Genomic DNA, 137,841 nt, shown 5'->3' on the forward strand with positions numbered 1-137,841 from the left:
CCACTTCCTTGAGAATCTGGTACCACATCAACCAAGTCCAAAGCTCCCTGGCTTAGCTTCTGACTCCTCCCCCCTTCTCAGCCCTGGGTGTTGTGGGACCTGCCTGAGGATGGGGTGGGAATGATCAGCTGGAATCCAAGTCTTTCAGGGCTGGCCACCCACATCACTGTGTTACAACCGCTCTCCGTGGGCTGGGTGCTTATTCCTGCCCACGTAAGGCCCCCTCTCTCAGCTACTCCTTCACCCCATGGTGCCCTTCACATATGAGGCCTTCTTCCTCCTCTATAAATCATTTAAGGCCCAAATTCCCACCTCCTCTTGAAGATGTCCCAGACAAAAGTACAGTTTGTCAGGGCCGGCCCCCTGGCGTAGTGGTTGAGTTCAGCACACTCTGCTTTGGTGGCCCAGGGTTCACGGTTTCAGATCACGGGCATGGACCTACACCACTCGTCAGCCATGCCGTGGCAGCGACCCACATACAAAATGGAGGAAGACTGGCACTGATGTTAGCTCAGGGCTAACCTTCCTCAAGCAAAAAGAGTAGGAAGAGTGGCAACAGGTGTTAGCTCAGGGCAACTCTTCTTCAGCAAAAAAAAAAAAAAAAAAAAAAAAGTACAATTTGTTGTAAGGGACACAGTTGGCTACCGGTTTTAGACTGTTCTTACTGGACTACTGGGCTCAGAGGGGCCACCGTGGTCCAGAAACTTGTGCAAAGCTTTGCAGATTCAGAAACTCGGTTGAATGAGCCCACCCAATTATTGGGAATCTGGGAAGAAGGAGGAGAACAGAAAGATATAGAAAGAAGAGAAGGTGATGAGTACGTATGTATTTGATTTCCAATCTGAGTTTACTTAAAAAAGGCAACAGCGGTGAGGGGACCCTAGACAGCCAGCCATCAGCAAGTGTGTACTTGTACTGAGCAGCTATTCTGTGCTGATCTCTTTGCTAAGCGCTGTGGAAGATCCAGCTCTTGAGAGCTTAGATTCTAGTTGAGGAAGCAAGAACAACCTACATGAACTGACAACAAACCACACAAATCAGTACCCAATGACAGCAAGGGTTAATCTTGTAGTGCAGATGATCAGGCCTATAATTTAAAGGTGAAGAGGTTCACTGAGAGCAGAGTCATCACGGAAACTGTTGGAGGAGGTGAGACTTCATCTGGGCCCTGAAGGGTGACGGGAGTGTGGAAGGGGCTGGGAGATGGTAGGCGGATGGGAAGTGGAAGGAAGGAAAAGTTGGCAGGCTCATGAGTCTATGGACAGACCAACCCATTCAGAATGGGGTTTTGTGGTTAGGAGTAGTAGAAATGAAGAGTAGGGAAATGGAGCGAGCCAGATGGTGCAGACACTTGAAAATCTGGCCAAGTAGCTCATTCATTTGTTTGTGATTTCATGAATCTGTCCTTCCTTCCTTCCTTTCTTCCTCCCTCCCTCCCTTCCTTCCTTCCTTCTTTCCTTCCTTCTATTCATCCATCCAACAAATACCCTCCGAATGCCTGGTACATACAACACAGTGCTAGGGCCCGTATAGGAAACAAGGAAGCGTGAGGATCGTGACATTATCCTTAAGAACCTCATGATTTAATGAGAGAGTAAAGACCCTCATATGAAAATATCATGGATGCTTTAACTGGGGGTGGGGGCCATTGGCTCAGCTGTGCAGAGTGCTACCCAGGACAGCAGACACAGTGAGGGCCACCACCACAAGGGGTGATCAGAGAGCTGGTGTTTGAGCTGCGTCTTGAAAAGAAGGCTAGTCTGAAAGGTGATAAAGAAGGGCAGGTGTTCCAGGAATATGATTGACGAGCATGGGAATGGGGAATCAAGCATTCTGCTCAGGGAACAGCAAGTGGTCTGTGTTGGCCACAGGGCGTTGATGTACAGGGGCACTGAGAGAGAGTAGGATGGAAATGGAGAAACCCCAGAACGTGAGAACCAGAAAGGACCTCTGAACCTTCCACCTCTACCGCTCCCTGTTGCCTGGAACACTGTAAGAGCCTCCTGGCTGGCCTCCCTCACCCAGACTGGGAAGCTCTCTTCTTTTTTGAATTGAGAAACACACAGGTATTAGTCAGAGTAGGCTAACCGCTATAACAAACAATCCCCAAATATCAGTCACTTAACATTAGAATCCGATGTGGTCGGCAGAGAGCCTCTGCTCCACACAGTCATCCAGCGACCCAGGCTCCTTCCATCTTGTGACACCACCATCTTCAACCACAAGCACTAAAAGTCAGACAGCATGGAGAAGGCACACCTACATTCCATGGGCAAGAACTAGTCATGCGACCCTACCTGGATGCCAGGGGACTGAGATGTGGTTTAATTGTGTGCCTAGGAAGAGGAAATGGGTTTGATGAGAATCTAGCCAGTCTCTACTATAACCTGTTTCTCCATAACCCTCATGTCAAATTGATATCTGGCTTAAGGAGGGAGAAGCAGAGACATAAAGAACAAGTCAGGGGTGGGAGGGGATGGGAGGGGCCTGGCAGTGCCAGAGCTGTGAGTTCTGATCCAGATCCTTCCCGTAGCCACATCCCCATACAATAAGTGTGCCCAGAGTGTGGGTCGATTTGCTTAGCATCTTCCCTGCCTCAGTTTCCTCATCTGTCCCACAGAAACTCTAACTTGGTCCTCAAGACAGGTGATATGGAAGAGCAACCTGCTCCTGACCTCCCCACCAGTGGCAGGGGGTCAAGGGCAGCCTGGGAGACAGTCACCGAGCCCCACCTCTGTCCCCTGGTGTCCCCTGTGTGATTGAAGAGGAAGCTAAAGAGCAGAATGTTATTACGGCTTTTTTATAATGCAATGTCGTCAGGAAGCCCTGGGCCTCCGGGCAGCACCCTGGCAGCGCCATCACTCTTCCCAGCTGCGCGGAGCCTTTCAGACCACGCCGGAAAGGGCACGGAGCAGTCTAATAAAACAAATGGCAAGGCAAGACCACTCAGCAGCAGCTCTTCAAAATGATCTAAACTTCTGACTTTTGATTTAAATCTGCATCCTCTTTCGCGAAAAACATAAAACAGAAGATGAGGGAAAGAACTAAAACGAAGGCGTGGGAGCCAAGAATTAGACGGGAGGGAGGGAGGACAGAACGCAGCTCTGAGACAATACCAAGTTGAGCGCCAGCCAGGCAGGCTGACTTGCAGCCAGGTTGGGTGCTTTTCATTCTGCATTGTTCCCAACTTCCCCCTTCTGTGACTAAGCGGCCCTTAAATGGGACAGAAAGCGTGAGAGCTAACCCAAGAGCAAAATCCAGAAATCTACCTGCCCCTGATTTGCCCTTCACCCTTCTCCCTCAGCCCCCTAAAGATGGGTGTCTTATAGAGGCAGGGGTGGGTGTGGGGACAGGTGGGTGAGGAGACCTGGGTTTATATTCTAATGTCGTCTGGTCTCTTCAGATTCACTGAGTGAGAGATTACTGTGCACCAGGCCCTGCTGTCAAATAGTGACAGCGCTTTAAGGCAAAAGGGGACACAAGTGATGGGGCGGTGGCCCGGGGTGGGGAAGGCCTCTCTAAGGTGACATCAACCAGAGAGCAGAGTGAAGGGAGGCCTGCGTTCTTGAAAAAAAGCTCACCTCCAGAATAAGGCAGCAATCTACTGCCAGCGTGACCCCTCTGCTACCTTTCCACAGGGGCATTAAATGACTAACTGCTCTCATGCAAGTCCAGACCCACTTTTTATGGTAACATATCTGGGTATTGCAGCCAATCATTTCCTCCAGTTGAATAAATTAAAAGAAGAAAAATGAGGCAATCGTGCTCCACAATACAGCTAAGTATTTAATTCCTTTTTAATGTTTACATTATTAACACCAGCATTACAAAATGATATTTTTACTTTCAAGCAATTTAAATGTGCAATTCGGTGTCTCAATTACTGGGATCACTATAATTTGAAAAACTGAAGCAGCACTCCCTCCTTCTTCTCTCCTCCCCATGAAGGTGCCTGTTTCTATAAAGAGCAACCAGGGCTCCATCAAGCCCCAATACCCATTGCAAGTGGCTTAGGAGGTGCGGCCCTGGCAGGCGGGTTCAATGAGCCAGGGGAGGCTGCATTCAGTGTGGAATGAGTGACAGCCAGCAGGTGGGTGTTAAAATGGTCAACTCCCTGAGGGGCTGGCACCACAGAGCCACATTCCAGGCAGTGTCTATTAATGTGCCCAGAATGACACTGGGTGACTGACATGCCAGTGAGCCCAGACACTGGCTCCAGCCACCCACAGGCATGGGGGAGGGGGCAGGTAAAATAAGGCCAGAGAGGACCCGAGAGGCCCTCGGGAAACTATAACGCACACAGAAACACAGCATGCACGCAGTTCACAGCGACAACGCGGCAAGGAGGCCTGAAGAGGCATCCTGATGGAATGGGTGAGAGCACGGGGTTCAAGTCCTGGCTCCGCCACTTACTAGCTGGAGACCTCGGCAAAAGTCCTTATCCTCTCTGTGCCTCGGTTTCCACCTCTGGAAAATGGGGATAACAGGGGTACTGGTTTATCTCTGAGAGCTCCTGTGAGGACTAAATGAGTCAATCTGTGTAAGGCATTTAGAACAGTGCCTGGCACAGAGCAAATACTCAGTAAGTGCTAATTATCACTATAATTCCCATTTTAAGAAGAACTGAACCTCAGAGCAATTAAATAACCCACCCAAGGCTGGCTGCTCCGAAGGTCTTTGCCGCCCCTCTCCTGGAAGCCTATCTTGCCCCTTAGGTGACTTAGATCTCTCCCAAACCCAAGCCCCTCCAGACCAACCCAGACCCCACTGCTGCCCCAATCACTATGGACCCAGCACCCCAACTTGATCTCTCTGACATCATCACAACTGAAATCATCTTGTTCATTTATTAAGTGACTTAGTACACATAAAGCACTATTATTGCTGATCTACGTTTGCTCAGTTGTTGTCTGCCTCTCCCACTTAAATGTAAAACCCCTGGGATCAGGCCCTTACCTGTCTTGTCCACGCGTGGAAGGAGCTCAGGGCTGGCTTCATGGGTGTGTGACCCGTGCAGTCACACAGGGCCTTGCCCTCCGAAGGGCCCCACACTCGGTTTAATGCTCTGCTGTTACGGTCTCGAAATTCTTAATAATTTTTTAACAAGGAGCTTCACATTTTCATTTTGCACTGGGCCTCCACAAATTATATTGATAGTCTTAGATGAATAGATGAATGAATGAATGAATGAATGGGCAAGCCCACAATCCAACCCAGGCCTGTCAGACTCCAAAGCCTCACTGCTAAGCCACATGCCAAATAAGCCTTCAGTGGGGGGAAGAGAGGTGGGGAGGGCAGCCCGAACTTGGGACAACCACAGCATGACCCAGAAGAAGACGCTGTGCTGGGGAAAGGAGAGCTTTAGAAGGAGGCGCTGGCTTGGGTTTCCCCTGGCGTCCAGCTGTTCTCAACATCTCATTGCACTAGTGTCTCAAATGGCATGACACCCATTCACTGCCCCCTAATGTTACTCTTCCTCTTGCTGAAGACAGAGGGACCTCAGGCCCTGCTTCCCAGGACAGCTGTCACCAGCCAGGTGCTCTTCAAAGCCACAGCTTGTGGTGGGGCCTCAGGCAGAACGACAAGTTCTGGGTACCTCGGGGTACCCAGCACAGCCCTAGGTGCCTGGAGCTTGACAGTAAATAGATACAATCCTTGCCCTTTGGGCCTCAGGGAAGCCATCAAACCTTTGTAGCTATAAACGCAGCTGACAGTGAAAACGGAGCAAGGAGGTATTGCTGGGCTGGGAACAGGGCACAGGTGCCCTTGAGTGCCTCATTTTCCTCCCTCCCTGAGCTCTCCTACCTCAGGTGGGCACCCCCTCACCTCACATACCTCAAGCAGGCATCCCAAACCCTGGGTCCCCAGAAGTTCTCATTCAATAGGACTTCACTCTTAGACTTGAGAACAATTCAAAGCTGTTCTCTGTTAAAACTACCCAGCGATCTTTCCTCAGATTAAACTCCTCCCACTTCCTCTCTCCCATTCCTGCCCCAGGCCTGGCTCTTGCCCCTCAGTGTCCCTCCATTCCTCCATTCAGATAAGTGATCCAAATCCTAACCACCCTTCAAGGCCCAGCCCAAATGCCATGGCCTTCAGAAGCCATCCCGGATCTTTCTCTCCCTACTCTCTGAACAGCTAGAAGTAAGACTCCTTTCCCCAAACTCCCTAGCATCTCTAACACTTCAACTGAAGCCCTTGTCACTTTCACTCTGTGTTTTGGTTGTGTGTTCACTCCCCTACTGAAGACAGGAGTCTCCTGGACTCATCTTTACAAAGCAGGCGGGGCGTGAAGGAAGAGGTTTCGGGGAGGCCAAGCGTTGTATGCATGGGATGCCTGGCTAAACGCAGGACAGTGAGGAAGCAGAGAGGGGCTGAGGCTTTCTTAAGGAAAATCTGGAAGGTTGGGCGTATCTTTTGAAAAGAAAAGTCAGGACATTCCACAAGAGGATGCAGCTGGAGATATATAAGAGATGGCTTAGTAAAACAAAAAAGTTTTTTCAGGCTGAATCAAGTTTTTCCCAGCTGTCGTTGCTCAAGCTAGGAAATCCGTGCCTTGGGGAAAAGCGCCTGGCTTGGGAGGGGGCGCTCAAAAGGGATACTAACAGAGCCTGGGGAGAGCGACTATACCTGAGGAGCACTAAAGCAGTAATTGTGGCAGAGTACCAAGTGGTACAGACAGGTACACGGGCTGTGAGCGGAGAGAAGGGTGGGAGGTGCGAACCACGTGCGCGCTACACGATCTTCATCGAATAATAACCTGTATTTATATGCAAATGTGTTCGTTTATGCAAATTAGCAGTGGTCTCGGAGGAGGGTTTTTCAGTCTAGAGCTTGTGCAGTCATTGAAAAGGAGACGCAAAGCCGTCCCAGGGGTCCCCACGTCTGACTCGCCCCTGGGAGCTGGGCCGGTTCCAGAAAGACGGAGACTGAGCCAGCTCGGCTCGCAGAAACAGGCGAACAGCGCCCCCACCCGGAGAGCAGCGGGGCGCCCGCGCTGTCGCGCATGCTCACTCCTCCTTGCCGCCCCTCCTCGGGAACTCCGCGAACCTCAGTGCGCAAGCGCCATCTGTCCGCGCAGACTCCTCCCTCAGGGGCGGGGAAAAGCGGGGCCCAAAATGGCGGCCAGTCGCTACCGGCGTTTCCTTAAGCTCTGTGAGGAATGGCCAGTGGACGAGACCAAACGGGGCCGGGACTTGGGCGCTTACCTGCGGCAGCGGGTAGCACAGGCCTTTCGGGAGGGAGAGAACACCCAGGTGACCGCACTGTGGGGTCCGCCTGCGGCGGGAAGGCGGCTGGGCGAGGGGAGGAAAGGACGAGGCAGGGGCGGGGCCCACGGGCGGGCAGGCCCGCGCATGCGCGCGCCTCCCTCCTGGCCGCACGTGCGCACGGGCCCCCTTACCCCCCCCCGTGCAACTACCAAGAGTGACGACCCTGATGTCTACTTAGTGCCCTCAGCTGGCTGCACCTGGGAATTACCGGAGAAGCTTTGTAAAAATCGAGATGCCTGGGACCCTTCAGCCTTATTGAGTCAATCTCTGGGGGTGGCGTCTTGGCCTCAGTGTTTTCTTAAAGCTCTCCAGGTGATTCAGGGTGCTGCCGGGTTGGAGGCGCACAGCACCAGGTGTAGGGGTGACAGTCGCAGGCTTATTCCCCTGACACGGTGCCATTACCTCGCAGTGCTGTGCACTGACCAAGCTGATCCCAAAGGACCTCTGTGGGGCCCCGCTAAGCCCTTCTGTGCTTCCGGAGCCCGTGTACGCCGGTGCAGCAGGTTTGGGTTCTCCACGTCCGCCCCTGTGTGTGAGTAGGAGACCTGCATTCTCGCTTGCCTCCAGGTTGGTGCTGCAGCAGCCCTGGGATTCCTGCATTCATGTTGTACCTATTTATTGACCATCCACCACAGACCAGGACCTGCGCTAGGTGCTGGGGAGACAGCGTGGAATTAGACAGATGAGGTCCTGCCCACAGGAAGTTTGAGTTTACATTCTAGTTCAGGACATGGTAAGCAAGTAGACACGCATAAGACAGTTCAAATAAGGACCATGATGGTTATAAAACAGAGTAGCATAACAAAAGGGTAATGCTAGTTATGATAGTCAGATAAGGCCTTACTGAGGAGTAACATAGATGAGACCTAAGGGAAGAAGATGAGCCAACAATGTATACTTGGTTGGAAGGGCATTCCAGGCGGTGCAAAGGTCCTGAGGCAGAACACAGATTGGTATGTTAGAGATCAGAAAGGAAGCCAGAGTGACTGGAGGGCAGTGAGTGAGATTGAGTTTGCCAAGAGCTGAGGTCAAGGGAGGCCAGGAGCCAGGCACAGTAGGGCCTTAGAGGCTCTGGTTAGGAGTTGGATTTTAGCATAAGGCCAGGGAGAAGCCGTTAGGGAGGTTTAGTCAGGCGACTGATGTGACTCCACTTACTTTTTTTAAAAGATCACTCCAGTTGTATATGGTGAAGGGGTTATGGGGGCAAGAACAGAAACAAGAAGGCTGGAGAAAAGGCTACTCTGGTAGCCCAGGGAAGACAGGGTGGTGGCTTGGATGATGGTGGCAGCCCAGGAGATGGAAGTGGCTGGATTTGGGTTGCAGTGTGAAGGTTGTGTCAACAGGACTTGCTGATATGTTGATGTGGAGTAAAGGGAAAGAGAGGAACCAAGGACACACCTAGATTTTTCTGGCCTGAGCAACTGGGTGGAAGATGGTGTCATTTACTGAGATGGGAAAGACTAAAAGAGGAACAGGTGGGCTGTGGGAAGAACATCTTGAGTTTGGTATTAGACACGTTAAACTTGAGATGCCAGGTAGACTGACTTCCAAGTGGAAATGTCAAGGAGGCAGTGGGATATTTGCCTGGGGCTCAGGCAAGAGGTCAGAGATATGAAATGAGATACATGCACACACAGCCTGAAGAAATGACTTGCAAAACTGGGCCATGACCTGTCAAAGCAGGAACATGTTTTCTTGCAACTGAGCCCAACACAGAACCAAGCCAGCCCACCTACTGGAGCAAGAACATGCCCAGTGTTATCACTGTAACTGGATCGCTGATTGGATGGTGGGCATGGATGGAGTGTGTGGCCCAGGGCTTCTGTGGGGAGGCTGGGGGGTTGCACTACACTGGGAGCCCTCACACCTTTCACAGTGGTCTTCACTGACCCAAAGCATAAGGATCTTTTTTTTTTTTAAAGATTTTATTTATTTATTTTTTTCCCCCCCAAAGCCCCAGTAGATAGTTTTATGTCATAGCTGCACATCTTCTAGTTGCTGTATGTGGGATTCGGCCTCAGCATGGCCGGAGGAGCGGTGCCTCGGTGCACGCCCGGGATCCGAACCCGGGCCCCCAGCAGCAGAGCGCACGCACTTAACCGCTAAGCCACGGAGCCGGCCCCAAAGCATAAGGATCTTGAAGGCAAGAATCAAAACTAGTCCCAACTCTGCAAACCCGATAGACTTTCTAGGGCTCTGCTCCCTACGTATCTGAGTTTGAGCTTCCTGAGAATAGGGATGGTGCCGTTATCTTTCTCTCCCCCAGTGTCTAGTATAGCTCTTGGCACATAAAAGACAGTAAATGTCTGAATGAATAGATAAATGATTGCTTATGGCTCATGAGACAGAAATCATTTGAATATAGTTGCAGATGCAGCAGAACTAGATGGAGAGAAGTAGTGAAGAGTGAGAGAGAGTATTTCTGTGCCCTAAGTTTGAGAGCTTACTGTGGGGGAACTGCAGGAACTACACAAGAGGGATGTTTCCTGGTCCTGCCCACCAGGGAGCTTATAGTCGGGCAGACGCATGACTTCCTCTAACGAAATTCAGGGGGTGAAACCAGCCAGCAGAGAGGCCGACAGAGGCTAGACCGTTAGGGAGGTGAGAGTGTGACACTCCTTACTTCACTGTTAGTATAAGAGGAGCCAAAAAAGGCAGGAGAGCTTTCTCTTTGGGAGCTGTCATCCTTTGTCATCACCTAGGGAGATAACTCTGATCAGTCGGAGGCCCACACAGATTTGAGTCATGGCTGCAGATGCAAGTCATGGCTGGGTTGATGGTTGCGGAGGAGCTGATGGATGCGGCCCTGGTGGAGAGAAGCAGTGCATCATGATGGCAGCGGGCACATTACTCAGGACCACTGTCGGGCTCCCTCATCCCGATGACACCTAAGAACGCGCCTGGGCTTAGTAAATCTTTGTGATCATTTTGTAGGGGAGCAGCCCCTTGCTGGAATGGAGAACGACACTGTGAGTCACTCCCCCTGACACCCCCGGATCATTTAGAAAAACCTTCGGAAAGAAAGGGAGTTCTGATAGACTCTTCATGGAGCTGGCAGCCGGCGGGATTCGACCCGGTTGGCTGACTGGGGTGGACGCCCCCTTGGTTATGCCAGTTGCCAGACAGACAGGCCTGGAGCGGGAGGCGGCTCTGCTCCGCAGCCTCTTTCTTCCTGTTGAGGAGACAGGTGGGCCGTCCTCCTCTCGGCCTCTGGGCTTCCTGCATCTTAACAATAACTGAACACACGCAGGACACTCTTCTGCATGCGTGATCTCATTTAATTTAATATTAGTGCAGCAGAGTGAGGTAGCCATGACTATGGCCATTTTACAGATGAAGAAACAAGGTCAGAAAAATACAACAACTTACGCGGGGTCCCTGGGAGTTAAGTGACAAGACAAGTGAGAAACAGACCCAGCTCTCCCGGCCCTGATCCGGCGTTGCCTCCCTGGTGCCTGATCTTTCTCAGCTGCTGCTCCTTCCGAGTTGTTTCTTCATGTTAGAAAGGCCTCTTGTTCCGTGAACAAGCCACTCCCTTCCCCTCATTCCCCGCTCAAACCTTTTTGGACCATGGACAGTTTGGATAAACAATTAAACAGCTTCCTGTGTTTACCCACCTGCTTCTCTGCCCCAGCCACTACCTCCCCAGTGCGGGCGGAAAGAAAGATGGGCCTCGGGTGGGACACCAGCGCAGAAAAGCCCGATTCATGAGAAAGCGAATTAATCATTCAGACTCGAAACCAGAGTAGAAAACCACTGCCTCCATTTGTTCCACCTCTAATTGCCCTTTGGGGAGGCTCTCCGTCCACCCGAAACCCACCGAGAGGGAGCGATGGTAGAAAGCAGGAACACACTTAACACCTCTTACACCCTCTATCCTGGTGTGTAATTTTTTAAAGTTAATGCTTGTGGATTTTGCCCCTTTGAATACAGCTTCCTGAAGAGAACACGTGTTCCCTGCAGCCCGAGAGCTTAATAAAAGAATCACGACATGGGGGAAGATGCAGAACAACTGTAATTGTTGACTTAAGTTCAGGGAAAGGAGCAGAGCCTTCTAACAAGCTCAATTAGGTGCACAGGCAGCTCCCTGAAAGACCCCTGACTGCACCCCAGCACCCACTTATCTAGCAAGTGGCACAGCTTTGAGGAACAGTCTGGAAATGCTGCCACCCAGGAAGGGCTCACCCCCCAGGGAGTTCTTGTAATTGTATTATATCCAGGTTTAAATAACACTGGCCCTGTTTGAAAGAAGTTGAACTTTGTCTGAGGTTTGCAGTAATGTAAATGGTATTTCCCACTCCTCAGAGGAGAATTCACAGGTTTTATATGATGCTGTTTTCTCAGCCGTTGGTCGAGGCCCGGTCTTTGGCATTCCTTAGGGTGGCAGGGAGCTGGCTGCCCTCTGGCTGGGCTATGCTGGCTACAGTGACGCCGTCTCAACACTGCCTACCCCCACTAGTGGGCCCCCTGAAGTCTAGTTTTTGAGGAAGGCCTCAGAACAGAGTATGCACTTTTAGTTGTAATATTGAACCCACTGCTGAACAGATGTGAGGAGAATCCTCTGAGAGGGAATGCAGACATTTCCATCTCTTCTCTGCTGGTTCTGGATGGAGCTGGTGAGTTAAGGCGGTGTTTAGACCAGGGGATGGTGGTTGTCTGTGCATGTGTGAAGATGTGGGTGCTCCTCCTAGAGGGGTAAATGGTCAACCACTGTCACTGGGTCTGCACTTCACTCAGAGATCCTTGAGTCTGCCTATTGCCTCCTGGACAAGTGGCAGGCAGTTTTGTGAGGCCTCTACTGTCCTCTGTTCCTTGGTCCCAGCTTGTGTTTCGTCTCTCTTCTTGCCTGGCCTCAGCGTGAGTGTCTTCTCATTGTCTCCCAAATTGGCCATAAGTGGTTCTAAACGTGTGAGAACCTAGTGCACTGCGGACACCCCCTCCCCTCCTGCCCCCCAAATACACGGAGCTTGCTAAGAATTTGGTGGTGTTCCAGGCCCTTGAAGCACTCCTTGGCTCAGCTTAAGCCTCTGCCTGCCTGAAACATCCTTGTCCCCCTGCCTTCTCATGCCTGCTCCTCTCAGGCACTCCTCTCATCCCCGTCCACCTAGGCCCAAGTCTGGCTCAGAAGTCTGCACTCCTCAGAGTGAGGGCCTCTGGCTCCCCCTCACTCTGTGAACTGTCACTGCAATGAGGCTTGACCCTCCCTGCCACCCCTGCCCTGTTCACGGGCCTGGTGACCAGCCCCCGCCTCTGGTCTCCTGTAACTCTGGCCCTGAGTTACACGCTGCCCCGGGCCATGTGTGATTTTTAGTGCGTGCATATCTTGTCTCCTCAGCTTGATTGACAGCTTCTCCAGGTTCTGGGCGGCGTCTCCTTTATGTCCCTCCACAGTCCCCTGGCAGAGCACTCTCCATAGTAGGTGCTCAAGAAATAGATGTTCAATTGAATTGAAGGGAATAGGCTCCCATTACAGAATGAACTCATTCCAGAAGTTCATTACCAAGTCATGAAAACCTTTTTTCATAGATCCTCCTGGACCGAATCCAGCTCTACCTTAATTAGCAAAGCAATTTGCGACACCCTTTCCCAAAAGTGCTTATGCGTCCGTTTGTGTGACTAGAATAGGGGCCGCTGTACCAATTGCTGTCACCACCCAAAATTCAATTTTGAAAATCGAAATCAGTGCCTGCAGCAGTGATGTAGATTTGTATGTATAAAAGTTTAATATAGTAAAGAGAAATTTACTGACAACTGAGAAGGGGAAGTGCAAAAGGAGCCAAAATAGAGCCATAAAGGACACTTTGTCAGCTGGACATCTATTTTATTCACATTTGGGGAGCAGAGCTGAATTTTTCATAATGTCCCACTGCTACCTTTTTCAAACCCAGTGCCGCTGTTAGTCCCAAAATGTCCGTAATCTCGTTAGGTGTGAATGCAAAATCAGGTAATTTAAAGCTTGTGTGTAAGAATATTTCTAAAAGGGTATAGTACATTTCATCAGGAAAACTGTATATTTCAAAACTTAGGAATGTTTGTGCTGGAGTCTGAATAAAGTGTAGCATGCAGGTGTGTGGTGCGGCTTCTGGAATTAGACAAGTATTTCTATTGATGTTCTTTTAAGTAGTAAGCGAGACTATTTTTTAACTGCTGAGCTAGGGTTGGGTGTGACTAGAAACCCAGGATTGGCCATGGCTCCATATCTTTAGGCCGTAATAACTTGGCTAGAACCTGGCATACTTCAGACTCCCACCTCCTCCACATACAGACACCTGACCTCAAATGGGAAGTTGGGTGACAAGTTCATCTTTAGGTGATTGGTTAAATAACCAGGTGCTTGGTTCCTTCTCAGAGTATTAATTGAGCCCCAGGCATTATGTAGCATTTCTGGGAGACTATCTCTTTAATAGTGAAGGGATTTTAAGAGGTTAGGGAGCCCAGAGAGCCACTGTGTTTTTCCGCACTCAGACCCTCTGCTGTTTGCTCTCACAGGAGCAACGCTCTGCAGAGGTGGCCCCCACCTCCCTCTGTGCGCCTCCTGTCTGCCCTGTCAGAGATGGGAGAAGATGGAAGGAAGAGGACCCCCTGCTCACCCCCTTGAGGGTATAGTAGGACGTGGCTGAGTGGCCCCCTGCCGAATTCTCGCCACTAGAGAAGTTGAAGGAGAAACAGGAGGGGCTTCCGTCAGCAAGATTTCTGAGGGCGAGGATCTGGTCGGAAGGCGGGTTTGGTCAGGAAGCGGTGTCTGGGAGTGACGGCAGCCGTGGGAGCCCAGGAGAGAGGCGCTGGGAGGAAGGCAGTCTCTCTCCTAGGAGCTTGGGTGGGAAGGTGGTTGGATGCTGATAGGATGGGGAGATCCGGATGAGCGGCCATTAGGGAAAGAACGGGTGCAGCAGACTCTCTTGGCAGAGACCAAGCGTCGGTGTCTGAGCCCCACCGAGCGCCCCCGTGGAGTGCTCAGTGAGCACTGAGAGCCATCGGGGTCAGGTCAGAGTGAAGCCCTGGCGATTTCCCATCCTTGCATCACTTCCCTCTCTGGCTGCACCGATCCTGATAATGTCCTACCTGCATTCCCTGGGCAGCCACTTAAGCTGGTGCTGTACCTGGAGAGCCCCCTCTTCTGGTAACTCCCGCTCCTCCTCCGCCCTTACCCTCCGGCAGGCATTCCCTGGCTCCCTTGGCAGCGTCAGGGGCCCTCCCCGTGCCCCCAGCACCCTTCATTCCACCGTCACCAGGATTGTCCTGAGCTGTCCTCTGTCCCCTTGTAGTTGTGAGGGAGAGGCCTGTGTTTACTACTAGTAATTGTAACAAAAACTCATCACTCACATTCCGCAGTGTTCCAGGCCCCGAGTTCAGAGCAGTCTAGGCATTACCTCGTTTATCCCCACACCACCCTCAGAAATAGGGCCTATTATTATCTTTTCTTTTAAAAGAGAGGTTAAGTTGGCCAGTACGCTTCAAAAACGTCAATGCTTGAAAGACAAAGAAAGGCCAAGGAGCTGTCCCAGCTAAAAGAAGATAGATACATGACTGATAAATGCAGTAGGTGATCCTAGGCCAAAAGGATTTTTTTTCTGTAAAGATTATTACTGAGACAATTGACAGAATTGGACTGTGGCCGATGGACTAGATGAAAGTATTGGATCAGGATAAAGTGTCCTGAAGTGATCCCTGAATTGTGGTTATATAAGAGAATGTCCTTGTTCTTAGGAAATACATACTGAAATAGGGAGTGAAGAGGTCTGTGCTCCAACTTGCTTTCAGCCGGATCAGGAGAAAAAGACATAGAGATAGAGAATGACCAGGCAAATGTGGCAAATTTTTTAAAAGTGTTGGGGGAGATTGAGTGATTTGCCCAGCATCCCTAGCTGAGAAGTGACGGTCAAGACTGGAGCCCGGGCAGTTGGACTCCACCGTCCTCACGGCCGCGGAGACGGTACATGGGCCGAGCACGCTGTAGGCTCTCGGTGCCAGTCTTCTAAATTTACGAGTGAGCGCACCTGCACAGGTATGAAGAGAGCAAGGAAAAGGCGAAATGCACAATTGTTTGATAATCTACATAATATTCTTGAGAACTTGGCGCTGGTGTCATTCTTTTTCCCTGTGTCTTGTAGCTTCTGCTCTTCTGTCTTCTGTGTTAGCTCTTGGTTGTACAGCCCTGCTGAAGACATCATGCTCAAAATGCCTTCCTCCCAAGAGCGTGCTGCAGAATTCTGTTCCAGGACTTTCCCTGGAAACGCTGCCCAGCAGGGAGTCAGAACTCAGTCACCAGCCTCATGGTTTTCCCCCGGGTGTTTCTTTCCAGCCCCTAGCCCCAATCCACTCGGATAATGCCTTTGATTATTATTCAGCAGACACCGACGCCCTCCTAGCCCATTGTCCTTTCTCCTCTGATATGGCTGTCTGGGCATTCTCAGGACGAGTGGCTCCAGCCCGGTCCCGGCGATGGATCAAGTAGAACGAAATGACGGCATCGTCTTTTTTCTTTGCTGTAAAGTGGGGACCTCGTTTGACACGCACATGGAGGCAGAAGCGGAGCTGCCTTATTAAAGCGCTTAACTACTGATTTATTTATGCTCTGCCTTTTTTGAGAAAGGATTTAAGTTGGAAAAAAATCCTTCATTTGAATTCTGGGAAGAAACATAAAAGAGAAAGTTTTGTTCTGGGGAGCTTTCAGGATTCTTGGCAGAATAATGTAAGAAACTATAGATAAATTCTAGGAAAGGAAAACTGAAAAGAGCTGTGAGAGAAATACCTCTCGTGGTCGTCCGCGTGTTGCCGGCTTCCCTGGAACTCCTGGCAGGGGCACCGCTGTCTCGAGCACCCCAGGTATTTTTTTATTTTCCCCTTTCTCTTCGCAAGGCCGCAGTGTTGGGGACCTAGTCCTTTCCAGCAGGCCCTAACTGGACTCTCCTTCCTGGTTCTCCTCAGTTCACCTGTCTCAGCCTAAAATACTGCTTTCTTCAGGTTTCCTTGTAAAATTTCAACAGCTCCCCACCTTAGCATAGATGAAAGCTCAGGTGATTTTCCACCTTTCATAAAAGAATCTTTATTTAACACATTTCATATTGAAGGTTAAACTCAAAAAGCTCTTTCTTTTCCTCTGGCCAGGCTCTTTTACCTGCATATTCAGGCCCTCAGCCAGACGGGCTGGTTGGAAGCGCAGATAGCCTTCCTCCCTCCTCTGCCTTGCCCACGACATCCCCTCCACCAGGAAGGCCCTCTCCTTTCTCCCTTCTGCTCCCAACTCCTGCGCGTCCTTCAGAGCCCAGCCTAGTCTCGTTTCTGCCATACACTGACCACTTGAGCCCATGGGGACTCCCCTCTCTGGCTTCTTGTAGCCCACACTGCCCGCCGCGCTCCCTTTCTGAGGTGTGCCCTGCCAGTGTTATATTTTTATTGTGGTGGTTCACGAGGCACAGATTCTCAACAAATATTTGTTTGCCGGTCACTTGAGGAGGTTTTTCTGCAGGCTGGGGAGTTGACGAGCTGGAGCCGTCACTCCACAAAGGTGGTTTCTGATGGCGGGAGCTGCAGGCCAAGTTTGCTTCCCATGGAGGGAGCAGCAGTGCTGGGCTACGGGCCGCTCCTGTGAAGGCCTCTTTCAGTGGGGTCCTCCCTCAGGTACAGACAAGGGTGGTGGCAGGGCTGGCGTCATCACTCCCTCGGGACTCTCTGTTTTCCAGATTGTGGAGCCTGAGGCCTGTGATCAGATGTACGAGAGTTTAGCACGACTCCATTCCAACTATTACAAACACAAGGTGAGTGGGCCACAGTCTCTACTTCCCCAGCTCTCTGCCTGCAGATGACCAATGAGAACGAGTGAAAATCTGATTATACAATGTTTTGTAAAGAATTGCAGTTTGGCAACTATGACATACAACTATCTACTGGGGCTTTGGGGAAACCAAAAAAAAAAAAACAGGAGGATTGGCAATAGATGTTAGCTCAGAGCCAGTCTTCCTCAGCAAAAGAGGAGGATTAGCATAGATGTTAGCTCAGAGCTGATCTTTCTCCCAAAAAATAAATAAATCAAACTATAGGGGAAAAAAAAAAGAATTGCAGTTTTGCTACTTTCAAATGCAAGCAGTAATTTCAGCCAAGCCAACAAAGGTGCCTGGTAGAGGCTTTGAGGTCACCTAAATAAAACCTATTTATAATTTTGAATAAAAGTCATGTATTTTATATGCCAGTACTTGCTTCTGGGTGTATCTGACAACTGCCGGATCTTATCCACGTTTTCCCGGCCACTCTGATGGAACTGGTACTTCCCCACATTCTGGTGATAAAAATGAGGTGAGAAAGTCCCCTCAGACAGAGCTGGGCTTTTCCTTGGCCCTGACATGATTCCCGTCAAATTCCATTTAGCATGGCTTTTCCCAGGCTTGGAAAATGTGTTCAGTAACTCCACAGATATACGTGGCCAAATGCCTCACTTACACGGAAGGGGATTTCTTCAACACCCTTGAAACTCAGAGTGTGGTCTGTGAGCAGCAGCATGGGCATCCCTGGGGGCTGGTTAGAAATGCAGGATCGTGGGCCCCACCCAGCCCTCCTGAATCATAGCCTGCATTTTCCAAGAGGATTCATGTGCACATTCAACTTGGAGCTGCCTGCTCTCGGTGATACCAGTTCTTGTGAGGCCGAGTCTTTGACCTCCAGGTGGCGCTGCTCTCTTCCTTGCCAGGCCTGTGGCCTCTGGCCACCCACTGCCCAGTGCAGGCCCGTGAACTGTGGTTAGAGAGCGAGGCTTCTCTCCAGGATCGTCAGGTCTCAGGTTGTGCTGCAGAACTAATCTCTCCCTTCCCTTCTGTCTTCCTCTCTGCCCCGGGTGCCAGTACCCTCGCCCCAGAGACACGAGCTTCAGTGGCCTGTCCGTGGAAGAGTACAAGCTGATCCTGTCCACAGGTATTGAAAGCACAGTTGCCCTGCCTGGCTGGTTTGCAAATGATTCTTTGAGTTTGAGCGGCCAAGGGGACTTGTCGACTAAGACAGCTTTGCTTGATGGAAAGTCTTGTGGAATAGCCCAGAGGAAATTCTGAAGCTACAAGGCTCATGCTTTTTGGCCAAAGACTATGGAGAAGGTCAAAGGCATTATTTAAAAAAAGAAAATCCATCTTTAGAGCTTTTCATTTCAAGGCTGGGCAGCAGGCAACCAAGGGAATACGTGTTTGCCAAATGGAAGTAGTTGAAATCAGGATGGAAGGAAAATAATTTTATTTTATGGTCCTAAGGGGGCTTTATAAACGAGGGTTTTAATTAAAACAAAAAGCCATTCTGTAAACGTGTATCGGGATATCCGCCTAAGAGTTATCCGACCCAGGGGATGTGGCCGATGGTTAGATATGGGCTTAACTAGGTAGGTTGGAGCCATTGGTAGACTCCGATTAACCAGGAAGGAAATACGCTGCCTAGCTCACCCCCTCCCTACTTCCCCATCTCCATTGTCACTGCAGGGGGAACCCAGGTTGAAGTAGGCAAGTTCTGGAAAATTGCTATTTTTATGGCCAAGGATACTGTATATAAAAATAGGCTAACCTTTTCTGGGAGGGCATCGCCCTGAAACATTCGCCTTCTGGTGCTCTAGAAATTTCTCTTTCCTATTCCTCTGAGCCTTCAGGACCTAAGTGTTGGGGATTTGGCCTTCCAGAAAACTCTCACCTGAGCAGATTAAAACCTGGTAGCATCACCTGCTATTGTGTGTCGACTTTGATCCTATTTTTATTACAGAACTCTCTGGAAAACTGGGGTAAAGATATTTTGGCCAGGCAGGATCACTTTACTGGCAATTTTTAAAAGAATATATATTAAAAGAATATTAAAATAATATATATTAAAAGAATATATATAAATTTATTCCCATGTCCCTGGGCCTATGTAATTACCAGCATTAAAACAGTGTCATCGTGAGGGCCCTGGAGAGTTTGAGCAAAGTTTGAACTTAAAATTAGAATGAAAATAAGTTCCAGAGGCCCAGCCTCTGCCCTCTTTGTCAAGCCTCTGTGGGGTTGGGGTTGGGGTTGGGGGTTGGAGAACAGGCCACAGCGAAGGAGGGGCGATGTAAGACTCCCCGCCACTGGCCTGTGCAACGGCTCGTTCTGGCTGAGAGCTCAGCTCCAGGAAACTTGCTGATAATTTGTTTTCATAGCAAGCCTCATGTTTTTGTTGCAACTGTGTGGAATAAGCTTACTGAATGTTTCCTCTGACGGGGCAAGAAAACACCTCGCAGTGTTCGTAGTGAGAGGACTTGAGGGCCTGGTGAGTCTGGAATGTGGCTGCGGTCTGGGCCCCGAGTGTGTCCACCCTGGGCTTGGGGTCATGGGAGAGTCTAAAGGGAGGCCTCATGGCTTGTAAGTGGACAGGGATCCCTCAGCGTCCCATTTTGTGCCCCACAAGAAAACCTGGACTTCTGGAAAAGTCCCAGGTGGGATGCTGGGCTTGTGGTTGAGGTACAGTACGTGTCCTAATTTAGGCAAGAGCCCACTGACAGTATTAATAAATAACGTAAGCAACCTTTTTGTTCAGAAAAGCTATTCTTTTTCTCCAGAAGTTTTGTTAACAGATGAAAATCCAGGCTATGAAATTGAAACAGTATTATGTGAAAATCTAAATTCAAAATACAAGTAAAATGGGGGCCGGCTCCGTGGTGTAGCGGTTAAGTGCGCACACTCCGCTGCTGGCGGCCTGGGTTCGGATCCCGGGCACGCACCGACGCACTGCTTGTCAGGCCATGTTGTGGCGGCATCCCATATAAAGTGGAGGAAGATGGGCACGGATGTTAGCCCAGGGCCAGTCTTCCTCAGCAAAAAGAGGAGGATTGGCATGGATGTTAGCTCAGGGCTGATCTTCCTCACAAAAAAAAGAAAAAAAAATACAAGTAAAATTAGGTATCATAGAACTTGAGCCCTAGAGAGACTGTAGACCAGTGGTTCTCTACTGGGGGTGATTTTGCCCCCCATGGGACATGTGCACTGTCTGGAGACATTTTTAGTTGTCAGAGCTAGAGGCCGGGGTGGTACTGCTGGCATCTAGGGTGTAGAGGCTGAACATCCTATATGCACAGGTCAGCCCCACAACAAAGAATTATCTGGCTCAAGAGGTCGGTAATGCCAAGTCTGAGAAACCCTGCTTTGGTTCCTGTGTGTGTGTGTGTGTGTGTGTGTGTGTGTGTGTGTGTGAGTGAGACCTCCATTAGTTCCTCTAATTCCCACAACTTGCGAGGCAGGCATTTTTATCTCCACTTTACAGATGACGAACCTGAGGCCCAGAGGGTAAAGCAATTTGCCTGAGGGGACCCAATGGGGAAATGATGGGCAGGGATTTAGACCTAGGTCCCCCTCCCTTCCTGGTGCCTGCTCAACTCCACAGCAAGTTACTTAACCTCCCTCTGCCTCGGTTTCCACATCTGAGAAATGGAGATAGTAAGGTCTGTGCGGCGCAGGCCAAGTTCTGAGAGAAAGCATCTGGGCCTGTGGGTTGTGTGGCTGACACTGCAGTGCCATTTCTTTGTCCGCTCAGGTGCAGCAGGGCAGCGAAGGCCATGCTTAGATGCTGAATGACGCTCCGACGTGAGCAGAGGCCCCCATAAGGGTGCAGCGTGCTTAGCACAGTCCTGGTCGACCAGTGCTCAGTCCACGCAGGCAGTTATTTTTCTAGGACCCTATCGGACTTGCTTATCAGAAGTTGGGTCTACACTTCCCCTTTTCAGGAACACACTGAAAAGCGAAGCAAGCTTGCATGGCGAAAGCCCTGTGGGGCCAATCTATGTAATCAAATTTTAGATCAATCTCTCTCTTTTTTTTTGTGTTTCCCTTTTGCAGACACCCTGGAAGATTTTAAAGACATGAATAAAGGCATGTGGAAGAAACTGCAGGAGAAGTTTGCCCCCGGGAGTCCAGAGGAGAAGCAGAAGACCTGGGCTCATTCCTTATCGCGCCCGCGTACCTAAGTGCGGAGTCTTGCACGTTGCCATCATAAATAAAACCGCCCTGATTTCCCCTGTCCTCAGTTTGGGAATCTCGTCTAGCCTTCACAGAAAGGAAGCCCTTGTTGCTCTCAAGAAAGCTAGAGCCTGAGCGGGGATGCCGTTGGAGCATCCGCCCTGCCCACCGGCCTGGGTAGGGAAGTCTCCCAGGGAGAGGAAGCACGGGTCTCGTCTGGGCCTGAGAAGGGAAGGTGACGGGGCCTCTGGGCAAGGTGCTTCCTGCGCAGCCACGGGAGCCCCACCTTGCCAACAGGGGTCTGGCTGGCTCCTGGCAAGATTCTCAGGCTCCCTTTTGTTGTAGGAGCTCCTGGGAGATAGCCAAAAATAGCAGTAAATACCACAGAAGGCGCCCTATTGCAAGCAGAAAGCAGCAGGAGGTGGTATGGCAGATGAGAAAAGCCTGCTTGGCACTCATTCCTACTGACTCACAAGGCTGGAGCTCGGTCCTCTGCCCATGACCTTGGAGAAAACCTGTGTTCCAAGTTGGCTTAAGGGACAGAGTGGAGCCACAGGCAGGCCTTGGCCAGGCAGGGCATCGGGCTGTGGCTGGCTTCAGCACTATGGGCCCATTCTGTGGGAGGCCACAGGCCAGAGGCCCCTTGGCCGGGGACACACACAGGGTCACCTTATTACTCCAGGGAACTTAGCTCTTACTAGTAGACCTTAGATGCCCTACCTGAGCTTTCTTCTGTCAAGAATAGAGCTGAGAAGGGGCGGGGCAGGGCAGGGGCCAACAGCACCCCTCCCTGGGAAGAAGTAGAAGTGGGTCCTTAACCTCGTTTGTACCTAGACTCCTCAGGATGTTTTGAAATGCACACAATAAAATACATAGGATTACGATGGAAACCAGTTACACTGAATACAGCTCTGTCCAGGGACCCTTGGTCAGGAATCACTGCCAGACAGGATGTCACTCAGCATCTCCAGAGAGCCCAAGGCCGGGCCAATGTTCTTTCCTCTGCCAGCAAGCCACGTTACCCCCACAGCACCCAGGAGTACAGGAAACAGCGTCCCTTTCTAATGGACTAGGTTTCTATTAATTTATTTAAGGCAGTTAACATATTAGTTCTGAGGCCAAAGGATCTGTAAAACATTACACCAAAAGGAGAAAAAACAGTCAAAAACCAGCCACTCTAACACAGCCCAGCCTTGTCACCTGGACGTGCATCTCCTCCCCAGGAGGCCCAGAAGAGGCAGGTCCTGGGAACAAGGCTCTCCATCCTTGGGTCACCAGTCCAGCTGGGCCATGCCAGAGGGGTGGCCTGGACACGGACAGTGAGGTCTACACACTGTCTACAGCAGATCTGAGCATGGGGGGAGCTATGCGGCCACGGCAGGGCTGAGCATAGCACCCGTGAATAAGTTAAATAACGAAGCCCTCAAATGACTAGCAATTGCATGGCCACACCCCACCCCACCCCCAGGCGGGCAGCAGCCCAAATGTAGTGCTTGAATAAAGAGGTGACCCCACTCCTAATCACCCACAGGGAGAAATACAAAGGAATGTCAGTTACTGCTTTAAGGGACAGAGCAATAGTCCTTTAAGAGAATTTATCTTCCTCTAAGGCATTAAGGTAATAAGCTGAGTCCCATGAGTTTCTGAGTCCTTTTAACGGCTCTAAGCAGGACTGTCAGCCCTCTGGCTTCCCTCCATGCTAGTCAGTGCCTGGGTTGGCTTGGCGGGTGTCTGACACAGTGGGAGCTGGAGGCTGGGGGAGCACCTGGCCCTGAGAGGCTGGAGGGCTGGCTGGGCCACCAGACCCGAGGGAAGGGGCAGTGTTCTCAGTCACAGCTCTCCAGTGACGGGCATCGCCTGTCGGGGCCTTCGATGGCGCTCAGCGGCTCATGCAGTTCTGGACATCCACAAAGCCCAGGCGTTGCCTGCGTTTCCGCTGCTCCGTCATCTAGGACGAGACAGATGCCAGGAGGTCAGGTCAGGCTGCCCAGCACCTTCTCCCCAGGCACTGTGGAGGGGCTGGCGCCCACCCTCCCCACCAACTCAGCGGCCGTTCAGCACTGTTCAGGGTATAGCAAGGATGTCAGCCCCAACCCCCTGTCCTCAATTAGTGTGTCACAAATCCCTGATGTAGTGCAGCTGGAAAATCACTCCACCTCAAAGAGGGGCTGCCTAACCTCGTTTAGCCACTGCCAGATGGAGAGGAGGATGCTCTGGGCAGGAGGGGATGCCTGACCTCCCCCGTCTCCAGTGAACCCCTCCCAGGGACTCCCTAGCAGCCACTAGAGTAAGGGGAGGAGCAAGGGGAGGGGCCCACACCTGCACTAAGGTTCCCTGGGCCATGTCTTTCAGGGGCTCAGGGATCGGGGCTGCCACCCCTAGTCTAGCTTTCCATGGAGGGGAAGGGGGTTGGAACCTGTCTTCCACCCCAGACCCAAGAACAGGGCCAGCAGGAAACGGTGGGGGGCATGAGGCCTCAGCACCCCCCGAAGACGGTCTGAGGCTGTAGCGCGGGACCCCAAGGGTGGGGCCAGGACAGGGCTGGCGTGCACACCTGCTCCTTGAGCTCGTTGAGCTGGGCAGTGAGGTGGGACACCAGCTTCATGGTGGAGTGGAGCTTGTCCTGAAGAATCCGGATCTCGTTCTGCTCCCCCTCCCCCTCGTTGCTCACGAGGGACATGGCCCTCATCCGGGGGAACCAGTCCAGGTTCTTGTTCTGAAAAAGATCGCCAGCAGCGTTAGCAAGCTTGGGCCCGGCCCGGGAAGGCCCCGTTTGGAAAAACAGTCATGTGGGGGGAGCCTCCTGCCACACTCTTGACAGAATCACTCCCCAGGGATGTGTCATGGGAAAATCTGAATGGACCGGGGTCCTCCCTGGCCAGAGTGAGCTGGCCGCGAACCCTCTGTGGGCGTTAAGGCTGCAGCACTGTGACAGGCTGACTTCCGTTAGACGGCCTCACTGGTATCGGCACCATCTGTTTACTCTCATAACACCCTGCAGAGAGGTGGAGGGCAGGCCTCTGCACCCAGACCTTGACTCTCCTTCCTTCCTTCCTTCCTTCCTCTCCGCCCCGACAGGCCCGCCCCATGCCCCACACCCTAGGAAGATGCGAGTCAGACAGATGGCACACTGAGGGAGCGGGAGGATCTGCGGAGGATGGCTGGTGTCTGACGTGTCTGAGAGGCAAAGCCACGTTTTCTGGGACAGAGGAGCGGGAGGGGGCACCAAGAGTTCTCTGGTTCCTTGTCGCAAGCTGTGAATTCTCAGACCAACAGATAAATCTGTACTCGAAGATCAGTTCAAATTACAGACAAAAAACAAACAGAACTCCCTTTTTTTCCCCACTAAATAGCTCTTTCCTTTTAGCCTGCAATTTCTCCGTTGTACAGTAATGTGAAGATACGCTATATTTGATGGAGCTGATGGGCTTCCCTTCCCCAAAATGCTACAAGACTTTTTGTATATTCACTGCCTTCACTCCTCTCGTTACTATAGAAATTGGATAGAATAAATTTGATTCCTCCTAAGTCTGATAGTTTAAAGTTTTTCCAGGCTCCCTCCTGGCCTGGGACCACCCAGACTTCAGGAAGCTGCCCTTCCTCTGGCCAAGCAAGAAAAGGCTCCCTTGGAATGGTCCCCAGAGCAGCAGCCATGGGTAGGGCTGGCCCTGTTCCCACGTCTCTTAAGCATCATGCATCCCCGGGCCCAGGGACACCATGCACGTCCTTTGGGGCTGACGGGTTTGCTATGGGCTTTTTCCTGACAACAGAGCCCGCGCAGAAGCGTGCAGAGTGTGGAGGACCCTCTGCGGCACAGGCCACTGGCAGGGCTCCACCATAGCCGAGGGCTGGCTCCAGCCGCTCCTCCACTTCCCGGCCAGCCTTTCAACAAGCGTCCACCTGGCGCAGGGCGGGCAGACGCGGCCGCTCCTCCCAGGGCCCCACCTTGATCATCTGGGCCACGTAGCTCTCGGGCCCCGTGTAGTCCGTCTTGTTCTTCACACGGACCAGCACGATGAAGTACAGGTAGTTCCACATGTTGTGCTCGAACTTGATGTGCTCCTCGAATGACACCGTCTTATTGTCAAACTTGTCCCTCTCCAGACCTGAGGATGCAGAGAGTGAGGATGAAACCCTCGGCCTCCAAGAGCCACTGCGGGGCCACTCAATGGAGCGGACACCATGGCCTCGAGATGCAGTGGAGGCATCTGTCCTTGGGCTGAAAGTTCTGATGAACGTATGCGACAGCCACTCGGGGCTATTTAGGTCACTTCTACTGAAAGCACCAGCCACTCAGCCATGGAGATGCCACCCTGCCACACTGCAGCCCTCGCAATGGCGACTAAGGGCTCTGGGGGAAAATGCGAGAATTCTGAGAAGCCGGGGCAGCAGGAATAGTGGAGAAGGGATCTGTCCTACAGGTGACACCTGCTCCCTAGCCTGCAGTGGCTGCTGCAAGGACTAGCCCTTCACACCAGGGTTGGGAAAAGCCCTGGACTGAGGCTGGAGGCCTGAGCCACCGACTGGGCTTCAGTTTCCTCATCGGTAAACAAGAGGGTTTAAAGGGATGGGTTCTGAGGCCTCCTCCGCCTCCAGGTTCAGGCAGGGTCCTGTTCTCCAAGTTCTGGGACAAGCAAACAGCCATCAACCAACATGGGGCTGGGTTCCCCGGTGGCCACAGGAACCTGGGAAGGGCCAAACTGAAGCTGCCACTGGCCCAGATGATGTCCCAGTCCACAGGCTGCCCCAGCCCTGCTGCAGCCCCCACAGGGCAGGAACCAGGTCTCACCGCAGATAAAGCACGTGGTCTTCAGAATCTCCTCCTTCTTCTGCTTCTCACTGCGCAGGTCGGCAAAGGTGTCGATGATCACCCCAAAGATGAGGTTCAGCACGATGATGATGACAATGAAGAAGAAGAGGAGGTCATAGACCACGCGGGCTGGGAAGAGAGACTCCTGCAGGGGCGAGACAGGGAGGCTGGGCCCAGGAGTCCAGCAGGCAGGACTCAGGCAGGCAGGGTCAGGACTGTGACAGAGGGAGCCCAGACCCCAGAAGAAGGAAATGAGGGCCTCTGGCGCCCAGGGCCCTGAAGATGGCAGAGTGGACCCAGCCTCTCTTGATGCAGCAAGAATTGCAACCATGAGCTTTGAGTGTGGATTAGCAAAGAGCGGACTCAGAAAGGAGACCAGCCAGGACGAAGCCCTGTAGAAGGAGATTGGCATGGGGAGCTAAGGTCACGGATCTAGGCTTGTGTCTGCCCCTAACTTTTGGCTGGGGAAGAGGCAGCTCTGAACTCCTCTGCCCTGCCCTCAGGACGCTTGGCCTCATACGGTCTAGAAACCCTCTGTCTGGCCAGGGAGGTGGCTTTTCACCCCCATGGGACTAGGGACAGACCACCATTCTGGGAATGCTGGGCGGCCCGAGCCAAATCCTGAGGCCCCCTTATGAAGCCAACTCTGTTTTCCTCCCTGCCCTCCCCTGCCGTGGGCTGGGCTCTGCCGCGTAGATGAGGCTGTATGGCCCTGGGATCCGCCTGCTGTCTGACTCACGCCTTCCCTAGTCAGGGCAAAGCTTGGCTGCCAAGGCCTTTCCTTAGAGCATCTACAGTGAGCGGGTGGGGACGCCTGAGCAGACTGGGGTGAGACAGCTCAGCAACGATGTAACTGCACATCAACTGGGTAGGAAAGCCGGAAAAGGGGGATACAAATGGGTGGGGATTGGAACACTGAAGACTGAGGGAGGCCGGGCTGCTCTGCCTGGCCATGATCTGAGGGCAGGACCCTCAGAGTTGCTGACCCGGCCAGGGCTTGGGCCACACGGATCTGGGAGTGGGGCCGGGGGTGCTCACGTCTTTGGAGGGCTTGCGGAGAATGTCGCCCACGCCACCACCGTTGCGCAGCCCATGATTCATGACAGTGACGATGCACATGAGCAGAGTGTCACAGGCACGCTCCGTGCTGTCCAGCTCCTCATCCTCTGCAAGTGGAGCATCTGCTCACACCCAGGCCAGGCCACCTGCCCCCGCCCTCACCCCACCTGGACTCCCGGGACACAGAGCCCTCACCTTCCAGGACCTCAGGCACCGAGACCCCTGAGACGCAGTCCATCTTGTCCCCGCTGCACGTGCCCACAAATGTGGCAGCTCCAGGTGGCATCCCCAGGGGGCTGGCTGGAGGGACATGGACGAGGTCACCAGGAGTCTAAATGCCTGGCCTTATCATCCCCCTGGCTGTGTCCCCAGCATCACATCCTCCAGAAAGTCTTCCCAGATCCTACCAGCTCCTCACTCTTTCTGGCTACAAATGAAGGGTCCTCATGCCCCTACTCCCACCAGGCTGTGCACTAGGGCAGGGAAGGGGGTCTGCACCCTCAACCCTGGCACACAGGTAGCCCCTGCAAATACTGAGTTTAACACAAATGACAGGGTCTGCAAGCAAGTGGCTCCTCAGGGAGCCGGAGACCCAAGGCTCTCCCACCCGCTCAGTCTGTTCCAGGGAAGAGGGAGGCAGATTGGTGTGAGCTAGACCTCCCCAGAACCCAAGAGAAGAAACTGAGGCAGGGAGCCTGGGATAAGCACTCCCAGGTCCTGGTCCTGACCCCAGCCACGTGCACAGGCCCTCTCACTCCCCACACCCGCCCAGGAGAGGAGCCCCGGACCTCTGGAGTGGTTGCTGGGCAGCCGGTCGACCTCGAGGATGAAGTCATCCTTGAGGAAGAGGAAGCCGACGATGGAGAAGAGGTAGACCAGGATGAGGGCCAGCAGGGCGGTCAGCAGGATGGAGCGGCCGTTGCGAGTCACACTCTTGATGACGTTGAACAGGGTCTCCTCACGGTAGATGAGGTCGAAGAGCTGCAGGGCAGGGCCGGGGCCTTGAGGGCTGAGGACACTGCTGGACCCAAGGGCTGCAGTCCCAGCGGTTTCCCACAGCCTCCTCCAGCAGGGTCTGCTCTTAGGCAGGCGTAACCAGGCTGGTGGGCCTGTCGGGGGGCTTCTTGGAGGAACTGGGGTTCTAAGGCCAAGGAAAGGGAAGCGCCCAGGGGAAGGCGTGAGGGGTCGCATGGGCAGGCGAGCACCACACACTGCGGAGGAGGACGACCAACTCTTACAGTGCACTTGCTGCGCGCCAGGACACTCCCTACGTGACTTTTGTGCATTAGCTCATTTCATCTTCACAGTTATTCTAGAAGCTAGGTGCTATTAACTATCCCCGTTTTAACAGATAGGGAAACTGAGGCACAGGGCAGTTAAGAAACTTGCCCAAAGTTACACAGCTAATAGGGACCACAGTGGGAGGCAAACCCAGATGGTCTGGCTCCAGAGTCCAGGCTTGAACCACCACTGTACAGGGGCGATGGGTCAGACGGGGGCCAGGAGTGGCCGTCAGGGACTTGAAGGCCAGGCTGGGGTCAGGTGGAGGATGACTCTGGAAATCCACTCCTCCCAGCCCAGCAGCAAGAGGACTAGACAGAGAGACTGGTGCTGGAGAATCGCTGGCAACTCGCAGGAAGCCCCGACTGCCCCTGCACCCCTGCCCTGACCCAGCCCCCCAGCGGGCCTCACCAGGATGCTGTAGAAGAGCTCATGCACGAAGAGGCCCAGGACACTAGTCAGGATGTAGCCCACGTGGTAGAGGAACTCCACGTCCATGACCATGGCCTTATAGCCCCGGATGAAGGTGCCACGGTTGCCCACGAAGCTCACCACGAACACAATCTTGTTGGTCAGCTGGGAGCAAGTGCAGGGCACGGGGATGAGTGATCCACTGCCCACCGTGAATCTCCACTCCCTGCCGCCATGCCCACCCGGTTCCCAGCTCTGAGGCCGGGCCTTCAGTGGAGTCTCAGCCTGGCAGACACAGCATTAATGAAAATGCTTCCAGAAACGCATCTGGGCCCCAGGGCCTAGAATAGAGGAGAAGCCCCTGGGGTCCCCCAGCTCCAGGAAGCAAGTGAGATACAGAAAAAGGAGGATGAAGATCAGAGAAGAGCGTCCTTGGCCTTTACAGTGACAGTGACGGGGTGAGTTATGAAAAGGCGCCCCGCCTTGCTCAGGGCACTTTTTCCATCTGTCAGGAAATCGTCAGAACGGACAAATCTTTGATGTCTACAATGTGAGCAGTGCCTCTGGGCGGGGCACAGCAGCCCTGAAGCTGGCACTCCAAAGTGACTCCTGGCTGGCTAGCTGCCTCTGAGTGCCTGCTGTCCCCAGTTGTCCAGGGAGATGGAGGAGGCACAGAGTGCTCCCAACTGTAGGTCTAGAACAAGCTTGGGATCCCACCCCAGGGTCAAGGGGGATGGGGCAGAGCAGTGGCTGCTAGGAGATAGCAGGCCAGCTTCAGGTCCGACTGCGTGATGAGCTTGGGGGTGGTTTGGGGTGGGGTTCCCTCTGGCACTCACGTTGAGAGCACCCAGGATGTTGAGCGTGGGCCCAATGCCCAGGTAATAGATGGAGCGCAGGATGAGCGCCACGATGAGGGGGCGGATGCTGTAGCGCTTGGTGAACAGGGCAGCGACGGAGAAGCAGATGAGGATCCAGAACAGCAGCGAGATGAGTGGGGAGCCCAGCACACCTGAGGCCGGGGAGCAGGGGTGAGTGTGGCTTGTTCAAGCCCACCACAGCCCCAACAGACCCCAAGGAGCCACCTCTTCCTGGAAGCCGTCCCTATTATGTTCCCGGTCACCTGGTTTTTGGGCCTCCAGTCACGCCTGCACCTCTAGGCCTTGGGCAGGACGCCCTACCCAGTTGCTGCACCTTGTCTGGCCTCTGGCTCGCACACACGCGCAGTCTCCAGAGATCAAGGACCCTGTCTGTCCGGACCACACCTGTGTCTCCCCATGATGGGGTGTTCTCCCCACTCTGCATCTGGTTCCTCAGAGCCTGGCTGACCCCAAGGATCTGCCCGAACCTGGGGAGGGGGCATGGTGGGCCCTGAGGCCCCTGCCCGTCAGCCCTGTGTCCTGACCTGTGGACGCGCCCTCCACATAGGGGTAGAAAAAGGCGATGATGATGTTGATGAAAACCGCCAGGTTGAAGGAGATGCTGCCCCACAGGGTCATGCGGCGGGAGAACCAGTAGATCAGTGGCATGCCTGGGGAGCAGGGTGGTGGGACTGGTGTAAGGGGGCCCCTGATCGATACCTCTGCCCCACCGTGTGGGCCCCACACCGCCCGTGCAAGCTCCAGGCCCAGCAGGTGGGGGAGGCAGCAGGGGGCAGCGGGCAACAGCTCCAGGCCCACCCGCCCTCCCGCCCTGCGGTTCTCACTGCGGAGCTTGCGCTGCCACTCCATCTCGTTGTGCAGGAAGGAGGACTGGTCGAAGAAGTCGCTCACTTTGCTGCCCTGCTCGTCCTGCTCGGTGGTGGTGAAGAGCCGGTGCTTGGTCTCCTCCGTCAGGAACTGGCAGATGGCGGGCACCGGGAACACGATCTGCTCCATGCTGCGGTCCTGCCGCACGATCTGGGGGCATACAGGCACCTGGTCACACCTGGGCTGCGGCCACCAAGGGCCCAGCTCCCGGCCCTCGCTCACCGGCCCCTGACCCTCAGGCCCCACCTCGATCTGGGACGTGTGGTTCTCGTAGTAGGCCAAGGGGTCCTCCTCCTCCTCCTGTGCAGGCGCTGAGGACTTGAGCATCTGGGACAGCTGCTTGTTGTTGAGGCTGAGCTGGGGGTGGGAGGGTGCTGAGGTCAGGCCCGCAGCCCCCACCGCTAGGCTTGGCACCTGAGCCCCACCTGCCAGGCCTGCGCCCAGCTCTGAACTACACCCCAGCAAGTGACTCTCCAGCCAGACCAGACCCAGCCCTGCCCAACCAGGACCCAGCCCCAGAGCAGGAGTGGGGAACCTGAAGCAGGAAGCGGGAAGCGGGAGAGCCATGTCAGGTAATCCTGTAGGACAGTCAGCGCCGCCCTCTGCAGTCTGGTCCAGGTGCACCCTAGGTCCTGCTCCAGCCTCCCAGACCCACCCCAGCCTTCCTCCCACTTTTAGGTCCTCGTTCCACCTCGAGACACCGCTACCACTATTCCGGCTCCCATCCCCCCAACCCCCTCCCCCACCCCCAGACCCGAGCCCCGCCAGGCAATTCCAGCCCAGCTCCCGGATCCTAGCTCTTTACTCAGGCCCAGGCCACGCCCTTGGGTCGAAGCTCCGCCCCGAGCTCCTGGCCCCGCCCCTGGCCTTAACCGGGATTCCAACCAGCCCTCAGGCCTCAGCTCTGCCCTCCTCCCCGCCCTCGGGTTATAGACCCGCCCTCAATTCACAGCCTCACCTCCAGATGCTCTCCCATCCATCTCCCGCCCAGCCACGCCCCTAGGTCTAAGCCATGCCCCACCCCCAGCCGGGTCCCCAGGCCCACCATGGAAGAGATGCCCTCGGCCTCCTCCTCTTGGATGCGCCTCACCGGCTTCAGCAGGTGCTGCAGCTGTTTGTTGTGCCTGGAGAGCTGAGCGAGAGGGCAGCAGTCACCGGGGCGCGGTCGCTGGGGGCATGGCCGCGGGGGGCGGGGCCGCGGGGCGGGGCTGGTACCTGCAGCGCCAGAATGTAGATGTTGTGGCCCACCTCGCGTGGGCTCACCTCGGAGTTCTCTCGCTCCTCCTCCTGCAGGTAGGCCTTCTTGATGACGTCCACCTGGCGGGGCAGTGCCTGCTCGAATGCCTCTTCCTGGGATGGAGGGCAGGAATCCCCATGCCCACACACCCCACCCAGTCACCCACCAGCCCAGCCTCACCAGCTCCTGAGGCCGCAGGCTGATGAGGATGCGCTCGGCGTTTTCGCTGTCGTGCCGGCTCTCCATGAGAGCCAGGAGCAGCTTGGAGGCGTTGTCCTGGAGGAGGGGGGGACAGGCCAATCTGAGGGCCCCCACCACATCCCCACAAGCCTCTCCACTGACTACTCCATAACAGCCTCTTCCAGCCCACAAGATGTCCATAGCCTTCCCATTCCCCACCACCCCAGGGCTTGCTGAGAAGCCTCCTGCATATCCAGTCCCCCCAAAGGCCGCCTTCACCTACCCTGCAGCAGCACACTCGACCCCCAGACAGCAGACACGTACACGGGAGGCCCTCGGATAAGCCCAGAACCTGTGTGCTTCTGGAGTGTTTTCTCACACATTCACTCGTGTGTACGTGTAAACATGCACATATTACATGCAACCTGCACACATCACACACTGCTAACATCACACACACCCATATGCACACTCAACACCCATGTCGCAGTGTATGTTCACACGTGCACACCCACGCACGCTCACATGGGCTGCCAGGGCCCCACCTTGAGCTGCAGCACCAGGTCCACCCGGTACTTGCACAAGGGACTGATGTCGTTGAGGATGAGCGCCGTGATGATGTCTATGCCGTTGGACTCGTGCGTCACGATGCAGGTCTGGCAGGAAGCAGTGGGGACGGGGCGCAGGCCCCTCAGAACTGTGGCGGCTCCGGCGGCCTCAGCCTCCCCCTGCCAGCCTGCTCCGGCCACCACAGGCCCCCCTGCCACCTGGGCTGCCACTCTGCCCCGACGCTCACCTGGTTCTCGTGGCAGGGGCCCTGGCAGTACTCGGTGAGGGTCTCCAGGGTCTGGGTGACGAGCCCCACGTTGTCCTCGTTGATGTAAAGCCCCAGCAGCCCCAGGCCACCCGTGGTGCTACCGCACATGACATCCAGGAACTGCAGCGTCTCGCACACCAGGTTGTAGTTGGTCTTGTTGTTCTGACAGCGCAGGAAGTTCTGCAGGGCACAGAAGGGGTGGGCGTGGCACGGCTCTGGTGGGAGGGAGAGGCCTGCCTGGGACCCATCCTGCGTGCTGCAGGGGTGGGGGAGTCACGGCCACAGAGCAGCGGTGTCCGGGCACAGATGACAGGCACAGAGCATGAGCACAGCCAGAGGGCAGGGCCAGGGTCCACGGGCTGGCTGGGCGGCCGGGGAAGGGGCAGGCGTGCGGGAGGCCTCACCTGCAGGTCCCGGTTGTGGTTCTCACACAGCAGCTGCAGAAAGCGCAGGATGGGCTGCATGATGAGCACGGACGTGCCCATCTCGTTGCTCTGCGCACGCTCGCCCACCTCGTGCCCCCGGCGCGGGCTGGGGCCCAGCGAATAGCGGGATGGGGAGCCAGGCATGGAGAAGGAGGCCACACGGCCTGCGGGAGGAGGCCTCCTGAGGCTGGGGCTGCTGGCAGCGGCCAGACCTTCACCCTTACCCTGTGTTCCCACCCTGAGCCCCCCGCCCAGACATCCCCTGTGCCCCAAGCCCTTATCCTGCCCTTCGACCCCCTCATCCTGCACCCTCTGACCCTGCCCAGCACCCGCACCCTGTACCCCCGTGCCCCGTTCCCGCCTCTAACCTTTGGCGGTGGGGTCTGCCGGCTCCCGGTCCTCACGCGGCTGGCTGCCCAGGTCGCTCATGTTGACGGCCACGGTGGACTTGGTCTCCTGCTGGGCCCGCTTCATGCGGTCGTGCAGAACCTTGAAGAAGCGCTCTGACTTCTTGTCGCTCATCATCAGGTTGTAGAAGGATTTCTAGGGTGGATGGTGAGATGGGGGGGCAGGCTCAGCATGGGGCCTGGTGCTAAGCAGCCCTTGGTGAGGCCCCAGAGGGCTTTGTCCTGTGCTGCAGGGACAAGGAAGGGGCAGAGGTGGGCCCCCAGACGTGCCCAAACCAGACTGAGGCTGGGGGAACAGAGACACCCCTGTGCCCTGTGACTAAGACTGGGGGGAGGTGCAGTCAGGACTGTCAGAGGTGGAGGGGACGAGCCTGTAACTGCGGCGCTGGAGGCCTGCATAGCCTCCTGACCACTTCTGCGTCTGCTCTGGGCCCTACGTCTGCTCCCCACACAGCAGCCAGGGCATCCCTCTGAAGTCCAAGTCACGTCCCTCCTCTGCCCCATCTCGCCCAGAGGAAAAGCCAGGCCTCACAGTGCCCACGAGGCCACATGATGGCCTCTCTGACCCCAGGTCCTGCCACTCACCCCCCGTCCACCCCCTCCAGCCACATCAGCCACTTCCCCTTCACGGCCTCTGCGGCAGCCGCCTGCTCTGCCCGGTGCGCCCGCCCCACCTGCCACGTGCTCACTGCTGGGTCTTCATTCAAACGTTCCTCCCAGGGGCCTTCCCTGGTCCTTCCATCTCAGGTAGCCCAGCCCAGCACTCCCAAGCCCCTTGCCTGAATGATCACCATCCAACACGTTCTCCATATTACATGGGGATTACGGTTATTGACTGTTGTCCCCACTGGGATATAAGTACCAGGAGAACATGGATTTTCTCTTTTGTTCACCTCTGAATCCTTTGTGCCTAGAACACTGCCAGGCATGTAGAAGATGCTCAATGCAGACTTACCAAAAGAATGAATGAGTGAATGAATGAATGAATGAACGAATAGGGATAAAGCAATCAGAGAGGGCTTTTTAGAGGAGGTAGGCCTTTCATTGGGCACCAAAGGCTGAGGAGGATGTGGAAGAGGAGGAAGGAGGCCTGAGCAGAGGCCAAGAGGCAAGAATGGTGGACAAAATAGAGGACAGGATGATGGGGAGACAGGCTCAGGCCGGGCTGGAGCAGGGGGTGTGTGTGGACAGAGAAGGGGCCACATGACGCGGGGCAGATACGGGAGGTGAGCCGCCCATGGGTAGCCAGACTCATGCTGACCGCCAGCACCCAGCCCTGCAGCCAGGCACCCGCGGCCTCAGTGACTTGGCACACTGTCCCCCATCCTGAGTAAGAGGGACTACCTGAAGGAGGTGAGCCCCCAGCACCCCCGCCCGCTCCACACCTGGATCTCGGTGTTGCCGCCGTCCAGCAGGCGGATGGCCAGGCCGATGCTCTCCTGGAAAATCTTCTCATTCTTGGTGCTGGTGATGAGGTCACACACCAGCTTGGTGGCCCCCTCCTTGTCCAGCCGGCACTGGGTGGCCGCGATTGCAGACCAATCTTGGTCCAGGCCTGGAGTGGGGGAACGTGCTTGAGGGGGTGCTGGTGGGGCGGGGGAGTGGAAGAGAGGGCCCAGGGCCTGGGTGAACGGGCCACCTGGAGGCATGGCAGGGGGAGGCGGTACTGACTGGTGCCCATGGGGTCCGGAAGGTCCCCCCGCGAGCTGGACTTGCGGTTCTGGAGGTAGTTCTGTAGCAGCATCTTGCGCAGCTGGTTGCCCTGGGGGGAGGGAGCGAGGCGCCACAATGATACTTGTCGCCATTTCACCAGTGGCCCAACAGTCCTGGCCCTGAGCCCCCGGACCTCCCGCCCCGGCCCGCCTGGCGTCCAGCCCTGGGCACTCACCCGGTCCCCGTACTTGGTCTTCTTGAGCAGCATCTGCTGCAGGGTCCGCAGCACCTTGACGCACAGCTTCTCCTCCGACTCCATGAGGTCCTTGGTGTGCTGGATCAGCCTGGCCGGCGGGAGGGAGCACGTGCTCGGGGCGGCCCCCGCTGCCTCCCTCCAGCCATTCCCCGGCCCTGTCCCGGGCAGAAACTCCCCTGCCCTCTGACCCTGTGGGCCATCTAGTCCCCGTCCGACCCCTCCCTGTCTAGGCCGCTGTGCCCCTGCCGCCCCCTGCCCTGGCCCGGCAGCCCACTCACTTGGACAGGAAGCCCCCGCTCTCACAGCGCTGGTAGGCCTCACTGCCCTCCAGGAAGAGCAGCTCGGGCCAGTGCAGGACGTCCACCAGCACGGACAGCTCGGCCTGCACCAGGGGCTTCAGCCGCTCCTCCAGGGCTGTGATGATGTCCTGGGGTGGGCATGCCAGGGTCACCGCCAGGCCAGATGCAGGCCGCCCAGGCCCAAGAGATGACCGGGGGAATGCCTGCCATTCCCCTGACTCCGACACCAAACAGCCCCATGGACTGCCCTGTGCCCTGGACTCACAGAGTCACCCTCAACAAAGCATGGCGTCTGTCTGCTCAGAGCCTCTGGCTGGGAGCCGCGAGCCCTGGCTTTTCCCCCAGCCCCTTCTCTAGCTCTGTGTGACCTCAGGCAAGCCCCTTGCCCTCTCTGGGCCTCTAGAGGCGAACGAGACAGTGGACAGATGCATGTTACATAAATGGGAAGCTGCCGTCAGGAGGGAGGGGTGTCCCGACCCCCTACACGAGCACCAACCCTGGAATGAATCCCCTCAGTCCCCTGCCCAGCGCCTGCCCTGAGCGGCCCCCAAGGAGTGGCCGAGCTGCCCAGCCCCGTCCCGGGGAGTGCGGGCAGCACAGGAAGGCGCGCTCCCTGAGAACACGCCCTTCCACGGCGGCTCCCGTGGCGGGTGCCAGGCAGCCAACCCCACCTGCAGCTTCTCGATGATGTTTTTGTAGTCCCACTGGTTGGCGGTGGGGGTGACGCGGGGGAAGGCCCGTGTGGCCGCCTTGTAGCTGGAAACGTTGCGCTGGGCGGCAGCTGCACAGCTGGCACCACTGCTGAGCAGCGAGCTGATGTGCGCGTCCAGGTCCATGGGCAGCGAGATGGCCCGGCCCTTGGCTGGGGGGAGAGGGCGCGGGGTGATGGGCAGCTGGTGGGGGTCAGGGGGTCAGCCAGCTCAAGGGGCCGGGCTCAGGGCCGCAGCACTGGGGCACAGGGTGACCCAGACCGAGGGTCTGGGGTGCAGGGACCCCCACCCTGGCCCATCCTTGAGGGACTGAGGTGCCTTCTTCCCCCCTCTTGGGTAAAAAGAGGGAGTTTCTGCCTCTGATTCTCCCCTGGCTGCACCCTGACCCCTCCCCTCCTCTCTCCCACCTTGTCTCTCCCCTTCCCAACTCCCTAACAATCGACAGGCCTCCCTCCTGCCTGAGACCATGTGCAAGCACAAGAAACTTGGCTGGAGAATGTCACCAGCATTCTCCTCTGGGGAACTGACTCGGAGGAGCAAACAGCTTCTCCCAATTGCCAAGATGCCAGTCAGACACCAAGAAGGACTTACTGAGAGCCACCTGGGAGTAGATGATGGGTAAGCTTAGGGATAACGTGTGTATTGTGGGAGCAGGCGTCCCCGTGGCGATGTGGGGGGTGGTTGGAGCTAGCCAACCACTCACCCACCTGGCTCACTCACCCACCATGGCGAGGGTCCGGATGCAGGCCTCCACGGAGCCCTTGTGCTGCTGCTGCAGCCAGGGGCACTCGAGCAGCCGCGTGGTGGACTGCAGCAGCTGCACCACGATCGTCTGGTGCGTCTGCAAGAGGCCACACGCCTGCCACTGCAGCCTGGCCCACCCTCCACACTGGGCAGCCCCAGGCCCAGTGCCCAGGGCCCACTGAGCATGGGCATGGGTGGAGGGACAGGGCCTCCAACAGCTACCATGTGCCTCTGTGCCAGTTGGAAAAAGGCACCCCCTTTCCTCTCAGCAGTGCACAACCTGCCCAACTGTACACAGCAGCCCTGTGAGAACTCCCCAACATCCAGGCCTGGGGCTTAGAGCCCTAGTGCTGACACTTTTCTTCATTTAAAAATTTTTTTAAATAAATTAATGTTGTGAAAATGTGATATATTTACATAGTTCAAAAACCAAAAGGTTATCAAAAGGCATACTTTGAGAAGTCTCACCCCAACCCTTGATCCCATCACCCCTATTCTCCCACACTCTGCCCTGGGGCCGATGAGGTGGGGAAAGCGGACATAAATTACCAGCGTCCCATAGTCCCAAAGGGGTCCTGGGGCCAAACACACCTGTGTCAAGATAAACCCACCCTTGCTGGGAGAGTGGGACCGACATTATTTACCACTCTCAGAAGCCCCATCCCCACTCTAGCCCCAGCCCCTCTACCTACAGGTAGCCCCTTTCATTGGTTTCTTGTGTATCCTTCTAGTGTATCTTTATGATTTAGTTGGTAAAGCAGCTCCTTCCTCAACGGAACCTGGCTCTTTCATCCAAAGGGCTCGGGGGCTGTGAACTGGCTCAAGTCTGGGGATCTGGGAACCGACTGAGGAGCTAAGACTCTCCCGTGACCAGCCTGGAGCGCTTCTGCTCATACAGGTAAGAAAGACGTCAGAAGGCTGTCTACCTATTTCAGCTCTAGGGACACATGGTCAACTAGCCAACGCCATGGTCACCATGGTCAACCAGCCAACACCAAAGATCTCGGAGCGTCAGACTCTCCTGGTGACCGCCTTGGCTCTGCCGGCCATTGCGGCAAGCACGCCCACCTTGTCTTGGTGAGTGAGTGCTGTGTGGCGCCCCCTGCCCCCCAGGATCCCTCACACCAAGTGAATTCAGGAATTCCTGTTCTGTGGTACAGTTCTCCTTAGAATTCCCGACCCACAGAAACTGAGAGGTAAAACGTTTGTTGTTATAAACTGCTAAATTTGGGGGTAATTTGCTACACAGCACAGATTACTAATACACTCGTACGTCCTTCTGCTGTATCTTTGTGCACTATAAGCAAATACGAGTGTATGTTCTGACATCCCCTTCCCTGCACAGAAGCTGCGGGGCAGGCGAAGCTCACCTGCAGGGAGGTGCTGTTCTCGGAGAACGGGGAGCTGAAGAAGGCGCTGATGGTGTCCAGCACGACGGTCAGCACGTACTTCTCCAGGGCGGGGTCCGCCAGGCGCTTCTCACGCTTACTGCAGACCTGGGGAGGAGAGAGATGCCAGGGGGCATCCGACACCTGGGGCCCCCCCACTCCCACCCCTGGGAAGGCTGCCTGCGCCCCCACCGCGACCCTGCCCACCACGGTCCGCCTGCAGGCCCACACGCCCACGGGGACGGACCCGAGCCATGTCGAGGGTGAAGCTCTCGAAGAGCGTCCAGATGTGGTTGCTGGTGTAGATCTCCTTCATCTCCACCTCCGTGTCCACGTAGCAGTGGTTCACGAAGTTCACGTAGGCCATTTTCACCTGGGCGGCCGGGCCGGGAGGTCAGGGCACGAGCAGGGCCACCATCCCAGGCTCTGCACTTCTCCGATCCCTCCTGGACCTGCCGGCTGCTCCTCGGCCCACGCCCCCACCACCCTCCCTGCGCCTCTACTTTCTGTCCATTCCCCAGCCAGCCCCCAGTGTCCCCACAAGGACACCCAGGGCCCACCTCGGTGATGCAGTCCTCGTGTGTCACCACTGACACCACGTCCTCCAGGGGCAGCAGGGACGTGCACTTGATCTCCGTGTAGACGTTCTTGCCCTCGGCACAGGCGGCCAGCAGGTCCACCAGGGAGATGTGGTACATGAGGGGGCTGTGGTCCTCCACGCCGTCCCGGGCGGCCTTCATCATGTCCAGCAGGTGGGCCAGCGAGGCCTTGTCGTTGTAGAACACGACCACGTCGTCACCTGCGTTGGTCAGCTGTGGGCAGGAGAGGGCACGCGTCAGAGCCCCTTGGTCCAGCAGGCCCTGGGCCCCACCATCTCCTGCGTTTACCAGGAGAGATTGCGACTCTGACCCCAGCCGTTGCTGACACTCAGGAAAACCCTCCCTGCCTGAGTTTTGGGGTCCCCTGGCCCTCAGAGCCCAAGGCTGATGTCTCAGGCCCTCTGCCATCAGAGACCTTGGACCCAGAAAGTGTTCCCTCCTCCCCAAAGGAAAGAAATCCCACTTGGGCTTGTCTCAGAGGCGCCTCCTCCAGGAAGCCCTTTCTAATCCACCTCCGCCAGGCTCACCCCCTCCCTCCCCTATGCTCCCACAGCGTGTAATTTAAACCCTCCCAGAGCACACCCTGCATCTGTCTCATGTCAGCGATTATGTCATTCACAGTAATATAAAACTAGCACTTAGTAATTCACATCACTCAGCACTTCCCGCACAGGGGGGCTCGGTTATTAGGGCCCTCATCTCTCTTTAGTGGTCGCGCCTTTCTCCCCTACCCTCCACCCCTTAAGACGCTCAAGGGCAGAGACCACGTCTGTTCCAGATTCAGACTCAGCCCTTCATCCTTCACGCCTTCACTTAGGTGTTTACTGAGTACCTACTATGTGCCAGATGCTGGGCCCACAGTGAGCACAAAGGACGTGGTCCCTGACCCCGCCCCCCGAGCTTACACGTGACAGCTCCCCGGGTATCCGTGGTCCCTGACACACAGCAGGCGCTTCATGATTTTTAAATAAGTGATAAATGAAGGAATGAGTGTCGGAATTCTTTCAGGCCTGTTATCTGAGCTCTACGAGGCGCCTAAGTTCTTTTTTTTTTTTTTTTTAAAGATTTTATTTTTATTTATTTTTTCCCCCAAAGCCCCAGCAGATAGTTGTATGTCATAGCTGCACATCCCTCTAGTTGCTGTATGTGGGACGCGGCCTCAGCATGGCCGGAGAAGCAGTGCGTCAGTGCACGCCCGGGATCCGAACCCGGGCCGCCAGCAGCGGAGCGCGTGCACTTAACCGCTAAGCCACCGGGCCGGCCCATGGCGCCTAAGTTCTATTGGGCCCCTACTTGAGTTCTGTTAGGCCCGCAGCCTGAGTTCCACGAGACCTGCCTCTGTGACCTCCGTCCTCCCTCTGTGCCCTCTCCACAGTCCAGCACCTCAGTGCTCCTTTTGTGATCCACGACTGACTTCCCTAACTCTGGGGCCCGCCGCCCGAGTCACCGTGCGCCCCGGCCCCGCCCTCACCTCAGTCATGACCATGTCTTGGCACTTCTTGACGTACTTGCCCTCGGCCTTGATGACGGTGTGCAGGAAGTCCAGGTACTGCACGTGGCGCCCGTGGGTGGCCAGCAGGTGCACGAAGTGCTGCAGCACGGGCTCGCTGATCTCGGAGCACAGCTGGTAGTTGTTCAGGAAGATGTGCTGCATGGTCTCCGCCTCCAGGAGCTGCGGGTGGGCGGGGTCGGTCAGGAAGGGGGCGGGGCCAGGCCCTGCCCCGCCCACCTGCCCCACCAGGCGCCCTCACCCCAGGCGTGAGGAAGAGGTGCAGGTGCTTGTGCAGCAGGGCCTGGTTGCCCGGGTTCCCCGCGCAGAACTTCTGCAGGAACTGGTGAGTGTAGCGCAGGATCTCCATCATCTTGGCATCGCCCTGGGCAGAGAGGGGAGAGGGTGCTGGGCCACCACACGGGGAAGGCAAGGCCGGGTCTACGGCCTGAACCCGGACAGGTGTGGGGGTGGCTCAGGGCTTGGGATTGGGACCCCAAGGAGGCCGGGTTCAAGGTGAGAGCTGGGCCTCCAGGTCAGGATATGGAATGTGTGAGGGGCTGAGGGTCAGAGGTGGAGATGAGGCCGGAGTGGGGAAGCAAGGCTAAGGGTCAGGGTCACGTGCACATTGGGGTGGTGTCAGGGTCAGGAGTCAGGGTGAGGCTTGGGACATAGGAAGATCAAGGTCAGGCAAGGTGAGGGGTGGAGGGTCAAAGTTTGAGATGAGGTAAATTTGGAGTCAGGGGCCAGGCTGGGCCTGGGGACAGGTCAGGGAAGAGGTCAGGGTGAGGCTATGGCAAAGAATCAAAGTCAGGGGTCAGAATGAGGCCAGAGTTGATATCATGGGTCGTGGAGAGGCTGGGGTCAGTTTAGGGTCAACATAGGTCAAAACAAAGGAGGCTGAGAGTCAAAGGTTAAAATGAAGCCGAGATTATCAGGATTAGACCAGAGAGGGAGACAGAAGCTGGGGTCAGGGTCAAGAATCAGGGTGAGGCTGGGGTCAAATCAAGGTCAAAGTGGATCAGGATGAGAAGCAGAGGGTCAAAGGTTGAGATGATACTAAGACTGGATTCAGGGGTCAAGGTGTGCTGAGGACAGGTCAGGGTAAAAGGTCAGGGTAAAGCTGGGTTAAGTCAGCATTAGGGGTTAGTGTGTGGTTTGGGTTGGGTCAAGGTTCAGGGTGAAGCTGCCCTGGGGGTCAGAGGTCAGAAGTCAGGGGTCACCTTGTCGTAGGGGATCTGCAGCAGGTCCAGCATGACCTTGTGGGCATCCATGTTCTTAAGCAGCCGCTGCTGCTTCTTCCTCATCTGCTCCCCGACGCCGCACATCTTGTTCAGCCGCTCCAGGATCTGGGGGTGGGGAGGATGAGCCCAGAGCCCCTTCCTCCTCCTCAAGCTTCCCCTCCACCCGGGCCTGGTCAGAGTCCCGGCTAGTCAGAGTCCCCTGCCCACCACAGCCGAGTCCCAGCTCACACCAGGGCCAGGAAGGGGGAAGGAGGCCATGGCCGCTGAATCAGATCATCATAAGGCAGGGAAGCACTAAAAACCCAATTCCAGCCATAAAAGTAAGTAGAACAAGATGACTGTGGAATGGAATTTCATTAAATTCCCACAGCTCTAAAATAATTCCATCTGGACCTTGGCAGGGTTGTTTTTAATGTGCAGGAAAAGCTGGGAGATGTCTGTTTTGAGGACCAGTGGCCGGCAGAGCGGGGAGTCAGAAGAGGCCAGGCCCGGAGCCTCCAGGGCAGCAGGCCCACAGACCCCGTCCCCGAGGACCCGCCACTCACGCCCTTGACGATCTGGTAGTTCTCACTGCTCTTCTCCCCAGGTGGGTGCAGGAAGCCTTCCTCGTCCGTGGGCCGCTGGGGGCACAGGGGGTCGGGGTCAGCCGGGCCCAGCCCTCGCGGGGGCCCCGTCCCAGCTCCCTGCCAGCCCGCTCACCTCCTTCTTGTCCTTGGCGGCGCCCGCCTCCGCCTCCTCGCCCTTGCCGCTGCCCTTCTTGTCCACCCACAGCTCCGACTTCTCCACCATGGTCCGCAGCCGGTCCAGCTCCGACTTGATCACCTTGTAGTTCTCCACGTCCTGGGCTGAGATCAGCAGCTGCACCTGGAGGTCGAGGATGGGCTTGCCTGGGGAGACGGGCACCCCCAGGTCCACTGCCTCGTAGACGCCCGGTGCCCTCCCTGTTCCGGGCCTCTGTTCCTGGCGTCTGCACTCCACCACCATTCCTCTCCACTGAGCCAAATCCTACTCAGTAAGTCCACTGCCATAAGTCCACTGCCTCCAGGAAGCCTTCTCTGATGACCACAGGCCTCCCTGCACTCCCTGTCATGAGCTGCCTTGTCGCCTGGCTTCAGGTGCTCACTGACTCATGTCACATGCTGCTATGGCATGTCACTTGTTCACTCGGACCCTGAACAGGGCAGGGCAAAGCACAGTGGCGTCACTGAATGCTGGATGAAGAGGGACCTGAACCCTGACTCCCCCCTTACCCGCTCTGGGTCAGTGGGTAAGGGAGGAAACCTCCCTGGGCCTCGATTTCCCTCTCTGTAAAAGAGGAATGAGAGTAGTAACCACGTGGTCAGGGCTGCTGCGAGAAGTCCGTGCACGCAAGCCCAACGCTCAGTGCCCGGGACACAGCAAGCACTCGTGAAGTGCCAGGCCCATTCCCCAGGGAGCTGTCGAGACCCCGTGCCATCACGGTAACAAGACCAGTCACCTTCGTGAGGGCCGACCGCATGCCAGGCGTGACTTAGGGCCTCAGCAAAGGTGCATGTGATTGAGTTTGCGACCTGTCAGCGCTGTCCACAGAGTATGAAACGACAGGCCTTCAGGCCAAGACTCGGCCCCCACCTTTAAGGAGCTCAGCAAAGCCAAGAACCCCAAATGTGCATCTCAGCTCCCCCCGGGCTGTGAGCTCCTCCATCACCGTTCACCCCCAGTGCCCAGCGCAGGCCAGTGCGTGGCCAGGGCAGCCCCAGGAAGCCCCCTCGGGCCTCCCCCGCGCCCCCGCGGGCCAGGGTGCTCAGGCGGGGGCGGCACCTGCTTGAAGGTGTGCACGGCCTCCTGGCGCTGGCTGAAGTGCTTGAAGAGCAGCTGCAGGGCGCCCGAGACTAGCGGCGCGTAGTCGTGCATGGTGAGGTGGATGAGCACACGCAGGAACATGCGGCCGCCCTCGTCGTCCACCTCCAGCATGCTGCTCGTCTTCCTGCAGCACAACCACAGGGCTGGGGGCACACTTGGCACGCTCCCTGCCGTCCAAGGGGACAAGCATGCTCCCTGCCACGCACTAGCAGCTGCAGTGTCATATCTGCCCTGAGCCCCCCAAGGGATCCCCACATCCCCTGAGGTCCCGCAGGAATCCCCTGATTAAGCAACTGAAGCAGAGACTCTTAATATGGGATCCACGGCCCCCACAAACGGATTCACGGATAGAAGTTGAGGCCACGAACAGAGACGGGGAAAGGACTGCATCTTTATCTTACCAACCTCTAACCAAACTGGAACATTTCCTTCAATGAGAAAAGGGAGCAGTTACCTGTGACTTTGTCACCAATAAAATTCAGTTTTCCCATCACCTCAGAGCTGGGACAGAAATCTCGAAACATCGTTTACACTCATCACTACTCGGAAGTAATGGTACCAATGACACCTTGGGCACAGCTCGTTATTTAATGTGTGAATAAAGAGACACACATGTAACTGTCACTTCCGATTTGTTTTCTTCAATGTTGTGATAACTGTATCTCAATGCGATTGGTTTTCTTTGTAACTTTATGTGCTTCATTTTATGAATTTAAAAACGTCATTCTGAGAAGGGGTGCAAAGGCTTCACTAGATGCCAAGGGCATCTAGAAATGGTTAAGAGCCCCTGACTCCTGGCAGACCCCCAACTCCAGCCCTCTGTAGAGCAGGCTGCATACCCCCCACCCCTCCTCCCTGCTGTGGGACAGGGGGATCTCCTTCCAGTGGCCTGGACAAGTCTCGATGCAGAAAAAGGCACAACGGCCCTGAGTGGAGGCAGGGGAATGACCAGGATGACATTGGGGCCAGAGAGGCAAGGGAGGGTCAGAGCACAAAGCCAGGGGGATCCCTGCCCCAGAGCCTGGTGAGGGGCTACAGGGGGAATGACAGAGGGAGAGGCCAGCCCCAGGCTTGGGAAACCCAGACCACTCCAAGACGGGGTCGCAAGCCTGTGCCAGCATCACCACCCAACCCCACACACAACCCCCCATCTCAACCCAGGCCTCACCCCACTCCAAACATGGCCTCCGCCTGCTCCCCGATGCGATCCAGGTTCATGTTGGCAGCTGTGGGGAGAAAGAGGGGCCAGACGGGGGAGGTGGCAGGTCCATGTGCAGGAAAGTTGGGGAGCACAGGGGCGAGGAGCAGGGAGTCGCTCAAACCACCCCTTGCCCACACTGGTTGGTGGCAGCCCCTCTGCCCACCCCTTCCTGGAGTGGAAATGGGACCAACCAGGGCAGGGACCAGAGCAGCCCCACTGCCCTGAAGGCAGTGTCAGGGCAAGCAGAGTTCCAGGCTGGGGGTCAAGAGACTCACGTCCTGGTCTGGCTCAGCCTCTGACTGGCTGTGACCTTGGGCAAGGTCCTCCTCTATGGGCCTCAGTTTCCCCATTTAGGAAATGGAGGAAATGATCCCTGCCTGTCCCCCTCCCCCCACCCACCCCCGTGGCAATTAAATAGAGGAAAGGCCTTGCAGATTGGAAACAGGGCCAGGGCTGGAGAGCTGCCCTGAGGGGTCCCCCAGGCTCCACCCCACTGCTGTGTGTCCCTGGGCCTGAGGGCAGGGGCGGGGGCTCACTGGTGGAGTCGAAGGCGGGGGCCGTGCCGTCGGCCCCGCTGTCCTGCATGGGGAAAACCTCCACAAACTCCTTCTTGAAGACAGACAGCAGGTAGGAGATGCGGTAATCCAGGCGGACGTTGAGGATGAACTGGAGGAGCGGGGAGAGGATAGGGTGAGGACCAGCCAGGGGTCAGGGGGCCTATCCTGCTCCAGGATGGGCGAGGCAGTACCCTGAACAAGCTCCAGCACTCGGAGGCCTCAGCACAGACGTTCAGGGATGCCCCAGGACCTCACAACCAAAAAAATCAGGACTTCTCTCCCCAGGGAGGTCCGGGGTGCCCTCTCCCCAGCTCCTGCCTCAGTGATGGGGGATGGCGCCTCCTCCAAGAATGAGGCAGAGACCCCCCTCCCAGCCCACTCAGTCCCTCTTTCCCAGGCTGGACGCTGACAGGAAAGGGAATGAACCTCCCCAGGTCCAAAGGCCAACCCTTATCCTTCTATCCTGCTTGGCCAAACAGACCCAGGGGCTCCCCAGGGGAGAGGGACCGAGGACTGTGAGGGAGGAGAGGCCACTGTGGGGTGTGGGGTGCAGACACAGCGTCTGCAGACACTCTTGACTGGCCTCTATCCTCATGGGGCGCAGAGCCTCTGGACACACCCAGGACTCAGATCTGGAAGCCCCCAGCATGAGTCAGAAGCCCCCTCCTCTGACTGTCCTGAACAGGCCCTGCCTAGACTGGGTTCCCATGGAGGTCACTGCATTACCCTTCCCCGTCCCCTGCTGGCAGCAAGGCAAGAGCGAGGGTCCTTATCCCTCCCAGGACCCTACCAGCCCCTTCCCCAAGTGCTCTGCTGAGTCGCAGACGAGACTCAGAACAGGGATGACTATCTGCCTCTGGGGGCTCTGCTTCAAAGGTTTTCTGCGACCGGGGGAACGTCCCCTCCCCGCTTTTACTTTCCTCACCCATACAATGGGAGAACAGAGCTAGACTTCAGTGCCCAACACATCACCAGGAGGGCTGCCACAGCACAGACGGGGCGTCCACCTCCAGTGTTTCTGATCTGTAGGACTTGGGTGGGGCCCGAGAACGATCATTTCTAAGTTCCCAGGTGAGGCTGATGCTGCTGGTCCGGGGACCACACTTTGAGAACCACTGGGCTAGACAGCCGATCATCGTGGAGCCTTCCAGTACCAGATTCTGTGATCTGAGGCCCAACCTCCCCGTACCTGCCCCCACTCTCCCGCCCTATCCCCAACACCTCCCTCCACGGACCCGGCCCAGCCACCTGCAGGATTTCCAGGATCTTCAGCTTGGTCTCCATCACCACGATGTCTTCATTCTCCTCAAACTTGCTTCTGTCCAGCGGCTCAGCGGCGCCGGCCCCGGCAGACAGGCTGGGGGCGCCAAAGACAGACTGCTTGCGGCTCAGCACCATGGTGGACATCATGTGGCCCACGCCCTGGATGGAGCGCCGCACGTTCTTGCCTGCAGAGCGGGGAGCAGGAGGGGGTCACAGAGGGTGCGCAGCAGGACTCCCGGTCTAACTCTGTCTCCGTCAGCTGCAGGGCAAAGCCACGCTAAGGAAGGGGCAAGGCTAACCCAGGAAGGCTTCCTGGGGGAGGTGAGCTTTAAGCGAAATCCGGGAAAAGAAGGGAGGACCAGGGCAAAGGTGAACTGTGTGAGGAGATCAGTGAGAATTCTCATGTGGGAAATCACGAGAGCTGCTACAGAGCATGGGGACTGAGGGAACAGTGTGGGGAGCACCAAACACCAGGTGTCAGTCTCTAATGCACTTCTTGTTTAGATGAGCTTATGCTGCCTAAGGATGTCCCTGAGGGCAATCCCTGAGGATGTCCCTGGTGGCCCATCCCTCAGATTGCCCCCTTCCTCCTCACACCCTTCAAGGGCAGGGCTGTGTCCTCCATCTGACTAGAAGCTCCCCAGACAGGCCCCTGTGTCTCCTCTCCTCCATCATCATCGCCCCTCAAGACCAAGATGTGTTGGAAGACAACTCGCCCAGACTCGGGGTCTCCACAGCGTCTGGGCAGGGGCCCGTCTCATACAACGGAGGTTGGAGGGGAATTGAGCGGAAAGACACGCCCTTACAGCAGAGGCAGGAGGCAGGCTGCACAGAGGGATTGATCAGAGAGGACTACCCGCTCTAGGAGGGGACTGAGGCCCCCCAGGGCGGGTGGTGGAGGGCCTGGGCCCGGCAGAGCCTCACCGCCTGGGTCCTCATAGGCCTGCAGCATGGCAGGGGGGCCCTGCACACAGTCAATGATGCCGAGCAGCGTGCGCGTGAGCCGCAGCAGCTCGCTGAAGCTGTAGAAGCCAAAGTAGATGAGATTGTGCGCCAGGCTGACCACCTGCGGGAGGGGGCGGGGCTTAGGTGAGTGTGGGCGGGGCCAAGACAGGAAACCGGGGCTAAGCTGGGGAAAGGCGAGACCTCTGGGAGGGTGGGCTTGGCGGACTAGGAACCAAGGGTCTCAGACAAGGGCAGCCCCACCCTAGGGGGTTACTGAGGAAGACAGGCCTGCAAAGGAGGCCACCATTGGGGAAATACGGCAGAAATGCAGGAGGTGGGAGGTGGGAGAGTCCTGCCAGGATCCTGTGACACAGCCCCAGGCTGACCTGGTGAGTGGACAAGGGGCGGGGGGCAGCCTCTCCCAGTCACCAGGAGAAATCCCAGCAGTCTCTGCTGTCCCCCTGCACTGGCTGGGGGCACTGAGGGAAGGGAAGTCATGGATCCCACAACCCACCCCTACGGGTGACTGAGGCCCAGGGAGGGGACAAGCCAGAGCCCGGCTGAGCCCCAGCCCCTGGCGCCCCCCAGCCCACCTCGAAGGTGAGCTTGTTTTTCTCCTCATTGGCGAAGGGCACGGCCTCGCTGACCACATTGTTGAGGTAGTCCTCCACGAACTCCATGGTACTGGCAAACTTGTTCTTCTTGTCGTCTCGGGAGGCGTTGAGGTTGGAATCATAGCTGGGGGTGGAGGCGAGGAGGTGTGAGGGTCCCTGAGACCCTCCCATCCCAGCCTTGCCAGGCTCCCCCACCCCCCACCCCTCTCACTCCTTGATGGTGATGGCCGTGGGGATCTCAGTCCAGAGGCGGGCGAACTTGACGGGCGTGACAAGCTCCTGGGGGTCGCGGTCCACGTGCACATGCAGCATCAGGTGGCAGAAGGAGGCACGCAGGTCAAAGGGCAGCATCTCGTCCGCCATGCACAGGAAGATCAGGTCGACGCCCAGCTGCTGGGAGATCTCGTCGATGGCCAGGTACTGCCGGTCCAGGCACATGCGGGCAAAGAGCTTCAGCTGGTACCTGCGGGGCAGGGAGGATGTGAGGACACGGCAGGCGGGGGCTCGCGAGGGCTGCTAGCACTTGGGCCTGGGCTTGTCGAGGACTCAAGAAAGTGGCAAAGGGACTTAAGTTAAACCCAGCACCAGCCACATAACAGAAAGGACCCAATTCTGAGTAAGAGAGGTGAAAGGAACAACAGCCTGGAATTGTGAGGACTGGCAAATCTCCCCCCTCCTGGCTAAGGAGGAAAACGCTTTCTGGCGCAGCCAGGCGAGGTCTTCATGGGAAGAGGGACGGCCGGGAGAGGAGTGGAGAGGAGGGTGGTGATGGAGCCAGCCTCGGGCAGGGAGGATGAAGGCAGGGCAGGGAGGGTGAAGGCAAGACGGGGAGAGAGAGGGGGGAGGGTGAGCAGCTGGTGGAGGTGCGAGACCGCGATGGAAGCGCTACAGAAAAGAGGACTGGGGGCCGGCCCCGTGGCTTAGCGGTTAAGTGCGCGCGCTCCGCTACTGGCGGCCCGGGTTCGGATCCCGGGCGTGCACCGACTCACATCTTCTCCGGCCATGCTGAGGCCACATCCCACATGCAGTAACTAGAAGGATGTGCAACTATGACAGACAACTATCTCCTGGGGCTTTGGGGAAAAAAAGAAAAAAGGAGGAGAATGGGCAATAGATGTTAGCTCAGAGCCAGTCTTCCTCAGCAAAAAGAGCAGGATTAGCATGGATGTTAGCTCAGGGCTGATCTTCCTCACAAAGAAAAAGAAAGAAAGGAGGACTGGAGGAAGCCTTGTTCAGCCCTGGTGACGTCACGCCCTCTGCTTCCTCCTCAGAGCCCTGAGTTTCTAACTGTGGGCTTCGGAGCCAGACGGCCTGGGTATGAACTGTGGGTCACCACTTACGGCTGTGTAACGTTGGGCAAGTTCCTGCACCTCTCTGTGCCTGTCTCCCCAACTTTACAACGAGGGTAATGATAGTCCCTACCTCCCGGCGTGGTCATGAGGCTTAAATGAGTGATCGGGTGAAGTGCTTTGAATAGCGCCTGGTGTAGAGTGAGCACCTCATAAGTGTTATCTAGTACTCTTATTTTTAAATAGATATGTCTGGAGCCAGGTTTGGGTGTCTTTCAGGCCTGGTCACTGTGCTGAGCCCGGCCTCAAGGCCACCCAGTGCTCCTCGGGCTCCTGAGTCGGCCTTCCCTTGGCCTCCCTGGTGGAGGCCGCATTGCAGGCGATGGAGGCAGGGCCCCAGTTGAAGCTGTTGGAGCTCAGCCCTGGCAGGACTGGCTGAGGCCTGCTGAGAGGTCGAGGGCACGGGAAGCACTGAGGAGGGGATGGAGCTAGGGCCAGGGCACCTGTAGTAGCTGAGCACGTTCTCGTCGTGGGCATTGCCCGCCCGCGCCTCCTGAGCCAGCTGCCTCACGCTCTTCTCGTGGTGCTCGTTGTTCCTGTCAGTCCACGTGAGCCACACCTCCTCCTCTGAGTACTCGATGCTCAGGTACTCGTGGGACTGGGCCATCTCCTTCACCGGCCGAAGCCTGCAGACCAACGCCACCCATCACAGGGAGTGGGGGGCAGGGCAGGGCAGGACTCCACCCACGCCCAGAGCCCTCCCTGACCATGGCCGGCCACACAGACCTCCTCCCGAGCTGGGCTCCCATGCTGCCTCCCGTGTGGGACCCACCCCAGCTTAGACCCCAAACAGACCATGAGCTTCTCGGGGGCAGGGACCATGGCTCATTTTCCTCTGTGCCCCTCCCCTCCTCTGCACAGTGCTGCACAGAGCTGGGCACACGGCAGGCCCTGGGTACATATCTGCAGAGAGCACGCTGCCAGTTCTAGCCTGAACCCAGACGGGGCCCGAGCTCTAAGAAGGCTGGGAAGCCAGGCAGGGTGGAGCCCCGGCTGTGGGTGGGAGACGGGCAGCCGGCTTACTCGGTCTGGATGAGGATGTCGCTGTTCTTGGGGTCCAGGACACACTTGCAGATGAGCTCCTGGGTGACGGGGATGGCGATGTGGTTGGACACACACAGGTCGGAGAGGTAGTCCAGGAACCTGGGGTGGTGACAGCAGGTTGGGAGAGGGGGCTCAGAGTCTGACCTGGTGGGGACAAAGCCCACCCTCCTCCTTCCCCACCTGGCAGCACCAGCTCCCTTTCCAAAGCTTGGAGATGGGTGTGAAGGACTCCAAGCTGCCCAGGGAGGGACAACCCATGAGCACCTAGGGCAGAGGGGAGACCAGACAGGGGTCCAGGGGGTCAGGGAAAGGAGGCACAAGGATGGGAGCGATATTCAAAATATTTAACAACTGGATCAACAAAGGCACGGACTTTGTCACCGGAGAAGGGTCTGGAGCCTCCTGCTAGACCAGGAGTCAACCCTCTTGTTGCCAGATTGGGGCCCGTGTGGGAGGGGGCACAGGGAGGGGCTGGGGAGGCTAGGGCCTCGGGGAGGCGGCAATTCACCAACAGAGGCAGAAGCCTTTCAATATTTTAACAACCAGCACTGGCTGACTTGCTCCCCTGGGCAGGGGTGGGGGAAGGAGGGGGGGTGCGGGAGGGGAGGGGAGGGGCGGGCCCACCTGGGCTCACGGTTCTTGCGCACGAGGCTGACGAAGGTCTCCACCTCGGTCTTGGTGATGTGCTTCTCCAGCAGCTTGCGGTTGTTGTGCAGCAGGGCGGTGATGGTGTCCTCGGCCAGGATGTCGTAGCCGATCTGCGACTGCATCATCCCGAACTGCTTGGCGATGTGCTCCTGGGGGCACACGGGCCGGGGGTCACGGGGGCCCCAGGACACTGCCTCCAGGCCCCAAGAGGGGGACCCCGCCCCTAGAAAGGCAGGGGTCCAGGAGAGGAAGCCAGTGCAGGGTGCAAGAGCGGGTTTATGCAATCTGGTGGTTCAGCCCATGGTCTGTCTCCCTACCAGAGCGAAACCTCCACGAGCGGGGACCTTGTCTGTTTGGCAGGACTGGCTGCGTGATTTGTGGGGCCCAGTGCAAAATGAAATAGCAGGACCCTTGGTCAAAGGGTAAAAATTTCAAGATGGCAACAGCAGAGCATTAAACCCAGCCAGCAGCTCTTCTGAGTACGGAGCCAAGCTGTGCACCCTGAAGCCGGCCCTACTGTCTGGTTCCCTACTGTACCCCCAGGGCTTAACATCGGCCGCACACATATGTGCCTCAGTAAATATTTGCTGAATAAGTGAAGCGTGAGCGAGGGAGCGAGCGAGTGGGTGAGCCAGCGAGCAGGTGTGCGGGGCACACGGGCAGGAGGGCTCGGGCGGGGTGAGCAGGCGGGCGGCCCACCTGGTTCTTGCGGTAGTCCTCCTGGGAATGCCGCAGCACGCGGTAGCAGAGGCGGAACATGTGCTGGTAAGGGGCGTTCTTCTGGTCCGACAACTCCTCCAGCCGCACCAGGGGGCCCTCACCCCCCTTGTCGCGGAACGGGGCCTTCAGAATGCCAAAGATCTGCGGGAGCGGGGAGAATGAGGAGGGATGCCCCACACCTACCTGCACCCCTAATTATCCCAGGAACCCTAAGCCCACCGACCCTGCCCCAAAGCCACCCCGACATCAACCCCAAGCTGATTCTACGCTGGGCTACCGCCCCAGCCCACCCACCATCGGCCCCGGATCCAGCCCTCACTCCCTACTCCTGGCCGGAATCCCAACACTGGCCTCAGCCCACCCTCCCCAACATGAATTCTAATCCCAGCTCGGATCCTCGGCTTGGCTTAGCATCTGGGGGAAGGGCAGAGGGTCGCCGAGCTCAGGGGTCTGAGGCTAAGGGAAAAGGCAGGCCAGGCCGGCGTGGCCAGAGCTTAAGAGACGAGACACAGGCCAGCCTCGTCAATAAAATGTAATGGAATTACAAAACTAAAATAAGGTGGGGGGTGGGGTGGGGGTGAAAAACTATTCCAGAACAGACCAAAGAGACAGAACCTAATGGAATGAGAAAACCTAAAAACAAGCTTTAAAAAGACCTTTTGTGGGGCCAGCCCCGTGGCTTAGCAGTTAAGTGCGTGCGCTCCACTACTGGCGGCCCGGGTTCGGATCCCGGGCGCGCACCAACGCACATCTTCTCCGGCCATGCTGAGGCCGTGTCCCACAGACAGCAACTAGAAGGATGTGCAACTATGACATACAACTATCTACTGGGGCTTTGGGGGCAAAAAAAAGGAGGAGGATTGGAAATAGATGTTAGCCCAGAGCTGGTCTTCCTCAGCAAAAAGAGGAGGATTGGCATGGATGTTAGCTCAGGGCTGGTCTTTCTCACAAAAAAAATAATAAAATAAATAAAAGGACCTTTTGGGAAAGATAGAGCAATCTGATATGGATTGGATATTATTGCTAATTTTCTTAGGTATGATGATGGCACTGTGGTTATATAGACAATGCCCTTATTAGGAGATGCACGCTGAAAAGCTTAGGGGTGAGGTGTGCCCCGTTTTGAAATGCGTGGAAGGAAGGATGTATGTATGGATGTAGAGTTATATAAAGTCAAACTGGCAAAATGGGAATAACTGAACTCAGGCAGAGGATGTAGTGTTCACGGTACTATTCTTTCAAGACTTTCTCAACATTTGAACATTTTCATAATAAAAACTTATTAAAAAATGTTGTAAAAAGCACAAGTTCTGGACCCGACATCCTGAGTTCAAATCCTGGCCCTGCTGCTCCCCAGCTGTATGCTCGTGTCAGGTTACTCCAGCCTCTGTGTGCCTCAGTTTCCTCCCGGGTTAAGAGGATCAAAAGAATCAATACACGTAGGGCACTAAGGGCAGGGCCCAGCACATGGTAAGTGCTCAATAAATATTGGTTTTTTAAAAGGGGTGATGAAAAATGGCAGGGAGAGTGCAGCTCAACTAGAGACAGGAAAGGCAAACTCACGTGAAAAAGACATCTGTTCCCTGTCCCCAGCTCCTTCCCCCAGGCCTGCCGCTGTGGGTCCCAGACGTGCCCTCCACCCCCACGCATGCACAGGCACCTGTTTGAGGATGTTCTGCTCCCTCATCAGCTTCTGCCGTTCCCGGTTGGGCTTGGTGACCATGATGTCCAGCACGTTCTGCCCATTGTTGGGGACGTCGCTGACAAAGAACACCAGGTCCTCCAGCAGCTGGATGACAAATCTTCAGGAAGGGACACAGGGATTATGAGTGTGAGGGGTTTCCCTGGGAACCCCTCCCAAGGACCCACCATCACCTGCCCTCCGTGGGCAGCCAGCCCTTCCCCAAACACGGCTCACATCAAGTCACCCGCCGGCCCTGCTGTCCAAAGCAAAAAGCCCATCATCGGCCTTCAAATTCTCTCCCCAGCTTCACCCCAAACTGCTCTCAAAACACACCCCTTGCCCCCCCACCCTGGATTCTGAAGTGCCCCAAGACAAAAGAATCTCAGGATACTCCAATCTGGTAAGGAACAACAGGACTCAAGCCGGGGTGTTTGGTGTGAAGGGCTCTGCATTTCCGTCCCGACTCTGCCACTTACTGGCTGTGTGACCCTGGACAAGTCTCATAACTTCTCTGAGCCTCAGTCCCATCACCAGTAAAACAGGGGTAATGATGGCTCTGTCAGGCGCTTAGTTCTGGGAGTGAGTGAGCAGGGAGGCAGGGGCCGGTCCCCAGCTCTGTCTCCCCGGCCCCAGCAGCCTGCCTGGCTCCTGCTTTCTGACTCCTCGTTCATGAACTGCACACCCCAGAGGACACAGCCCCTCGGCCCACCTGCGGTCATTCTGGCTGATGAAGCCCTCATTGAGTTTCTCCACGGCGCTGGCCAGCATGGAGCTGGCGTCGTTGGCAAAGTCCAGGTCCCGGATCTCGGACACGGGCACCGACACGATGGCGAAGGCCTCTTTGTCCTCCTTGGTGGGGCAGGTGCCCAGCTGCAAGGACAGAGGTCAGCGGGGCCCCAGGGACAGCTCGGGCCCAGCCCGGCCCGGCCCCACCCCGGCGGCCCGCACCATGAGCCGGATGGGCCGCTCCTCCTCCACGTCGATGGGCACGTTGGTGCTCTGGATCCATGTGTTGGTGCAGAGGTGCCGCAGCCGGACATACGAGTTCCTGCAGGCGGGGTGGGGGCAGGGCACGGGAGTGTGTCACGGAGCGCGTCCCCCCAACGGCTTCACACCGTCCATCTGACTCCACACCAGCAGCCGTGGGACAGCGGCACTGGTCCCCTCCAGGCGAGGAGCCCGAGCCAGAGAACAGGGACCAGCAGACACGGCCCCCAGGCCCCATGCTAACAGCTGCGCTTCCCCAGGCCCACGTGCCTTCCCGCCCTCACCAGACCCAGAGTGCTCCACAAGCCAAGGCTTGTTTGTAAACATGGGATGTTTACACTGATGCCATTCAATTGACTATTGATCCCATTCAGTGTCAATACGCGTCAGTTTCACAGCAGAAACACTCATGTCTGTGATTATGAAATATAATTACCTTTCCAAAATGAAAAACAATATGAAGCTCCAAATGCATCTGGCCCAAGAGTTTCAGGTAAGGGGTCACAGGCCTACAGTGACTCAACTAATTCCTCCGTCAGCCCTGTTGATGGGCAGACTTGCTATTCCCACTTTACAGGCGGGGAAATCGGGGCAAAGTGATGAAGTAAGCTGCCCAGGTCACACACTAGTAAATGAGAAAGCCTCAGGGACACCCGGGAAGTTTCTTGATGTTTCATCCTAGAACCTCAGGGTTAGGGGGCCTTAAAAGGCAGGGCCCAGCCCCCTCACTCAGTGTACCCTGGACAAACTGTCATGCAGCCTGTGCCTGAGTGTCCACACCAGCTGGGACAAGCAGCTGCTAAAAAACCCTGGAGGGAGGGCATTTTGACAGAGCAGCCAGCAGACGACAGCATGCAGCGTGCAGAACGCAGGGCCAGCCCATGGCAGGCGTCCACGGTGGTCAGCTGCCTACAGGCCTCAGAGCTGGATCCCCAGAGGGACAGGTCATGCAGGTCCCGAGGCCAAAGGACCTCAGGAGGACAGAGGAGTGGGGGACACAGGGAGTCCAGAGACAGGATGGCCCAGCCTGGACCCCTGGCCAGCCCCCCGGCAGGTGGCGCATACCCACCGGGGCACGAAGGAGTCGGTTTTCTGCAGCGTGGTGGGGTCCAGCTCGAAGAGGGAGGCAATGTCATTGCCGTGGGGCACAGCCACCAGGCGGTACTTGATCTTCTCCCCAGCGTTCCGGCGACTCGTGCGGCCCTGGACACCCTGGGGTGAGGACCCCAGCTCAGGCAGGAGCCCCTCCCTCCTCTCAGGCCCCCTGAAACCACCCGGGATCCCACCTGAGAGGCCTTCTCCCTCCAGCCCACCTCCCAGGCTTTTGTGGGAACCACCCACCCCCGAGCGGCTCATGGTCACTCTTCCCCAGGCCCTGGAGCCCTGCTATGGTCCTCACCACTCCTGCTGCCTTGGGATCAGAGACGTCACCCTTGTAGCTGGGGTTCTCCTGGACAGAGATACAAGATCAGGGAGCTACTGGACACCAAGCTGTGCCCACGTGACCCGCACCCCAAAACAAGGTACACACAAGGCCCTGGGAGGGGGCAGGCAGCCCCCACCCTCCCAGGGGTGCCCACCCCAGCCCCAAAACCCACGTCACTCCTAGAGGAGCCACCAATGAGAGCCCCCAGGTTCTGCCCTTCGTGGCCCCTCTCCATAGGCCCACAGATGAACTCACACACACACACACACACACACACACACACACACACACACACACGTACACCCAAACACATGAAGACCCCAATACACACAAGCCTGTGCGTCATGGACAGACATGGAGGTTGAATGTAAGTTTCACAAGGGCTGGGAATTTTGCTCACTGCTGGACCCCTAGTGCTTAGAATTGCTCCTGGCACAGAGTGGGGGCACGGTAATATCGATTAGGCTCATTTATAGTCACGCATTTATTTGATATTTGTTAAATAAATGCATGAGTGCAGATAAGCCAGGGCCCACAGACACGTGTCTGTGTGTGCAGTCGTGCACCAGGCCCACATGCTCGTGCATGCCCACGTGCACGCACAGCCTGAGCTCCAGGACGCCCATGCCCCCATGCACCTCAGCAGCCAGGTAGTTGCCGGTGGCCAGATGCTTGAAGCGGTACAGGCCATTCCAGTGGCCAGCTCCTCCACGGCAGGGGTCGTGGTGCACCACCTGGGGGGTACAGGGGTGAGGCAGGAGGGGGAGGCTCAGACCCTAGAGAGGCCTGGGGGAGGGCAGCACTGGAGGCTGGGTAGGTGGCGCCTGGTCCCTCCCTGGCCCTTTGGTCAACCTCCCACCCTCCCACCCTCCCGGGTGGTAGGGGAAGAGGGAGGGCTGGCAAGAAGGGCCAGGTCCTGGGCACAGAAGCAGGGCTCTGACCTCCACCTCCCAGAGGGCATTGGAGCTGGTGGCCGAGGTGGCGGACTGGCGCAGCGTGGTGCGCAGGAACACCTGCAGCTTGCCCTTGTACTCGTCACACGTCAGGAACTTCTCCTGCTCCGCGTGGAACAGCCTCACCACGTCTCCCTGTGGGCGACGGGCGTGGGCTCAGGATGGACAAGGACCCTCCCCGAGGCCACCCCACCCGCCCGAAATGCAGGCACAGCTGGCTCAGCCCCTCTTGCTCCTTCCAGAGCCGGCAAGCAGAGGGTGAGATGCTCACTGAGCCCCACCAGAGGGCGGCCAGGACCAGGCCCCTTGGCCAGGCCCTCCACCCACAGCCCTCAGCCCAGACCCAAATCCAGAACCTCCAGAGGCTGGGGCGGACATGCTCTTACCCGGGAACCTTCTCTGGCCTTCTCCTGTTGGAACCTGCCCTTGATCGCCTCCCTCCCCAATCTGTACCTCTATAAACCCCACCTGATCTCTAAAGGCCAATCTCAAGTCACCCCCTCCATGAGGGCCGGAGGGATCTCACCTCCTGTGGTCTCCCCCGGCCCATGGCTGCACCTCTCCCAGGGCCCTTTCCGTCTGAATACCGGTAGACCATGCCCATTTCTTTTGCTCTCCGCTGGCCTGGAGCAGCTGGAGTGCAGGGACTGCGGCCTGTTCATCTCCGAAGCTTTGGACACAGACCAAGTTTGGACCCTGGCTCTGCTCTTATAAGCCATGTGACCTTGGAGAAGCCCCTTAGCATCTCTGAGCCTGTTTCCTCTTCTGTAAAATACTAGGACCTCCTTGCAGAAATCATGAGGATTATAATTTATATAATGAAGTAACACTGCACACTCCCCACGTGCCAGCCACTGTGCGAGCACTTTACGTGAACTTTCTCACTAATCCTCGCACTAACGCTCTGGATACAGACATCATTATCCCCATTTTACAGGTGGAGAAACTCAGGCACACAGAGAAGGTAAGTGCGCCGCCGAGGGTCACATAGCTAGTGACAAATTGGACAAGAATGCGTGCCGCAGCTCCAGAGCCCACACCCTCATCTCTCCACCACACGTCCTCCCGCAGCGCCCTGCCACCCAGCAGGCTCTCAGTGCAGGGCTGCGCTCCCATTATCATCAGTAATGGCATTTTCTGTCTTCCCTGCACTGCGCTGGACACAGAGGACTCAGTCAACATCTGTGCAGTGAATGCATGAGTCAGTGAGTGAATGAATGAATGAACATACACAGATTGGATCAGTTACTACGGCAGAACCTACTGACTTCTGAACCTGGGCAGTGCTGGGTGAGACCAAAAAAGGGGCTTTGTACGCTCAAGTCTCACTTCTGAGTTGCCTGGAATCTAACCAGGGAGCCACGACAGATTCACTGAAACCACGCTGGGCAGCATCATGGGGTTTGGCCCAATAATGCTTCATTTTCTGAGTGTTACACAGAGGCTGGAATGTGTAATCAGGGAAGGCTTCAGGGAGGAGGTGGCACATGGGCTGGGCCTTGATTGATGTGTGGATGCTATGCAGGCTTAAGGAAGAGAGGGAAAGGCTTCTGCACAGAGCATGAGCGGACAGGAAACAGCCCGGGAGCTGGCGGGGAGGAGGAGCACGAGGGGCTGAGGCAGCCTGAGGGCACAGGGAAGTCTGACAGAGCAGCCCAGCTGGGGGAGAAGGGGAAAGGGAGCCACTGCAGGCTTCCGAGCAGGGGTGGGCAAAGTGCGCATGGTGCTCCTGAGGTGGCTGCTCTCGGCCCTGTCACCTGTCCCTCTAACACGTGTCATGGTCAGGTGTACCTGCTGATTCCCTTGGCTGAGGAGCCCCACCCTATTCGCTACACCAAATCTGCCCCTCCACATGCCACCTGCACCCCAATAGGCTGGTTCTGAGCCCTGCAGCCCCACTTGAGGAACCTCTGAACTTTCCTCACTCCCCCAACGTTTCGGGGTTTCTCTTTTGGTCTCTCCAGCCCTCCTTCTTCCCTCTGCTCTGGTCCCTCCCAAAGTCTTACTGCAGCATTTCCCAGCAGTCCTGTCCCCCAGCAGGCTCGTCCCCTCCCCACCTGCCAACCCCTTATGTCCTAGCGCCCATGCCAGCAGGTCTGGACCAGGGCACAGGCCCTGACTCGGCAGGCTCACATCCTTGCCCAAGAGGGCACAGGGCAAAGGGCAGGAGGCCTGGCCAGGCTCCAAGGAGCAGCCGTCGGGGAGGGGACAGGGTGCTCAAAGGATCTGGGCCCACCCCAAGGTTAGGGGACGGGAGCTCTAGTCCAGTTGGGGCCTGTGAATGGGGGCCTGTGGGGCTGGAGGGAGGCTGGAGGGGGGTGCAGAGCCAGAGAAGGAGGCGCATGGAGGGGAGGGTCAGATGGAGCAGAGCTGGGTACACAGTAGGTGGGGGAAGGCAGGAAGGGGGACCTGTGAGGGCGGGGCTGGGCAGCCAGCAGGCAGGGGGCAGAGGAGGGGCTCCCAGTCCTTACCCCTTTCAACACCTCCTCCAGGTGGTCTCGGAACTGCATGAACAGGTTGATCTTCCAGCTGGTGCTGCAGTTCACTGAGTTGACCTGGGGAAGGGCGGACAGACCTGTGAGGCCAGGCAGCCCCCCGACCGCCAGGGAGTGGGGCAGTGCTGAAGGCCCGGAGAGCGGGTGAGGGGAGGGCCAGCCCAGCCCCCATTAGAGCATGAGGAGGGGTGTCTTCTCCCAGCCGGGGCCCCAGACCCCAGCCCAGCTGCCCTGGGGCTGCCACCTGTGGGGTGGAGAAAGGGAGCAGAAGGTGGGAGACGGGGGAGCAGGGAGGCCCCGCTCGTCCAGCAGGCCAGATGGGACTGGAGGAGAGACCCTGGTAGGGAGGGGGTGTCTCTCCCTGCAGGGGTGTGTGGACGCCCCTCCTCTGCAGGGCTGGCCCACCCCCGTCACCTCCTTGCAGCCGGCGTTGTCACTGAGCTCATAATTGCTGGCATGCAGAGGCTGCCCGGCGTTGACGGGATTCAGGATGACCTTGTCCCCCACGACCACCTAGGGGACAGGTGGAGCAGGGTGAGGGGGGAGGGCCAGGCCTCCAGGCCCTCTCTCCGGTCTCAGTCTGCCCCTCTAAGAAACGGGCCTGACCTCATCCAGTCCCCACGTCAAAGACCCTACAGCAGCCCCTCTGGAGCTGTGACCTGCAACCTGTACCAGGCCCCTCCAGCCCGGCCCTGGCCTCACATTGTCCCCGTTGCTCCGCAGCTTCCAGAAAGGCTGGATGAAGAGCCAGGAGCCCTCGTTGCCCGTGGCGTCCAGCGTGACCCGCATGGCGTTCTTCTCCAGCAGGGCGGGCAGCCGCTTGTTCACCGTCAGGTACTTGTTGCTCTTCATGTGCAGGAGCTGCAGGTCAGGCGGGGCGCGGGTGAGGTCACCGGGCCTCAGGAGGCCCCCCATCAGGGAGGGGGACCCTGGGGGGGCCACTGGACCCTGGCTCACAGCCGGATGCACATACAGTGTCACACACACAGACACAAACACGCAGACTGAAACACATGCAGCCACACGCACCGTCACACACAAACACGCACACCCAGCAGTCACAAAAATAGAAGCCAGCACTGTTCTAAATACCTTCCACCTAGTAGCTCGTGTAATCTCACAACAACCGAGAGGCAAGGACTGTCACTGGCCTGATTTTGCAGATGGAGAAATAGAGGCACGCGGACGGTAAGTAACAGTCCACATCGCAGAGCCAAGATGTGAACCTAGACCACGTGGCTCCAGAATTTGTGCTGGGGCCTACCGTGCTGAAGCACAGCCCTGGGCCCAGCGACTCAGGCCACACAGCAAGGGGCACACGCAGAAGCAGCTATGCAGTCACAGGGACAGTCCTGGAGCCACCCACTGGGGACACACACCCCAGAGGCCATGTCAGCGGGCACCCCTCACCCCCAACACCAGCCTGGGCCTCTTCAGGGGGAGATAAGGCAGGCCTCACCTGGATCACACTGCCGTACTTCACGACGTCCCCATGCACCTTCTTGTTCTCCGTGTCATTCTGCTTCTGCTCCATCTGGGCCGCGTGCTGCGCAGACACACAGAGGTGGAGGTGGGGTAGAGACCTGCTCCTGGAGGGACGCAGCCCCACCCACACACATGCACGTGCGTGCACACGTGCACACACACACACACACACAGCTCCTGGCACTGCACCCAGTGACTGTCAGGCCATCTAGCCTGTCCCCTCCCACTACTGATGAGCGACTGAGGCTCAGAGCGTGGAGGGCAGCCCGAGGTCGTACAGCATGCAGCCCAGGGAACCAATCCCTCACCCCTGCCCCCCGCCTCCCTCTGGAGGGGGCAGGCCTGCAGGCCTTCGGGCCCCCTATGCCCCCGACACCCCCGGCAGACAACCTAAAGCTGTTCCTCACCAGACACCCCTGCCCCAGCCCAAATGCTGGCAGGTGTGCTTGCTGCCATTGCTTCTTCCTCCACCCCCACTCCTCTGGGACCCTCCCTCCCAAAACTGTGTGTGCTCCCAGCCCACTGCCTCCAGGGAGCCCTCCCTGACTGGCCACATCCACCTCTGATGGGTCCAACTCTGGTGGCCTCGAGGATTTGGTTTACATCCTATTAAGGGCAACTTTTTACACACTTCTGTCCCATTAGACTGGAAGCTGCCTGAGGACAGGCTCTGTCTCCTCCATCAGACTGGCACTCCCTGGCAGCACTAGCCCCTCTGCCCCTTTCTTCTCCTCAGTCCCATTACCCAGGACTCGAGACTGAGCCTGGGTGAGGGTGGCTGCTGGGAGCCCTGCCATGTACCACATGGATTTCCACAGACCTACGGCGTGTGGCTGTGACCACGTGCGGGTCTGAGGATGTGCCTGTGCACGTGTGAACGCCCTACGCGCAGGCCAGATGCCCAGTTCAGCCTCGGCCCGTGTCGGCAGCAGGAAGGAAGCCCGTGACGGCCCCCAGCCCGGGAAGAAAGATGGGGTTATTTATACCAGAGCTCCGGCGGCCCACCCCGGCCCCCTCTTTCCAGTCCAGTTCACAGCTATCGGGCAGCCCACCCTTCCCCCATTTTACACGCACCTCCTCAGGGCAGGGGGCCAGGGGCAGGGGACACAGGGAAGCAAGGTCTGCATGACAGGGGGTGGGGCACCAGGCCCAAGGGAGGGGCTCAGAAACAGGCTGCAAAGTCGCTGACCACAACCAAATCTTCCCACTCTCTTTTCCACGGGGCCTGGGCTTGGGGCCCTGAGCTCTGTCCAGAGGACTGCCCAGGATGTGAACCACTGCCCCTGAGGCCTGTGAGCAACCACTAGGCCCTAGCACCATGTGTCCAGGGAACCCAAGGGGGTCAGAGACCCAGGGGCCGTCTAGGCCCTACTGCAAACTCGCAGGATGACCATGGACAGCCCAGTCCCCTCTAAGGGCCCCAGGCTCCAACTCTATAAAATGAGGGGACAGGTTAAGACTAATTCTCAAATTGGGTTCCCAGGAGCCACTATCTCCAGGAGCCACTGGTAACTCCATGTACAGTTGTACAGGTTGTTCACTGCACCATGGTGTTGAGCTGAAGGGCTGGATGGGAGCTGAAATCCAGTTCACATTCCACTCACTGAGCACGTGCCCTGGTATACAGACTGCTGTGCCAGCCTGGAGAAAGGGGCACCTCTAATTGACACAAAGGGGTCATATAGACAAGTGGGTCACTGGGAGGGCACTCTACTCCCTCACCTCACCTCATTCACAGCAACGCTCACCAATCTCTAGCATAGTGGGATTTTGAAACCACTGGACTCAGACGCGGGGCCCCTGTTGGCTCTGACAAGCAGTGGCCCTGTGTGTGCGCCCAGGGTCCTGATGCACACACAGGTGCACACCTGTGCGCACGCACCTGCAACTTCTGCAGCAGCACCACGTCGGCGATCTTCTCCTTGTCCTGCTTGGTCTGCTTGGCCTTCCAGTACTGTTTCTGGGCCGAGTAGCGGTTCATGGGACACACTTTGAAGAGGCAGTCTGCACAGGGCGGGCAAGGAGAGGGAGACCGGTTCACGTGGGAAAACCCAGCCTGCAGCCCTGCCCCCAGATCCCACCTCCGCTCTCCCCATCCCTCCCATCCTCCTGCCCCACCTGGGGTAGAGAGGTCGTGGTTGGAAGGACCCCATAGAACCTGGCACATCCTGGATTGAGTAGAAGGGAGAGTCCCAGAAGCAGGTTTAAGAGCAGGATGGCACCTGGGAGGCAGACACGTGCCCCCACAGGAGATCTATCAGAGGCTCTGGGCTCCCACCCCTACGCGTGTCTGTGCCCAGCTTCTGTGGACACTGGCGGCTGACAGCTCACACCTGCATCCTTCGCTGGACGACTGCCATCTTGCCCACAGATGCCTGAGCAATTACGTCCCCCCACCCCTTCCTGAGGGCAGCCCACATCCAGCAGCTGACGCAGGCCCATAACAAACAGCCCAGCCTCGGGGAGACTGTCTGCGGTGCCCGTCATGCCCCAGCTCCCTGTGGGCTCAGGCTGAGGCTTCTCTCCCCTGAAACCACATCCTTGCTCAGCTCTTCCCCCACCCTCTGTGAGCGAGGCTCCCTCGCTCTCTTCTCCTTAGAGCTCGCCTTAGTAATCTCCCCATCCTGGGCTCTGCTTCTAGGGAACTTGACCTAAGACAGGGCCAATCAAAATTCCAGAAACAGGATCACTATTATAATTTTTATTTTGGAAAGCAGACAAAACACCTATGATTTTCATAAGCCCAAACTCCAGAAAGGGTGTCAGATTTTTCTACTTATCAAAAGGAGGCACAAGTTGGTAAATCCTATTCCAAAGTGTGGGAGGGGATCGAGGATTCTGGGTCACGGTGAAATGCTGGGCCTGTTTGACAAGAGCATGGGCCATGCTGTGAGGCAATGAGTTCCCTGGCACAGGAGGCAATCACACCCTGGGCAAGGGGGTGGGCTCATGGCCGCTAAGACCCTCTAATGCAGCAGGGCCGTGCTCCACGACTGCCCAGTCCTCCAGCAGCACGGAACACAGGAAGAAGATGGTTGTGCTGGGGACCCGGAGGGGGGCTGCTGCGCCGCTCCTAAAAGCAAAACTGGCAGAGGCCCCCGGTGCCATCAGGAAGAGAAACTGAGTGACTCAAATTTCAGAGAAGAGAGCACTTCCTTGACGGGAGGGAGAAAATGGCAATTCCACGTGCAAATGGAGCGGCCAAGGGCTGCCCTGCCTTGCCCACCCTGGCACCACCAGCATGAGTAGGTGTCACTTCTGGAAACAAGCACTCAGTTTGCTGGAAAGATGTGTCTTTACAGGGTTCTGCTCAGCCCTCAAGAAGACGCTGGGGTGTCACCCCCTCCAGGAAGTCCTCCCGCTTCTTCTGGCTCCCCCAGGTCCCCTGGTCACCATATCGATCTCACTGCCTTGTTAGAGGCCACTGGTTCCCAATGGGAGTGGAGGGAGTGGGGCCACACCAGAGCGTGTTTTGGAAATAGTGGCAGCGATTTTGGTTGTCCCAATGACTGAGGTCACGGTTGACATTTAGTGGGCAGAACAGGGATGGTGGACGCCTGCACCACAAAGACTGCTGCAGACATCCTGCCGCACGCTCACAGGTGGACACCCACAGGCAGTGCTCTGGGCCCCGGAGGGGCAGGCAGAAACACAGAGTACTTTTGCCTGGTTTTAGCAAACACCGATTTTTCCAGAAATGCAACTCTGATCTAAACTGAGGGAATGTGTGCTGTGCTTTGTGTTCAAACTTTACACGAGATCTTTGCTCTTTCAGAAAATGCACTGCTCATGGCCGTGCCGAGTGCCTGCACCGTGGCTGCTGTGTTTGTGAGTCAGCGCCAATCTGACTCCTCCTTTATTGTGCCCGACAGTCACTTCTAAAATATATGTTCCTCTATTATCATTGGCTTTCCTTTTCTTTCTCTTTTTTGTCACGCTTAGAGCATTATAACTGCCTTGCTCCCTCTCCCTGGCTCCAGGCTCCCTCAGACCCTGGCCCTGGCTCCCCCCATTTTATGTTATGTAAATATGGACACAGACCGACTGTAGTATTTTTGAATCCCACTTCATACTATTAAAGGGGGCTCGGGGTCTGACAGCTGATCTGCTCATTTTTTGCCACCCTCACCAGACTCTGAGGGGCAGGCGGGCAGGGCTGAGTGGAGCGCGTCACTATGTCCCCAGCCCCCAGCTCGGGGCTCAGCGAATGTCTGCCAGATGAACACATGAATCTAGAAATGACTCCCTCACACGTGATGAGATGGGGCCTGAATTTAGCTTTGAAGGGAGGAAGGGGATGAGGCACTGCCAGCGGAGGGAAGGGCAAGAGAGAGGAGGAGGAGGCAGTGACACTGTCACGCGTCGGGTCTGGCGAGCCGAGCCGGGAGGGGGACGGGAGCACAGTCGGGCCGAGTCGGAGTGAGCCTGGAGCCAGGGGAGGGCAGCGAGGCCAGGAGACCACAGGCCTTGGTGTCCGTGAACTCCTTGGTCTCCCCACAGCCCATCCCCTACTCCACTCCCAATCCAGAGAGAACAGGAGGAAAGAGATATGCTACCCCAGGTCGCCCTAGAGCAGAGGTTCTCAAGCTCTCCTGACCTGACCCACCTAGGAAATATGTTTTTGGATCACTATTCCATGAAACAATATGGGGACTTCCTATCCCTGGGAGAGTGGGCGGGTGCCGGGTCTGCCAGGGCTGAGAACCACGGTCACAATCTGTTCTGGACCAACCCAACCAGAAAACAACTAAAACAACCGGATCTTCAAATGTGTATTATTTTAAGACTTAAAGAACTGACAGACAATGAGGAATCATCTGGCCAGCATAGATCAAAAGGAAAACCAGGGAGCTATAGAAACACCCAGGCGACTTTCACCCTGAGGGTATCTGCTGATTCCAAAAGAGTGAACTTTTATGTGGACAGCTTCACCAGGTGACAGGGGCCGAAATCCAAGCCCAGGCCCATGGAAGGTGGGAAGTGTACAGGAGAGCTTCCCTCAATAAGCTGGGACCCCAAAGGCCTACACCCCAGGCAAGGGCTGACCCGGAGTAGAACAGCTCCTCGCAGGAACTAGAACCCGTGGAATCCCCTGGGTGGTGCAAGAAACCCCAAACTTGAGCTTGGCTTCAGGTGGTCGTGGACGGGTGGTGGCCCCAGGAGTCTGGTAACAGGATAGGCACATCCTCTCTGGAGGAAGGTGTCTTCCTCCTAGTCCACAGCCACTCACACCAGGTTCTTCAAATGCAATAACCAGTATACAGTCAAAGACAGCCAGGAACTCTGGGGAACTAGACCCCACGAGAGAACAAACCCACAAAACAGACACTAGAAACGGACGTAAAGAGCTTTCAGACACAGACGTCATCTGTAAAACAGATATGTCCACTCTGCTTAAATCCATAAAAACAGCTTGAGGATCCCTGCAGAGAACAGGAAACTATAAAAAGTGACACCGCAGACTGAAAAAGAACCAAATGGAATTGCTAGAAATAAAAAAGCTTCAATAACCAAATTTAAAACTCATTGAACATATTTAAGAGAACAGACAGGGCTGAAGAAAGAACTAATGAAACAATAACAACCCTCGCTGTGGTTGGTGCATTCTAATTCTACTCTACTCGGTTCTTTAAAGGACGGCTGAGCCCCATTAAAGGGACTTTACAACCCACGAATGGGTCAGAACCCGTGTCTGAAGGGAACACACCGCCCTGAGGCCTCCCAGGGGAGGGATGGAGCTGGGAGCGATCCCCACCCCGCTCTCGACTCCTCTATATCTTTCTCAGAAACTTACCACCTGGAACTTGCCAAATTCATCTGTTTCTGTCACATAGATCCTCCCTTAGAGCCTTGCCCAAAATGCATGTCAGAAAATGCTTGTTGAATGAATGATTTGAGCCCTCTAAAATGTCTGTGGCCCACCTCTATGCACATCTCCATGCTGTTACTGTGCTGTGCTCTTTGCCCAAAGGCAGCCCTGTCAGAACCCCAGAAGGGGCCAGAACCTTCTTTCTCACCAAACTGCAGGGCAGAAGGGCAGACAGGAGGAAGGGTGGAAGGGTAGCCAGGAGACTAGGCCCACAAGAGAGCAGCAGCAGCAAAGGCCAAGAGAAAGTCTGGGCCTAGGGGGGTTTCCTACAGTAGGGACTGTGTGTGCTGGGGGGCACGTACCTGCGGGTGAGGACACAGGGCTTGTGAGGCTGCAGACAAGATACTCATTTAGTAAACAAAGTCAAGTGACAGTCCCTGAAACTGACTAAGGTGTGTAACACCCCAAAAGCCACTGCCACCGCACAGAATCATCAGGGGTGGGGGGAGCTTTAAAAAATACAAACTCCCAAGTCCCCCATAGATCTTGGCAGGTCTGGGGTGATGCCTGGGAATATGCATTTGTAAAGGGACACCCCACCCCACCCCAACCCCTGTGACCCCAAATGGTTCTGCTGCTCACCCAAGGTTGAAAAGGACCGTGTGGAGGATCGGAGACAAGAACAGAGCACAGGGAATAAAGTTATACCCTTGCAATAATGCATAAGCACTGTATAAATAATGTAAACATCTGTTTTCAATTTTTTTCAACATTTAGACTCAACTATAGAACAAAACACCAAAGACTCCATTGTGGTTACAGAAGAGAATGTGAAGCGTATTAAGTCTTGACGATGTGAAACTAAATGTGCACGCGGCAGCAGTGGGAGGGAGACGGGGGCAGGGCACTGGAGGAGTTGACAGAATGAGAAATAAAGGTGTATCTCGGGTTTATGAAGGTGGTAATGGAACATCTACAAGAAGGACAGGATGCTGTGGGGAGGGCGGGAGGAGAGAAAGCGGAGGAGGGGGCCAAGGGAGCTACATTCTCAAGAAATAAGCAAAACCTTTGCAGACTCGGAGGTAGCTAGCAGAAGAAACAATGAAAAGAGTTCACTGGGATTGCTTTCTCATGTTACACTGCTGGAGGAGGTGCGAGATGGTCCCACCCCAGTGCGGAGCAAGTGGCAGTCCTGATCAGAGGCACAGACGCTCCACTCAGCGATCTCACCTTGGTCATTCATTCTGAGAGCACACCTGCATTCGTACAAAATGACGAGGGACAGGGTCTTCACTGCAGCATGTTAAGAATGATGAAGATGAGAAAGAGCCCAAGGGTCCATCAGAGAGGACTGGTTAAATAAATTACAACAGAGCCACATAATGGAATGCTCTGAGGCTGTAAGAGTGAGAGTCAGAAATTCTGACACACGCTACTACACGGGTAAACCTTGAAGCCATTACGCTAAGTGAAATAAGCCAGTCACAAAAGGACAGAGACTGTATGATTCCACTAACAGGAGGGACTTAGAACAGTCAAATTCATAGAAATGGAAAGTAGAATGGTGGTTGCCAGGGGTGGGGGGAGGAGGGATGGGGCGCTGTTGTTTAACGGGTACAGAGTTTCAGTTTTACAAGAAAGAAAAAAGTTCTGTGGATGGATGGTGGTGACGGCTGCACAATGACAAGAATGTGCTTAATGCCACTGAACTGTACACTTCCAAATGGTTAAGGCGGGGGGTGGGGAGCCGGCCCAGTGGCGTAGCGGTTGGGTTCACGTGCTCCACTTCGGCCGCCTGGGGTTCGTGGGTTCGGATCCCAGGCGCGAACCTACGCACCACTTGTCAAGCCATGCTGTGGCGGCGTCCCATATAAAGTAGAGGAAGATGGGCACAGATGTTAGCCCAGGGCCAATCTTCCTCAGCAAAAAGAAGAGGATCGGCATTGGATGTTAGCTCAGGGCTAATCTTCCTCTAAAAAAAAAAAAAATACTAAAATGGTTAAGATGGTAAACTCTATGTTATGGATATTTACCACAATTAAAAAATAAGTAAATATTTTTTAAATGCTTAAAACTATGTAATTTGTAGGAACACTATTTTCACATAGTTGTCTAAGATATGGAACAAAAATGAGTTCTTAAATGAAAAAAAAAAAAAACAGAAGGAAAGTTCAAAAAAGATGTGTAACAGGATCTATCCATAGTAAGATTTATAAAGTAAAAACAGCAAAGAACAGAATGGTGTATACAGAATGCTAGCTTTATGTAAGGAAAAGGGGAAAAATCTGAATATACGTCTGCATTTGCATAAAGGAATTTGGAGGATGCATAAGAAACTAAAGAAAGGGGTGACCTGAAGGGACACTACTGGTGGGGGCCAGCAGGAGCAGACTCTCGATATGTATTTCTACAAGGTTTTGATGTTTGAACCATACGAGTGAATTACCTAGTCAGATTTTCTATGTGGTTGCCCCTGGAGATGGGGACAGGAGGTGAGTGTGGGTGAGGTGGGGGCACCATTGCTGTCATCTTGATCCTGGAGCATGTATTTGTATTACTTTTATAAAAAGAATAAGAATAAAATTTTAAGTGGCCGATAAACATATGAAAAGATGCTCCATCTCACTAGTAGTCCGAGGAACGCAAATGAAAACCACAGGGAGATGCCACGTCACACGCAGTGGGCTGGAAGAAATCTACGTGGGACAAAACCAAGGGTGGCAAGGATGGGGGTGGAGCGAGGGGGCCGCACCCTCGGTCTGTCGGGCGTGAGCAGCACGCACAGCCCCTCCAGGAAGGCGCAGAAAAGCTTCCTCCCCCCAGGATGCCCCCTCCTCGGAACACACGCAAGAAACCCTTGCACACGCGCCCAAGGAGACGTGCACAGGAATGCTCGTTGTGGCATGGCTGGCAAGTGCCAAAAACTGGAAATGAGCTACATGTCCCTCACCGGGAGAACCGATAAATGGATGGCGGTTTACTCACCCAATGGAATATCACATAGCAACTAAACAGATGAACTACAGCCACACGTGTCAATGTGGATACATCTCAAAAACAGTGCAGAATGAAAAGAGTGCAGAAAAATTTGTACAGAAGGCTACTGTTACTATACGGGGTTGTAAAAATGGAAAATAATACCCTATATGGACATATCCCTATGTATTAATAGCAAACACATAAAAACAGGCCCCTGAATGACACACACCAATTTCTGACGAGTGTTTACCTCTGGAGAGGGAGGGAGGGGAAAGGGATGGGGGGGCCGGAAGATGCAGGGGGCTTTGGCCACAGGCATAAGATGGTATCTCTTTAAAAATGAAAAGATCTGAAATAAACATGGCAAAAAGGATTTGACAGAATTCAGTAGTAGGTACATGGGTGTGTGTTATTTTTCTCTGTACTTTTGTGTGGAGTTGAAGTATGTCTTAATAATAATAAAAATAACAATAAACTGGGCTTGCAAGATGGACGGGTAGAGCAGAGGCGTAAGGCTGAGGGGCGGGCACCCGGTCAGCCGTGCAAGCACAGAGAGGCCACCTCATCAGCCCCCTCCCCGGCACCTGCCCCCCACCAGTCTAGGGGGGTAAATGACCCCTACACATTTTCCCGGGGTGGCTGTAGCTGGGGGTGTGAGCTCTGAGCTTCCCTGAGGAAAACTGGGAGGTGAGAGCTAGCTGCCGAAGTCCTGCACTGGGTCTCCTGGTGCCCCAGCGGCAGCGAGGAGAAAGACAAAGGGCACGGGGGAGGGAACATGCCCAGACCCTGGGCCCGGTCAGGGAGTGGGACTCAGAGCAGCCATAACCCAAGACCCCCACAGCAAAGCAGAGGTCAGGGAGGCTGGGCCGGCATGGGGTGCCCTGCACATTGGGGCGGCAGCAGCTGGGGCCTCCTGGGACCCTGCAGACTCTGGAAAGAATTCCCTGAGCATGTTGGGGCTTGGGATGGCCTCCGAAGATGGCTGGAGCTGAAACCACAAACAAGGAGCCAATCGGGCCTATGGAGGCAAGTCGGGGGCTCCACGGGGCTTTGCCAGCCCAGCCTGGGGGCCTCCAGGGTCAGCAGGTGAAGGGGGGCTCAGCAGGGAACTGGCAGCGGGCTGTGGGGCAAGAGAGGGAGAGACCACAGCTCCCAGCAACAACCGGGCCACCCCAGGATGGCGGGGCAGCATTTGTGGGGCCTCAGGACACATCCCTCTGACAGCCTCTAGCCAACTTCTAAAATGCCTGCCTTGGCCCCCACGCCCTTGCTGGGACCCCCCTCCAGGGCCGGGGTGCCTGCAGCAAAGACACGGAACAACAAGAGCCAGGAGCCCGGGTTTGAGGCCAAGCTGCACCCTTCTGTCCTCTAGACTTCAGTCTCGAAACTGAAGAGGCTGGAGGCTGTGTCTCTCCTCCCAAGTTCTAACGCTCCAACTTATAGCCGCCAGCCACAGGGCCGCACGGAGACCTGGATCTGTCCCAGGAGATGGACTATACTCAGGTCCAAATAGGGCCACAGGGAGTCCAGAGGGGCCTCTGCCTGACTCACCAGGACACCACAGGCCAGGACCCAGGGCGAAGAGGGCAGGAGGAGGCCAGAGGCCGAGTCCACTCTTCCACCTCTCTGAGTTGGCTGGGCCCAGTGAGGCCAGGGGGACCACAGGGCAGCCCCGGGTCCTGGGGTGGGGCCCGCTCACAGGCTCCGGGAAAAGGGAGAGGGAGAGGGAGAGAAAGGAGGGAGTGGGAGGGAGGGATGGGGAGGAGGGCGAGAAGTCAAAGGAGCACTTGTTCTGCTAAGTGGCTTTTTTATTGTCAAAAATTGGCCACAGACTCTGTCCACTGGAACTCTAGGGTAATTCTTCCTCTGTCACACCCATCTGTCACTGTCTGTCACACCACAAAGCAGACTGCACACACCTCAACACACGCACACACCTTCCTCTTGCAGCCCCAGTCCCCTCTCTGTCCTGGCACAGCCCACCCTCGGGACCCTCACCACTGTCTCCCTTACTAAGTTCCTCCCAAGAATTCACCTAAATCCCTCAGCTACAGCGGAAATCCACCCCCTCCGTCAGCAGCTTCAGCGCTCTCCTACTTCTGGCTCCAGGAGAGGCCCAGGCCCCATCAGTACCCACTGCCAACCTTCAGGACCCAGGGGCAGGTATGGTCAGAGCTGTGCCTCCAAGCAGGGGGCCTGCACGAGCACCCTGAAACCCCCAGAGCCTGGGCCCAGTGCCTTTAAGGCTGGGCTCAATCGGGGACTCTTGGTGGGTCACATCAATGGGACCTGGAGCAGCCAGGCCTGAGAGAGGGGGCAGGGGCAGGAGGAAGCCCGGAGGGGCCCGATGCATGCATTACTCCTCAGACGGGTACCGGGCACCACTACGGGGCAGACACTGCAAAGACAGCCTGAAACCCCTGCCCAGGGGGAGCTGGCATTCTGTCAGGGAAGACAGAGGATAAACAAACAAATAATTAAAATACGTGGAGTATGTCAGATCTTTGAATGGAGAAAAAGGATGCAGGGAGGGGAGATGGGCGGGCGATTTTCTTTTGGGTGGTCAGAGAACGCCCCACTGAGGATATAAGACCTGAAGCCGTTAAGAGCCCGAGCCATGTGGATATTGGAGTAAGAACCTTCCAGGCAGAGGGAACGGCAAGTGCAAAGGTGCAGAGGCAGAGTGTGGGTGACAAACAGGAGGATCAGCAGGGAAGTCTGTGTGGCTGGAGAGAACGGGAGAGGGGCAGCGGGGCCAGATGGTGTCAAGCAGGGGGTCCATGGCGGGGAGGAAAGTGCAGCGCCAGAGGTGCTTCCACACATCCAGACATGTCCCAACCTAAGACCCCCAGGCAAAGACCCCACTCAGAGGACGTGATGGAAGCAGGAGCAGAACAGTAGACATGGCGCCCCTCTGCGGGCTGGGAGGACCCCTCTCTATCTCCACGCTCCAACGGATGCGCAAGGCCCCCGCAGACAGACAGCCAAGGATGCCGCAAGATTATCTTAAATCCTTTTCCCCTCCCAGCATCCCTCTCCAGGACAATCCCAGCAAATCTCTCCAAGAGGAGCAGCCACGTGGGCAGACGAGGGTGGCAGCAGCCGCCGGCTGGCGTGTTCCTGCCTGCTCCGGCCCTGCCCACCACGCCCAGGATCCGTCTGTCTGACTGTCTGTCTCAGCCTCACAGGTAACGACAACAATAACACCTTGCCCCGGCTGGGCACGGTGACAGCAGGATATCATTTAATTCTCACGAGGGCCCCCAGGCCTGCGAGGCGGGGCCGAAGAGCCCACTGACCACAGAGGACACAGAGGCCCCGAGGGGGAAGGCACTTGCCCAGGGTCACAGAGCAGAGCCAGGTCTGGGCTCCATACGCTCCCCTAGGGCAGGAGTCGTCCACACTGCACGGGCTGAGGACACAACCGAGGTCAGGAGAAGGGACCTGGAGCCCATCGGCTCCAATCCCCTCACCACAGATGACAGCGCAGCACAGAAGGGCGCTCACCCTGGGCCTCCCAACGCCTGGGGAAATTCTCTTTTCCATCCCTGTTCCCACAGAAAACACCCAGTCACGCAGACAAAGAAAGCCTTATGGCTGGTAGGGAGTTCGGGGGAGAACAGACCCCTCCCCCGCCAGAGGTGGGTGTGCCCCTGAGAAGTGGGGCGTGGCCACCGGAAAACACAGGGAAAGGTCGTAGGTGCCTGGATGGCGGCAGATGGGGATTCCGGACAGCAGTGTGAGAGCTGCAGGGCGCCTGGTCTAACCCGGCACTGGGCCTGGATGGGGTGGGGTGAGTCCAGTCTCAGGTCCAGGACACAGCAGCCCGGGAGGGCAGTTGGCGGGTGAGCAGAGGTCTTACCTCGGAACTTCTTAGGGGGGTTCTCCAGGTCCCCGGCCGCAGGCTCCACCACACAGCGGTCATCCACCAGCCTGGGAACAAGGCAGCTTGGTCAGCGGGAGAGCAGAGACCCATCTCCCCACAGCATCCCTCCCCTGGGGCAGTGGATTCCAGAACACCGGGGAGGCCTCCAGAGAAACCTCTCCACCACCGTCAAAGCCCCCACCACCAAGTCTTTCCCTTTCCTGGCACCACTGTTAAAAGGCAAGGTCTCTTAGGGTGGGGGTGGGGGAGCCCCCAGGAAGGGCACAGACACACCCAGCCCACCCCCAACCCCATAGCCGGAGCTGGAACTGTCCTGGGGGAGTCTGCTGTCAATCTGGGCTGTCACACATGGCAGATGTAACTCCTGTCACGGCCCTGAGACCTTGCTGCCCAGACCTGAGAGGACAGCAGGCAATGGAGGAGGGAGAGAGAAACAGACCAAAAGAAACAGAGACAAAGTCAGAGAGAAACAGAGAGGGAGGGAGAGCAAGTTAGAGCAAGGGAGGGAGGGAGAGACAGAGAGGCAGAAAGACAGTCAGAAAGATAAATAGGATAAGAAACAGGCAGAGAGAGACCAGAGACAGACAGACAGATGAGAGAAGCTTATGAGACACCAAACTAGGGGGACAGGCCTTTGGGTCTCAAAGACAGGACAATGAACTTTGTGCCTTCCCAACCTCAGTCAGGGCCCACTGCACACCCTCCTCTTTGGCCTACCCTAGGGCCTGAAATTCCCCCTTACAACCATGGCTGGGGTTAATCCTGAATCTCTGGAGGACATCCACCCATGCATCCATCCATCCACCCACCCATCCATCCACCCATCCATCTACCCACCCATCCATCCATCCACCATCCACCCATTCATCCATCCATCCACCTATCCATCCAGCCAGCCATCCATCCACCTGCCCATCCATCCATCCATCCACCATCTACCCATCCATCCATCCACCCACCTATCCATCCCTCCATCCATCCCTCCATCCCTCCATCCATCCCTCCATCCATCCATCCATCCATCCATCATCCATCCACCCACCCATCCATCCATCCACTCACTCATCCATCCACCCATCCACTTATTCATCCATCCACCCACACATTAATCCATCATCCATCCACCCACCCATCCACCTATTCATTCCTGCATTTAAAATTCTCTAATGGGCCGGCCCTGTGGCTTAGCGGTTAAGTGCGCGCGCTCCGCTGCTGGTGGCCCGGGGTTCAGATCCCGGGCGCGCAACGAGGCACTGCTTCTCCGGCCACGCTGAGGCCGCGTCCCACATACAGCAACTAGAAGGATGTGCAGCTATGACATACAACTATCTACTGGGGCTTTGGGGGGAAAAATAAATAAAAATAAAATTATAAAATTCTCTAATACCACCCCAGCCTCTAGGAAAAGTGATGATGATAACCCACCATTTCAGAGGCCAACTCCATCTCAGCACTTCACAACTGTTGCCTCTGAATTCTCACCAACTTCTCCCCAAGAGGCTAGTCATTGCCGCCATTTTACAGCGGAATAAACTAGGTTTGAAGGTTAAATAATTTACCTGAAGTCACAGAGCTGACTTCCAAAGCCTCCTTTTGCTCCTCCCTTCCTTGGATGGGCTAACAAGGCCTTTTGTGACATGACCTCCACCCTCTCCTCAGTTAGCCTCACATGTTCCTTGCCCCAGTCATGCTAAACCTCCAGTTGATCCCAAGGTCCCTGGAGCTCTCATCTCTATAGACCTGGTCCTGGCAGCCTGCAATGCCCTTCATGCCCAACTTACCCTGGCTACTCTCCAAGCCCCAGGCCTAACAGACTATTCCACCCTCAGCCCCTCTCTCCCACTCCTTGGCCAGTGCCCTCCTTCCCTCTGGACCTCCCTCCCCTGTGTTCCCACAGCACCTGGTCCTGGCCTCTCCAGCTGCCATGTCTCCCTCTACTTCGACCACCTGCCATGTCTACACCGTGAGTTCCTGGAGGCCAGGAACCTGTGTTTTTCCCTTTGGAATCACCAGCACTTTGCACAGTGAGATCCATCGTAATAATAATAGAAAGAAGGATTTTGTTTCTAATGTCTTCATATATTGTTATCTAATTTTCTACATCTACTTTATTATTATTTCCATTTTGGAGGCAGGGAAACCAGAGTACAGAGAGATTAAACAGTCTGGCCAGGGACACACAACCAACAAGCAGCAGAGCTGGGCTTTGAAGCCAGGCCATGCAGCGTCAGAACGGGTGCTGTGTGGGACATCACAATGATGGCGAGGGGAGAGGGCGGCTTGCTCTGCAAGGTGGCTCTCCATCTCGCTCCCGGTCTCCCTCCCCCTCCTCGGCCTCCAGCACTGGCTCAGTCCTTGGCCCCCTTCCTTTCTCCATCTGCACGCAGGCCCGAGGGCACCTCGGCCACACTCGTGGGTTCAGAGCACCACTTGTACACTCACGATGACTCCACATCGACCTCTGCCCTTCTTCCTCCCCTAGACTCCAGGCTCGCACATCTCTCTGCCTACTCCACCTCTCCCCTTGGGTGGCCACCACCCCCAACTTGGCCTGTTCAAAACGGAGCTCCCGGTCCTTCCACCTGAATGGGCTCCTCTTGAAGTCTTAGTCGATGGCAATTCCATCCTTGCAATTGCCTGGGCCAAAAACCTTGGACCAATCCTGGGCTTCCCTCTTCCACTCACCCCTCACACCTAATCTGTGAGCCCCACCTTTAAGATATGTGTGGAATGTGACCTCTTCTCATCATTGCCACCAACCCCCAGTCCAGGCCCCTCTGGCTCTCACCTGGACGTGAGGAACTGCCTCCTCCTTGGTCTCCTGATGTCCCCCCTCCCCCTGCACAGCCTGTTCCCCACACAGCAGCAGAGCGATCCCTTTAAAAGGTAAGTCAAATCAGGTCAGTCCTTTGCTCAGAACACTCCAGAACCAGCCATCGCAGAGTACAAGAGGAGAACACACAATGGCCTGAAAGACCCTACACGATCCCCCTCACCTCTCTGACCTCATCTCCTTCCCCAGCCCCTCGCCCACTCTGCTCCAGCCCACAGCCCTCCTCCAGGCTCCTGGAACCTTCCAGGACCTTGGGCACTGGCTCTTCCTTCTCCCTGGAACCCTCTGTCCCCAGACACCCTCCCGGCTCCCTCTGTTACCTCCTTCAGATCTTGGCTCAAACGACACATTCCCTGGACACCCTCCCTCCCAAACCATTTAAAATTGTAAACGGCTCTTTCCCACACTCCTGGTCCTCCTCCTGCCTCATTCTTCTCCACAGCACGTATCACACCTGGCCTGCTAGATGTTTTACTTATTTATTTTGGTTACTATCCCCCACCTGGGATGGAAGACCCATGAGGACAGGGATGTGTTTGTTCTGCTCCCTGCTGTATCCCAGCATCTAGACCACTGCCTGGCGCAGAGCGGGCACACACTGCGTGAATTAATTCCTTTTCCTAGCTGCTGAGGAAAATACACAAGAAGCAAAAGATAAGGTCCCTGCTTCAGGGGAGTTTAAAATCTCACTGGGAAGACAAGTCACATACTCAGAAGAGCTAATGATATGAAGAATATGCATTGGTGCCAACTGGTGGTACCAGCTGTGGATTTTGTCCTAATTCACGGAAGGGAGAGGTCAGAGCTTGGCCAATCAGAGCAGGTGTGAAAGAAGAGGCAGGAGCTGTGCAGAGTTTTGAATATTCATAGAATTTCCTGTAAGACATTAGTGAATCAGACGAGCTGGTTGTCTCTTAGCAAAGCTCCAAGGGGAGAGGATACAGGATGGGTAAGTTTTGGGAGAGGAGGGAGAAAGCGTGGGCCAGGGCCTGGGACCTGGCATTGCCGGGGGTGCTGGACAGCCACAGGGCATCCTCGAAGTCAGTGCAGCTGAGAGGAGGCTGCGGTGGCCCCCCCACAACCCCCATCTTGACCAGTGCACAAGGCCTGTGGAGGCCCCCTCCTCAGAGACTCCCTGTCTGAGGGAAAACCCATCCTCACCCTGACCCCTCCACACCTCCCCTGGGAACTCCTCGTCTGGGTCACAAGTGCAGGAAAAACACATGCAGATTCAGATGCCTGGCATGTTTTTCCTAATCCCCCTGGCACAAATCTGCCTGGTCATTATGTGGATGTCCATCTGTCCCCACCCACTCTGCCACAGCTTCTGAAGCCCTGCCATCTCAACTCAGCCCCTCCCCAGTGCCCAGTGGTCTACAAAGTAGGCACACTTTGGGAGTGCAAGCTGAAGCCACTTAGAGAACGGGAGAGACTGGTCAGGAGGGGAGCACAGCCTCCCAGAGAATATCAAACAAGGCTGGGAAGGAAAACATCCCAGGCCTGCAGCGCAGAAGGGACAGGTATGGTCTGTAGGAGGGACCAGAACAGAGAAACATGCCACGCGGGAGCGTGGAAACAGCAGGGGGGCTTCCCAGAGGTATCAGGAACACACAGTCATAGATGGGTCTCTCAGGGGTTCTCCCAGCTCTACCTTCCACACCCTCCGTCCTCCAAGTGTGGGGCCCTGACCAGCAGAATGAACAACGCCTGGAAGCTCGGGGCTACATTCTGTACCCTCTCCCCAAGAACCTCTAAGGGGTGGCACCTTGCCCTCATCTTTTTATTTCCTGTCTGGTGCTTAGGGCAGCTCCCCAGCTAGCCTGTAGGAAAAGAAGGCGGACATCGGCAAGATGTTTAGAGTCCCAAGTGTCCCCAAGTGCCCCCGCAAACGCCTCCCCTCCATTCCTCCGCACCTACTCATTAGGACTGAGGCACCCCACAAAGGTGCCAGCGGGCAGGAGGGCGTGGGAGGGGTGCCGCGCGAAGCCATTAAGAGATTAGCAGGAAAGCCCTTATCAGATGGGCTGAGGGGAGACCTGAGGCCAGAGGGAGGCCGGAAGGCCAGGGCACTAGACAGGTAAGCTTTTACGGAGGGGAGCGTCACAGGGCGAGGCCGGGACTTCCGTTTCGGGCAGACCCAGGTGTGCGGGCGGCAAAGCGGGCGTGGGCAGTCGAGCGCCCGGGGCCCCGGCCCCGCCTCCCAGACTCCGCCCCCGCGCGCTCTCGGCCGCCCGGCTCCGACCCCTGTGCGGCCGAGCGAAACTCGCCGCCCCACGTGCAGCCGTCGCCGCCGACGGAGGGCGAGCGCGGCGTCGCCCCGGCCTGCCGCGGACTGCGAGCCGCTGCCAGGACGTTGGGCCCTGGCCAGGCGCGCCCGGTGGCAGGACGGGTGACGGGCGGCCTGCGCCCGCGCTTTCCTCCCCTCCCGGGCTGCCCCTCCCCACCTGGTGACACCCACGTCCAGGGCCGTAGCCCCCCCACTCTCCTTCTTGGCGTGGGAGACATCTGTGTTTATTAAACTAGCCCCGCACAGGTGCCCGGCTTCGAGTGCGCACCTGGCGCTGTAACCAGAGCCGAGCTCTCCAGAGGGAGGTGGCCTGGGCGCTTCACTCTCCCTCTCGGGAGCTCCTGCGTCTCCGCCGAAGGTCCGGGGAAGGACCCAAAGTCCAGGAAAGGGCCTTCTCCCACCTCCGCCAGCCCACTGATCTCGCCGTCCCCTTCCACGCCTTTGCACACGCAGCAGCCCTGTCGGATATCGGAGTCCCGCCGTCTTCAAGCTCCTGCAGAGTTCCCTGCCCATTCCCCCCGCCAGGCATCGCCCCTCATCTCAGGGCCGGTGGGACCCCAGCCAAGATCACATTAGAAAAACCGACGCTCCAATGTGCGGAACACGTTTTAATCTATAAATCGCTTTCACATCCAATACCCTATTCCTTTCTTACCACAGTCCAGTGTGAGGTTCACAGAGTACAAGGGGCCACCTGGGCCTCTTAAACAACCCAGGCCTCATCCATTCAACACCACCTTACTCAGAGTTCATTATGCAGTCGATTATGCACTGGTGTGGCCCCCACCCTCAGGAAGCTCATGCCCACCATGCTGAGTGCCCTGAGGACAGCAGCCATGTCTTCCAGCAGTGCATCCCCCCACACCCCCAGCTCCCCTACCCCCACAGGGCTGAGGACAGTCCCTGCTGTGAGCCTTCCATCCACTGGGAGGCACGAGACCAGTTTGAGCCTGCACTGTGTGGGCCTAGTAGGGCATCAGCAGAGTGGGCAGGGGATGGGGGTATGGGGACCAGGTAAGGCCTGTGGGAAGGGCTGCCCTGGACCCTGAAGAGGAGCTGGTTGACAACTCTGCTCTAGAAGGGTGGAGGAGGGTGCTGTCCCTGAAATGCCCGTGGGGTCTGCAGCCCAGGAGGACCTTGGTCTGAAGGAAGACAGAAAGGCAGACGCATAGAGGGACCTGCCCAGAGTGGACTCTGAGATCCAGGTGGAAGCCACAGAAAAGGCAGTGGGGCGGGTCAGTGCTGTCTAAAAAGATTAGATAAGGAGGAGGAAGAAGGGAGCTAGAAGTGGGACAGGGGACTAGCAGAGGAGCCTGAATCAAAGTCTGCACCTACCAGCTTGGCCACCTTCACAGCCTCGGGAGGAGGAGTCACAGACCTGGGAAATGCCAGAGGGACCCTAGACAGCCCCTCCCCCATCCAGCTGTGGAACGGAGGTGTGTGGGTGGGGGGAACTGACTAGCTCAGATCACACAACAAGTTATAGGAACACCCAGTTCCAGACCCCAGGTCTCCTGACTCCCAGCCCAGGGCACTGGCCCCCACCCCACACATCTAGGCCAGACACAAGGAAGCCACTCCCAATGCAGGCTCTGTCAGATGCTGGGACTGGCTGGTGTTGGAGGGGGGCCTTAGAGTCCCCTTCTCCAGACACCCAAAGTCACACCCACCAGGTGGGAGTGGGGAGGGATGCTGGGAGAGGAACCCAGGTTCCCCTGGCTCATCAGAGAAAAGCATTCACTTCTGCATCCCTGCAGAAACCTCCACTTACGTAACCTCTACTTATCTCTCCTCCCTGAGGATCCACCTGCGCCACCCGAGGCGCCAGTATATAGAATTTAAAACAAGCATGGCTCAGCCCTTCAGCGAGCTTAAGTCGAGAAAGGACAGGAAGCCACACACTCAGAGAACCAGAGAGTCTCTCCACTGAGGAATGGAGGTAGCAAAAATGACAAAACTTGGGCCAACAGAAATAAAGGTCCCTGGCTAGTGTGCGAGCCTGCAGGACGCTGCCCCTGCCCACAGCCCTGGGTTCCTCGGCTCTCAGGATTGGCGCGCTCCAGTAAGTGCTGGGGTCTCAACAGTGCTCCCGGGAGCACGGGAAGACAGATCTGTTAGGACAAGGGGAAGAGGGACAGGAGGCAGGAGAGACGAGGGAAATCTGAGAAGAGAAAGAGAAGAGGCGCAACCAGGGGGCGCGAGCCCGCCCTTGCCTTGCACACTGGCCTGGCTGGGCCCAGGCCTCTCTCCTGCTCTCCATAACTGGGGACTGGACCCAGCCTGTCCTACTTGACGTAATAACTGAGGCTCCCGGAGCGTCAGCAGGGCAGGCCCTGGGGCCCAGCCCGCCCGGCTCCAGACCCGCAGAGCCCTCTGGGAAACAGCAGCAAAAAGCAGCTCTGACGAATCCAGAAAGTGAGACAGTCTCCAGCATAACCAGCCCCGTCTCGTCAGGAGCTCAGGATCATGGTGGGAAAGAAAGAGGCGGGGGGCAGGGCACTGTTCTAGATTAAAGGAGATTTAAGAGGCATAAGAATCAAATGTAACACACGGATGGTCAAAGACAGACTGAGGACAATGGGGTACCTGTGACTATGGATGGGGCATTGGGTGCTATTAGGAAATTATTAATTGGTGTGATAACAGTACTGTGGTTACATATGGTATTCTTATTTCTTAGAGATATATAATGAAGTATTGAGAGGTGAAACCATGCAATGGATGTAATTTACCATAAAACACTTCAGCAAAAAATAGACGCAGCAAATATGACAAAATGTGGACAACTGTTAAGTCTAAATAGTGGGCATACAGGTGTTCTAGAAGGTTCTCTCTACTTTTCCTGAATTATGTTTATGCCTCAGGCTGGTGGTGAGGGGCCAGAGTGACAGTAGAGGTAAAGGCCACAGCCACCCGCTGTGAAAGCTCTGCAGAGTCCACCCACTGCCAGCAGCAGCTCGGACTTCATTCTCCCCCCCCCAATGACCTACATCACCTGTCACCCATGTCTAGATCTCACACCGGAGAGGACGGCTCTCCTGCAGGCTGGAGGAAGGAGGTGACGGCTGGAGGGCTGAGTGAGTGATGGGAAAGGGATTTGCGAACCAAATAATACACAGGTGTCTGCCACCTGCAACTGGCCGGGCTGAGATTTGTGTTCACTGCCGCTTCTGGCTCTGCCCACCTACCAGCCAAAATGTACCAGCTTTATACACCACTCTGACCATTTTACTCCCCTACTCAGTCCCCTGCCATGAGTCCCTGCTGCCTGTCTCCACCAGTGGAAACCCCTCTGCAATGTGTCCCCACCCACCCCCATCCCCAGCCCACACCCTGGGCTCACTGTGTAGTCAATGCCCAGCCTCATTTCTGCCCCCGAAGTCCCTAGTGTGAAAGGCCCTGCAGCCCCCTCTCTGCAGGCCCCCTATGTGACCCCAAGCAAGTCATTTAGCCTTGCTAAGCCGGGGGTCCTCACTGCGGGGAATTGTGACTGCAGATACAAATGCTGGGTACCACTGCCACCTGGATGACCAGTGTGGCACCCTCAGGGGGCTCAGAGCTCACATTCAGAGGCCTGTGATGAACTGACTGGACATTTGGGCTCTGCTCTCCGCCCCTCCCCCCAGGCCTCCCCTCCTCCCTCACAGCCTCCACCTACAGGGAGGAGCCCCCCAGCTCCACACAGGGTGAAGTCTGGAAAGCAGGCCCGGAGCTGCACTGCCGGCAATCGAGACGTGTGCTGGGGGTGGGGGGGGGCTGTAATCGAATCCCAGAAACCTCCCCCTGAGCTGAGATCAGAAGGCTGGTGCCACCCCACCCTAAAATCCAGCGCATCACCCCACCCCCAACCCAAGCCACGGCCCCACCCACCCCACAGCCCCACTGGGCCAAGTCGGGGAGGGGAGGGGACAAGGGGTCAGGAATGTAGGCAGGGCAGAGCGTGAGCAAGTGGCCACTGCAGGATCCTTTAAGGCCGAGGAGTTAGAGGCAGCCTGAGTGCCTGGAGTCCCACGGTGGAATCTTTGGGCTGATTCTGTCCCCAGGCAACCACACACAGCCCCTCTCCCCACTTCGCCCCTCCGATCATGGCCACACCCAACCTCGGGGGTGAAGGCTGGTCTTACGCCCCCCAGCTCCTGGGACAACGCTCTCAACCTTCTGATATGAAGTGGGCCAGACCCGCAGGGGCCCAGGGGCCCCGTTTCCACGGCCTCCAGCCCAGAAAGACACGCAGAGGTAGAAAGAGCCTGTGAGGGGAAAGCTGTGCTTCCTCGTTGATCTCAGAATTCCACTTCTGGGAATTTATCCTGAGGGGATAACTGGACAAGTGCTGGGGCATGTATGGACTAGGATGTTCAGTGCAGACTGTTTAGAATGGCAACAATTTAGAAAAACCTGAATGCCCCATCCTAGAGTTGCTTAAATAAATTACGGTACATCATACCATGGGACACTATGCAGCCCTAATAATGGCGTGTTGGCATGAAAAACACAGCTTAATGTATCTCCCAAGGACAGGATACAAAGCCCTAGGTGCAGTTCGATATCGTTTTATAAATGTTTATTTGTGTATATAAAAGGCTAGAAGGTCCACATCCAGAATATGAACATAAGTCACAGTGGTATTCCAGATAATTTTTTATTTAAGTTTTTCAAGTTTTCTCCATGGAGCATATATTATTTTCTAATCAGAAAAAGTAAGTATTTTGAAAAAATGAGTTGCATGGATTGGCCTAGCTGAGGCCTGGCCCCTGCCTTGGGGCACAGGTCAGGGGTGAGTCCAACATCTCGTTCCAGTGAAATCACAGTTAAATGAAAGCCAAGGGCAGGTCTGAAATCTGCCCCGGGAATGCGGTCTGCACGGGAGGGCCAGTGCCCACCCCCCTCCTGGAATTACATGTGTCTCAGAGACTCAAGGTCCAAGGCCCTTACAGACCATCACCCCCAGCTCCCCTCTGTACAGACTAGAACAGGCTGGCACTCTGTCTTGGTTACTGCTGATTCTCCAGTGACTAGAACAGTCCTGACACAAAGTAGGTACTCACTAAGTTTTTGTTGAATGACTTAATGAAGTCTGATGAAGGCTAAGAGATTGGCTCTCTGGAGCAAGGGGCAGGCAGACCCAAGAGATAGGCTTCCTCACAGCCAGTCAGCCTGAGAGGGCCCTCAGATCAGGAATCCCCACCCCAGGTACCCATTAAAATCACTGGGGAGCTTGAAAAAAATCCAGCCCTCAAACCCAGCCCTAGAAATGTTGACATTTCTAGGTTGGTCTGACATGGGACTTGGTTTTTTTTTTTTCTTTTGAGGAAGACTGGCCCTGAGCTAACATCTGCTGCCAATCCTCCTCTTTTTTGCTGAGGAAGATTGGCCCTGGGCTAACATCCGTGCCAATCTTCCTCTTCTTTATATAGGACGCTGCCACAGCATGGCTTGACAAGCAGTGCATCGTCCGTGCCTGGGATCCAAACCTGCAAACCCCGGGCTGCCGCAGCAGAGGGCGCACACTTAACCGCTATGCCACGAGCCCACCCCGGGGAGCTGGAATTTTTTTAAAGACCCCAGAGGGATTCCCAGGTGCAAACAGAGCACCTTAGAGGACATCCAGGCTGAAGGAAATACTCTGAGAAGGCAGGGCCTTGACAAAATCACCCAGCAAGTTAGTGACAAAGTGGGAGAGCCAGGCCCCTGGGGAACTGGGGCATCTTCCACATTCATGTCCACATTTCCTGGGTCCTGACCTCCAGTGCCCACCCTCTTGGGGAAGGCGGATCAGGCTGGAAGGTGGCCAGGGAACCCCCAAGGGGCCCCTTCGGACCCTACTCCCCATGATCACCCGGCCCTGGGTGATACAGGTCCAGAGGCCCTGAGAGCCCCCAGGTGGGGCTCCAAGGCCGTAGGTGGGCAGAGGCACCTGGACAAATGCTAGGAGGTCAGCTTCAAGACCCAGTTCACCTGCACTCCCAACTTACTCCCTGTGGTCTGGTGGCCGACCCTCTGGCCACTCAAGGGATCTTCGAGGGACTGGATGTGAGACTCTGAGGGGCCCACCCTGCACACTCACAGCCAGTTCCCCAGAGCTGCCGGCAGGAAGCCACATGAAATCCTCCACCTTTCGCTGGCCCTGATCAGTCGCTCCAGCCCTGGCCTCTCCTGCCTCCCACTCAGGGCGAGGGGCGAGGCAGTAGCCCTGGCCACGCATTCCTGCCAAGAACGGGCGTGGACCTGCTTTCCTTTCCCAGCCGAGGTCTCGACCTGCTCCAGGATCCACCCCCCAGACTCCTCCCGTCCTCCCAAACCAGAGTTAATGTACAATCTTCACTGGGAGCTCTAATGACCAAGGTGGCTCTAACTGGCCTCCTCCACTTCGCCCTGCAGAGCCCAGCCAGAATCTGAAGGCCACCCCAGACTCCCTCCTCCACCAGTGCCCCCTTCCCACCTCCCCACACCAGGTGAGCCAGCCCCTCTGCCCACCAATGCCGCCCCTGTCTTCACCAAATTCATTTCATCCAGCCCTTACCGGGCACCTCTTAGTCACCAAGCATGGGGCTAGCCTGGGAACTCAGTCAGATCGGCCTGCAGGGTTCACAGACTTGGGCACAACAGCCAGGGTGAAGACAAAAGGAGACCAGAGCGGAGAATGAAGTAGAGAAAGAATCACTTAGAGCAACACTTCTCACACTTTAAGGCACCAAATCTCCTGGGGATCAGCATGCACATTCTGATTCAGGAGGACAGGCAAGGGTCTGAGATTCTGTACTTCTAACAAGCTTCTGGGTGCTGCCTGTGCTGCTGGACCGAGAACTATACTTGGAGCAGCTATCTAAGCTTACAGTGCTCAGAAATCATTCTTCCATTGACTCTAAGTTCCCAGAAGATGGGACGCACAGCTCCCTTATCTGCCACCGCATCCCCAGTGCCCAGTACAGTGCCCGGGGACATGCTGAGTGGATGAATGGTGTAATTAATTAGTTAATCCTGGCAAAGTGCCCAGCGTTAGATGGCCCTACAGAGAAACCCCCAACTAATTGTAAATCAACACAGTTAACACCAGAGAGGAGTTTGTACAAAGCAGGGCAAAGCACAGAGGAAAAAGGGTTAATCCTGCCAGGCTGCGGGGTGGGGGGGCTGGATCTCTCAAAAGAGGCCACTTTGCACCAGGCCTTAAGAGGGTGGGTCAGATTTACCCAGGTGGAGACTGGCTGAAGGGCGGGGGCAAAGGTAAAGAGATGGTGAGCGGGGGGATAGGTTCCGGGAACTGGGAGGAGTGTGGTGCACCTGGAGCTTCGGAGGGTGTGAAGGGAGACGTGAAAAAAAAAAAACAGAAAATTAAGTTTGGGCGAGCACGCGCCGGTGCTAGAATGCCAGGCTGGCAGGGCAGGCGTCCGTCGGTGGAACGTGGGGAGCTGTTGGAGGTGTCTGCAGAGGGAACGGCCCCCGGGAGTAAAAGCCCTGGAGTACACAGGCTCTCAGAGGTCACCAGGTCCTGCCCCGGGGATCAGAGTGGACTGGAGGAAGCAGCTTCCTGGGGAAGAAAGGGCTAAGGCTGGAGGGAGCTGCGTCAGGAAGCAACAGAGGGAATCCCTTCTCTGCGAGGGGATGAGGCCTGTGTGGAGGCCAGAATAAGATGTCTCCTTGATTCTGACAGATCTCACAGGAGCTTAAAAACCACCCACTGTGTGCTCAGCCCTGAGCCAGGCACTAAGCAACAGAGAAGACAGTCATTTCCCAAAAGCCCCCAGTGCTGTTCAGATACTAGGAGGGGGCTTCCACCAACTGCCCCCATGTCCCTCATAGCCCCTACACTCTCTCCTCCTCCCTTCAGCATTATCAGAGGTGTTTACTGTGTACCTACTATGTGCAGGCCCTGGCCTCAAGCAGCAGCCCTGGCCAGAGGGGCAGCCAGGGCTCTGGTGATTGCTCTCTGGGGACGGCCAGCACAGATGCTGGCACAGATGCAGCTCCGCTCCCATACTCTGGGGAACTGAGCAAGAGAAGTCAAATCTAGTGTGGGAGAGGACAGGCGGCTGGGGCTTCCACGTCTGAAAGGGAGGAGAATGAGCTGCCTGGAGGTGCTAAGATAAGGAGAGCGGGGCCTGCTGCAATTCCCTGCTGGCAGAGCCCTCCCATCCCCACAGTCCTGCTGGACGCTCTCTCCAATAGACTGAAGCTAAACTTCCAACAACCCTGCAAGACACCAAGGAGCCAGGTGACCCCACCTCCCAGCCCGGTCCAGAGCCAGATCCGGGCTGAGGCGGACAGGGCTGTCCTCCAAAGGCCCCAGAGAGGAGGCACCTTGCCGCTGGCTGGTGTCCAGACGAGTAGGGTCAGCAGAGGAGGGTGGGTTTATCCTACAGGGCAGCTGGGTGTGGTGGCAGGATGAGACAACAACACAGGTCCCCAGACTGAAATGGGACAAAGGGAGCAGGCCCTGTCCTCAGGCCAGGCTGTAGAGGTGGAGAACCACTCTAATCCCCACCCCTCTCACCCCTCCACCCCCGAGACTCACCCAACTGCTCTTCTGAAGATAAACCCATTCTCTGCCTAATCCCTTTCCTGCCCTATGCCTGCTTCAGGCCTGGCCCTCTCCAGGGACTTGAATTTATTCCCTGCTTATCCAGCATAGACCCTGGGGGGTGGCAGCCAGAATTAATTAATGTTTGTAAAGTGCTCGAGAGATCCTGGGACTAGGGACCCAGGGGCGCCAGATGAGTTGCGCAGGAAATTGAGAGAGAGAGGCGGGGAGAAGGCAGGCAGAGGGCCAGAACCTGGGACGCCTGGAAGGGGAGGGCTGAGAAGACACTCCTACCGAAGGGCGGCAGGGCAGGAGAGAGCTATGAGAAAAAGGTGCGACCCCTCAAAGGTGCGACAGCCGCAGCTAGAGGACCCCCCACCCACAGCTCCGCCCCGCCCCCAGAGCCGGTCACGTCCAGGCCCGGATGCCGTGCCCCAACTCAGGCCCCAGCCACCCACCTGCACCCGCCCCGGGACCACCTGCAGAGGAAGTCTCGGCCTCTCCGCCGCCTCTGAAGAAAGGCGAGCGCGCAAGGCTGGAAGCTACGCGGAGCGGGGCGCCTCCTGCCAACTGTGGCAGGGCGCCCGACTCCAACCTGGGCAAACATTTCACTTCCTTTCTCTAAAAGAAGGAGGTGAGCCGTTCCCCCGCTCCTTGAAGCTGGGGACGTCCAGGTCCTCTGTCTAGGGGGGCCGACGGCAGGACGCAGGCAACTGGCACCAGGGCCCACGGCGCCTCCTCCCCGCCCACGCCCCCCTCGAACTCGGCTCACTTACCCTAAAGTGCTGATGAAGCCATTGACGGAGCCCTCGGCGTACAGGGAGACGATGTCCCCGATGTGGAGAAAGCTAGACATCTCGCTCATGGCTGCGGCCCTCCGGGGAGCCGGGGCGGTGGGGGTGCCCAAGCGCGCACGGCCAGGCTTGGTGCGGAGAACCGAGATGACCGTGGGGGCAGGAAGGGGCGCGTCCCCACCTCTGAGCAGGGCGCTCAGCGCGGCCGGGGCGGGCTAGCGGCACCCGAGCGGAAGGCGGCGCGGCTTGGCCCAGGAGCCGGTGGTGGCGTCCGGGTGAGGAGGTGCCCGCGGCTCCGCGCGCCCGCCGCCCGGCCCGGCCCGCGCGTACCTGCAGCGTAGAAGGAGCAGGAAGTCTGGGGCCGCCACACACACATGCAAATCCCGCCCGGGAGGCGGAGAAGCCACACCCCGCCCCCCCCCGCACCCCATCCGCGGCCCGCCCGCCGGCACCCATGTGCGCCGGCCCGCCCCCCGCGCGCTGCGCCCCTCGCGCGTCCCGGGCCAGGCCTCCCGGACGCCGAGCAAGCCGCCTGCCCTGCGCAACTCTAGGGAGTCCTGGGGCTCCGGCGGGCTCCCCGGGACGGAGCTCCAGCTCCAGCGAGTCCCCAAAGAGACCCGTGAAACCGCCATCGCTGGGAGGCCCAGCCCTCGGGGTTCTCCGGACTACCTACTCCTCGGCCCTTGGGTCGCTGAGAGCCCGGGCGGCGCCCGCGGAAGGGGGAGTCCAGCGCCCCCGCTACCTTGAGCCGCGCGCGGAGCACCCGGAGCGCCCTGGCGCGGCCGCCCTCCGGCTACCGCGCCGTCCCCGCGCCCAGCTGAGAGCCGTCTCATTCCTGCGCAGCGCAAATCGGGATTCATTTTTCTCAACGTGAAAAGCCTTTTCATTGCACAATAGAAAGTGCTCGGGCTTGGAGGGGAAATGAAGCAATGGGGTGGGTTTTGTTTTTTTCTCTCCGCATTCCTGTGTACAAAGAGATCCAACTTCCGAATCAGCTCAGCCGCTCCCTCTCCAGGAGCTGGCTCCAGAACTCTTGGCTCCTTCTGTCTTTCTTTTTAAAAAGGGAGGAGGCGGCAGGGGAGAAAGCCACCTTCGCTAGTTAATAGCGCACCCGAGGGCCAACAATGACAAGGCTAGTGCCGGCCCTCTGGGAGTGACGGGCTGCGGTGTCGCCGCCAGCCTCTTACTCACGAAGTCCTGCCCTCAGACTCCCGTCCCCAGCTCGCCTGCTTTCTGTTCTGTTCCCGAATGTTTGGGTGTTTGCTTCCTTGTCCTTTTATTTGAACTCCTGGGCTAGAGTGCCCACTGCCACCCTCATTCCATCACATTTACTCCCTTCCGAACCCCCCACCCCCACCCTGACTTCCTGGGAAGGGGGAGGCTTGTCCCTGGGAGAAAGGGAGGAGGGGAATCAGGAAGAAGAGAGACCTGGGGAGGGGTGAGGCAGCTAAGAGCAAAGAGACAGCTGCTGACCCCGGCGGAGGGAGAGAAGTGTCCCTGGGTGTGCGGCATTTTCACAGAGACCCCTAGAATGTGGGAAGGGAAGACACCTCTGGGATTGCTGAGTGCAGTGTTTTACAGTTTTTTCACCAGACTCGCAGTAACAAGTAAATTTTACATCAGACCAGTCCACACCTTCATCTATATATAAGTGAAACAATAGTTTCACAAAACAATACTTACCCTTATGACCTGTGATGCACTCTGATACGTTCTGTTCTATTTCAGTGTTTTGTTTTGTTCTTTTAATACTGATTATGACCCACTAAAATACTTTTTTTAGTGTAATATACCAAATGGATCGCAAACTGCAGTTTGAAAAACCTCATCCAGGCCTCTCTGCCAAAAAGAGATGACCAAAGCCCAGAAAGGGAGCACCAAACCTCAAGGTCACACAGCGGGTGCACGGCAACCGCAGCCAAAGCCCAGCCTCTGACACCCAGCCCAGTACTCTTCCACTGCCCAGCACTGCGCTGGAGCCGCAGCTGTCCATCGCCGGAGCCCCGCCGGGAAGGGCCAGCCCCTGGAACAGCTCACTTGCTCCCAGAAGTCAGGCCTCCAGTGACTTTCCCGTGGATACAAGGGAAACATATGCATTCATTCCGTAAGCATTTATTGAGGGCCTACTATGTGCCAGGCCTTGGCTGGGCACCAGGCTCTGATCAAGCCGCCAGCCTCAGCCCAGTTGCCTTTTCCCCTTCCCCAGAGAGCAAGGAGGAAGAGGGATGTGCTGGAAACACCCTCTCCAGTGGCAGCACTCAGGACTTGTGCCTTCCTTGCCCCAGCCACATCCAGGGGTCCATGTCCTTCCTCTCCTGAGATTCGAATAGATGGTCCCGTAACTCAGCCGAGGTCCCCCAGCCAGGAGGTGGAGGTCAGGCCTTCTGGCCCAAAGCATATGCTGCTGGTTCTCCCTCCATCCCCAGCCTGGGACTGTCTGAGCCTCTGTCCCTCCACCAACTAGGAGGACTCAGAGTGGGGAGCACAACTCCCATCTGAGGGAGAAGTCCTGGTAGGGACGCCACTGCCAGCCTCCTGCCACACACACTGCTGCTAGGTATTTTTCTGGAACATGACGCCCATGTTGTGTCCCCAGAGGAGCCACTCCTGGGCTCTGGGCCTTGGTTGCCTGCTTCAGCTAAATCAACCCCCCTGTAAGCTCTTTTGTGTATCTGGGTTCTGAGTTAGAATTTGTCTAAAGAAAGGTTCAGTTGGTTAAAAAAAAAATTTAAGAAACAGATGCTACAGCTCCGGGGAGTTCGCTCCGCTGCTCCCCTCTTGAACCCGCCCTGTATCTCCTCATCACCACAGAATGAAGTCTACACGCCTCAGCTCAGCACACCCAACCCCGGCTGTCCCACTCCTCCCCAGCCCTGCACCCTCAGCAGACGCAAAGGTTGCTCCTCAAGGAGGAGCCATGCTGTGGACTGCTCAAGAGCGTGGGCTCTGTCTCTCACAGGCCTGGGTCCGAGTCCCAGCCCCGCCACTGTCCAGTGACAGCTCTCTCCGCCTCTGTTCCCATCTGTTAGATAGGGAGGCCTCTGTTTCTTCATCTGTTAAATGGGGAGAGTTTAGTACCAACGTGTGAGGGAAGAGGGATAAAGCCAACAGCACAGCGTCCCCAGAGAGGAAGGACTGAGTGTCTTCATTCTTGTTTCCCCAGGCCTTCGTCCACTCCTGTCCCTGGACCTGGGCTTGTGCGGTTCCTTTCATACTGCTCCCTCTCTATATCCCACGGTCAGAATAAAGCCTCCTTCCCTAATGTACTGGAGCACCAATCTTGTAAGTATTGTCATGAAATACTTAGAGAAATAATAATATTAAATACAACTAAATATATTAAAAATAGAGTATGGGGCCGGCCCTGTGGCGCAGTGGTTGAATTCGCGCATTCCGCTTCTGCAGCCCACGGTTCGCAGTTTCAGATCCAGGGTGCAGACCTACTCACCGCTCATCGAGCCATGCTGAGGCAGCGTCCCACATAGAAGAGCTACAGCTCTACAACTATGATACACAACTGTGTACTGGGGCTTTGGGGAGAAAAAAGAAAAAGAGGAACACTGGCAACAGATGTTACCGCAGGGCCACTCTTCCTCAAAAAAAAAAAAAAATAGAGCGAGTGCCCTTTACCTTTCTTCCAGGTTTGGCAAATCTTAATTTTTGCAAAATTTGGTTCTAATGTACTTTTTTAAGAACTAAACCTTAAAAATTCAGTTGAAGTTCCTTACGCCCCCTGTCCCTACTACATTCCCCTCCCCATCCCTCCACAGATAAACACTCTCCTGATTCGAGTGGGAATCATTCACGCAGTTTTTATGCTTGTACCACATACAGATGTATCCATAAACAATGGATGATATCACTCTGCAGGGTTTTATATTTTATAGGAATTGCACCGCCCTGTGTGTATCCTTTGGTACACGGAGCGGCAGGGTGATAGTCCACTTCCTGACCGCATCACAATTTGTTTATCCATTTTGTTAGTGACTGTTAAAGCCCTAAGTCTTTGCTGTTACAACAGTGTGGCAGTAAACATTCTTGTTTCCTTGTATACACACATGAGTGTCTCTAGGGCAGCGTTGTTCAAACTATGGGGATTGAGACCTATCAATGGGTCATGAAATCAATTGAGTGGATGAAGATCAGCATTTTTAAAACTCGAAATTGATTAGAAAATATCTATGTGCATCACACGTCATCAGGGTAAGTATTAGGGTATCTGTTGTCGGTGTGTGGTGTGTGTATTCTGGATCCCAGCGGGTGCTTATTAAGGATACCTGTCCAAAAGTTTGAAAAACTCTAGAGCAAGAACTTAGAAAGTGGAATTGCTGGATCCAATGGAAGGTGCATTGTCAACTTCCTAGAATTGCCAAATTACTCTCCAAAGTAGCTGTTCTAACTCACCCTCTCACCAGCCACTAGGAGTGTGCCCACTGAACCACACCCTCACCAACACTTGCTACTGTCAGGCTTTTTAACATGGAATGTCTTGATCCCCCACTATCAGAGAACACATCGTGGGCCATCTTGAATTGTAATGCTCTCTCTCCTTTTTGGCCTCCCCTGGTAGACCATGAGCTCCTGGACAGAGAAGGCTGTGTCTGCTTCTCTTCATGTCTCCAGGCCAGGCTGGGCACATAGGAAGTGGTTAATAAATCCATGTGGAATTGAAGTATCAAGGAGAAAGAGGGTGGGGAAAGTGTATAAATTATACCAGGAGATAAAGAGAGACTGTGGGAGCCCCAGCTTGGGGTGTCAGGCTCTGGGTCCCCCAAGTGGGAGGCGAGGAGCTTCCAGGGATGCTCTAAGCAATCAGAAAGGAGAAGCGATGGGCCCCACCCCTCCTGAGTGGGCTGAGTGGGACGCTGTTAAGCTGGAGCCAAGTTCAGGCCCAGGAAGGAGGCCACCACCATCCCCATGGCAACTGGTCTGCCTGGTCCAGGCCCCAACCTCAATGGCTGGGTGTCTCCCAACACTCACCAGCCCCACCTCCCAAGGGAGCCTCTCCTAGAGGGAAAACAGGGAATGGGAAGCTCTGGTCAGAAATCCCAATTTCAGGATTCACAGGAAGCCACTGACGGCAGGGGCCTCTAGGAGGGGGAACTGAGGGGCAGGGGCTGGATGGCGGGAAATTACTTTTCGCCATATTTCTTTTTTAAACTTTTGGATTTAGGACTATGCGGAGGTATAACCTATAACCAAAATTAGATGAAAATAAAGATGTTCAAAGTCTCACCCCCAAGCTCCAAGCTCCAGCAGAAAGACCTTCAGGAAACCCACCTCCTCCACTCTCTATCCAACCTGGACCTGAGGAGGCGAGGAAAGAAGGATAGTGGTGCTCAGACCATCTCCCTGGACACAGAAGGGAACACTGTGTGTGTGTGTGTGTGTTGTCGGAGGATAAGACTGAATTGTGGTATAGGGAGGGGCTACCAGCTCTGAACCCTAGGCCTCCTCCACCACTATGTACCCCCTCCCCACCACCACAACAGCCTTCTGGAAACTTTCTCCCAGCTCTGCTGTATGACTTTGCACAGGCTACAGACCTCTCTGGGTCTCAGGTTCTTTCTTGTAAACAGAGTTGGCATCACCTTTCCAGATTTCACCCTTGGCTCTGACTGCTCTTTAACTCTTTCTAGCCCTCCCCAACTGTGATGGGGAGGGGTAGAAGCACACCCTCCCCCCCACGCTAGCTGTGCCTTCTCATGGTGTGGGGCGGATAACAGGGAGTTCTCAAGGGCTTCCTCTGGCCCTCACTCCTGATACGGCAGCAGGGCCAGGAGAGGCGGGGCGGAGCCGGGCCAGAAGGGCTGACTCAGTGCAGCAGCCACCGCCCGGTCACCCGCTGTGGGTGGGGTGCCAGCCCCGGCCCGCTGGGGTTCCCAGAGAATTCCTTCCCCATGCCATAAGCTGCCCTGGGCGGGCACCCCAGCCCACAGCAACCACTTAGCCACAGCCAGGGCTGCCTGCCCCAGGAGCCTCCCCTCACACGCACACACACTCTCACATGCACACACACTCTCATCCTCACACTCACACCCACTCAGACACTCGCCCTCTCGGGAAGCCTGCGAGGAGACAGAACTCGCCCTGTGTGCCCTCCCACGCCCCAGCCCTCAGTGCCACGTCTATTGATTTCAGACATTGCTGACCACCTACCGCATGCAGGGGACAGAGGAAACGGCCCGCAGGAACGAGGCCAGCTGACCCTCACACGTGCTCCTGAGCTGGAGAAGGAGGAGATCAATCTGCTGCTGGATTCCCACTGGTCACAGGAGAGCGTGATGCCCTCCCCTTCTAATTTTGGCCTCTTGAGCGAGCAGCCCCCTGGTTCTGGAGTCCTGAAACCAAGGGGCCTACTCCAGTCCTTCCTCTCCCTCTCCCCTGAGTGGTGGTGGGCAGGTAGGTGTGACCCCTCCCCAGGCACCTTTACAAACAGTGAAAAGCAGAAGTCCTGAGGCAGGCCCACTGAGTCCTGGCTCTGACCACTGGCCAGCTGTACAGAGAGGCTCTCTGGCCCAGGCTCTCTGGACCTCCGTGTTCTTGTGTGTGAAATATGAACACAGAGCTGTATTAGTAGGATCCTGGTAGGAAACTGGCAACACATCCCCAGTGGGTGATTAGAGACCTTAGTGAATGGATCGACTTGCAGAGGGGTGGGCAGGGGTGAGGGACCCAACGAGAGATGGCGCAGCATCCCAGAGCTAGCCACTGCAGAGAGCTGTTACCACCCCAGGCCTGAAAAGGAGCCGATGGAACAAACACCCGGACCTTGCTCCCTTCCTGCCCCCCAGTCTCTCACCAGGTCCTCGCATTGGCTCAGAAGGCAAGGGAGCCTGGGTAAGCCAGGCCGTAGAGGCCAGCCTCCCAGGACACAGAGCAAGCACAGCAGAGTGGACAGTGGATCTGGAGGGTGAATGGAGACTGTCTAACATAAGTGACTGCTTTGTAAAGCACTTAGCTCAGTCAGCAAATGTTCTCTGTGATTGTCTTTGTTTGCATAGTCCTCAGGGCTCTCAATAACGAGAAGTGCTTGTAGATCTAAAGAAATGGCAATCTAATGGTGGAATTTTGTTTTAGAGGATGACCAAGGAGGGGCCATTTACGAGGCAGATTTTCTTGAGATCTCCACAAATCAGGCCTCCAAGTTCCCTCCCCAATAATCAGTTATTGACTGCCCGTTACACCCGCTGGCTGGGAGGAGGAAGTACGGAGGGCTGGGCTGGGCTGCAAATCCCCCTGAGTCCTGAGTCGGAGTTGGGGAGTGGTGGAGGTTACAGTGGAGGCTGTCTGATTACAGTTCCCAGTCACTCTGTGAGGTCACCCCATCCCTGTTTCCAGGTCAGGACCTTGGCAGGAGCCTCCGAGAAGAAGGGAAACCCCTGGCAATTCTGTCTCTTTCCAGACTCAGGAAGGGGAAGCTGCCCAGGCCTCTGTTAGCGCGCCCAGGCCTCTACACCTCACTTGCCAAAAAAGGAGGCAGGTTAGGAGGAAGGTGGGGGACGTCAGCCCTGGGATCCTGCTGGGAAAGGGGACCAGCAGGAAAAACCTCCCTGGGGCAAGGGCCAGGCAGGAGCAGCCTTTGTCTGGTAGGGGACGAACAGCATGATGTCAAGTCCATCTGGGCTGGGCCCTGGCCTTCAGCCACACCCCACACCCACCTTGGCAGGACTGAGGCCTTGCAAGCCGGCCCCTGCCTGGGCTGCCTGGCCAAAGCTGGGAATGGCCAAAATATAGGGCTTCCCCCGCCAAACAGGACCTGCTCCTCTGCCAGGTTTGTCAGCCTCTGTTTCTGGATCACTCAGAAGGAAGAGGTCGTGAAGGGAGGGGTGTGCCATGCCCTTCCGAGGGGGCAGAGAGGGGTCACGGCCGAGGCGCTCTGGAGGGGAGAGGGAGAGAAAGGCCTGCTGTTTGCCCAGGAGCGGAGCAGACACTGGGGCCCTTGTCCTGGGGCAGTGGGGGAGGCTGCTGACCAGATGGAGAACAGCGGGGGGAGAGGAGGGATTCCTGGGCTGAGCAATCAGCATCTTCTCCCACATCCCCACCGGGCTCCTGGGCCAACCCCAAGAGGAAGAGAGGAGCCTCACCGAGGCGTGGCACAGCACAGCCCCCTCTCCCATTCAGACAGCAGAGCCTCTGGAAGCAGCCCCGGAACGCTCAGAAGCACCCCAAGGTGCTGAGCAAGGGGCTGCTTTCCTGAGGCCCAGATGCCGCAGAAACCCTCCTGGTCTGGGCCTTCAAAGCTAGGTGGGGGGCCAGCCTGGTGGTGTAGTGGTTAAGTGCACGCACTCCGCTTTGGCGGCCCGGGGTTCACAGGTTCCAATCTCGTGAGTGGACTGATGCACCGCTCATCAAGCCATGTTGTGGCAGTGTCCCACATGCAAAATAGAGGCAGATGGGCACAGATGTTAGCTCAGGGCCAATCTTCCTCACCAAAAAAAACAGAAAAAAAAAAGAGTTTTAGGGGTCGGCCCAGTGGCATAGTGGTTAAGTTTGGTTTCGGCGGCCCAGGGTTCACTGGTTCGGATCATGGGCGCAGACCTACTCACTACTCATCAAGCCAGGCTGAGGCGGTGTCCCATATAGAAGAGCTACAACTCTACAACTATGACACACAACAATGTGATGGGGCATTGGGGAGAAAAAAGAAAAAGAGGAAGATTGGCAACAGATCTGGTCTTACTCAAAAAAATAAGCTAGGTGGGTGGGCTTTCCTCTGGAAGGGGTGCTCCTGGTCTGCCATGAACAAACCCAGCCTCAGACCTTTGGGGCCAGCAGTCTGGTGAGGAGGACCCTTGACAAATATAGAGTCGGTGCTGTGTGCCCGACACTCCACGGGGCAGGAGGGGAGGGCTCCCCGCGCCCTGGTCACTGTGGCCCCAGCCCTTGCCCAGCCCCTGCCCCAGCAGGCCTTTGACAAACATGGGTTAGGACAGGCTGGACCTCACCAGCTCCTTCCTTTGGTTGGCCTGGCCATCATTCTACGCCCTCTTTCTAAATGTAGCCACTCCCAGGAGGGCCTCCAGCACCTCAGCCAGCCCTCAGTGTTTGTCCAGGGTTGGCCTGGCAGCAGGGAGGAAGGTTCCCGAGGGAAGTCGTTTGGGATGGGAGCCAGAAAGGGAAAGCTGATAGTAACCAACCATTGCCAACACCTGTTTCCACCCCTAGGTGGAGCTATGGCTACATTTGTGAGCTTAGTCTGGCCTCAGCCTGTCCCCATTTTACAGATGAGGAAACTGAGGCTCACAGAGCTGAGGGGATTGACAGCAATCAAACAGCTAATGGATCATTCCCATTCCACAGATGGGGAACGGAAACTCAGCTAGCTAACTGGCTGGTGAAGGTTGTACAGCTAGTAAGCCGTCCCCATTTTGCAGATAAGGAAAGCTCAGGGAGGTGAAGGGTCTTGCTTAATGTCACACGGCTAACAAGTGACAGAGGTGGGACTCAGACTCGGGCCTGCCTGACCCCAGAGCCTGCCAGCTTAATCTTCACTCTGCAGGAGGGTCCCAGACAGGGAGTCCGGGGTGGGGATCTTTGTTCACTCAGGAGTTATGCTCGGTAGAGGGCTGTTCCTTTGCCCTCACAGACCCTGCCCCAAACTCCTCCTCAGTGGTGGCTGGGAGGAGCCTCCCTCCACCCTAAGCCAGGTGGGCCTCTGGGTTCCCTCTGGGTACCACAGTCTGTGGGCCCCATACAGGCTGCACCTGCCCTGATTCCAGCAGACTCCAGCGCCAATCACCATGGTTCATTCCCTCTCCTTTCGTCTCAACAGACAAAATGCACAGCAGGAGGAAAAGAGGTTAGACAGCAGGGAGGACTTCCAGGTCGTCAGGGATGGAAGATTCGGCAACTGGGTGACAGAGGTTGTGGAGTTCTTTAAAAGAGGAGTATACCAGGCTGCCTGACTAAAACTCCCAATTCAAGGGTTCCAGACTAACTCAACTTCGTGTGGCTTCTCCAGCTCCCTCCCCTGGGGGCCTGAGTGCACAGAGCTGGAAGGTTGCCTCCAGAACCTGTTCAGACCTCCAGCTAGGACCACACCCCACAGCTCACACTGTTCCCATCCATAGCCAGTAAGAATTAGCTTTTACTAAACCTTATAGTCCCCTTATGTCTCTACCAACTCATTTAATCTTCAAATGGCCCAATGAAAGGGGGACTGTTATTATGTCCACTTGACAGATGAGGAAACCAAGGTCCAAGGCCTTTTCCAGGACTCTCCGTCGTCTTCCCATGTCTGTTCCTCCTTCAAAGCTCAGCTTAAATGTCCCCCTGCCCAAGAGGACATGCCAGGACCTCTGCTCTCTGTGGGGCAGTCGATACACAGGGACCCCCACAGGATCTCCAGGCCGACCTGCCACTTCCTATCTCTTCACGTTGAACAAACGACTTCCCCAAACTTCAGTTTCCTTATCTGTCAGATGGGGATAATGAAGTACCAACCGTAGAGGATCGTGGCGAGTATTCAACGAGATAACAGATATCTCTGTGTACCCTCCCCACACCAGTCAGCAGTTCCAGTATTGACTCAAACCTCAGCCACGTCCAAGGGCCCAGCGTCCCACAGCTCTGAGCTCCAGTGATGGACTGTCCTGTCTTCATCTGGCTCCAGCCGTGCTCAGCCCCCACACTGGGGGACGGGAGGCCGGGCCTTGGAGACATGGGGTGCCAGGGGCTGAGGGCAGGGCCTGGCTGAGGACCAACGTGGGCACAGTGGTGAGCACCCGGGACACCCTGGTCCTGGCCAAACAGGAGGGACCAGGGTAGAGATGCCACCCAGCGGCTCATCCGTCAGGTGTGTGGTGGTCACTGCCATCAGGGTACGCCGAACACTTCCTGGGGGAAGGGTGGGCAGCCTGCCCCAGCATCCCCATTGCATTCTCAGAGCCCAGGGAGCCATCTCCGGGCCCTGGGTCCAGTCCAGGAGGCGTTCAGTCTGGGAGACAGGGTGGGAAGGGGACTAAGAAGGATCAGGAAAGGTTTGGGGCCAGTGTTCCGATTACTATTGCTGCATAAGAAATTATTCAAAACTCAGTGGTGTGAAACAACAGCCATTGCATTTTGATTAAAGGTTTGTGGGTCAGGAATTGGGGAAGGGCCTGGCTGGGTGGCTCTCACTTGGGGTCTCAAGTGACTGCTGTCAGATGTCGCCGGGCTGGAGTCACCTGAAAGGCTAACTGGGCGGGCCGTGCAGGATGGCTCCCTCCGACGGCTGGCGGGTGGCGCTGGGGCTGTGGATGAGACCGGCTCCACGCGGCCTCCCCGACTGGGCAATCTCGGGGTAGTCGGGCTTCTTACACAGGGCCGGCTCGGCCCAGAGCGTGTCCGAAGAGAAGCGGGCAGAACCTGTGTGGCCTTTTATAACTTAGCTTCTGCGGCCACACAGCATCACTTCCCCTGTGCTTCACCGATGGAAGCGGCCACGGATTCAAGGGGAGAGGACACAGATCCCACCTCTCCCTGGGAAGGGTGCCAAAGGGCGTTGGGGCCATGTTTTAAAACTGTCATAGGTTGGGGGCCGAGCTGGTGGCGTAGTTGTTAAGTTTGTGCACTCCGTTTTGGCGGCCCAGGGTTTGCAGGTTCAAATCCCGGGCGCAGACCAAGGCATCACTCATCAAGCCATCCTATGGCAGGCATCCCACATAAAATAGAGGAAGATGGGCACAGGTGTTAGTTCAGGGACAATCTTCCTCACACACACAAAACAACTGTCACAGGTAACATCTCAGAACAGATCTCTCTCCCTGTGCTGACTGGGACCTCACAGGTTACAGGCCCTGGGGGACACCCAGATACCTTAAGCCAGCACCCACCCTACATATTCAAAGACTGGGGCCCTGAGAGTACAGAGCTTGGCCCTCAACACCAGCCCCATCCTGCCTGTCCGTGACGGTAAAGGCCAAGGAGTCCTCAGGCCCTAAGGCCCAGGGCAGGTCAGCAACCTGGGTAGGTATGTCGGGGGCACGAGTGCCCAAAGGGTATTTAAGTGTGCGCGTGTGTGTACAAGCACTTGCATGTGTGGATGGGAGTGGGAGGGTTACTCTACCCACTAGAAGATGTGCTCCTTTGCTTAGCTCTCACCTCAAGGAAGCGAGTCGCATAAATTCCTAGGGCCAGAGCCTCCAGGCAGAGGGACGAGCAAGTGCAAAAGCCCTGAGGCAGGAGTAGGCTGAGTGTGTGCAAGGAACAGCAAAGAGGCCAGCACAGAGAGCAAGAAGGAGGGCCTCAGGAGAAGGGGTTAGAGACAGACAGCGAACCAGATGGCAAGGGCCTTGTCAGAAGATTGTTACTGAGCTAACATCTATGCCAATCTGCCTCTATTTTTTGTATGTGGGACGCCACCACAGCATGGCTTGATGAGTGGTGTGTAGGTCCACATCTGGGATTCAGACCTGTGAACCCTGGGCTGCCGAAGCAAAGTGCATGAACTTAACCACTATGCCACCAGGCCAGCCCCGGATTTTGGCTCTAGAGCAAGAGGGAGCCAGTACAGGGCTTTGCACAGAGGATTTATGTTTAAAATAACAGTAGCTCATGTTACCTAGGGCTTAATATGTATCAGCCGCTTTTCTGAACATGAACATGTGTTAATCCCTTTAATCCTCCCAATAACCTTTAATCAAGATGAGGAATCCAACCCTAGAGAGGTCTAGGGGATGCTAGTAGCAGCCCGCCCCGTCGACACAAGTTGTGACAAACCAAAAATGTCTCCAGACAGACAGAATTGCCCCTGTTGAGAACCACTGCTAAGTGTCCTCCTCCACCCCATCTGCCACTGTCCCAGCTCAGGCCCAGCTCAGGCCCTGTGACAACTGTGACGGCCTCCTAATTGGCCCCCTCCTTTTCCCCTCCATCCTCCACTGTACATCTTCCCATGCCACCCTCCCAGCTCTACAGCCCTCTATGGCTCCCACTGCCCATGGAGGGTAGTGGATAGTGGAGGATAGATGCAGCCACTCAGGTTAGCATACATGGCCCTGTGCAACCTGGCCCCACCCACCTCTCCAGCTCTACCCTCAAGCCTCTTCCTCCTGCCTGCCCTCCCCTGCTCAGTTGGTCCAGCATCCTGTGTGGAGCCTGCTCTGTGCCAGTCACCACACTGGACGCTGCAGACATGGAGACAAAGCCCCCAGGCCCGTCTTCAGGGTGTGTCCGTCCCGGGTAGGGGAGAGCAGGTAACCACGCAGATCCCATTAGTCCCGTAGCCTGGGAGCTGTGAGGACTCCAGGAGAAGGGGAGGTGCCCACACTGAGCTGTAGAGGCTGGGCAGGGGCTATCGAGGGGGGGCCGGGAAGACCTGGCGGTGGTGGGGCAGAAGCTTTGAGAGGATTTGGCATCTGTGGCTGTGATTTGGGCCCCCAGCAAAGGGCAGAGAGCAAGTGTGAAGAGGGAGGGATGGCAGGGAGTGAAGGACTAAACATGAACCGGAGGCCCGATCAAGGAGGCCCTGGAGAGAGACCAGGCGGCTCTGGCTTTGTCAGAGAGGTGGAAAGTGGGGTCATGGTGCAGCCTGGACACTGTCCCATCACCAGAGGGCCCCTGGCAGGCAGGACCTTCTCCCCTTACTCCATCTGTCAAATGCCTCCTCATCCTGCAAGCCCAAATCACAAATGGTGCCTCCTCCTTGAAGCCTTCCAGATTTCTTCCTGCTGGAATTGCTTGCTTGCTGCTCTGTGCTTTCCAAACCTGTGTTATATAGCAAGATCGTCACCAGATTTTTATTGCAGAGGTCTGTTGTTCCCCGACACCCCCAACTGTGAATCTCATGAGGGCAGCGCGGTGTCTTCTGTCCTTGCTCTACTGACATTAGACCAAGCCGCCTTCAGCAGAAGCAGCCCCGAGCTCGCTGAGAGCCCTCCGAGGGCCGCAGGCAGCGGAAACACCCTGTGGTCCAGCGGCTCCCAGACGCGCGCTGGCCCGGGTGCGCACCAGGACGGGGCGCGGCCGAGCCTCGGGGTGGCGGGCTGCCGTGGTCAGGACGCACTTGCCGCGCCTCGGTGTGCACACGCCCCGCCGGTGCCCACCGACGCCTCCGCCGCAGTGGCCCATGCGTGACCGGCCGCCCGCTCGCCTTCCGCAGGCCATTCCCGGATTCCACGCCCCGAGGCCGCCCCTCTCCACCCTCTGGGGCGGGGGAGGGACTGGTAGTCCCCTGCATAGAGGTCCGGGCCAAGGGGCGCTCCCTAGTGGCAAAGACCCCCCAGCAGCCTCCAGCAGCCTTTTCACAACAATAACAGCGCCAGGGAGGCCACATCGCCCCATGACCCCAGCAGCCTCCTAAGTGGCCCCTACAGTCTCTTCCTCACTCAGCAGCCAAGAAAGACTTTTTAAATGTAAACCATGTCAGTCCTCACTCTGATAAAATAACCCCCACAAAAACCCAGATCAGCAAAGTACCCCATCTCCTCCTTCCTTCTGGACTTCACCTCCTATTACTTCCTCTCCCCCTCCCTCCCTTCCCGCCACACAGGTCTTTTTCCTGTTCCTCAAACACCCCAGGCCTGCTCCCGCCTCAGGGCATTTGCACTTGCTGTTCCCTCCCCTGGAATGCCCTTTCCTCAGCACCCCCCTGGCTCCCTCCCACACTTCCTGGTGGTCCCTGCTTACCTTTGACCTTTTCAGAGACGGCTTTCCCATCCCATCACTCTGTCTAAAATGGAATCCCATTACCCAGCTTCATCTTTCCTCATAGTACTCCTCACTCCCTGATACAGTATCTATTGTCCGTCCTACTAGCAATAATAAATGCTCAAAAAAGGGAAGGTTTTGTATGTCTTGTTCACAGCTGTATTCCCCAGTGCCTAGAACAGGAATGGGATGTAGTAAAAGTTTAATAAAAATTTGTTTCTGCCAAACAGAACTTCATCTAGCCCACACGAGAAGCCTGTGATTTGCCCATTTCATGGATGGGGAAACTGAGATTCAGAGAGGTACGGGACCTGTCTGCAGTCACATGAGCTTGTCAGAGTTGAAGCTGGGGCTCCAGCCCAGCCGGTCCCCTCCCACTGCCTCTCTGCTTTCCACCTCATTTCCCACCTGGTAAAGAATACAGGTGGTTTTGCCCTTACCTGGCCCCTGGATAGGCAAGACTGACAACCAGCGACTCTAGACAGGGCCCCAGGTGGCATCTTCCTCCAAGGTCCTGCCCAGGAGCCCATGGGGAGGGAGATGCCATTGTCTCCCCAGCAGGCATGCCCAGCTTTGACCCTGCCCACATTTTCCAGGGACTACCCACCCTGCTCCCCATCCCCCGCCACTGCCTTCCTTTCTGCCACCACTGGCCCCAAAATACCTGCAGCTGGATCTGGAGGCTGCTTTTCTCACCTCTATCCCACCAGAGATACAGTGAGACAGAGACAGAGACAGAGAGAGAAGCACGGGGGGGAGAGAGAGAGAGAGCAGCAGAGACATACACAGAAACAGAGCCCCTCATGCAACAGAGAGGGACGAAGAAGATGGGGGAGAAGAGAGAAACCTGGAGAGCAGCAGAGACTTGCCACGTTCTGACATAATGGCTCAACTCAAACCCGCAGGCCTGACCAGGGCCACTGCCAACCCAGTTGGCCCTTTTGAGCAAATCAGAGAGAGGCACCCTCGCTGGGTTTCAGAGCCTTCTCACTCTTGAGCCAAGCACCTTGGTGCAGGACCCGACCTGCCCAGCAGTGCACGGCAGCCCTCCCCATGCATTCTGCACACCCAGGAGGGGAAGGCAGCTTTAAATGCCACCCAGTCCTCAGGTCTGCCCCACAGCTGCGTCTGTGTTCTTCCCTCGAAGCCTTCCAGAAATGCCCGGGCTCTCTTGGTGTCGGCCGTGAGCCTGAGCGCAGCCCTCTGGACTCACCTGCCGGGCCTTCCCCCACAGCAGGTCCAAGGCCGTGTCACCCCTGCCTTCGCCACTCATGAGTGTCAGGCCAGGCCCATCCACAGAAACGAGCCCAGGAAGATGTCTTCATGCTTGTGCCAGCCCACAGACCCCCTTCCTGCTCCAGCCCAGCACCAGCAGCCACACACCCGAGCCTCGAGACCTTCCTCTCTGTAGTTCATAGGAACCCCGGGGGTGGACGAGGAGGTGCTGTGATCTTCACTTGACAGAAAGGGAAAGAGAGGAGCAGAGACGGGAGTGATCAGCTCAGAGTCCCACAGACTGAACCAAGGTTTCTGGCCCCCTCACTCCCCAGCAGCCCCACCCTTGTGGGGTCCAAGGATAAGATGCTCCTGCCCCCAGGAGCTAAGGTGGCCTATGAGTGGCCCTATGAGCCTGAGCTGCCAGTGGGGGCCCAGCCTATCCCGACCCACTGTGGTGCCCACCTGTGCCCAGGAGCCGCTGGCTGGCCCCACCCAGAGGGCAGTGGGGAGGGGCAGAAGCTCTGTCCTGGAATGTTCTGGGCCAGAGGTCCCCCTCTGGCCTGGGTCTGGCCGGCACAGGGTTTGGGGCCTATCAGGAGGGGGAAGGATGATAGACATCCCCTCCATGGGGTCCGTGAGGAGGGCTATGTCCATGTGGGGGCATCAGGGGGTCCAGGTGCCACCCGGGAGCCCACAGGCCACCCTCCAAGGCCCCACCTTTCCGTACAGCCAGGAAATAATTAGGGCACAGGTGAGTCATCTGGGCACAAGGCTGCTTCCCGGTTGACTCAGGGGGACAGTCCAGATGGGTCCTTCCACCAGCCCCCAGCTCAAAGCCTGAGCTGAAGTTTCCAGGGGCACGGCCAGGAAGCCCAGGAGAAATCCCCCAGCCTGCTGTGAACCACCTGCCCTCTCCAAACTGCCCCCTCTCCCCAGGTTGGGGGATGGGGGGGGAATCCCACCTCCACTGGGCCCAGCCGGGCTGGGGCAGGAGACCAAGTGGCTGCAGTGTCCCCACCCCCACCACAAGCACGTGCCATGGGCCCAAACAGACAGCCATTGTTATCAATCAGTGATCACGGAGAGCGGCTGCCTGTGTTCTCATATTGCACTTCAGCTCTGCACCAGGCCGCAGGCTAGACACAGCGGGGCGCGTGGAGAAGAGCAGACAGGCTTCTGCAAATAGAGGTTGTGCTGAGGAGACCTGGGGGGGCAAGAGCTCTCTCTCTCACCTGTGTGCTGGGGGCTCAGAGCCTGGACGCATGGAAAGGAAGGAACCAGGGGACCTCCCGGGAGCCAGCAGCACCTCCTGGTGAACAGCACCTCCTGGTGTCCAAATCCGGCCTGGCCCTCCCTCCCACGGGATCCTCACAAAGTCAGGGATGAGGGTGCCCCCTCCACGGCCAGTAAGGGCACAGCCCCCTGTGCCCCCAACTCAAGCCCATCCTTGCCTCTGGGATGAGGTGGAGGTGGGCCTTCCGGGTGTCTGGACCTCCCTCTGCCCGGATCCCCAGAAGCACCCAGTGCTGAGCATGGCACAGCGTGGGCTGTGGGCCCATCACAGAGGGCCCTGCCCCCACCCTTGTAACCTGGGCCCGAGTATCAACCCCAGGGACCCCTCACCTTCCCCCAGCCCAGCCCCCCAGCACGTCCCGCCATCCCAGGGCTGCTTTCCTGGCTTTGTCCCTGTGCTGGCTGGGCAGGAACTTCCTGCTGGAGAATTCCCGGATCCTCCCTGGGAGGCTGCAGCCTGGCCTGGGAACTTAGGAAGGCGGGAAGTCAGGGATGCTACTCCTAACAGGGGTGGGTCCTGTGGCAGCAGGGGCTCCCCTGGCACTCTGGGTGGCAGGTCCTTCCCCACCCCCAGGTCAGGTGCATCAACCCTCCTGTGCTCTGGCTCAGGCCTCCCCCGACCCCCACTGGAACCCAGGGCTCTGTAGCTGGGGCAGCCCTGGCAGCACGTGGGCACAGATTGGGGACTAGACAGATAAAATGTTAGACGGAGATAAAATGAGCTTGTTCCAGGGTTGAGGAGGAGGGGCGGGGTCCACACACAGACAGCCAAGGAGGCCTGAGTCAAACTGGGCTTTATTAATAACATCACAGGCCTGAGTCTGATGGGTGGGGACAGTCTGCTGGGCAGGCCCACCCTGCAGACAGGTGGACATTGTTTATCCCAAGACCCCTTGGCCCCAGGGGCTCCTTGGACGTGCCCTAAGAAGGGAGGTGCATCCCTACGTGAGTTCCCGGGGTCTGGGGCAGGGTAGACTCAGGGCCAGCACCAGCTTCACTCCGGAGGCCAGTTTCCCATCTCGTCCATCTCCTCCAGGAGCAGGTGCTGGGGGCAGAAGTGGGTGAGGGAAGACGCCTCGGCATCTTCAGGCTCTCCCCTCCCTCCTCTGCACCCCTAGAACCTTCCCACCTACCCTCCATAGACAAGCACCCAAGGTCGCCTTTTCCAGGCCCTCCCCCACGTCCCCACAGCTGGCCCAGGTCCACCACCCCTGAGCCAGCTCAGGGACCCCCTTCCGGCTGGGGAGTCCTTGGAAGCCCCAGGAGTCAGGCACCCCAGCCGACCCTGCCCTCCCTCACCTCTGTCCTGGACACCATACAAGGGGGCTCTGTACCCTTCCCTCCAGCCTAGGGTGGTGCAGCAGCACCTCAGCGCCCCTCCCCCAGCGCCCCAGCATCCCCCAAAGGCTGGAGGGCGGCTTCCTCCCCCCCCAGCTTGTGTCCCTGAGGTAGATACGGTGGGCGATGAGGACAGGACCCTTGAAACACCCACAGGAGGAAGATATTCCTGAGGTTCCTCTGTCCCTCAAGTGAGGGCTGAGCTGGGCCCCCACTTGCCACCACCCAGAAACCCCCGAGGGCCCCCCCTGGTGCTCAGGCTACTCCAGGACTGTGACCCCTGGGACAGGGGCAGGCCGGCTCAGGGGGCGGCTCTGGAGGGAAGGGTGAGGAGAGATCTCTTTAGCGTGAAAAGGCAAAAACGAGGGGCCCTGCGGAGCTGACAGCCTGTGTGGTCTTGGATGAGGGGGGCCAGCCTTGCTCCCCAGGGCACATGGGGGCGCCCTGTGACACAGGCGTGCAGGCCTCAACGCCCGGCAGGCGTGTATTTCTGGTATTCACTACCCCCCGGGGGGTCAGAATCCCTCACGCTGGAGTGTCCTCTGCAGTCTGCAGTCACACACCCCTCGGCTCATGTGCTCCTTCCCACAGCCCCTTTCACAGGTAAAGAATCTGAGGCCCACATTCAAGGTCACAGCACCAGGGACTTCGACTGGAGACCATGGCCTCAGAACCCCAGGCTCTTTCCTTTCATGAACTACGCGACCATCAGTTTCATGACCATCAGGGGCAAATGTCCACTGAATGAAAGACGAGCTGATGAATGAATGGAAATGAACTCGAAAAGGACATCGACACACTTTTCAACAACAGCTCCATCAAGGTGCACTCGGAGAAGCTGGGACAGGCTAAGCTTGAAGGCCGATGTCGAGGAGGGTGGGCAGTCGGTGGTCCTTGGTGTGAACAGTGGGGTAACTCCCCGAGCTGCGTGTGTGTGCTTGCGCGAGTACGTGTGGGTGTGAATTGGAGAGAAAAAGAGCAACGCTGTGTGAATCACAGATGCACAGGAAAGCCTTACAGCCGCCTAGACAAATCCCCTTGTCGTACAGATGAGAAAACTGAGGTCCAGAGAGGGGAAGGGATTTCCCAAGGCCACACAGCAAATGAATGCCAAACTTAAGACTTAAAAATGGACATTTGGACTCTGGGTCAGGGGACAGAGAGAGAGACTGATGGAGAAGTGTGCGTGCAGGGGGTCAGTGTCCTACTCTCAGAAACACCCCAGCAAGAAGAGACGGTGCCTTCCCAGCCCAGGCGGTGGCGCCCGTGGAGATGGGAGGCCTCCAGCCCACTCTCTCCGGGGCCCTCAGGCAGGGGTGGTGGTGGGCCAGGCCGGGCGTACCTGGCCGTCCACAACGCCCGCCTCCTCCAGGGTGATCTCCGGCTGGGTCAGCAGCTCCCGGCCCTCGTGGCTGCCCATCTTCCAAAGGCGGGACTCTCGCTGCACTACCAGAAGCTTCTTTAACTCTGACTCCACGAACCCTGAGAGCCAGAGAGATGGGCATGAGACAGGTCAGAGCAGGGAGGGGCAACCTGCTGGGGGCCGGAGGAGGAGGTGGCGGCTCTGGACCTCATGCCAGCCCTGTGTAGTCCCTGGTCACCCCCAGCATAGCCCTTTCCTCTCCCATCACCTGGAGCCAGCTGGACACCACCTCCCCCTGCCTTCCCCAGGGCTCCCTCACTGTCCATGGGCTCCCTCCCTCATCATGACTGTGACTCTCCTTACCTCCTGGGGAGACATGCCAGGGGCAGACCTCTGCCCCTCTTCTAGCCACTGACTCAAGAGCAAGGATGGAACCACCCAAACTTCCCGAGTTCAAGTCCTAGCTCTGCCCCCTTACTAGCTGTGTGGCCTTGGACAAGTTACTTAACCTCTCTGTGGCTCAGTTTCCTCACTGTGAAGTGAAGATTATAATAGGACCTACCTCAGTTGTGATGTGGTATTTCAATAAACGTGCATAGAATAGAGTCTGGCTGATAGTAACGGCTATGTAAATGTCAACAATGATTTCCCCATATTATGGTATTACCGCTGAGCCATCTGCTCACCATGTCCTGACAGCACAGGGGCTGCCCTGGGAGAGGGGACCCTTGGGGCACAGCAGTGCATGATGGGAAAACCAGGGATGGAGGTGGCCACAGAAGGAGTTAGAATTCCAGGCTGGGAAAAGGTGGTGCTCGAGGGGCCACAGCCCAGTCACAACCTCCACCTCACTGCCTCCCAAACCCTGAGGGAGAAGGACCCTTGCTAGACCTAACGTGGCCTCCAGTCCAGCCACACACTGGTCTCACTTCTCGGGTGGTCATCTTAAGTCCTCTGGTACCACCTGGTGGTGAGAACTGGTATCGCACCCGTGAGCCTCTGGCCAAAGTGGGGCTCCCTGCGCCTGCAGGCGGGTTTGGAGGGGAAGTGGGGGCGCCGCACTTACCCACGGTGTCTGTTGACATAAAGGTCTTATGCAGCGGTGACTGGAGGCTGACAGTGCCTGGGACACAGAGCTTGAATGACCTGTCCTCTTCCTCTATTTCCTCTTCCTCCCCTTTCTCCTCAGATGGGAAGCCTTCCTTGAGAGGAAACTGAGGGCATGTGGGGTCACTGAGCAGGTGGAGAAGGTGGGGCCCCCAGCCTGCAGCCCCACCCCCACCACCAACCTCCAGACACAGCACAAAGCAGCAGGGAACAGCTCCCAAAGGTCAAGAAAGGGCACTGCGCCCCCTAGGCCCAGCCACATTTCCTGAGGCCCAGCCAGATGTGGGGAGAGCCCCACCCAGGCTTCCCCCCATTACCCCAGTCTGGCCCCACAGACCTTTGCCGACTTCTGAAGCTGCTTGTACAAGGTGAGGAGGCGGTTCCAGGGGGTCGCCCCCACCTTCAAAGAGGCCAGCCTGAGGTCTCCTGTGAAGGGCCAGTGTCACTGACAGGCTGATAGCACTGGGGGGTAGCCCAGGCCCAGAAGGGCAGGGACATTGGCGGTGCTGAGCTGAGGTGGGGTCTCCTTGTTTTCTTTAGCAAATGCCTACTATGTGCCAGGCACAGTTCTAGACACTTTACAAAGAACACCTCATGTAATCCTTGCAACTACCCTCTGAGATAGGCACTATTATACTCCCATCTCACAGATGAGGAAACTGAGACACAGAAAGGTTGAGCAACTTGCCACTGTCACACAGCTGGGCACAGTGGAGTTGGGATTCGAACCCAGGCAGTCTGCCTCCAGCATTCCCTCAGACCGTCCCGTGTCCTTCCAGGCTCCACATCCTGTGGAGTCCTAGAGGAAGAGGGTCCATTTCACGCCTGTGGCCGCCACGTGGACTCACCATCAAGCAGACGCTCCTTCTCCTCCCTGGGGAAGGCCTCGGGGCTGACCTCCAGTGGCCCCACGGCCCTCTGCAGGCATCCTTGCTCCACCTCCAGGGCTCTGGCAAAGTGGCTCCTGATCCCAAAGCAGAGTCAGGTGGGGCCCAGAGATGTGGCAAAGGCCCCTGGACATGCCAGCCCCTCCAAGGCTCTCACACAGGCTCTGCTCAGCCCCCTCCATCCTCCTGCTCCCAACAGCTCCCTGCTCTGCCCTCTGAGGTCTTCATCATAGATGGGGGCTATCCCTCCCCAAAGGTAGGGTGGTGGGGAGCAGAAGGAGAAGTGGGCCCCCTTCCTCACAGGGAGTGGGTGCCAGGTCCAAATGGGAGTGGGAACTGGGAGGGACAGAGTGGGAGGGAAGTTGGGGGGGGTGGCTGCGGCAGAAAAGAGATAGGAAGCAGTGGGAGCCCACCCGGCCTGGCATGCTCCCTTCCCAGTCCCCAGCCTGTCCCCCTTTCATCTTTGGTGCCTCCATCCCTGTCTCTGTCTCCTCCCCACACCCCCATCTCCAGGCTCCTCGCCACCCAGGTATCTGGTTCCAGTCTGCTGCCCCTCCAAGGACTCACATTCCTGGACCCTCTCCAATCTGGGTCCTCCCATCTCAGGCCCACATCCTTCCACCGGCTTACATCCAGTAGCTCCATCCCAGGCCCCTTCCCACCATCCACAGCCCAGCCCCTCACCTGTCTGAGGTCCCTGTGTCCCGGGAGGCCTCCCCTGCTGCCTCCTCCTCCTCCTCTTCCCTCCCCTCCTTCTCAGACAGGTCGTCCAGCACCTCCTGGCTTCCTCTGGGCAGGACTGACTTCACCTCCACACCCTGGGCCATGACCTTCAGGACCTCCCTGGGGGTGGGGGTCTGGGTCCCCGTGTCCCCCAGCCCCGAGGGACCGTGCCGTGGCATGGCCACAGAGAGGATGCAGGGCACTGTGGCGGGTGGCCTGGGCTCCTTCCTCCCCACTCCTCGGTGGTGGTCCGTCATCAGGGGGATGGCGTCGTGCTCTTGTGAGGGGCACGCCCGACCCCTTGACAGTGCCTTGTCAGAGCTTTTCGGGCTGCTCTTGCTCCCCCTCAGGCTACGGAAGAAGCGCAACACGGAGGAGCGGCCCAAAATCCGGGATCGAGGGGTTGTGGCTGGGGCCTCCATCCTGAGGGGGACCCTGACTGAGAGGGAGGGGCCGTAGCAGCCACTCCAGGACCAACTGCTTAAGAACAGGAGGAGCTTTCAAATTAAAACCTCCAGTTGGAAACTTCCAGGAGTTCTAGAAGGCAAAGGTCAGGCAGGTGGGGGGAGTGATGGGGGGCTGGGGGGAGGACATGATGGCGGGGGTTAGTTGGGGACAGAGAGGGCAGGGGGTCGATGAGGCAGGGGAAGGAGGTATGGGAGCCAGACTAGGGGGTGGCTGGTGAGGCTCCAGGAGGCATGGGGGTGGGGGCAGACAGAGGAGGCTGGGGGGACCAGGGCCCTGAGAATGGAGCAGAGGCTCTTAAGCACCCTGCACACACCTCTCTCCGCCTAGCTGTCCTTCTCCAGCTGTGGCTGCTTCTGTCCTGGAGAACACTCCCCATGGCCAGATAGTATTTGTCCTCCCCTTGCCCTCCTCTCAGCACCCAGCTTGCCCATGCCCAGGTGGTAGCACAGACCCCACTGTGTTTTCCTCTCTGTTTACCTGGCTATCACCTTCAGGATTGTGTATCTCCAGAGACCACCGAGGTGCCTGGTGCACATGTCTTAACTGCTCGTTGAATCTCAATTTGGTATTATTATTCCCCACGGCCATCTACAGACCTGATTATACACCCAGCTCAGGGACCTTGGGAGAGTATCTTAAACCAGCTGAGCCTCAATTTGTTCATCTGTAAAATGGGTGTAGTCGACAGCGCCTACTTCCAAGGGTTGTGAGAAGATTCAGTGAGACAACGGTTGCTTAAGCGCAGGGCACTCAGTAGTGCTTAAGAAACGTCACCGTCCTTTTTTATTGGTGTTGATTGATGGAAGGGAGGGAAAGATCAAGGACAGGGGCTGGGAGTCAGGGGCTGAAAACCAGCAGGGGAGGGGGAGCCACTCTGCCTGCCTGGGGCAGAGGGTAGGGGGCGGGAGTGGCTCCCTGGGCCGTGTGAGCCCAGACCGCCCCCCAGGCTTTAGGCTGGTGCATCCGTATCCGGCGGCCACAGAGCAACTTCCTCTAGAGGGAGCTGATTTGAGCCGGGAGCAGCCGGCACCTCTATGATCGCCGCAGCCTCGCGGGTCCCTAGGGCCGCGCCTGGAGAAGCAGAGGCTGCATCCAGACACCAGGAATTCACTGACGCCCGGTTCTGGAAGCCAGGCCTGAGCACCATACCCCTGGGAGCAGCCTCGGCCCCGCTGACCCGCCCCGGGCCTGGGCCAGGGTCCGGGCAGGTAAGCCGGGAGGATCTTGCCCATCCTCCCCGCTCTCAGCAGTCCCAGGCCCAGGGTGGGGCAGCGAGCCTGCAGGGAGTAGGGTGGGGAGGGGGAGGCCTCAATGCCTGGGCAGTTCCGCCAACCCCTGCTGGGGGCCTGATCCAGCTAGGGCTCCCTCTGGCTGCCCCTCAGACAGCTTCCCCTCTCGCCTCCGCCCTGGGTGCCAGAGAATCGGGTGCCAAAGACCCAGGTCCTTTAGCGGTCTGGGGGATGGGAGTGGAGGTCAGAGCCAAGGTCAAGGGCAGGGGGAGAACTTTCATGGTGCTTCCTGCTGCCCCAGGAGCCCCTGGGCAGCCTGGCCAGGCATCTCCCCCTGGGAACATCCTGGGCCCAGCAAGTGGGGTGCAGTGGACTCCCCTTACCAGGAACTCAGGCCACTTGGATGGGGAAGGGGTGAGCCCAGGTCGGCACAAGGCCTCTGGCCCTGGGGGGCCGTTCTGAGGCTCTACCTGCTCCCTGGCAGTGAGCCCCCGGGATGGTGGTGGAGGGAGCCGGGAGTGCCATCAGCATCCTTGGGCCCTGCTGTCCTGGGGCTGCCGGGTTTCAGGGACCAGGGGAGAGGGAAGGGAGAACTTGATCAGGAAGGAGCTGCCGGGATGGGGGTGTGCCAGGCAAAGGTCTGTGTTACTGAGGTCGAGCGCCCAGGGGTGGAGGGGGTTCTGCCTTCTCCCCGTCCTGCTCTGAGAGGGTGGAGGGGTGGAGAGCTGAGTGCACAGGTGGTCCTGCCCTCCCCCACCCCTTCTCTTGGGGCACTTTCGAAAATGGCCCCAGGCCTGAGAGGGAGGCCGGCGGGGGGTACACAGGCCCTCCCAGGGAGAAGGGGGCCGCTCAGGGCGGGGCTGTGCCCTCCCCAGGGGTGGGAGGAGGGGTGCTTCTCGCCTGGACGCTGATGGAGGCAGCTTTCGGGTGGAGGGGAAATGAAGGGGGTACAAACTGAAAGTGAAACAGCTCATGTCCAGGAAATACTCCCTCTGTCAAGGGTTCATAGAGCAGATCGGGGCTGCGGCCAGGGCTGGATGAAGAGGAAAATTGGGGCTGGGACCGGTGAGCAAGCGGGTGGTGGGGGGTACATATGTGAGGCAGGCTGGGGGCTGTGAAGAAGGCCCTGGCTCTTGAGGGCTTCCTCTGCTCACTGCAAGGCAGGCGTGGGAAGAGCAGAGGCCAGACGTAAACAGGGACAGCTGCCCTGGATAGGACACCCTCTGATGTCCACAAACTGGAAAATAAATCTGACGTGAGTGTGTTGAGTAGACGGACTCACGGAAATTCAGATAACGGTCCTGACTGCCTGACCAGCAAGGTGGCCTTGGGCACTAACCTCTGCGCCTCACTTTTCCCACCTGTAAAGCGGGTATGTGATGCTTACCTTGCTGGGTTAATGTGCATTTTCAGTGTCCGGCACCCCCTGGGGAGTGCTCACACGTGGTAGAAGTATACCATAGGCGCTCAGGAAATGTTTGCGGCTAACAGGCCTGAATTGGAAAACAGGTGTGCTCTGACCAGCCAAGGGGAAGTGGGACCTTCAAGGACGGGCTTCATGGGTCATTGGCTGGAAGGTGGCGAGCCCGCGGTAAGCGTGTGTTGGTGGCGTGCACGAGGCCCCAGGAGCAGCTGAAAGAGCCCCCAGCCTCTGAAACCAGCCTCACTCGCCCAGGAGTGAGATGAAGTGTGACGAGATCCACTAGGCACTGCTGGGGCCCCTCCTCCCGGAGGCCTGGCGGCCAGGGACAGATCCCTGGGTGTGACTCGCGGCAGCCTCGCCTCTCTCGCGCCGGTCTCCCGTTCTCCCTGGAAAGGTTGCCAGTGAAACCCTCTCTGAGTTCTGATTCCGCCAGCAGACTCCACAAGGACCTGAGGTGGTGAAATAGGAGTGGCTGGAGCTAGGGCTGTGGGGTCTTTTGGGAGCGGGGGGCCCCTCCCTCCTATGTGGCTGTGGGAACGTTTTGTCAGTGGCCCCTGCTTGTCCCCATCTCTGCTTTCTCTCACCCATCCCCACAGGCTAACCTATCCTCCACTGGGACCTGAAAAATGGCGTCCGGGCAAGGCCCAGGTCCCCCCAGGCAGGAGTGTGGAGAGCCTGCCCCATCCCCCACTTCGGGTAAGGGTCTTTCCGCCCCTCACTCATCCCATAATCACCAGGGCCGTCTGTGAGGGTGCAGAGAGCAGAAGTGGACAGGGTCAGCCAGGACTTATGGGCAGGCTCTCCTGCCTCAGTTTACTCACCTTGGATAAATGAGAACAGTCTCTCCCCACCCAAAGCAGGTGGCTCCTTGGCCTTAGAAGCTAGAGTTCGGTCAAGGTTAAGCCCTGGGAGTTGGGGAGGAGTCTGGGCCAGGGAGGGTACAGAGGCTGGGAGAGGCCAGGGAGCGCGCATGAGGTGGGCACAGCGCCATGCCAGGGCAGCGGGGCAGGATGGGGGAGGGGAGGAGAGAAGAGCAGGGCGTGGCTGGCCTATCCCTGCCTGAGGAGAAATAAGGAAGTAAGTTGGCTTATCACCGAATCAGGTCTGCTAAACGGGGAAAGGGATTGCTGGGGAGGAAGTAAGATGGCTGCCCTTCTTCCCTCTTCCCACGGGACCATCGGGAAGCCTGCAGCCCACAGCCCACTACAGGCTGTTCCCTGGGCTTTGGGCTCAGCTCCCAGGTCTGTCCCTATTTCCCTTTGTGACTTTTACAGCCCCACATTCCCTAAGCCATAAGGGCCGGGTCCCTTGTACATGCTCAAACAAACTCGGGGGCCCAGAGGCCTGGGATTATATCTTGGCTTCACTGCTTGTTCTAGCTGTATGACCTTGTGCAAGTAAACACCCGTGCCTCAGTTTCCCCAACTATAAACTGGGGCTCACCTACTGCACAAGGCTGTTGTGAAGATTAAATGAAAAGTGCCAGAAGAATGCCCTGCACAGAGTAAGTGCCAGGTGTTAACAGGGCTCGAGCAGGGACACTTCCATCCACGGGCGAGGACACCTGTGGCCGTGAGAGACAGTGACCCATCCACCAGCCCTTCCTCCCTGACTCCCAGCTTTGATCCTCAGAGGAGCAGGTAGCCCGGGACACGGAGGAGGTTTTCCGCAGCTACGTTTATTACCGCCATCAGCAGGAGCAGGAGGCGGAGGGCGCGGTTGTGCCTGCTGACCCAGAGATGGCCACCTTGCCCCTAGAACCTAACAGGTGAGCAGCAGCCCCCTGAGCCCACAGGGTCACCTTCAGGGAGGCAGAGTTCACATGGGGTCGCCGTGCCAGTCTTGGGAGGCGGGGAGGCCTGGGGGGTCTCGTCCTCCCATTGGTGCTCCCTTTTCATCGCGGGCTCCCACCCCCATGCGGGACCTTGCACCCTGTTTAGCACATGCCTGCCCCTTGACCCTGGGCCCAGCCCTCATGTCTGAGAATACTATCAGGGCCTCCAAGGAGGGTGCCCAAGGCCAGGGGCATCTCGGGTAGAACTCCTTCGCTGTGAGCCCAGGTCCCAGCCCTGCCTGCCCGCCTGTCTGCTCACTCGCCTGCCTCCCGGTCCTCCAGCACCACGGGGCAGGTGGGGCGGCAGCTCGCCATCATCGGGGACGACATCAACCGGCGCTACGACTCGGAGTTCCAGACCATGCTGAAGCACCTGCAGCCAACGGCAGAGAACGCCTATGAGTTGTTCACCAGGATCGCCTCGAGGTAGCCCCGGCCACTGCCTCCCTGCTGCACGGTCACCACCACGCTGCGCCCTGCCCGTGGGATGGGATACACACGCTTCTCTGTCAGTGTCAAGAGACGTGTTTGCTGTCCCTGTGTCTGTTGTTAACTCACGCGTGGTCTTGGCCCCGTCTTTCTCCCTCTGGGTCCGTCAGGGGTCCCTGACTCATTGTTTGTGCATAAGCTCCCTTCTCTTGTGAGCGCTGGCACTGAGGACCTGACCTCGGGTTAGATCAGGACTGTGGAGAGATTGGGGCAGGGATGTCCCCAGAGCTGCCCAGCCCAGCTGGGACACAGCTGTCCTTCCGATTTGGGACCACATTTCACACCAAAGATACGGTGGCTACGCTCTACCAGGTCCTGGAAATGGCTTCCAGGTGCTATTATCTGGCATCTGAAAGGCGATCTGAGGTGGTGTTTAAAGAGACCAAACGCCTGGGTCACATCTCAGCTGTGCCACCTACCGGCTTTGTGAAACTTTTTAGCCCTCAATCTCTGTCCATAAAATAGGGGAAATATGCTTAGCGGCATCCACACTTCAAGGTGTTAGCCCTTGTTACCATCCAGGTTAGGGAGGCCAGTCTGAGGGTAGATTTGAAGCTGGGGGTGCAGGCAGGAGCAGGCAATAGATTTAGAATTAGTGCTCACAGCTGCAACGTCCTGCCCTTGTCCTTAAAGGCCACCCCCTACCCTGCTGTGATTCCAGGACCTGTCCTAACCTCCTCTTCTGTCCTTTTCTCTCTGCTGTCCCTCGGGCTGCCAGGCCAGCAGCAACACCCACAGGTAATCTCCTGCTGCCTCCTCCTGCGTGCTCTGCCCTCTGCCCTCTCTGTGCCCCTTCGCGCCTGCAGCACTGGGGCCACACCCCAGCGGCAGCATCTCGCTCATGTGCCCTCTGAGCTTTCTCCTTTCACAGAGACGCAGGCTCTTCCCAAATCGAGGCCAGGCTGGGGTAGCCTCTGCCGCCTTGATTCACAGCTAAGCCATTTTGCTTTCCAGCTGGGAGAGAGGGAGGCGGCACAAGGCAGGGTGGGGGAAGCAGGCTGAAGGGCCTCCAGGGGGGAGGGTCTCTACTGACGGGGTCGGACGCTCTGCCCACAGCCTGTTTGAGAGCGGCATCAACTGGGGCCGAGTGGTGGCTCTCCTGGGCTTCGGCTACCGCCTGGCCCTGCACGTCTACCAGCGTGGCCTCACCGGCTTCCTGGGCCAGCTGACCCACTTCGTGGCCGACTTCATGCTGCGTAACTGCATTGCCCGGTGGATCGCGCAGAGGGGCGGCTGGGTGAGTGTCCAAGCACTGGCAGCCCCCTCCCCACTGCTGAGGCTGCCCCTCTCTCAGCCCCACCTGGTCCCAGGGGCCTGTAGATGCTGCCAGCCCCCCTATGAGCACTCTGTCTCTCCTGGCAGGTGGCAGCTCTGGACCTGGGAAATGGCCCCATCTGGAACGTGGTGATAGTTCTGGCTGTGGTTCTGCTGGGCCAGTATGTGGTACGAAGATTCTTCAAGTCATGACTCCCGGAGGGGCCCTTTGGGGTCCCAGCAGAGACCCTTTCCTGGACTTCAGCCAAGCCTTCTCCCTTCACCCCCTCCCCTGCAGGGGTCCCCCCCTCAACTGTACAGAAGCTTTAGCAAGTGGGCACTCCACCTTTGGAGGGTCCCTGCCCAGGGGTCAATCAGGCTGTAGGGGTGCCCTGATGTTGCGTGGTGCTAATGGGCCCCATCCTGTCAGACAGGGGCTGTAGTCTCCTCCCTCAGCTCTCTGGGACCCCCTCAGCCCTCTCTGCTGGGCACTGGGGAGACTGATAACTTGGGGAAGCAAGAGGCTGGGAGCCACTTCTCCCAAAGAAGTTGTTAATCGTTTTAGCTTTTATAATCCCCTTGGGAGGACCCTCCCCCCCATCCCTACTACTCTGCCCAAGCCAGGATGTCTGGGGTGTGGGGGTTAGCAGGCTTCCCCTGTGTTCCCTAGGACTCAGCTGTTCTGGCAGTTCAGAGTTGAGAGCTGGGCCTGGAGCCCAGTTCTGGCCCTTCCTAAGCATCATGTCCCCCAGGAACAGGACTGTCTAGGGGTGGGGGACGAGGTCCTGCTCAGCTCCCCCTGCTCCCACTCCCCCCACCCCATATTGCCTTTGCAGGTGGACTCTCAGGGATTCTGGGCCTGGGGGGTGGAGGGGGCTGCAGACCGGAGCTGTCTGAATTCATCTGGCACCCTCCAGCCTGCCTCCTGAGGGCCTCAGTTCTCTCCCTTCCCCTCACCTGTTACCCCTTGCTTCCAACCTGTTCACTACAAGTGAAGCCTGCCCCACCCCCAACACTCTAGATAAGGAAGCAGGGGCCTTGAGTGAGGGGAGTGCTGAGGCCCCCTCCTTGCCCAGGCTATAGAGTTTAGGACTGTGGTTATTGTCAGGGAAGAGGGGTACGAAGCTTATCTTGAGGTTTCTGAGTGAGAGAAGGGCTAGTAACACCACTAGGAACCTCAGGGTTGGGATCCTCCCTCATGGCCTGGGCACAGTGTAATCTGGGGGTGTGGGTGGGGAACTGTGAATACTTGAACTCTACCCCCCAACCCCCCACCCTCTACACTCCTCACCTGCCCTAAGCCCCGCCTATGGGGCGGGGGTGGGAGTGCCTTGTCTATCTTGCACAGTCTAGGGGAAGGGGAGAGAAGATTAAGCCAAATGTGGGGAGGGGATGCAGATGGAGCCCACTGGCCACCCCCTACCCTCTGAGTGTGTCTGAAAATAAACTGCAATCCCCCCACAACCACTTGGTAATTTTTGTGTCCTTTGCTACCCCTCTCTCCATCAAGCAGGATTGGGGGAACCTGGGTGCACCTGACATTCACCTGGTTTATTACTGACTAAGGTCTCATCTTGGGCCTCCAGAATCCTGTGGAGAGCTGGGTATGGTTCTCCAGACCCCTAGAAGGCCTTGGCTCCTCCCCTTCTCTCTAGCCCCTTTTCCCAGCACTTCCCTCATCTCTTTGGGTTCCAGGCAAGTTTTCCACTCCCTTAGGAAGTCAGGGGACCCCAAATGGTTGGACTCTGGCTACAGAGTGGTGGAGCAGCTACACGTGTCTGGGGACCCCCACAGGCCACCTTAGGCCTGGCCTGAATTCCTCTCCCTTGGGCCATCACCCACGCTTGGCTCCGCCTGGACACATTGTCCTAGCTCCCTCTTCCAAATGTCCCCCACAGCTAGCACACACACAGGGCTTTTCATTCTAGTTTTGTGCTGCATGGGAGTCCCTATGGGGAGGCAGCCAGGGATGATAAAAATAACAAGCGTGGGGGCGTTTAAACGTTCCAAAATCTACAAAGTCTTTCCAGTCCTGGGCACCCTGGTCTGTGTTTCTGACACCCTTCCAAAACGGTCACATGCAAGTCCTAAGCGACTCAGGTTTCGTTTTCACTCTTGAAGGTGTCTTGCCAATCCCTTTGCCCCTCCGACTTGGTCTTCAAAGAGTCCGCGCACAGACGCAATCATGGAGAGGGGGCCTGACAGCAGTGGCGGCTGGAACAGTGGTGGCTACACAAGACCGCCCCCCCCTCCCCCACGATCTCCTGCAGGAATAGCTCATAGACAACATTTGTGGCGCACGCACTATGCACCCGGCTTCATGCTGAGGATGTATCACCCAAGCCCAATCAGCAGGTAATATAGCTGGTGACCCGGGGGAAGGTGGGAGTGGTGCTCAAACTCCCACTTTACAGATAAGGAAACTGAGGTACCTGCCCAGAGTCACCAGGTAGGAAAGGGCGGGGAGCTGGCACTTGCCACCAAGATGCTGGCTCCAGGTTTTACGTGGAGGTTGGAAGGATGGGAGCTGGCGCCGGTGGTCTCAAGCACAAGCCCGCTAAGGGGTTAGGTGAGGAAACAGTGTAGGGTCGGCCCTCCGTCCCTATGTGCAAGCCGCAACGCCGAGGCACGACCCCTCTGAAGACGGCTAGAGGTGGGCGCGCTGCCCGAGTCCAAGATGGCGGCCGCCGCATCGAGCACGCAAGCGTGCCCTCTTGTGGGCGGGGACCCCGGCGCACCTCCCCCTCCCTCCCACGGGGTTTGGAGGAGGAGGCCTTCGCCGAAGAGCGGTTAGTTCCGGGGCTGGAAGAAAGGTGGGTGGTCGGTTGCAGGAGCTGTGGCCTTGTCTGCCCGTTAAAGAAAGGAGTTGGAACGCTATGCTGAAAGGCATGGGGGGGCCCCCAAGAGGTTTTGGCTTGTGTCTAGCCCAGCCCCCTCCATTCCACCCTCTATTCTGCCGGGATGAAGTTTCTAAAACCGAAATCTAAGCTCATTCCGGAGTTGCCGAAACCAGGGCGTGAGAAGTTAGCAGGGACAGAATAAAGCAGGGTCTATGGGTACAGGGAGCAGATGGTATTAAGGAAGGTATTAAGGAAGTTAAATCAAATTCTCAAAATTTATGGTTCTTCTGAAATTGAAGCGTCGTTTCCACCAAAGAGGTCTAGATTCTTCAGTCTTTGGTGCCACTGGGCTCGGGCGGTCCAGCCATGGGAAGGGAGCTCGTTCAGGTGTCCTGCTCGGTTTTGTGCAGTGTCGGTATAAACACCTGCCCTGCCGTGTACCCAGCGCCTCCCCGCCCCACCCGGCAGCTTACCTTCTGATGTTCGCTGTTTTACCTCCTCTGAAGAAAGTTTATTTTAGGTCACTGGATGTCCATCCAAATGAGAAAATCCTTCCTTTGCCCAAACCACTCAGAAAGTTGTTTGAACAAGTTTTTAGTGACTTAACCATCTGAATGCCATTAAAATAAATTAAAATTAATTCATTAGTTAATCAAAATAAATGAAACCACCATATCCTGTTCCAGTCGTACACACCTCAGATGTAAAGGCCCTGACAAAGACACCTGTAAAATATGGATTTAGGGATTTAATTCAATCTAAGCAGAACAGATGTTCATAATCGTGTGTGTGCGTGTGTGTGTGTGTGTGTGTGTGTGTGTGTGGGAGAGAGAGAGAGGGAGAGGGAGAGGGAGAAAATGGAGTTACCAAAGATTGCTGGAGGTGTCCAAAGGTCAGGGGCCAGTAAATCAGCAAATTGGGATGTGTTCACCAATTGCTAGACATGTTAAAAAGGTGAACACCAGGGCCGGCCCAGTGGCGTAGTGGTTAAGATCACACACTCTGCTTCGGTGGCGCGGGGTTCACAGGTTCGGGTCCCAGGCGAGAACCTACGCACCGCTTGTCAAGCCATGCTGTGGCAGGCATCCCACATATAAGGTAGAGGAAGATGGGCATGGATGTTAGCCCAGGGCCAATCTTCCTCAGCGAAGAGGAGGATTGCCAACAGATGTTAGCTCAGGGATAATCTTCCTCACAAAAAAAAAAAAAGATGAACGTCAGACTACTGGGATATAAAAGATGGAAAAGGAGGATTCAGCCCACCAGATAAGAGATTGAAAAGCAGTGGTCTGGCCTATTGAGCACATGACTGGAAGCAGATCTCCGGCAAATTGTATGAATGATCTGGTAGAGGGGCAGCCTCACGAGACCAGGATCAGCTAATGGACTAATATGGGCAGAAACTGGACTTTTCTGAGAAAAATCACTTCATACCTGAAGGGACTAAAGCCACAAAATCTCCTTCCACCTGGCATGTGGAATTTGGCAATGGATGCGGGCAGGCACCAAATAGATGCCCGGGAGGATGTGAGTGTGTGTGTGTGTGTGGCGTCTGGAGAGTAACATTTGAGTGGGCATCGATTGTTGAAATCAACGTGGAAATCAGTATTCCTCTCCACTTATCTCAGCTCTTCCTTTGCAGTCCTGGAATCACTCCTGCTGCCCAATGCCTCAGCTTTTTCCAGCTTTGGCTAAGAACACAGCATGGAGACAGTTCTTCAAAGTCATGTACTCCATCACATCACACAGTGGACCTACTTTGCAAAATTCACAGCACAGACTTTTGTGATGATTAGCTGCTGGGCTAATTAGGAAGCTGTGCTCACCAACCTTCTCATGTTTTCACCTGACCGCTCTGACCTGACCTCCGACCCTACTGAGAACAACTTCTCCAATTCATTTCCTGGCAGATGGTTAGGCCTCCTCAAGAGTGAGAACATTTTCTTGCTAAATTCTCTGGAGGACCATGCCAGGGAAAGGCAGGGGGAATTTGGCATGTCCAGCCTCTCTGAATTGTGTTTGTTGTGAATCAGAGTGCAAGGGAGGGGCTGGGCTGGGCTTGGGTGTATGGGTTCCTATGTCTGCTGAGAAAGAATGAGGTTTCCAGGAACCTGAGTAACAGTACTTCCAGGCTGTGTGTGAGAAGGGCTGTGTGCAGGATAAAAGCCAAGTGCTACCCTGGTGAGGGGGTGGGGGAATCCCCCTTGCAGTGATGTAGTGTGATGACAAGATTGTCTTCACATGACCTTGGACTTTCATTCTGGGTGGCCTGAACAATGGGCTAGCTAGGAGGGGCCCCTTTTCCTTCTCCCAGTGAGAGGGGCCACACCCAAGCTCAGCTTACCACGGGACTGGGGGCTATTCCAGCATTCTGAGTATTCTGTGCCCCCTCCCTGGCTAGCTGGGGACACAGTACTATCCACAGGCCTGGTGTCCAGTTACTGGCATCCGCAGACAGCTCCTGGAATGGGCTGGCACCCCAAATCCAGACTGCGTGGTGCCAAGCAGCCTGGTGTTCCTCCGTTGACAAGGCTGCTTTCCCATGCCAGCTGCATGCAAAGGCAGGGTGATGGCAGGAAGGCCCTTCCTCGGGATTGCATGCTGGAAAGCAGGCCCAGCTACCGCTGCCCTGGCTCGCCCCCCATGGGGTGAGAGGTGGGTCGGGGGCCCACGGCTGCTTCTCTTCCTACTGACCTCCTTGCTTTCTCTTTCCCCAATAAAGCTGTAAAGGAAAAGCACACTCCTGTTTTCTGCATACTCGCAGCGCTGCTGTCACTTCTGGCCACCAGTGTGTGGGGGTTTTTCCCACACCAAGCGAGTCTGTGATACCAGCTGAGTGTCCTACAGTTTAACTCAATTCTGACACTATACTCCTGGACATAGCATCAGGTCCCACAAGTTAAGGGCCCAGTCCCTCCAGACTGCTCCCCACCCAGCACCTCAGACACCAATCGCAAGTCTGGGTTGTCACTTGTCCATCTGACCCACTGGCTGTAGATTGGAGGATCCAACAACCCCCTCCTCAGGTTCAACTAATTTGCTAGAGCAGCTCACAGAACTGAGGAAAACAGTTTACTTACTAGATTATCAGTTTATTGCAAAGGATATTAAAGGATACACTTGAACGACCAGATGAAAAGATGCTTACGCGAGGTCTGGAAGGGTCCAGAGCACAGGAGCTTCTGTCCCTATGGAGTTCAGGGTGTGCCACCCTTCTGGCAAGTGGATGCATTCTTGCTCACCAACACGGAAGCTCTCTTGAACTCCATAGTTCAGAGATTCTTGTGGAGGCTTCATTACATAGGCATGGTTGATTAAATCATTGGCCTTTGGTGGCTGATTCCACCTCCAGCTTCCCCCTTCTCAGAGGGTGGGGTGGGGCACTGGAAGTTCCAACCCTGTACTCCAGCTTGGTACCCCTGGCAACCACCCTCCATCCCGAGGGACTTTCCAAAAGTCCTGTCATTAATACAAACTCAGGTGTGGTTGAAAGGGGCTTGTTATGAATAACAAAAGGCACTTTTATATATCACTTTTATCAGGAAATTCCAAGGGTTTTAGGAGCTCTGTGCCAGCGACAGGGATGAAGACCAAATATATATTTCTTATTGTAAATCACACTATCAGAAAAGCCTATTCCCCTGCTATGTGATGCTGTGGAATTTGTCTCTCACCTGAGTGCCTGACAGGGAGACCCGGAGGGGTTTTGTCCAATGGGAGAGGTAACTTGGAGAGTGTGGAGGAAGGAAAGTTGGGGGCAAAGGGGCTCAGGTGAGGAGAACACCCATTCATGTCTCAATGAACTTCTCTTCCTTGCTGCTCAGGGCCCTCCTTGGCACCACGGCTTCATGCCACGGTGCCTCCGTGTGCTCACGGCTGCCCTGCATGAGACTCTGCTCACTGTTCACTCCTCCTCTCCCCATCTCTGATTTCCCACTCCCACTGCCGAGGCCGTGGGGTATATTCTCACTGTTCTAGATTTTGGTAATGGCCCTTCCTCGGGTCCTGCCCAGCTCAATTCATCCCCAGCACCCCACCACCGCCAAACTGGCTTCACAAAACATTGTCTTCATCATGTCACATCTCCACTTAAAATCTATGAGATTTATTATACTCGTCACATTCACCTCTTCTTCGCTGGTCCCCAGTGGAGGCACTGGAGTCAAAGGCTCTGTCCTCGGGGAGCTTACACTTCAATGGAGGAGGCCTCAAGCCGTGACGATGACCCGGTGAGAAGCGTCAGGGAAGTTCAAGGGCCATGGTCTTCCGGGGGGATGCACCAAATGGTCTGGGGGGGATCCAGGGAGACTTCTCAGGGGAAGGAACAAACGCGTCACGTCAGACATGCACTTGAGACCTTCTCAATGGCTTTCCGGCTTTTTTCTTTCTCCTACCAAGTGGTCCACTTACCACTCTGGTGTCTTCAGAGCTCCTCCCACTTCCTCCCTGTTCTCCAACCCACATTTAACAAGATCTGCTCCGCACCTGGAATGTTTCCCCGAACCATCTCCTGTCTTTGTTTCAACATGCTACTTCATCCTGTAACATCCAAAGGGCAGCAGGACACGCCCCCCCCCCCCCCCAAATATGCCGCTTCAGTATATTTTGAGCTGTAGGTGCTTAAAAAATAGCAAATGCTGGGACAGGCTTTCTCTGAGTCTCCCTTATCTGCCTAAAGACACATCTTCCAAAAGGAACTCGGTGGTCATAGATCCCCTCCCCAGGAGTTTCATCAACCAGGGAAGGTTGACCCCTATCCCCTAGAGGATACTAGAAGTCCACAGCACACCCAGACAGACTTTGTCACAAACTACCATGTCTCCCATCTATTCTTCTAAGGGCCCATTCATCTGTCCTAAAAATCATTTACTTTCCCCTAAGAGGCCTACATAATCCCTTCCCTTTCCCTATTAAGATGGTATTTAATCCTGAATTCAAAGCCACATCAGGGAGTTATTTTTCCCTGGGTGTCTCCCATGCATACATGAGATATACAAGTTAATCAACTCCTGTTTGTTTTTCTCCTGTTAATCTGTCTTTTATTACAGGGATCTCAGCCAAGAACGCAGATGGGGAGAAGGAAAATGATCTTCCGCCCCTACACGTCCAATGCTAATTCCTTCTCTGCCAGGAAGCCTTCTGTGACCACTCCTCCAACTCTGGGTGGGTCTCTCCCTGCTCTCGCCTCATTGCCCCTGATCCACTCATTTGACAGTCAATGGCCTTGTCCGGTTAGGAAGAACATTTCACTTTAAGTTTTGGGACCTGAGTATAAGTCTTATGTCTGTCTCTTATATAGCTTTTGGGCCAGTTCCTCTAAGTATGAAACCAAATGAGAATTCATGCTTGCTTCATTCATTCAAGAAACATTTATTGAGTACCGGAAGGCTCTATAAAGCCAAATGGAATGGAAGGTCTTAGGAGTTAGCTCTAGTATTTGTGCTTGTCATGTATATGATTTGAGGGTAGGAAATCTGACTTGTATGTATTGTATTTTGTTTATCAATACTGCTAATCAAATAATAGGCCCTCATAATAATCTTCAAAAATATTTTATTAATAGAATAGCTAGAACTTGTTGAGTTTTTACTATACGCCTAGTACCGTACTGTACCCTTTACATATTTTATCTTGTTTAATTTTCACAAGTTTATGAGTTATGCCCATTTAGCAGATAAAGAAATTGATGCTTAGGGGCCGGCCCGGTGGCATAGCAGTTAAGTGCGCATGCTCTGCTGCGGCAGCCCAGGGTTTGGATCCCGGGTGGGCGCCGATGCACCACTTGTCAAGCCATGCTGTGGCGGCATCCCATATAAAGTGGAGGAAGATGGGCACGGATGTTAGCGCAGGGCCTGTCTTCCTCAGCAAAAAGAGGAGGATTGGCAGATGTTAGCTCAGGGCTGATCTTCCTCACAAAAAAAAAAAAAAAGAAAGAAATTGAGGCTTAGAGGGGCTAAGTAACTCTCTAAGAGTGTAAGTGATGAGCCAGGATTTTAACCCAAATCTATTTTATTCTAGAGCCTGTGGTTTTTCTGAAGTCATCTTTACCATTATGTTACTCTACTTTCTTTTTATTATAACTGGGAAACATATTTATTGGGGAAAATAAAGAAAAAAACTAAAAATCACCATAACTCACTTTTGTCAACATTTAGTGTAGTCCTTTTCCAATCTTTTAAAAATGTATGTACATATTCAATCACCATGTATCAGTTAGTTATTGCTGTGTAACAAATTATCCCAAAACTTAACAGCTTAAAACAGCAACCATTTATTATGCCTCACAATCAATGGTTCAGCTGGGCAATCCTGCTGATCTGGGCCAGGCGTGGCTGCTCTTGGTTGGGTTCACTCATATGTGTGTGGTCAGGTGTCAGGTCGGCTGAGGGCTGGCTTGTCTAGGATAACCTCAAGTGGGACAACTCAGCTTTCCTCCATGTGTCATTCACATCCCTCTGGCCGGTTAACCTGGGCATGTTTTAAGCATGTTCTCATGGTGATCACAGAGGAGCAAGAGAAGAAACAGAAGCACACAGACACTTGTTCGAACCTCTACTTGTGTCAAGTCTGCTAACATCATCATAAGGGCCAAAGCACGTCACACGGCCAAGCTCAGATTCTTCAAGAGAGTGGGGAGATGGATTCTCTTCTGTTAGGAAAGGGATTGCAAATTCACAGGACAAAGGGTGTGGATATAAGGAAGGGCGAAGAATTGGAGTCATCAATGCAATCTATCTACCATGGTCTGCCCCCTGGCCACAATTATTTATGTTCTCCCTCCATGCAAAATATGCTTGCTCCCACTTCAGGATACCCAAAGACTCATCCAATCATGACAAGAGGCTCAAAGTCCAGCATCTTGTGATCTTCATCAAGTCTGGATGTGGCTCTTGAATGGAATGCCTATGATCTAAAAAGACAAGCTGCTTATCCCCCACACACCCAAAATACAATGGTGAGTCAGGGACAGAATAACCAAAGTAGACACTCCCTTGAAAAAGAATAAAGAAGAATAGTAGGCATGTGGCAGTCATTGGTCCAGAACACTTCTAAAATCAGCTGGGCAAATCCAGCCAGGTCCCCCTACCCTGGGGATGGGGACTATTCCTTGATTAGACCTGGTTCTGCTCCCTCAGAGTAGCCCTCCAGGCCACTGTTCTCCATAGCTTTTGGCTCCTCCAAGTTTGAGGCATCTTTCCTTTTCCATCATGTTCCTTGCCTTCATCTGAAGAAACAACCATTGATGGTAGCTGAGGAACTTTCTCAGCTTGCTTCCTCCTCATGGGAAGTAGGCAGCCCAGAGGCCTTTGTACAAGTTGAATAGTCTCAGTCCCTTTTGGTCAAGACTAGCAGTGCTTTAGGGGGTACAACACCCTTAAAGACTCTGGAGTTGTTCTATATATCTGATTGGACTCCACTTCATGCACCAACAGACACATCCAAATTCTCTTGAGATATGCTTCTCTGTTGGCTAAGTCTCTGTTGACTCAGTCTCTGGGCTGTGTCAAGGTGCTGTGGGGGTAAGGCCTTTAAGATTCCTAGAAGCCCTTTGTCCAACTGAGAAGGTCTACTAGGCATTGTCATGATTTTTTCAGAGGACTTAACAGTCTTCAGCCACAGCTTTGAGGTCATTTCTTACTTTGATAATCTTTTACTGACCTAAGAGGCTGGAAATGAGAAATAGTTTTATTTTCCAACCCAGAAAATTCTGCCCTCTTCACATTTCCTCCAAATTCTGCTTACAAATTGACTGCTCATCTCTTTGTTATAAAACTTTATCAAACACAGATAGTAAGAGCCAGCTGACACTTTTAACATTCTGCCTGCAGATTTCTTGCTCAAGTCCGCAAGTTCATTAGGTACATTTTCTATCACAGGTGATAGCTTTACCAATTGTTTTGCCACTGCATAATATCGGTGGCCATGTCCCCACCTTCTTTAACACTTTCCTCACTATCTTCCAGCCTCCCCTGCCAACCAGTCCCAAAGTCAATGTCACATATTTTAGGTTTTTGTTATAGTAGCACACCCATTTCTGGTACCAATTTCTGTATCTGTTAGCTATTACTGCATAACAAACAATCCCAAACCTTAGTGGTTTAAAACAATAATCAGAGTATTTCTCACAGCCAATGGTCAACTGAGCAGTTCTGTTGATTTAGATTGAGCTTGTTCATGCATCTTTAGTTCGTCAACGGGTCTAGCTGGGAGCTGACTGGTCTGGAATGGCCTCCATTGGGACAACTTGGCTGTCCTCCATGTGTCTCTCTCACATCCCTCAGCTGGCCAGACATGTTCTCAGGCTGGACTGGGCACGTTCTTATAGCAACTGCAGAAAAGTAAGAAAGGAAATGCAAACATGAAAGCACTATTTAATCTTCTGCTGGCCATAAGCCTGCTAATGTTCTATTTGCCAGCGCAAGTTGCATGGCCAAGTTCAGATTTAAGGGGTGGGGAAACAGACTCTACTTCTTTTGTGAGAGGAATCACAAAGTCACAGGGAAGAGGATGTGGATATAGGTAGAGGTGAAGAATTGGGATCGTTAATGCAATCAATCTATCACAAATTATTGGCTAATTTTTCTTTTCTTTTTTTTTTCCCCCAAAGCCCCAGTAGATAGTTGTGTGTCATAGTTGCACATCCTTCTAGTTGCTGTATGTGGGAGGCGGCCTCAGCATGGCCGGAGATGCGATGCGTGGGTGTGTGCCCGGGATCCGAACCTGAGCTGCCAGTAGCGGAGCACGCACACTTAACCGCTAAGCCACGGGGCCGGCCCTAATTTTTCTTTTCTTTGAGAAACTAGATTGCTCTAAACCAATTTGATTTAAATCATCAATCTAATAATTTAAGTAGATTTTCTTCTTCAGAAGTTTGTTTTTCTTAGAATTCTTAACATATCCTCAAAGACGCAAATATACACGCTATTTCTATTTTTAAAAACAGCAATTCATCTCGAAACCCCACTGTGGACAGTGAGGAATCAGAGTAAGGAGAGGAGTGCCTCTCTGATAAAGACATTTTTCTTTCTTGTCACAAAACTGCCTCCCAGTCACGGCCCCTCTTACATTTGGAAAAAGAAGAGACCCTGGGATTTCTCAAAATTATTCTGAGTTTTGGGGAAAGGTTGTGGCACTAGGAAAGGAGAAAGGAGAAAACAAACATGTAAGTTATTATGCTTATGACAGACATCTCATTTTGGCTGTACAGCTCTCTAAGATAGAAATTATCATGCCCATTTTATAGATGAACCAAAAAACAGTAGGTAGAAGCAAAAAAAGATACAAGTAAAAGCAAAAAAAAATGTATACTAAAGAAAAGATAACATGATAGTGTAAGGTTTGTATATAGTATAGAGTTACTTGCATCATTCACCCTGTCGTGTTAATTTTGTTTCTTTGCATAGATAAATAATATAAATTAATAAATATATCAGTTTTGTTTAACTCTAAGTTTACATTTAGAAGGGTAATTATCAGACTTTTCTTTAGTTGTAGGGGCAAACCAAGATGATTGTAGAATTGTGGCAAGAAAAATATGAATAGAAAGTTGTTTATTTTACCACCTTGGGGAGGAAAATAAAAATGACTAAATAAAAAGAAATCCATAATGTTGCTTCATTTGCGTGAGGGTTAGGGAAAATACTTTGGAAGGTTGAGATAGTCTATGTGTGTTTGCTTTTTACTGTGTCTATAATATTTAAGAGAATTTGGCATATTAGAGAATCTGGTGGATTAGTCTTGTGATTTCAAGTTAAATTGTGTAATTTATTTTAGACTTGTGATTTGAAGCTGTAAGGTATAAGATAATTTGATTATGTTTGTAAACAGTATTGAAATCTTTAAGATAACTTGATTTGCCACATTTAGAAGTTTGAATTATTAGGTTTATGAGAGTTATTTACATGCTTAAGAAGACTTTTTTCTTCTTTGACTTGTAAATCTGCCCTGTGAGGAATTTAAAGTGCTTGAAAAAAGCAAGTATATTAAATTTGTAAATGTAGTTTAAATATTTAAGAGAATTTAATTAACTTTGTAAATGGCATGAGTAAAGCAAATTTAATATGTCAAGCCCATGGGCTAATTGAACATTAATCAAGGAACAAGTTATTGCTCTTATTTTTATACAAAAATTACAAGATTTCTAAATAGAACATCAAAGTTAACGCAAGTTAAACTTAAAAACTGAAGAAAATTTGTTTGTAAATTCACAACTTTAATTAATTGAAAATTAATTTAAATACAAGCAACTGCAAATAGTCTTTTCTGCTCTCAAATGTGTCCCTAGGATATTCAGCTCCTTGGCAGCTGACTACCTTCTTCTCAGTGTTCTTCCCCTGAGCTCCCACAGCCCTCATTCCTGGGAACTCTTTCACTGGGCCCTGACATTTATAGTTATTTAACTTTTATAATAATGCGCATTTTGTCTGAGCATTTTGAAGGCAGGATCCACGTGGAGGGCTTAGCAAGTACCTGGCATGGAGTAAACCCTCAACAGATGTTAGATATTTGCCCCTCCCATCATCTCTATATCCCACAGCATCTACAAATCTCAATAAATACTCATCGAGGGGCCAGCCCTGTGGTTTAGCAGTTAAGTGTGCGTGCTCTGCTGCTGGCGGCCCGGGGTTCGGATCCCTGGCGCGCACCGACGCACTGCTTCTCCGGGCATGCTGAGGCCGCGTGCCACATACAGCAACTAGAAGGATGTGCAACTATGACATACAACTATCTACTGGGGCTTTGGGGGAAAAAAAAGTAGGAGGATTGGCAATAGATGTTAGCTCAGAGCCGGTCTTCCTCAGCAAAAAGAGGAGGATTAGCACTGATGTTAGCTCAGGGCTGATCTTCCTCGCAAATAAATAAATAAATAAATACTCATTGAATGTACTTTCTCTTGACCCTGTATTGATCAAGATCCTGTATTGATCTTGATCCTCTTGATCTTGTATTTTCTAGGAGTTTGGCTTACAGAAAAGCCTGAACAGAAACAGCACTTTATGGTCAGAAACATTCATTTCCGGCAAAATTTCAAATAGCTAAAAATTAGGATTGCTTATTCAACAGTAGGGAAACGGCTGAGCAATTTTATTTATTCCTTTATCTACAACCTTGTTGCAAAAAGGATTTAAGGTGGCTTACGGAGGCCCAAACCAAAGCAAGATAAAATACGTTTAAAACAAACATGAAAGATAAGGCAAAGGGAAAACAAAGATAGCAGTGGAAGGGGGCCAGGAGTGGCATTAGCAATACAAAAAAATACACATTCTAACGTCATATGTCCTTGCGCCATAAGATTTGCTCTAAGCTTTCTAGCAGCCAACTCAACCCAAATTCAAAACTCGCAGGGTTCTTAGGCCAAAAACTAACCAGTTGCTCTAGAAAAGTTAAACTCTTCTTGAAAGCAAGACCATAAGAAAGCCGTCCTTTGAGTTATTATAGAGAGCGGCTGTGTAATGAATGAGAACCATCCTCAACAGCTTTTTGGAGAGAAAACACAGTGACAGCTTCACAGCGCTTCCCCGAGGATAGGCTGAGATGCAGTTTGGTGTCGCCATTCTATGGAAGGCCGATGATACTCCCAGGCTCATTCCAGGTGATTTGGTATAGAATGAATAAATAAATGATGATAATCCAGTTAATGGACTATCACAATGCATGCCGCAGTAAGGGGGGAAAAGGGGAGTGGTTACGTGAGAAACTTAAGTGGGAAATTGGAGATGACAAAAACACTAAAATATCAAACTATGTGTAGAAAATTATCGGAGTGAAATTCACTAAAATGTCAACGGGAGTAATTTCCGTATATTAGGAGCGCCATTGCTTTTTTCTTCTATTTTTCTTTAGAAGTCCAATGGGAAATACAATGGGAAGAAGTATTTTGAGAGATGATTCACATAAGACCTGAACAGTGCTGAGCACAGGCCTCGCAGCAGCGGCCCTGCGCAGTCTAATGCGGGGCGGAGGGCGCCAGGTCCAAGACCGCATGTTTCTGGTAAAAGCCTGGACCAGCGGTACCCAGGCGTCTAGGGAGCGGCCCACAGAGACGCGGGTCCTCCGGGCAGCCTAGAGACGACGCGGAACTCGGCTGGGGGCGGGGCGGGGGCGGTGCCCGAGGACCCTTCAGACTCTGGGTCCGCGGGCCGTGCGAAGTGCCCCGGCTCCTGGAGGGTAGGTCGGAAGTGGCTGTGGAGGCTAGACGTCGTGCACCTTGCACCTCTGTCCTTCCCTCTCCCTCACCGAGCCATGCTGCCAGCGCCCGAGATAAGTGGGTGTGGGTCCCGAGTCCCCTGGGGGGGTCGACGCCGGTTGTGCATCGCCCCGTGCCCGGGGTCGTCGGGGCCCTGCCACCCTCGGTGCCCCCGACCGCCTCTTCTCAGCCCTGTCCACCCCTCGCTGCTCAAGTTTCCAGCCCTGCTTATCCTTGGAGGGGCAGGGGGTGAGATGACCCCGGGCCAGAGTAGACAAACCTCCTGTTCCCGGAGCGGACGTGGGCTTCAGATACGAAGAGTGGACGCGCCTGACCGCCCTCAGAAGGCTCTCTACATGGACGTGATGCTAAAGAATTCTGGAAACGTCGTCGCACTGAGTAAGGCCTTTCTTGGGACCCTTAGACTGGACGACCTGGGACCCTTAGACCCCTAAGACTGGAAGCCTTAACTGCTGTTTCTTACTAACTGGGGTCTTCCAGGCATTCCCGCTGTCGTGTGTCCTGGAACGTTTAAGGGACTGGAGCGCTTCCAGAATGTGTCCGAATACACCTCTGAGCTCAAGTTTCTTCTGTTCTTTGTTAGTTTTTGTTTTATTAGTCAGTGTTACGTTATTTCTTTTTTATATTATTTATTTCTATGTCAGACAAAATGCTTGGAATTTGCCTGTGTCCCTTATTTGTATGGCAAGCCCTCTTTTGGTGAGAATGCTGCTGGATCGTGCTGTACAGTTCCTGATCCCCCATTTATTGACAGGGAGAGCCTGGAGGTGCCCCTGGGCCTTGAGGCAAGGTATTTCTACTTCTAGACTCATGTCTCCTGATTCTTACTGTTAAAAGTGGACAGTTTTCTAAGTGTTCTCTTACTGCCTTTCTCATACCTGGAGTTCTCTGTAAGCATTCCCCACAGCAGGATCCCAAGCCTGGGACCGACTGACTTGTAGGCGTCTAGGGTGGCTGCTCTCTGCCACTGCCTTTCAGGTCATCCCAGACACACCAAAAGGACTTGCCCACCAGGACCACATTGCTTTCCAGGCCCCAGAGTGTATTCTGACCCCAGAAAGAGCATATTTCTCCAACTTCCCTAAATATATGCAATGAGTCTTTAGCTCCTTTTGTCACTATAATTCTGTATCAGAATGATTTAATTAGATTAAATTAAGGTGGAAGACTCCCACCTGGAGTTTGCCAGCCCCTCATACTTTATAGTTAGAAAAGGAGTCCCCCAGCCCAAGTGTTGGAGAGCAGGAATGGGATGGAGCTGAACTCCACCCTTGATATGAAAATGTGGTAGAAAAAAGATTCTCAGGATATCTTCTAAAAAGGGAAACCGGAAATATAGACCAGGCTTTAACTACCCGTTGTCTGTATTTCTGCAGTCATCAGCAGAAAAACCTTTATCTGAGGAGCTTTTTTAGGTTAGAGTGGACAGCAAGAAGGTGGAAAACTGGGAGGTCTACAGCTAGTCATGGGGAGAAAGGAAAGAGGGAAGCAGATGGTGTATCTAGAACCAGTGGGAAGGAGCCAAGGGCGGGAGGCAGAGGAGAGTTAGCTTGCCTGGGGCCGTGAGATTAGGGGGCTCACCAGCGGAGAGTTGCCCTGATACCCTGATTCCTTAAGATGCTGACCCTTTTCCTTGCCCATAAATAGGATTTTCAGTTTATAAACCTGAAGTGATAAGCCTTTTGGGAAGAGAGGAGGCCTTGTGTATCTGGGCTGGACAAAGAACCACAGCCAGCTGGGTGAGGGCAGGAAGGCCTTTGGGGCCCCTGTCCTGGTCTGCCTTCAACTTGTACTGATTGTAGTAAGTAATTCTAAAGGCTGTGAGTTGTGTTGTTGAGGATGTAGGCTCATCCTGATTAGTTTTCTCCTGGTTGATTTTACTGTTACCAGTGATGATCCAGCCTTTTTCTCTCAGCTCTTGCTCTGGTTCAGAGTTACTGTGAAGGAAGGCTGAAGATAGGTTTCTTTCCACCTCCTCAGTTCCCGGTAGACTTAGGATTTCTAAGTGAGCAGAGGAGCATTTGCAGCTCTTGTGCGCTCTATGTAGAATCTGCATCTTCATTTTTCTTTGGCAATGAAGCAGAGCAGAGAATGGGACTTGGGATCTGGAATCCCCCAAATTCTCGGAACTCGCCTGTTCAAATAAGCACCACTCTGAATGCAGCAGCCCTTGTTGTGACGTTGGACTGAGAGAGGGTGTCTGGGTGATGGCGATGGGGACTCCACCTCTGCTCCCTCACCTCTGTCCTCTTAGTGAAATCCAGGAGAATGGGAGGAGGACCGGAGAGTTATCTCGACAGGAGAGGCTGTTTGCTCCTTGAGGAGGGAGGAGACCTTCCCCGGCTGGGGAGGGCGAAGAGCCCCTGCCTACTCCATGCTCTCCTGGTGGCTGAGGGCCGGGGCCCTGGCCCTAGTGCAGGATTGATGCCCTCCCTACGATCCAGACAGCTTGGGGCAGACTCTCCACAGGTTTCCTAAAGGCAGAAGAATGACGTCAACCGCCAGACATTTAAACAGTTGGAGCTTTATTGCTGATAAGGTTAACTTAAACATTAACGCTGTCAAATTCTGTTTAAAGACTAAATCCAATAAAATCATTGTTTGTATTCATTTTTACCTCCATGTTCTTATGAGTAGAAGAGATTGCTAATAATGACCCTCTCCTGGCTTCAGAATGGAAAATTACACCTTCCAGAAAATCTAGCATATCTATTTAAATAGTGCTACTGGGACTACAAATTATTAACCAATCAGAATTATAGACTTTAAAAGTTAAAGATCACTTGCCCATGATGTAATAACAATCTCTGAAGTCCAACAATCTTGAAAGATTCCTTAAAAATAACCTTAGCAGGAGCAGTTTTATGACGTTGGATAGCATTTGCTTTTCTGCAGCTGTAGAACAGAGAGATTTTTTCCTCTCCTGATCTCACTGAGACTTCACCAGCAGTTGGGAAGGCCTGCAGTTTCAAAGCCAGACTTGGAATTCTGTTAGTTAGTACAGGAGGAGGGAAGAGGCAAATCTGAGAAGCTCAGAATCCACAACATAAAAAGGAAAAGGGGTGAATAGGATAATTGTCCAACAGAGCATGGGAATGTACTGGAGTCCTCCTTTCCATCTGCGGAATCTGGAAGATACTTGTTGGGTAGAACGCACATTGAATTGAAGTCCCTGCCGGTCCTAGCCGCTCGCGTGGTCTTGGGCCTGTATGACAGCCTCTCCTGTCACTGCTGCACTGCTGGTTTCTGAGTCAGTGGCTGACCCGTAGCCCTGGGGGTCCAGTGAGGAAAGGGGAGCAGAGGTTGCCTGGTGGGACAGCCCCTGACCTGGCTGAGTCCATGTGGAGCCCCCTACCGCCGGGGCTGGTATGGTATCAGCAGTCTAGGGTGGGACCAGGGGCCTGAGAGTCAGAGATCAACTAATGTGCTGCCCTTCCTTCTGAAGCACTTTTCACCCTCTCAGCTCTGGGAATCAGGGCCCTCACCCTGGCTATAGAGGCCCTCTGCTTCTGTCCAGGCTTCCAGAGAGGAAGACCCCAAACTTGTTTGTGTAGTAAGCCCTTGAAATATGTCTTCTGGATTATTTACTAGGGCACAGTGGTTTGAAGAGGTTTCTTCCTGCCACATAAATAGATAATTCTCCAGTGAAGAGCCAGAATTTACCCTAGGCCTGAGGGAGCACATCCATGTTAGTAGGGTGGTCATATGTCTGAATTCGTTTGAGGCAATTCCAATCAAGATCCGATGTCCAGGTGTAATTATTAATAGCATTCCCTTCCACTCCCAGAAGGAAGAAGGATCCCCATTGCGAAAATAAATCATATGGTCCCTGGAATTCTAGGACACATCTGCTCCTGTATCAGTTCCTACTCTCTGAATTCCCTCCCCAGTCATTCTTTCTGACTGGAACCAGCCAGACTAACTTGCCTACAGGCCCCCTCAACTGTGCAACCCAGGAATCGCTTTGTTACCACAGGCTGGTTGGGAGTTGGTTTACTGTGGTCACTGTGGCCACTGACCTTATGTGAGGATGGAAACTGTTCATTGCTCTCTGCTTTAACAGCATCCTGCCAAAGGAACACTGCAAACTGAAACCCGGCTGTAAACACCCTGAAGAAGGTGGAGCATTGGCTGGGATGGCCCATACAATAACCCGTATAGTTCATACTGCTTTATTTATTTATTTTTTGTGAGGAAGATCAGCCATGAGCTGACACCCATGCCAATCTTACTCTTTTTTTTTTTTTTTGCTGAGGAAGACTGGCCCTGGGCTAACATCTGTGCCCATCTTCCTCCACTTTATATGGGACGCCGCCACAGCATGGATTGACAAGCAGGTGCATCGGTGCGTGCCCAGGATCCGAACCCGGGCCACTAGCAGCGGAGCGCGTGCGTTAACCGCTACGCCACAGGGTTGGCTCCATTCATACCGCTTTAAACGGTTCTTTTCTGTGAATACTTGAATGCAAAAATCAGGGCAGCTCCAGGGCAGATGTGGGCTATTAGGCCAGTGCAGCGTTTTAAAGTAAGTTGAATTGAGGTACTTCTGGGGAGTCCACCCTCTCCAGGGAGCCATAGCCACCCCCCACCCCTTGTCTGAGTCCCAGCTGCTTCACTCGCGTTTACGTTTCCTGTCAGGTGCCTCAAGACTTGTGAGTTTGTGAAATCATCTCTAAATTTCCCCTTCTGTCTTTGTGACCTGTTGTTCACATTGAAATGGGATGGAGAAGACTGCTGGCCCCTCAGGCTGGCTTTATGAGTGCGGTCAGTCATACCACCATATTCGCAAAAATTTCAGTGCTAATAGCAAACCTTTACTGAGCAACTGCCACTTGCCAGGGACTGTTCTAAGCGTTCACCTGTCCTGGTGACCTTAATGGGGAAGTGCTTTTATCCCCATTTTATAGGTAAAGAAGCCAGCACAAGATTAACTTGCCTAAGGTCATCTGAATGATAATTATTTTTTATTTTATTGAGGTCATAATAGTTTATAACATTGTGAAATTTCGGTTGTACATTATTATTTATCAGTCACCATATATATGTGCCGCTTCACCCCTTATGCCCACCCCCCAACCCCCTTCCCCCCTGGTAACCACTAATCTGTTCTCTTTGTCCATGTATTTGTTTAATGAATGATAATTTTTTTTTTTTTTTTTTTTTACATTTTTATTGATATTTTAATGGTTTCTAACATTGTGAGATTTTGGGTTGTACATTTTTGTTTGTCCTTCACCCCATATATGACTCCCTTCACC

General features: G+C 55.5%; 5 protein-coding genes across 8 annotated transcripts; 3 read left to right on the top strand and 2 right to left on the bottom strand.

The window, feature by feature from the left end:
- Positions 1-7,048: 7,048 nt before the first annotated feature.
- LOC131413759 (ubiquinol-cytochrome-c reductase complex assembly factor 2) lies at positions 7,049-21,270 on the top strand. Of its 2 annotated transcripts, XM_058554591.1 has the most exons (4): positions 7,097-7,256; positions 16,955-17,029; positions 18,107-18,176; positions 21,089-21,270. In XM_058554591.1, exons 1-4 carry the CDS (start codon positions 7,119-7,121, stop codon positions 21,214-21,216), a joined length of 411 nt encoding a protein of 136 aa, XP_058410574.1. In that variant the 5' UTR covers positions 7,097-7,118; the 3' UTR covers positions 21,217-21,270. The 2 variants fall into 2 exon arrangements, with proteins under 2 accessions (XP_058410575.1, XP_058410574.1); XM_058554592.1 differs by lacking the exons at positions 16,955-17,029; positions 18,107-18,176; positions 21,089-21,270 and adding an exon at positions 7,681-9,171 and having other exon boundaries at positions 7,049-7,256.
- Positions 21,271-22,278: 1,008 nt separating this feature from the next.
- On the bottom strand, positions 22,279-88,553 carry ITPR3 (inositol 1,4,5-trisphosphate receptor type 3). Its single transcript, XM_058554589.1, has 58 exons — positions 88,261-88,553; positions 73,826-73,896; positions 63,058-63,179; positions 61,150-61,236; positions 60,393-60,551; positions 60,105-60,203; positions 59,667-59,750; positions 57,184-57,330; positions 56,881-56,976; positions 56,216-56,266; positions 55,886-56,028; positions 54,778-54,877; positions 54,539-54,699; positions 53,806-53,947; positions 52,125-52,286; positions 51,402-51,574; positions 50,757-50,876; positions 50,177-50,359; positions 48,596-48,847; positions 48,364-48,508; positions 47,750-47,891; positions 46,811-47,010; positions 45,542-45,671; positions 44,973-45,030; positions 43,763-43,928; positions 42,662-42,826; positions 42,508-42,582; positions 41,942-42,067; positions 40,981-41,103; positions 40,701-40,901; positions 39,191-39,442; positions 38,878-39,003; positions 38,613-38,738; positions 37,219-37,339; positions 36,460-36,650; positions 35,768-35,916; positions 35,469-35,577; positions 35,252-35,342; positions 34,966-35,135; positions 33,542-33,716; positions 33,153-33,337; positions 32,728-32,928; positions 32,477-32,587; positions 31,932-32,027; positions 31,730-31,831; positions 31,560-31,646; positions 30,761-30,871; positions 30,472-30,664; positions 30,172-30,297; positions 29,606-29,778; positions 28,770-28,934; positions 27,866-28,058; positions 27,273-27,377; positions 27,057-27,184; positions 25,998-26,163; positions 25,154-25,314; positions 23,763-23,924; positions 22,279-23,156 (listed from the first exon to the last, which is right to left on the bottom strand). The coding sequence occupies exons 1-58, from the start codon at positions 88,347-88,349 to the stop codon at positions 23,088-23,090; spliced, it is 8,016 nt and encodes a 2,671-aa protein (XP_058410572.1). The 5' UTR covers positions 88,350-88,553; the 3' UTR covers positions 22,279-23,087.
- Positions 88,554-88,732: 179 nt separating this feature from the next.
- Positions 88,733-95,477, top strand: LOC131414263 (uncharacterized). The gene is made up of 4 exons (XM_058555479.1): positions 88,733-89,148; positions 90,146-90,382; positions 91,442-91,560; positions 94,420-95,477. The coding sequence occupies exons 1-4, from the start codon at positions 88,733-88,735 to the stop codon at positions 94,734-94,736; spliced, it is 1,089 nt and encodes a 362-aa protein (XP_058411462.1). The 3' UTR covers positions 94,737-95,477.
- A 10,937-nt stretch (positions 95,478-106,414) lies between these two features.
- Positions 106,415-111,260, bottom strand: LOC131413444 (gametogenetin-binding protein 1-like). The gene is made up of 6 exons (XM_058553975.1): positions 110,800-111,260; positions 110,077-110,192; positions 109,566-109,654; positions 109,188-109,335; positions 108,101-108,240; positions 106,415-106,465 (listed from the first exon to the last, which is right to left on the bottom strand). Exons 1-6 carry the CDS (start codon positions 111,258-111,260, stop codon positions 106,415-106,417), a joined length of 1,005 nt encoding a protein of 334 aa, XP_058409958.1.
- Positions 111,261-112,294: 1,034 nt separating this feature from the next.
- Positions 112,295-119,023, top strand: BAK1 (BCL2 antagonist/killer 1). 3 transcript variants are annotated; one of them, XM_058554593.1, is made up of 6 exons: positions 112,295-112,514; positions 114,555-114,654; positions 115,591-115,726; positions 116,075-116,218; positions 117,338-117,518; positions 117,644-119,023. In XM_058554593.1, the coding sequence occupies exons 2-6, from the start codon at positions 114,585-114,587 to the stop codon at positions 117,746-117,748; spliced, it is 636 nt and encodes a 211-aa protein (XP_058410576.1). In that variant the 5' UTR covers positions 112,295-112,514; positions 114,555-114,584; the 3' UTR covers positions 117,749-119,023. The 3 variants fall into 3 exon arrangements, with proteins under 3 accessions (XP_058410576.1, XP_058410577.1, XP_058410578.1); XM_058554594.1 differs by lacking the exon at positions 112,295-112,514 and adding an exon at positions 112,581-113,600; XM_058554595.1 differs by lacking the exon at positions 112,295-112,514 and adding an exon at positions 113,634-114,412.
- The last annotated feature ends 18,818 nt before the right edge of the window (positions 119,024-137,841 follow it).

The sequence above is a fragment of the Diceros bicornis genome, chromosome 14 (genome assembly GCF_020826845.1).
Source record: "Diceros bicornis minor isolate mBicDic1 chromosome 14, mDicBic1.mat.cur, whole genome shotgun sequence".
Classification (NCBI taxonomy): domain Eukaryota; kingdom Metazoa; phylum Chordata; class Mammalia; order Perissodactyla; family Rhinocerotidae; genus Diceros; species Diceros bicornis.

What these genes read in the sequence shown, in the direction of transcription:
- LOC131413759 (XM_058554591.1), top strand. Translation starts at nt 7,119, where the DNA reads ATGGCGGCCAGTCGCTACCGGCGTTTCCTTAAGCTCTGTGAGGAATGG. An exon ending in CCAACTATTACAAACACAAG is followed by an intron (nt 17,030 to 18,106) that starts GTGAGTGGGCCA and finishes CCCGGGTGCCAG; the next exon opens with TACCCTCGCCCCAGAGACAC. An exon ending in CAAGCTGATCCTGTCCACAG is followed by an intron (nt 18,177 to 21,088) that starts GTATTGAAAGCA and finishes TCCCTTTTGCAG; the next exon opens with ACACCCTGGAAGATTTTAAA.
- ITPR3 (XM_058554589.1), bottom strand. Translation starts at nt 88,349, where the DNA reads ATGAGCGAGATGTCTAGCTTTCTCCACATCGGGGACATCGTCTCCCTG. An exon ending in AAAACAAGCTCACCTTCGAG is followed by an intron (nt 47,892 to 48,363) that starts GTGGGCTGGGGG and finishes CCCCTCCCGCAG; the next exon opens with GTGGTCAGCCTGGCGCACAA. An exon ending in TCACCCTCGACATGGCTCGG is followed by an intron (nt 38,739 to 38,877) that starts GTCCGTCCCCGT and finishes TCTCCTCCCCAG; the next exon opens with GTCTGCAGTAAGCGTGAGAA.
- LOC131414263 (XM_058555479.1), top strand. Translation starts at nt 88,733, where the DNA reads ATGTGCGCCGGCCCGCCCCCCGCGCGCTGCGCCCCTCGCGCGTCCCGG. An exon ending in GAAACATATGCATTCATTCC is followed by an intron (nt 90,383 to 91,441) that starts GTAAGCATTTAT and finishes TTGTTTCCCCAG; the next exon opens with GCCTTCGTCCACTCCTGTCC. An exon ending in TGTACTGGAGCACCAATCTT is followed by an intron (nt 91,561 to 94,419) that starts GTAAGTATTGTC and finishes TATTGATTTCAG; the next exon opens with ACATTGCTGACCACCTACCG.
- LOC131413444 (XM_058553975.1), bottom strand. Translation starts at nt 111,260, where the DNA reads ATGGAGGCCCCAGCCACAACCCCTCGATCCCGGATTTTGGGCCGCTCC. An exon ending in GACACAGGGACCTCAGACAG is followed by an intron (nt 110,193 to 110,799) that starts GTGAGGGGCTGG and finishes CTTTGGGATCAG; the next exon opens with GAGCCACTTTGCCAGAGCCC. An exon ending in AGCTTCAGAAGTCGGCAAAG is followed by an intron (nt 109,336 to 109,565) that starts GTCTGTGGGGCC and finishes ACATGCCCTCAG; the next exon opens with TTTCCTCTCAAGGAAGGCTT.
- BAK1 (XM_058554593.1), top strand. Translation starts at nt 114,585, where the DNA reads ATGGCGTCCGGGCAAGGCCCAGGTCCCCCCAGGCAGGAGTGTGGAGAG. An exon ending in TGCCCCATCCCCCACTTCGG is followed by an intron (nt 114,655 to 115,590) that starts GTAAGGGTCTTT and finishes TTTGATCCTCAG; the next exon opens with AGGAGCAGGTAGCCCGGGAC. An exon ending in TCGCGCAGAGGGGCGGCTGG is followed by an intron (nt 117,519 to 117,643) that starts GTGAGTGTCCAA and finishes CTCTCCTGGCAG; the next exon opens with GTGGCAGCTCTGGACCTGGG.